General features: G+C 37.8%; 7 protein-coding genes and 1 pseudogene across 7 annotated transcripts; 1 reads left to right on the top strand and 7 right to left on the bottom strand.

Moving 5' to 3' along the window:
* Positions 1–16,269: 16,269 nt before the first annotated feature.
* LOC113098264 (protein FAM181B-like) lies at positions 16,270–17,633 on the bottom strand. Its single transcript, XM_026263280.1, has one exon. The coding sequence runs from the start codon at positions 17,467–17,469 to the stop codon at positions 16,504–16,506; it is 966 nt and encodes a 321-aa protein (XP_026119065.1). The 5' UTR covers positions 17,470–17,633; the 3' UTR covers positions 16,270–16,503.
* Positions 17,634–29,869: 12,236 nt separating this feature from the next.
* Positions 29,870–41,546, bottom strand: LOC113098263 (lysosomal Pro-X carboxypeptidase-like; annotated as a pseudogene).
* A 7,861-nt stretch (positions 41,547–49,407) lies between these two features.
* On the bottom strand, positions 49,408–58,408 carry LOC113098267 (ras-related protein Rab-30-like). The gene is made up of 5 exons (XM_026263284.1): positions 58,236–58,408; positions 56,675–56,773; positions 56,452–56,535; positions 55,065–55,248; positions 49,408–52,770 (listed from the first exon to the last, which is right to left on the bottom strand). Exons 2-5 carry the CDS (start codon positions 56,759–56,761, stop codon positions 52,520–52,522), a joined length of 606 nt encoding a protein of 201 aa, XP_026119069.1. The 5' UTR covers positions 56,762–56,773; positions 58,236–58,408; the 3' UTR covers positions 49,408–52,519.
* Positions 58,409–58,893: 485 nt separating this feature from the next.
* LOC113098266 (NADH dehydrogenase [ubiquinone] 1 subunit C2-like) lies at positions 58,894–60,156 on the top strand. Its single transcript, XM_026263283.1, has 3 exons — positions 58,894–59,151; positions 59,750–59,893; positions 60,028–60,156. The coding sequence occupies exons 1-3, from the start codon at positions 59,013–59,015 to the stop codon at positions 60,075–60,077; spliced, it is 333 nt and encodes a 110-aa protein (XP_026119068.1). The 5' UTR covers positions 58,894–59,012; the 3' UTR covers positions 60,078–60,156.
* A 1,137-nt stretch (positions 60,157–61,293) lies between these two features.
* Positions 61,294–61,914, bottom strand: LOC113098265 (mid1-interacting protein 1-B-like). Its single transcript, XM_026263282.1, has one exon. The coding sequence runs from the start codon at positions 61,817–61,819 to the stop codon at positions 61,403–61,405; it is 417 nt and encodes a 138-aa protein (XP_026119067.1). The 5' UTR covers positions 61,820–61,914; the 3' UTR covers positions 61,294–61,402.
* A 6,856-nt stretch (positions 61,915–68,770) lies between these two features.
* On the bottom strand, positions 68,771–74,521 carry LOC113098259 (guanylyl cyclase-activating protein 1-like). Its single transcript, XM_026263274.1, has 4 exons — positions 73,758–74,521; positions 72,813–72,962; positions 71,962–72,049; positions 68,771–69,547 (listed from the first exon to the last, which is right to left on the bottom strand). Exons 1-4 carry the CDS (start codon positions 73,950–73,952, stop codon positions 69,417–69,419), a joined length of 564 nt encoding a protein of 187 aa, XP_026119059.1. The 5' UTR covers positions 73,953–74,521; the 3' UTR covers positions 68,771–69,416.
* Positions 74,522–78,609: 4,088 nt separating this feature from the next.
* LOC113098255 (TPA-induced transmembrane protein-like) lies at positions 78,610–88,220 on the bottom strand. Its single transcript, XM_026263269.1, has 8 exons — positions 87,764–88,220; positions 86,780–86,860; positions 86,354–86,422; positions 84,967–85,102; positions 82,856–82,998; positions 81,476–81,546; positions 81,142–81,311; positions 78,610–80,864 (listed from the first exon to the last, which is right to left on the bottom strand). The coding sequence occupies exons 1-8, from the start codon at positions 87,839–87,841 to the stop codon at positions 80,857–80,859; spliced, it is 756 nt and encodes a 251-aa protein (XP_026119054.1). The 5' UTR covers positions 87,842–88,220; the 3' UTR covers positions 78,610–80,856.
* A 2,776-nt stretch (positions 88,221–90,996) lies between these two features.
* On the bottom strand, positions 90,997–141,357 carry LOC113098252 (capZ-interacting protein-like). Its single transcript, XM_026263266.1, has 6 exons — positions 140,907–141,357; positions 116,500–116,580; positions 116,150–116,215; positions 115,943–116,011; positions 112,621–112,824; positions 90,997–92,045 (listed from the first exon to the last, which is right to left on the bottom strand). The coding sequence occupies exons 1-6, from the start codon at positions 140,910–140,912 to the stop codon at positions 91,665–91,667; spliced, it is 807 nt and encodes a 268-aa protein (XP_026119051.1). The 5' UTR covers positions 140,913–141,357; the 3' UTR covers positions 90,997–91,664.
* Positions 141,358–141,799: the final 442 nt, after the last annotated feature.

Here is a 141,799-nt window from a genome sequence, read left to right as displayed (position 1 = left end):
TTGTGACAGTATGCTCTCATCCAGACGTTGTCTCTTTCAGGGAAGATCATGCATTTTCCAACATGACAATGCCAGTCCACATACTGCTTCAATTACAACATCATGGCTGCATAGAAGAAGGATCCGGGTAGTGAAATGACCAGCCTGTAGTCCAGATCTTTTACCCATAGAAAACATTTGGAGTATCATAAAGAGGAAGATGCAACAAAGAAGACCGAAGACAGTTGAGCAACTAGAAGCCTGTATTAGACAAGAGTGGGACAACGTTCCTATTGCTAAACTTGAGCAACTTGTCTCCTCAGTACCCAGACATTTGCAGACTGTTGTATAAAGATGATATTGGTAAACATGTCCTTGTCCGAACTTTTTTTTTTAGCTGTGTTGATGCCATGAAATTTAAAAATCAACTTATTTTCCCCTTAAAATTATACATTTTCTCAGTTTACACACATCTGATATGTCATTCATGTTTTATTCTGAATAAAATATTGAAATTTAAAACTTCCACATTGTATTCTGTTTTTATTCATAGTTATTGGTAGTATCAGAAATTCAGATTTTACAGAGTTGAAGTTATGTGATAACGACTGTAAAATTGTTACTTAACACAAACACAAAATAGCTTCACAATATGTCATAACACAGGTGTCATTAGATGACAGGTGATCCAAACTTTTAGTTAAGAAAAGCTGTCAACATCTCCATAGCTTTTAAATATTTAGCTCAAAAGTCATCAAAGATATATTCATCCCACATTTCACCTTGGTACCAAGTTTCTCACTGTTTCTGTTTTATGTTCACGATTACAAGAAAACTGAAATGAAACAAAGCAGCAGCTTTCAACTTTCTCTGTCAGCTTTCAGCAAGAATCAAAAGCAATGTGCAACAAAGCACGCTTGGTAAACAATTAATTAAAAGTGGAGCTTGTCCCCAGTCTACAAACAGGAAATGCAGAAATAATGCCACAAACAGGCATTACCATTTAATAGGTACTGTTATTTTGAACATCAGTATGATCTAGCACAGTGATGTGAAAAATGCCGCAATTATGCTATATAGATTGAGGTGGAGGGTTAAAGCTCCACTTGATTCCCTTCTTAGACAAGGCTCTTTCAGTGCAGTCCTGATTCAAAGAGGCTAAGGCTTCTTGCAGCTCCCTTTCTGCACCCACAAAGTTGGTGCCATTGTCAGATCTCAAATGCGAGACTTGTCCTCTTCGACAGATGATCCTTCGCAAAGCATTGATGCATAAGTCTGTGGTAAGAGAATATGCCACTTCCAGGTGCACAGCCCTGCTCGCCATGCAAGTGAATACTACTCCATATCTTTACACGATGCGATGCCCTCTTTTCACGTCAACTGGCCCAAAGTAATCTATACCAACGCTAGTACTGTAAATGGCGGTAAATCAGGAACCACTCTCTCTTCTGGCAACTCTGCCATTTTTTGCTCACCAATTTTTCAAGCATGGAGCTTACAAATGAGGCATCTTGTTATGATCTTCCTTACTGCAGTAGGTCCACTTGTGATCCAGTATTTTCTCCTTGTAGCAGAAAGCACATGATTTCTACCTCCATGTACAAGCTGTAAATGGAAATGACGAAGGATAAGATCGGAACTATGTTGGTCCTTTGACAAGATGAGGGGCTGTTTAATGTCCTCAGGGATTGCTGCCTTTTTCAGCCATCCCCCAACCCGTAGAAGTCTTCCTTCTAGAACCGGATCCAATCTGAGGATGCTACTACTTCTCGGCACTTGTGAGTTGTCAGATGTTAGTGTAGCAAATTCAGTAGGGAATCTATATTGCTGGCAAAAAGCGATTATGGAGGTCTCAGCCTCCAAGAGACACCTTCTGATTCCCAAGCGATCTTGAGAAAGCTTGCATCTCCTTTTGCACATCCAACCTTGCTGCTCCAATAGCACTGGTGTTTGCTTGCTCCAACTCTTTTCTTTTTTCTTTCAGTTTGAGAAGAGTTCCTTTCAGCTTAATGAGACACACAACTGCAACTTTCAATCTTTGCCAATCAGAGAAAGGGGTCATCAGTTGCGATATGGTGTTGGTGTCAACAAGTATCGCATTGACCATCAGACATCTCTTTACTTCTGGGTCGTCAGCAGTGACAATTGTATCCCCAAGAAATGTTGGCCACTTTTCGTCAGGTTCCTGTAGGAATTCCGGGCCTTCTATCCATCTTTGCTTTACAAGATCTTCTGCCTTCAATCCACGTGAAGCATCGTCAGCAGGGTCAAGGGATGTGGGAACGTATCTCCACTGCTCAATTTCCAAGTTGTCCCTGATGGTGGTTACCCTATTTGTTACAAAGGTTTGAAATATTCAGTTTTCATTCTTTATATACTTAAGAACTGATGTGCTATCAGTCCAAAAGCAAGTCTTCTTTAGTGGAAACTGGAGCTCCGATTGAAGCATCTTGTCCACTTGTACTGCAACAGTGGCAGTCGTGAGCTCTAAACGGGGAATGGTGACAGTCTTCAGGGGGGCCACTCGGGCTTTGCCAAATAAGAAAATAACATGAACCCTCTCATCCATGTTCTGCATCCTTAGGTAAGTAGCCGTACCATAGCTGTTCTCGCTCGCATCGGCAAAGGAATGCAATTGGGCACTGATAGTCCTCCCTAATCTTGCAGGCTTCACACATCTTTGGACTTTTAAATATGCCAACTTTTCAAGATCTGTCAGCCATTTGTTCCACTTCTGCTGGAAAACTGAAGGATCATACCAATCACACTTCGTCCTGCATAACCCCTGCAACAACAGCTTGGCAGGGATTACTACAGGTGCAAGGAACCCCAAATGATCGTAGATGGAACTGATGATGGATAGCACGCTTTGTTTGGTTGCTGGCTGCTCCTTGATTTTCAGCTTGAATTTGAAAGTATCCATCTTGATAAACTACTGCAAACACAAAGCTCTGTCCAGGTTACCTTGAGGCCACCATAAGAATCTTAAGTAGTGCCTGTGTTTTTCTGCCACCCTAACCTGGTGGAACATAGCCTTTATGTCTGCCATTATGGCCACCTGTTCCTGTCTAAACCTCATAAGAACTCCAACCAACAAGCTGGTGTGGTTCGGTCCTTGCAAGAGCTGACTGTTGAACGAGATCCCTTTGTACTCTGCTCCGCAGTCAGACACCACTCATAGCTTTCCTTTCAGTGGATGGTACAAGCCGTGGTGCGGGATGTTATGCTTCGGCACTTCTTTGGCATAGCCATTGCTAATGACATCAGCAAGAAAGTTGTTTGTGCTCTTCATGAAAGCCTGCATCTTCCTGAAGTCTCCCTTTCAGACCACGAACACGTTGCATGGCAACACCAAGGTTGTTTGGCATCTAAACATCTTTCCCTTTGAAAGGCATTTAAAATGTGTAGTGTCAGTTTTGAAGTCGAGCAGGCCTTTCCATTATCTCCACAAACTTATCTTCCCTTAACATTTCTTCCTGTTCTGCAGAAGCTTGCTCATTGAAGTCTTCGATGTACTGGCTAGTTAACAGTTCTTCAATTTTGTCAATGGCAATTCTGTTGGCACAAACTGATGGGTGGTCACTTCCACAGTCGCTACATCCCCGTAACACAATATCCCTTGGCTGTCCCTTAGCAAATTGCTCAAGATAGTACAAACAGTCTCCTTTACAACTGGTGTTTGCTTCCACGCAATGTTCAAATGCTTTTATAAATGTGTTTACCTTAGAGGTTCTCCCTCATCAATTGGAATTTCTCGGCTCGGCAGCAAATATATTGTTTGCATTTTAACAAAGAGAGCTGTTATGTCATTCTCTTGTTGCAGCAAATTGTAGAGACCTGCTGTCTGAAGTTGATCTTGCAGGGGTTGAAACACTTATTGGTTTAGAGTGGTTGAAAGCTTTGACTGAAAGTCATCAACCTCAATTTCCATTTACAGCATTGACATCAACAGTTTTTATTTCAATTTGACCCAGCAAATCATCATGATCTCATCCACTTTAGTAACTGAACAAGCTTAAGTATCATACAACCATTGTTTTGTACCCACAAAAAATTCATTAAAATTCAACATTTTAGCTTGGTACCATATTTCATGTTTTGTTTGCTTCATCAGTAGAGCAATAAACCCATAAAAAGATGTATGTACATGCTTTATCTCGTCATATCAACTTACTGAACATGTTAAATTCATTTTCACCCTCACTTTACATGCTCTTTATCATCCATCAATTTAGCCATAGATGTTTGCATCTGATGTTTTTGCGTTCGACAGTTCACCACTACATTTAGACCTTCTTTCCTTTCTAAAGTGCTTATTTTTTTCCAACAAAGCTTTGGTGTGAATTTAACCACACATTTTTCAGTTAAAGATTTTACCCCTACACCCACACAAAGTTCAGTCTAAATCCAAGTTGGCCTTTTTTTCCTTTCGGCCATAATGACCATGCAAAGTTGGCTTATTATTCAATACGCCGCCAAATAGTTTTGTGTTGCGCAACAAATCGTCTAGACGCGCAGTTATTTGTAGACGGTTGCAAGTTTGCTACCAATGCATTGGTTTTACGTGAATATGTGCACACAAATTACCATGACCATTCATAATATTAGCGCTGATCACCACGTACCCCAATAGAGCGTTGGCCAGCTTTGATGAATGATGTCCAGATGTGATGATGCTGATATTCCGGTGACCCTTTAGCTCCTTTCAGCTCCTTTCAGCAATCGGCAACTCCAAACATTTGCCCACCTCACATCCGTAGCTTCAATCCGTGGTTTCCAAATGAACACCGTTAAATCCACAATATAACAGGTCCTTACAAGTAGGGATTATCCAAACTGAAGCAGTTTTTGACCTAATTGTACTGACTAAGTCCTAAACGAAGTCTAGTACTGGTTGCTAATACAACGGATTAAGTTTAGTCGTGTTCCCTTGCGACCACACATAATACAAACGGAGAGTTCAGTAATGTTACTATTATCTAGCAAATTTATTTTCCTCCATATCATACAGCGGCAATATCTTAACTCATAATACATGTCACCAAAATAACAAACCGTATTCTTCACCATCAAGGCAAGACACAAAAGCATAGTCGAAAATTGTTTGCTTCCCAAATCAGCAACACCTGTGTCTGGGTTTCCTCTGAAACATACCTGGCTGATCTGAGATCAGCTAGGCCACAAAACACATCCAGCCCACTAGTGGCACAGGACAAAACTTCATACAATACCAAATTAATATGGCTCATACACATGGTATAATCATCAATAGAATCAATATTTATTTTACATATAGATTGAGCTGTCACAGCTACATGTTTTTCAGCATTTTTACGGCTTCAATCGCAGCTCATTCAATCAGAATTCAAAATTGTCAGTAAGTCAGTGAGAGTCAGATATCAATCATATAAAAATCTCATGAAACAACAGCAATATAGATATAGCAAATCAGAAATAAACTTCACAAACATGTCCTCTGATCCATTTACTCATGCATTATTGAAGAACAAAGAGCAAGTGCATGTCAGGAATAAAACAACATACAGTATTATATGACAAAATATTTTGTTGTTATTTGATTGATTCGAAAATGATTTATCCATTCATGTTTTAGAGCCAGAAACATATGTACTCTTATAATTAAATTTAAAACTTTGCTATGACTGTGAGAAAGTAAAGTAATAATTACAACTACTTGTCCATTGCTACTTTTTTCTTCACTATTTGACCATCTTTTTAAGTAAAATTTTCTGCAGTGGACACAGTTTAAGATTATCTGAATTAATCCAATTAGTCATTAAAAATTATAAATGCACATAGAATGACCATAAAATAGTCTGAAACTTAAATGGCCCACATTGAAGAGAAGAGTGTCCTTCACCTTTGAGAAGGGGCAGATCTGGTAATTACGAAGGAGAGGTCTATGGTGGGGAATAGGATTTTCTGCACTTCGTAAAAAAAAATTGTATTCCTCTCTAAGGACTCTTCAGGGTTATTGAAACCATTTTTTAGAGGAGCTCAGGACATAGTTTGCCATTTTAGATTGGATCTTGCTGTCAGTTTGTAGCCTGACTGCAAGGAGGATTTTGAGAATTTGCAACATATACAGTAAGAGCGATGCAGAATCAAAGTTGTTTATGATTCAAAAAACAAAAACATAAAGTTAACGTGAGTCTCTTTTCACAACATATTTTACTTCTGTAATGTGACATTTTCAAGTGAAACCTTGATATTGATTGAGAATAAATGTGGAGGTGGATTTATTTTAATCAATTGGGAAATAAGTGGATTCATAAGTAACATCAACAAACAGATATTTATTCACAGGTGAGTTAATGGAATAAGTGAAGTCAAAGGTAAGATACTGAGACCAGGGAATGGCATCAAACACTTGTAATAGTGATGGCCACTTTTGAAACACTGCTTCATGAAGTTTCCCAGAAGCGAACCATTAAATCAGAGTATATGCCTTCTACCTGATCTCTGATCAGTTATATCAATTTGTAGACATTTTAATGAAACATTTGTGTAATTAAAAGGATGGGTAGTAGTGAACGTTCTCTTATTAGTCTGTTCTTATATAAATAAAAGACAAAACTAGCCCTGCAAAAGAAATTAAATAAAAACATTTTGTACACACATATTTAATGCAATTTAATTATTGTAATTGCTTTTAGGCTAGTGGTGTACGATATGACAATTTTTGATCTTGGACGATAAAATTGTCTCCACGATCTGCTTTTGAAGAAAGATCGTAATATTGTGCTACAGCGCACATTCTATCAGCTGCAGTTCTGCCGCCTCAGTCATATACTGTACAACGCCACATGAATTCACAGCAGTATTAACTCAGTGGTAGAGTTACTCTCTCATTATTTGCTTCTGCTTTTAAATGTTTTATTAGTGCGCTGGTCTGACCTGTGCTTTTTCTGAGCACTATATACACCCAAAGCACACGCATGCTAAAGCCTGTCAAACAGTGCCTGATTATTGAACTAATTTATCTTTTGTTCTAATACTGTCAAAACACACAAGGTTTACATGTAGATTCAGTTGGTTATGTCTAAAATGAAAGTAAACAGTTGAGATAAAAACGTATACTTGTCTGTATATTAGATGCGTATATATATATTGTATATTAGTGCTCAGACAACTTGCAAAAGTAAAACCAACATGACAAAGAATTGTGATATTTTTTTCCATATTGCCCACCTATTTTAGACTAATATATAATGGATTTTTATACATGTTTTGGCTTGAGTTTTTGTTGCATTTACACAGTGTGTGGTGTTTCAAGCACTTCAAAATAGTGTATCATTTTGCGAAGCAATTGGTCCAGTTGATATGAAGCTTCGAAAAGGTTTGTTTCTCCCATCACTAACTTGTAATATAACTGTACTTTCCTTTACAGGAGCTGAACTGGATGGACTGAAGAAAACAGAAAACAGGATGACAACACATAAGTAAAGCAGGTAGGTGGTTGGGTAAGTAGCTCACAGGTAGTGCACAACAAGACAAGGGTTTGTTCACCCAATAATCAAAAGTATGTCATTAATAACTTACCCTCATGTCGTTCCAAACCCTTGAGACCTCTGTTCATCTTCGAACACATTTTAAGATATTTTAGATTTAGTTTGGGAGCTCTCAGTCCCTCCATCGAAACTGTGTGCACGGTATATTGTCCATGTCCAGAAAGGTGATAAAAACATCTTCAAAGTAGTCCATGTGACATCAGAGAGTCAGAGTCACAGAACTAATTGTGCCAAGGTTGCGTACGTATGTGTGGGGCGGAGCTACAAAAGTAAGGGCAACACCATTTTGGGGTAGGGGCGTGTTTGTTTTGGTGATCTGAAATATCAAAATTGGCTACCACAAATAACTTACAGTGCTCCACCTTTAAATGGGACTCTTGATGAGAAGGTAATCCATGGCAGGTGTGGTGATGGCTGACTAAGTGCAGGTGGGAACCAGGAGGCCTGCTGGGAAATGCACAGTTCTGAAGTGAGAGGGCTGGTGACTGGGTTGGTTGGACAGTTAAATGAATGGAGCAATGAATGCACCTTTTATTAAAACAATATTATGTGGCATAATATTGATTACCATGAAAATAATTGTACACTTCTTAAAAAAATAAAGATAAATCTGTGAATCACAACAGAAATAAGAATAGAACGGAGACAATCCATAAATATTAAATATTCACTGTATAAATAATATAACAATATTTAAACAATATATGTAAACATTATATCATGTATTAATAATTTCCTGGTTGTATAAAATTTTACAAGTTATTGCATTTTGATTAAAGATTAAAAAAATGAAATATTGGGAAATATGCACAGAAATATTAATAATTAGATTAGGTATATACATTAAAATGGTCTACTAAGCTTTACGTTGCAAAATTAAATCCTATTTTATAACTTTGTTTCCAGTACAATACAATAGCTAAAACAAAACCAACTTAACAGTTCAAGTACACAAATTTTAATAGAATAATTAATGTGAGTGCTTTTATAAAATAAGCTTTACAATTTTGCTTCTGAATATTAAAAAATATATATTATAATAACTGGCCCTTCGCTTATTAATGCCTCACCATATTAACTTGTATTGAAACCAGAATATATTTCTTTAAGTGAGGTAAAGTAAGAGTAGGACATAAAGATGGAAAATATTTTCAGAGGAAGAGCAAGTTATTTCATTTGGATTAAAGATTACAAAGATATTTGGTAATTTAGGGTGATGTGGATTATTTGGAATAATGTGCACTGCATTGTTCACAATTAGACCAGAAATGTGCAATATGGATTTCATGTTAAACCTAACATTTTCAAGATGCACATACAATCAATGTTATTTCATATCAATGTAAGTAATCCATTAGAATAACTTTTTTCCTAACATTGTTAGGGAACATAGTTCCTTACATTTTCCTACACTTATAGTGTTTATAAGGCACTGCAATAAATCCAGTATATGATGATTTAAAAAACAAACTTTCTAATTCATAAACATACTAGAGAAATAAGTTTCTCATTTCTGCTGCTCTCACATAATGATATCCTTGACATTTATCTTACACCGTGACCTTCCAGCATCAGGGCAGAAATTCGGCATTCATTAAAGGTGTCATCTGAATCCTCTGCCAGTGGTTAACAGCAAACAGTCAGCTTGTTACAATTACTTTCACTCCTCTGCAAATTAGATAGAAAGACAGGTGCAGTAGATTGTTTATTTATCATTGCACAACACTGCAGAGAATTCAAAATAGAACTGGGAGACAATGCATTTTGACATAGTTTTAGTGACAAGTTTTACTACATTCTTAATAACCCAATCCAAACACATAGGAATATATTCTTGTGAAATTGTAGCTGTCCAGTGATGGATGAAAGGGCTCCAAATGGTGTAAATGCAGAAGACTATTTCACTGCAATAAGACTAAATCTCTCACGGAGAAGCATTATGCATGGGTAAGAATGAAATGGAGTTTATCTATCTTCTCTTATTTCTTTATGTTTTTGGGTGAGAAAAGAGATCTGGCAGCAAAAAAGTATTTAGAGGAAGATTTATTAGTGTGATTTAGCCTGGAGGTTGGTGCCAGTCGGTTTAAAGGGGATTTGCTATCCCTGCTGTTTAGCAACATTATCCTTAGATTAAGACAAAATAGTAAAGCAACATAAAATTGTTGTAACGTAAAAATGCAGTCCCACTGTTTATACGTGCAATTAAACTGGATAAACCTGAATAGTGGTGGTTGCTAACTTGCGAAAACTAGCATCACTGTTTCACATGTTTAATAGTAATGATTTATTTAAAAGTATTTACACTTTGGCATGTACTATGCTATTTGTTTGTACATTAATGATATCCCAAGTCTTGAGACTTGTTGAGAAAAGATGTTCTAAAACACTGGCAGATGGGAAAAAATGGAGTTTGATAATTAAAGGAGCAACGCTCTATCAACCAGAAGCTTTAACATCTCAATGCCCTAGCAACCACTTGGTGATTGTCAACAAACTGCATACAACAATGCAATATAATGTTTCCTCTCTTCTCATATTATTTCCACCACCATGTCCCCTTAGAGGTTCTGTACTTCAACAACTCCCTAATGATCACCCTTAAATTACTAGTAAACTGTATAGGCTACTGATGGAATTATAGTAAAACATTTAAAAATAATAATAGTAAAACCAGATCTATCAACATTTTTGCTGTGTTCCAATATGCTGAATGTCACATTGTATTAGAATACAGAACCATGTACAATATCAGATATGAGTTGTTGAAAACATCGAAAAACCTGTGAATGTCATGCTGCAAGACCAATTACATTTTCAGCAAACCACAAAATACAAACACTGGGTCAAGAGAAGGTGAAGTGTGAAGACTGCCACTAAAATGTTCACTTATCAGTATTGGTATCAGATCAGATTGTGATGTTAAACAGCTCACCTGCTGATTTTTGTGTGATTTTATTTTCTCTCAGGGGAAATATCTGAAGCATCAAGTTTCTGTCATGTTCATATGATAAACATCTTCATGTGTAGCATACAGAAATTAATACTTGTGTGGAATAAAAACCTGCAGATGACTTCTCTTGTAAAAAGTAATATATTTAAAATACATTTATTTCATACTAAGTATAGTTAAAATTTATTACATATTTATTTGTCATATCGCTCGAGACTTACTGATCTAAAAAAAAATATGATTATACTTTATACACGTACAACTTGTGCACAACGCACGTTTCTTAATTGTAAGCCTAAAATGTGATTTAATATCATTATTGATGAGGATTACATGATCTTTGAATAATATCAGTCTTTAAATGCAATATATTTAAAGAGTGCCTGAAGTATGCTATACTTGTTATAGCTCCACTTTAGCACAATCAAATATACTTCAGTATATCACCACTACTTCCACGCAATAAAAGTGCATTAAGTACAAAATTAGTTGTTCCAATTTAGCAGACTTTAAGTATACCAGTCTAGTAGTCTATACTAAATGTACAATTGCAGCATATTTCTATTAAGTACATAAATATGTAAATGTATTTATAGTAGGCTATGCATGAAAATGACACATTTTAATTATTATTATTATCATTTTTATTATACTTTTTTTTCATCAGTTTTTTGCTGGAACTTCCTACACTGTAGCTCTCAAAATGAATAATCCGATTTCAGATCCTCTAAGTAGCCCAGGCCCGGACTGGCCATCGGGAGCACCTGGGGAAATTCCTGGTGACCTTGCGTCTGAATTTGCCCATTGCCCTGTTTTTTTTTTTGTTTTTTGTTTTTTTGTTTTTTGTTTTTATTATTATTATTATTATTATTATTTTACATTTATGCATTTTCAGTGTACCAAATTGATCATTTCTGATTTTTTCATTCGATGATAATTCCATAATAAATCTAATCATAAATTGGTTTCTTCTGTCAAACGGTTCCGAACAGAACCGATGTACTGGACAAGAAGGTGGCCATTAGGAGCAGTAAAAGGACTTCAAGTACAGGTCAGTTTTATCTGTATATATGCCAGATAGTTTTGTCTTTATTAACCTAGTTCAGTATCAAACTGCTAGTAGGTTATCTGTTAGGCTATCAGTAGCACCTCATTATCATCATCATTCAGAATAATGTGCTAAAGGACATCAATATCAATTGTAAAGTTATTTGTTGAACAGGGAGGGAGGGAGCTTGTGTCACAAAAATAGAATGAGTCACAGCCTAATAATTCAATAGTGTGTTCAGTATTAGATTTTTTTTAAACAAATATATTGTACTCATTTTGACATTTAGGAACTTTAGAAATTAGCAGTCAAAGACCAGTCAAAAGGTTTTGAGCAGTAATATGTTTAATATTTTTAAATAAGTCTCCTCTGCTCACCAAGCTGGCACTTATTTGATCCAAAATACAGCAAGAATCGCAATTTTGTGAAATATTTATATAAAATGGCTGCTTTCTATTTGAATATATTTTAAAATGTAATTTATTCCTGTGATTTCAAAACTGAACTCTTTAGCATCATTAGCCATTCTTCAGAAATCATTCTAAAAAGCTGATTTGCTGCTCAAAAAAAAAAAAAAAAAAAAAAAAAAACACATTTATTATTATAAGCAGCAGCAGTAGTAGTAGTATTACCTAAATCTAAACAGATTCGATTTTTTTTTTTTTTTTTCAGGTTCCTTTGATAAATAGAAAGTTCAAAAGAACGGCATTTATCTGAAATCGAAATCTTTTGTAATATTATGTAATACAGGTTTGTTAAATCTAGGGTATTTAAGTCATTGTCATAAATAACATTCTGTGCTAATAGCACACTGAAAACAAGGCGGCACAGTTCTATTCATAACAGTAGACCTGCTGGTGAAGAAGTAGTAAAATGGTGGGGGGGGGGGGGGTTGAAAAGGGAATTGGAGGTACAATGAGAGAGACAACCTTTGATTATTTTCACGGCCTTAGACTAAAGGTTTAGAAAAAAAACAGTTTGTCATGGCCATACAAATAATAGGGTTGACTGTGGTTTCAGAAATTGTTTTGGATGTATAGGCTATATACAGAAAAAGGGGCCAAAATTGCACCTTTTGGGGTAAAACAGTTTAAAAGGACATATTTTTACCTTTTTACACCCTTAATATATAGGCCTACAAATTAGTATCTTAAAGGTATGAATTACTTCTCTAAGGTACTAATATGTTCCTATAGGTATAAAAAAAAAAAGGGTAAAAAGATGTTCCCCCCTTACGAAAGTAAATTATTTTTACCAATATATTTCCCAAAATATATTGTGATATATTGTAATATATTATTTCCCCTTTTTATTTTCTAATAATTTATATATTTGAATACATTTAATAATATATTGATGATACATATATTATATAATATATTGCAAAAAATACAAATGATTGCCGCTTTCAATATATTGCAATATATTGGAAAAAATAAATATATAAAAGAATATATGCCTAATATATTACATGATATTTCCCAATACACTGCAATATATTTTTGTTTCATAAGGGTTTTAAGAGTACTGCTACAGTGTCAAGCTGTTGTACCCCAAAAGGTACAGTTTTGGCTGAGTGTGAGATTTTCCGGGCCTGATATTGTGTCCCAGTTGAGCCATGAAGTAGCTAAAAGTAGTTTAAATACAAACTTTGAAATTCGAATAAAATCTTAGAAAACATGAAGAAAACACACACACACAATACCTCATGAAAATCACTTGAAGTAATGTTTGATGAGAAAACTCCCAAATGCATATTAAACTTGAGAAGGCACAACTGGTGGGCCTCTGCCAATAAAACAGAAGCTATTATGCCATTGTGTATGACCAATAAAACAATCACATGTTATCAGTAAGATAATGTTTAGGTTGCAGCCTGTCCTCATAACAGTCAGAATTGCATTAAAAAAAAAAAATATATATATATATGTTCTTTGAATTTAATCATATATAGTGCTCCTTCATATATCCTACTTTGTTTAAATTAAATATTGAATGAAACATCAGTGGGATGAAACAAACTACAAAGAAATATTTTACTTATACCATATATCGTCCTGCTGATGTACTGTAGAGGAAGGGTTTGCTCAAAGCAGCAATACTGCCATCTTTTGTAATTGAGAAAAACAACAACTAATCCTGCAACAAAGTCATGTCATGTAATGATTGTGTGAGGTGTGTATGATGTTGTAAGCATTTCACCCTGATTTAAGTTATGCAGTTGTAGAAAGCATGCTAATATCTTAAAAGTGAGATGAGAGATATAAACTGGTAACACATATTAAACATTACTGTTTAATAGAACAGGTGAAATATGTATGGCATTTGAAGAAGTTCTTACAATACCACATGGCTTGGATTAAACTAGAGATTGCTTTGCAGGATCCATTAAGTTTAGTAAAATAAGGTTGCGCAATAAAAATAAAGCACATCAAATAGGAAATCTAATGTCAGTCTAAATTTACATTTTTCATTAACTGCAGCACTGATGTTTTAACCAGACAAAAATTCTGAAATTTATATTTATTTCTTAACTATAGCCTAATATAGCTGTGCGCACGCTCACACAAATGGTGTTAAAATCCACCATAACTTTTGGTAATTGTGAATCTGAAACATCGAGAGCAGAGTTTCTCAACCAGGGCTCATAACGGAACAGTAAAATATTATTATTATTATTATTATTATTATTATTATTATTATTATTATTATTAGTGGTGGTGGTCTTAGTGCTACTTAAAGTAAACAGCAAAAATGTACAAATATAATAATAATAATGGCTTTTGCTTATTGTTATTTCAATTATTCAAAGCATGTTTTTTTTTTTGTGACATATATGACATATCTTTCTGTACAGTATTAATGCATCATATTGTATTAGTAGTTATCCTTACCAAAAGAACATATTCTATGGTGTGCTTTGCAGACCATAATTTTAAATAGATTTAGATTTTTAAAGAAAAAAAATTATAGTTTGAGCATGATGGGAATAAAAAAAAAAAGTTTGCCATAGACTTCCTACATGTAAATATGTACATAAACAGGTGTGTAGTGATTTCTAAGGAAACACACCGACTCTGAACTCATCAAATGAGGATGAAGAACTCTTTTGGCCAACAGAGGGAGCCATAACTTGAAAAGTGTCGGTAAAGTGAGGAAAGTATAACAGAGGCTTGACACCCCCTTGTTTGCTGGTTGAAATCCTTACAGATTCAAATGAAATGGACATACCTGCACTTGATAATAAACATGTCTTTTAATTGTTTTGAGTTTAATAAACGCATATTTATGTTAGCTATGATAAAAGAAAAAAAAAACATGCAGAGAGATATTTTCTTTGATAGACATAAAGACCAGCTTTATTTTACCCCATCACTTCATAACCAAAGAAAACTTAAATCCAGTGTCCCTGTAAATTCATAGATTTAGGTGTGCGATTCATTTCTAGTTAACAGACAATAAGAACCCTTGAACATGTAAATGTCAGACAAACCAAGTGTGCTTTTGATTCTGTAGCTACTGCAAACAAGAGTGTACTCTTCCCTAAAGAGTGAAGAGTAAGCACTAATTTCAGCATAGAAATTATGAACACATTTTTGTTTTGTTTTTTATCTTGGCTGATGCATCTCATGAAATTAATTTAAAACTACAACTAACTAAAAATGTATAAGCTTCATGTATTTTAACTATTTGTTGATTCCCAGTGCATTTGGAAATGTCTGATTCCTAACTTAATTCTAATAATAAACCAATAGGCCATGGTGTTACAAAACAATGTTGTAAACTTCTTCCTTTCATGTTGTGCCATTTTCCATTTCTTTAAAAATACCAAGAAACTCCAAAATCCAGACCTAGAACTTTTTCTTTATGTATATTCATTCAAGCACTTACTTTTCGGCAACTGTAAGCCATTGCTTTAGATGTGCAAACCAGATATTGCACAATTAGCAGTCAACAAACAATAAATTGTGGATTAACAGTGATAAAAAAAAAAAAAAAATACAGACCGATTGTCTTGTTTTCCTCTATTGCAGGATGTTGCATATATGTTTTTTGTCTTGGCCCTAAATTTCCCAAAATATCAGATGGTTTGCTTTTAAATTATAAAATAACCAAAATACTGTTTATAATCAGACGTTAAACATGGTTGTTAAATCGTAGTGGATCATGTTCAAAGATCAACTACACTTTGTAACTCTTAGGACAGCTCTGTGAACTTGATAGACTTCATAGAGCCACCTCAGTACCTTATGATTAAAAAGGATCAATTGTAGTTAATTTAAAAAAAAATATATATATATATATATATATATATATATATATATATATATATATATATATATATATATATATATATATATATATATATATATTTTTTTTTTTTTTTTTTTTTTTTTTTTTTTTTTAATTTTTTTTTTTTTTGTTATCTCATGGAAATAAACCCATACATTTTAATTGTGGCTTAAGCATTCAAATACTTAAAAGGGTCACTGTATATTTGTGACTATTTGATCCGTGATATATTTAAACAAATTAGCAGAACCCCCTGAGATCAGCTCTGTAACGAGCTGTTGCTTCAAACTGGTAATATTATAAATCAAACAATGCATAGGATAAGAGGTTCATGTTTTTTTTTTTTTTTTTTTTTTTTCAGGGAGCAATAAAAATTAATTTCTGAAGCATATAGTTTTTTTTTTTTATTATTAGAAATCTGTAAAATGCATTTTGTTTTTATTCAATAATTGGAGAAAAAATTGTCCTTAGATGCAAAGGTCTTCTTAAGATTTTTTTTTTTTTATATAGGTGTCTACTGTATGCATGTTATCCCATCAAGCAATGGTTTAAAAGAGATTCTTTTTTTTTTTTGAGTCAAAATGTTTAAAAGGTTAAAAGGGCAATTACATGTTGGTAGCGTCCTTTATCAATATCATACTGAAAGATGCATACGTGTTTTTGTTCCAATATAATGCCCAAGATAACAGAAAATCTCTGGCTTAAAGAGATGAAAAGCTCCCTCTGTTGTATCCGTTCACTACATCGTAGGAGACCGGAGTTGCGTTGCAGTCTGTAAAGAAATTTGAAAAGGTAAGTGCACATGGTGAGCTCTGTTCCACAGGCATGCTGCCAGAAAGGTCTGTGTGAGTATAAAGATTTGGCTGTAAAGGTACTGTCCGCAAGTCTCCTGACTTTTTGGGGGTGCTGCTACAAGTGCTCCAAGGCTCTGTGTACAAGAACCCACCACTTACAAAATGGTGGGAGTCATATGGCTCGGGCCCCACAGTCACCTCCTGTTGAATCCTGTTAGGTAGGGTGTGGAATAGATCCTGCTCTGAGACCATGTTGCTGTACTCAGGTCCAAGAAGCTCCAAGAACTCTGCTGCTTCCGGAGCCCCTCGCTCCAGGTCTTTGAGCGACATGCCAGAAGTAGATGTAACTCTGGAGCTGTTGGCCGGCTCCATGAAGAAGGATGGAGGAAGGTTTCGATGCCGCAGCGGGGGCTTCTTGGCTCTCTCTGCTCGTACATCCTTTGCCGAGTTGAAGAGGGCAGCCAAACTCTTGCTTTGCAGGTTGGCCTGCATCCCATCCTTCTTGGGAGGCATTTTGCTGGAGAGGTTGCTTGTTGGGTTATGGGGCGAGCCTTGTCTCTTGCATTGCTCCTGAACCGGTATGCTCCCTGGTGAGATGATTCCTGTGCACCTCTTAATCTGCTTCTGCAGGTACTTTCGGTGGTTGACTTTCCTCTTTGACTTGACAGGTTTGTCCAGTGCAAGTTTGATGTTGCTGGAAGCTGAGTCAATAAAGCTAAGCAGGTCTCTAGTTGTCTCCTTAAAGTCACCCTCACAGTCCACCTCACCCAGGAGTCCCCCTTCCAGACCCTTTTCCACCTCATAATCCATGACCGAGCCAGGAAAACAAAAGTTTAAGAACTGCGAGTTCATGATGGCTGCCTGAACAGCCATCTGTCTCTGCCACAAGCATAAAACCTTTGCAGTGAATATATACAATTGTCTCTGAGAGACCCTAAAGCATATTTATTATCTGCATTTCCAGGGAGGTTTGCTAAGCCTTGATCCTGTGCAGGACACCCTTACAGTTCCTCTGCAATTCACCGAAAGCTGGAGTTTGGGGAAAGGGGGAATTATTTTAGAGGGCAGGGCCAATGATGTCAGGACATCAAAGGGGAGGGGCCGAGGGACCAGAAGACTTAACTCTTTGCTCACGCCTGACCACCTGCAACTAAAAGGGATTAGTCTGAGGCATCCCACAGAGTAAAAAGACAATAGTCTTGGGATCATCTGCCCTGATCAAGTCTGCTTGTATATGAATGTATATACCAGAGATGGGACCAAGTCACACATGTGCAAGTCTCAAGTAAGTCTCAAGTCTTAACCTTCAAGTCTCAAGTAAGTCCCAAGTATTTTTTTCTTGGGCAAGTCAAGTCAAGTCAAGTCACAAGCTATGTCAAGTCAAGTCCAAGTCAAGTCACCTTAATATTGTTATTTTACCTGCAGAATCTGATCTTAATAAAGTTAAAAGACAAGATATAAGTAACTGTCAGTAAATTAAAATAATTTAAATGTAAATACTCATGTTCAGTAAAATACATCATGGAATCAAACAAAATTGTAAGTTCCTAAAATTATTTATTTTTCACTTCTGCCAACAGTGTTTGAAATGTTTTACATTTTCAACATTGAGTCCATAAAACTAAACATCCAACAGACTCCTCTCTGAACACCTCTCTCTCTCTCTCTCTCTCTCTCTCTCTCTCTCTCTCTCTCAAACACAGTTTACATACAACATTAAACTGTTACATTTCTCCTCTCTCTCTCTCTCTCTCTCTCTCTCTCTCACACACACACTCTCTCTCTCTCAGAGTATAGAATATAAATATGACGTATTTTCAGTTGTTTCATACTTTTTTGTTATGTACAGTACAGACCAAAAGTTTGGACACACCTTCTCATTCAAAGAGTTTTCTTTATTTTCATGACTATGAAAATTGTAGATTCACACTGAAGGCATCAAAACTATGAATTAACACATGTGGAATTATATATGGAATTATATACATAACAAACAAGTGTGAAACAACCGAAAATATGTAATATTCTTGGTTCTTCAAAGTAGCCACTTTTTGTTTTGATTACTGCTTTGCACACTCTTGGCATTCTCTTGATGAGCTTCAAGAGGAAGTCACATGAAATGGTCTTCCAACAGTCTTGAAGGAGTTCCCTGAGAGATGCTTAGCACTTGTTGGCCCTTTTTCCTTCTGTCTGCGGTCCAGCTCACCCCTAAACCATCTCGACTGGGTTCAGGTCCGGTGACTGTGGAGGCCAGGTCATCTGGCGCAGCACCCCATCACTCTCCTTCTTGCTCAAATAGCCCTTGATGCCTTCAGTGTGACTCTACAATAGTCAATAGTCATGAAAATAAAGAAAACTCTTTGAATGAGACGGTGTGTCCAAACTTTTGGTCTGTACTGTACATAACAAAAAAGTATGAAACAACTGAAAATACGTCATATTTATATTCTGTACTGTGTATATATAAATATATATATATATATATATATATATATATATATATATATATATATATATATATATATATATATATATATATGTATGTAATATGCACTTGTCATGACTGGGTAATCGCGGCAGCTACATTTGTTTTTCTGATCAATTGTTTTGCTCTATGAGAAAGACAAGGTAACAAAATATTCGGGGCTTATGCACCCTTAGCCCAACCCTAGCGCCGCCCCTGGAATGCGTTTTTTTGACGGCCTGCTAGCGGATCATTAGGGGCTGTTCACATCACGTATTTTGTGCGCGCACGTTCGTTATTTCCAATGTAGGCGCGCGGTATGCGCGCTTATAATGGAAGCAACGCGCTCAACATCTAAACTTTTCAGAATGCCGCAAGCGCACCGCAGGTCATGTGACAATAACTAACCAATCAGCTTCATCCTTTCTCGTATCAACGTTGAAAGCTCAGCTAAGATGAAGGAACAGCTGTTCATAGCTTTATATGGATTGCCATTTTAAAATGAATTTAGTAGCAGAGCTACTGCGAGCGATTTTTAGTGCTGCAAATCCATTTATCCTTAGCTGAAATTTCCGCGTTTTCATTGAGAGAGAGCGTGTCATGGATGCTTAGCAACGACAGACGCCCCAGGAGCACTTCTGCCCGAGCGCTTTGGAAAGACGGAGAAAGCGGCGCGACTAGCGTTTTCCACGCGTTTTTAGGCGCGAACTATTGAAGACAAAAGCGATGACCCTCGGTACCTCTCAGGCTGACATGTTGATGTGCTGGGATATCTGATTTAAGTGGGCGTGGTGTGTGTAAGGTAGAGAGGGCATGACTGATGATAGTGTCCTGATCCAGTCACGACGCTATTCTCAGCCTGCGCTCCAGCTGAGTAATCAACTTTATTTTAAAAAATAATTTATATATTTTATATTCAAACTGAAAACATGATGTAATTAACACTCAAGTCATTCAAGTCATCGTGTCTCAAGTCAAGTCAAGTCCCGAGTCTTTAACTTCCAAGTCCGAGTCAAGTCTCAAGTCCTAAAAATAGCGACTCGAGTCGACTCGAGTCCAAGTCACCAAGTCACAAGTCCCCATGTCTGGTATATACACATTATTTTTATATATAATCTATGAGAACAGCTACATTGGACTGTCCTCAGGGCATCTGAATTGCTTATATTTAATCTTTTGAAAAGGACAGAGTTTAATAGCTTGTAAATTAAACATCCAACTCAAAATGTTAAAACATGAGTGATAAAATATCTAACATTACAAGACACAATGTAGTTTATAAATTGTTAGTTTTTTAACTACAAATACTTAATGTAACAAATGCTGAATCCCTCTGAGGTCTTGAAATACAATAAAACTTGATGGGAGATTATAAAGTTGTTTAGTTTTAAGCTGGACTGAATAATACTGGGCATTGTGTAAATTTCCTGCAATTTGATCTACATTTTATATACTTGTCCACATGTCTCACAAAATCCACCTCTTGAATTTGTATGCATAAATCATATATCATAAACTTGAAAAGACATTCACAACACGGGCATTGAATAAAGGTAAATGGAAATACATGCTTTGGGACAGGTTTTCATTGGCCCTGCCCTCTTAAATAATCCTCCCTTCCCCCAAATTCCAGCTTTCGGCAGATTTTTCTACATGTTCCTCTAACTTCCTAAAACTATCTCAATCTGTTCGCAATGGAAGTTGATTTATTGTGCATTCCCGCAACAGTGGGAATTTTTGCCTCTGCCTGACAACTATTATAGGCAGCCTTTGACATACAGCCCTACATGGTCTAAATAGCTTCTATTATTCCTCGGGCAGTGAAAGGGATCTTTGTGCCAGAGATTCATTAAACTGCACCTCACAGCCCCTTCGTAAAATGAGCCTCAATAATGAACAGTCGATTTAACTAGAAAAGCTGCCGGAGCTGTTAAATTAAAGGGGAATAAAGTGCAGTTCAAGCCCAGTGTGCCAGAAGAAATGTTGACCTTAAAGAAATCCTGGGCATGAGTGAAATAGCCGCTGTAAACAATTCAGCATTTGCAGGAAGTTTCTTGGCCGGCAGTGAATACTGAGGAGGGATCCAAGACTGGGACTTTCGTTGGGGTCTGATCAGATCCCGATTTCAGTAAAAGCACTTAAAGGATGTAGCTCTGGTTTGGAAAAGAGAAAGAAAACAATTTACGAGAACACTTAGGATAGTGGGAGATTGGTGAGATTTCCATCATTGAGTATAAAAAGGATACTGCTTGATTTTGTGTTTATCTCGATAAAATAGCCCAGAAACAAGGATTTTTGATCATTTATACTTTTGGCCCAAAGCTTTGAAATTTAAGTAAATGATGACCTTTAAACACATAGTTTTTCACTTATCTATCTTTCGATAGCTCACTAAGCAGACTAATGTTAAATTAGTTACTATGTCCTTAATCTTAATTTCAATTCATTCCACTAAACTGTACTTTCCCAGTCATTAAAAAAAAAAAATTATCACAGACATTGCACTTTGCATGTTGTGAAATCACGTGCCAATGGACAGTTTCTGACATACTCTCTTTCTGTCTTACTTTGAGAGGTTTTCCCAGGGATTTTATTTTTTTTATTCCCACCCCATTAGTGCATTTTAAGGTGAGGCAGTGCATCATTTGGTTGTTGGAAAGGGGAAAAAAGAGAAAGTCTAAGCGCTTTTGAGAGAGGGGGACCGTCGAGAGTGTTATTATCATGTAAATTGTGATGAAGAAAAGAGACAGTGAAACTGATAGCACTGATCTAATTATCTGTAGCCCGGCTCAAGCCCTGGTCCAGAATGGGGGTCCCAGAGAAGCTGCCATGGCCTCACAATAAACAGTTGTACCACAATAGAAAAATACCAATAGTGTAAAAATAGGCACATTTCCATAGTTTCTAAGGCTATTTTAAACCACACTGATTTCCATTTCCCTCACACAGAATAAAAGTGACCACTGTGATAAGATAATGGTAAAATTGTTATGCTTATTATATAATAATTATACAATATTATTCAATTGTTTGGATTATTTGTAGGCTTAAAGTTTGGCTAAAAACTAGTCCAGCTAGGAAATTGGGTCACTGGGATAAATTATGTTTTGTTTAGATTTTTTTCTCTAGCAGACTACTGCTTTGAACAGTCAGAATCAAGAATTCCAGAGAGCTGTGTAATAAATCGATTTATTTTCACTTTTGTGAATTAATATTAACTAAAAAAAGCAATATACTAGTCCCTGGGGTATATACTCGGTGCTTTCATTTTCTTTTTCAACAAGCACCCCCTCCCCACTTTCTTCTAGAGCCTAATTTTGGCACAGTGACATCACCAGACTAATGGCTGATATTTTCTTCTCTTCCCACACAGAGCTTTTGTGCATGCTAGTCATTTAAGTTTAAGGGCTTGACGCACTAATGCCGGAAACAAGTTTCTATGGCCACATAATGGCTGAGGGGATCAAAGAGGGTGAGGAGTAGAATACTGACACCAAAAAAAAAAAAAAAAAAGGAAGAAAGATTTGTGTGACATTAAAGAAAAGAAACTAGGGGATTCCTAAACATTTGCAAATGTGCAGGTTACACTGGCCAGTCCAAAGAATGAGGTTGAAAGTATATAAAAAATAGTAAAATTTAAATGCACTGAGCACTTTATTTTTTACATGAAATAATAATAAAATAATATTGCTAGTATATCTGTGTTTAATCATGAATATGCAGCAAAGGAACTTTAAAAAAGAAAAAGAAAAGTTAATTTATAATTTATTTACTTGTAGTTGTTTACTTTGTTCAGAAAGCTAATATACAGATTCAAAAAAAAAAAAAAAAACATATTAGCGGAGTGGACTACATTTTGGGTTTTTTTTATTGTGCTTTTTTTGTATATTATTTTTGTATATAGAAATAATGACAGCATCAGATGATTTGGTCCTTGCATGAGTGGAAATTGAAATCCAAGAGAGAGAGAGGGAAAAGAAACACTTGTGGAAAACAAATTATAAAGAAGAAAAAGCAACCAACAGTGTTGGGCAAGCTACTTGGAAAATGTAGTGAGCTAAGCTACCAGTTACTCTACAGTAAATGAAGCTTCACTACACTGAAGCTACCCCCCCTGGGAAATGTAGCAAGCTTAGCTACATCAACAGTAGCTTGCTACATCTAAGCTACTTTTAAAATTAAATTTTTATGTTGAACACGTTTGAAGTCAATGCTATCTCAGTGCTCAAAACGGTCAGTCAAACAGGCAGGTGTAATTGTTTAGTTTAATTGTTTTTTTGTGTTCCTTATCAATTTGGCAACAAAAACAATCAAAATACATGTAATTAACAATGTGCGCACAAGTGTATGCACCTGTTGCATGGGCATGCTTAATATACTGTAGGCCTTTGCAGAACAAAATGCAAGACCTCCAAACAGTACGAAAAAAAAAAAAAACACTTGTGTGTGTGTGTGTGTGTACGAGATTATTACACTTAGGATATAGCCAGGCTGGACCCTGATAATTTTTACAAGCAGCATCTGAAAACATATTTTCTCTCTGTTATCTCAGTCAGTGTCATGTACTTGTCGGGGTACAGCAACAGTGACTCACTCCTCGGGATTAACTGTTCTCCGACCTCATCCTATGCCATTATTTCATCAAATAATTTTCTGCGTGACTGGCCAAGGAGTGGTACCATCCGGAGCAGAAGTTGGCGGTAACCATCAACACATCAAGCACTAAAAACTGTCAGTTAGCGAAATAATAGTAACATATTTGATTGATGAAACTGTCAGGTGATAAGAAAGGATGTTAAATTAATTGCATCTTGGGACACTTCTCAAATCGGATTTCCAAACGGAAATTGACCTTATTCAAGAGTCACAAGCACAAGGAAAAATGCTTTTTTGTGTTACTGTGGCAGCAACAAACATCAGTATTGAAGGGGGTAATAGAGTCTCCTTGCACACGTTAAAGTGAGAAGTAATGAAGTTAACTATACACACAATTTAGCTAACTTGATCCGCAAGATACTCTTTATACTGTTGCTCTGGCATAACAGTAGTTAACCTAGAATAGAAAATACATGTATTTGAAATACTATTTTGTATTGAAATACCTTTGCCCATCCCTGGTTGCATGATGTGGGATCATTACACAGGACACATTCCATCTGTTATGTTTTAACCATTGGTTTATGTAAACCTGAAATCAAAGAGCAAACTGGTGTGACATGATTTTTAAGAAAATCTAGACAAACCTTTGGTTTTCGAAGTTTCTTTTGGTGCTTTAATACAGCTTCCCAGCACAAATTTTGTGCTGACTGGTAAACACCTTCAAATTCCCATTAGTCCATGATGATTATGGAATAGGTGAATGTGTTCTGGGATCCGCCTATATTGACATGAGATTCTTGTTCAGATCAGTTGTTCCATTGATGTCAGACAATATGAATACACTAAAGTACTGAGTTGCAGACCTAGTACAAATGTCTTTGAATCTCTATAGTCACTTATATAGATGCTTTAAAATCACAATGAAATCTAAATTTTCAATTTTTTTAATGGAATATTGTAGTATTGATTATAAATGTATTATACTTCCGGTACCCTTTAATCAAAAACATTACTGTCCCCTTGCAATGAAATTTCTTGATGAGCGCAAGGCAGTGGTGGACAGTAACGGAGTAGCTTTACTTCGTTACTGTACTTAAGTACATTTTTCAAGTATCTGTACTTTACTGGAGTAGTTTTATTTTGAGTGACTTTTACTTTTACTTCACTACATTCCAAAGCATAAAATCGTACTTTTTACTTCACTACATTTCATAAAACATATCGTTACTCCCTATAATATATCACGTGCTCCGACACGCAGAAGCGGTGTCTGATTCATCATGAACGAACTGAGTCTTTTCAAAATAAACTTTAATCGGATAGCGAATCGCACCAAACGATTCGTTTACGAATTAGAATGATCTGATTGCAGCTGTTCTGGAGTCGACCACTCAGTGATTCAAATGAACCGTTAAGTGCGAGTCTACAGAAGTAAGAACCGGGAGATCTTGTGAGCTCGTGCGTCTGATGTTGCTAAAAGTAAGTTATTAATGTCGAAATTTAGGATTAATTATTGTAACTGAAAATCATATTTAGGTCAAAATTGTCAGTTGTTTGGTGAACTAAATCCGTTGTAAAGAGTGATCTGTTTAAGCCCACTGAAATGCTCGAGTGCAGACGCATCAATTTTAGGCAAAAAAAAAAAAAAACTTTAAATAACACAGATTAAATACAATAACTCATGCACGTTCAAATTCCCCGCTGCCCTAATGTTAAACAGTTTTATTAAAATGTCCTATGTGACATCTGTTTTTATATTGTTTATCAACAGTAACGTTTTACATATGTATATCGTTTGGATTAACTAGACGAGTAGACAGACATAAATGTTTATTCATAACCGTACTGAAAATAAGTAAATATTGTTAGCTGATGCTAACTGTCTAGCTAAGATTTTAAATTTTTTATAATGTCCAAATATTTTTATTCAACCACCTATATATATATATGTAGATTACACCTGGGTAGAAAAGAAAGGATGTGATGTTCAGAACATGGTAACTACAGTAATTATCAAAGTGGGAAGAAATGCACCCCGTTTGGCCAGGGGTGTTTTTAAACCACAGACAAGGTTTGAGAAAGAAACAATCATTATGAAAATATAATTATATTTTCCTTAATGTTCTTCCTAACTTCAGGCCTTATTATCATGTCATATATAAAGTTACAGTACAGACCAAAAGTTTGGACACACCTTCTCATTCAAAGAGTTTTCTTTATTTTCATGACTATGAAAATTGTAGATTCACACTGAAGGCATCAAAACTATGAATTAACACATGTGGAATTATATACATAACAAAAAAGTGTGAAACAACTGAAAATATGTCATATTCTAGGTTCTTCAAAGTAGCCACCTTTTGCTTTGATTACTGCTTTGCACACTCTTGGCATTCTCTTGATGAGCTTCAAGAGCTAGTCACCTGAAATGGTCTTCCAACAGTCTTGAAGGAGTTCCCCGAGAGATGCTTAGCACTTGTTGGCCCTTTTGCCTTCTGTCTGCGGTCCAGCTCACCCCTAAACCATCTCGATTGGGTTCAGGTCCAGTGACTGTGGAGGCCAGGTCATCTGGCGCAGCACCCCTTCACTCTCCTTCTTGGTCAAATAACCCTTGATGCCTTCAGTGTGACTCTACAATTTTCATAGTCATGAAAATAAAGGAAACTCTTTGAATGAGAAGGTGTGTCCAAACTTTTGGTCTGTACTGTAACTTTGATGTTCTGTAAAACAACAAACTTTAAAATACTTTGTTCTTACTGGTGAAAATCAGATGGTCATCTCTGTTTTCTCTCAGGTACATCACAGTGTAAGCTTCACAGTGAGCATTACTCTCATCAGTGTAGTCCATATACACAACAAAAATATATCTTGACTCCATATAGTGGTTATTTTGGAAAACCCCCCGGGTATTTTGAGCAGTAGGATTATAAAAAGAATATGTGCTAATATAAAATTAAATTAAGTAGCCTATATACAATTGCAAACATCTATCATTCAGTACTCTTTTCTTAAGTACATAAAAAATCGAGTACTTTTGGACTTTCACTTGAGTAAGATTGAAAAAGGAGTACTTTTACTCTTACTGGAGTAATATTTTATTATATGTATCTGTACTTTTACTCAAGTACTTGACTTGTGTACTTCGTCCACCACTGGCGCAAGGGCTGGAGAATGATGGTGTGTTCCATTTTTAATAGGAAGTAGGACATTCTGAGTTCTCAGTAGGAACTTTTAACTGGAACGCCCTTCCAAGTTAGAGTTCCAACTCGGAATCTCTGATGATTTGCAACAACTCCAACTTCGAAATCCAATTGTCATAAACCGGTCTCTTCCTTCTGTTTGCTTACCTTCATTCACACACACGCACACTCATACAGCTGATTACTATTATCTCAGCGCTCACGCTGCGCACACACTAATCATTCCTGCTGACGGCAGTCTCCTTGGTTGAAGTTATTAGACAATAAACTGTACTGCATAACCTCTGCTTTTGGGTCCTCTGTTCTGAACTTTGACACCAATGAGACTGCTCAGTGCATCAACACAAGAGAAACCGTATTAATGTATTTCTTATTAGCACTTTGTCTGTGTCTCACTGAACTCAACACTGGTGCACACAGTATTATACAACCTCTATGTGGAAATGATACTATGGAGTTATCTGTGCAAAAAATCTCCTTTAAATTGACTGGTATTGCTAACAATGGATGCATCTATCTTGTTTTTCTGACTTCTCTACTGTCCAAATGCCAGATAAGTTTCAGCCCCTCCTCTCCAGAAACCTGTGACTCAACATGGGATGATGACAAACCAGTCAATTTCTGTTGGACAAAATTAATCCAATTTTAATCCAATAATGCCATTTTTTTCCAAGTAATTTCACTTGGATAAATGTCACAACAGAGAAAAAAGTTAATTGTTAATTGTTTCAGTATGAATGAAATAATGATTGAGGCTTTTATATAGCACTTTATTGTGTATTGCTGTACATACAGAGTGCTTTACAATCATATGAGGGTGTCTCTCCTCAATCACCACAACCTGGATGATACGATGGCAACCACAGTACAACGGCACCAGTGTGCTCACCACACACCAGCTACAGGTGGAGAGGAGAGAGAGATAGAGCCAATTCAGTGTATGGGATTATTAGGCCATGATTGACAAGGGCTAGTGGAGGGAATTTGGCCAGGACACCAGGGATACACCCCTACACATTACGAGAATTGCCATGGGATTTTTTGTGACCACAGAGAGTCAGGACCTCAGTTTAATGTCTCATCAAAAGGACGGTGCTTTTTGACAGTATAGAGTCCCCAACACTACTGAGGCATTACGACCCACACAGACCACAGGTTGAGCACCCCCTGCTGTTCTCACTAACACCTCTTCCAGCAGCAACCTTCTTTTCTCAGGAGGTCTCCCATCCAGGTACTGACAAGGCTCAACCCTACTTAGCTTCAGTGGGCTACCAGTCTTGGGCTACAGGGTGATATAGCTGCGGCTTCAGTATTACAATACTTTCCCCTGACTCAGCATAATATAAAAAATACAAGCAGTTGAATCCCCCCCAAAAGTGCAACTACTGTGACTTTGCAGCACTAGTAATACTTGTCATTGTTTAAGCCTCCTGACTAAACTGAAACACAGTGGTTCAGCCAGTGGTGTAAGTTTGGGGCAGGGCTATATTCACCTGACCAATGGCAGATGATATTTGCTTTTGAGAAATATGTGTGAAAACAATCACTCTTTTTACTAATTCTACAAAAAAAAAAGAAAGAAAAAACGAAACCAGGGAATGAACACAAAACACTGAACTGTTCATATTTTAGAGAACAAAGCAAAAATCATCATCCATCACCTCACACTAATTTACTCCTCCTCATGACCTTACCAAACCCCACAAACTAACCTGCTCTGCACTCTGGCTGTGATATTAATAATAATATTAGCAGGAGGCGGCTTGGCACAGAGCAGATGATGTCTACGTACCACAGTTAGGAGAAGCAGGAGCTGCCAGTGTGTGAATGCTGGTCTGATGGAGTCCTGCAGGTACACCACATGCCACCCGCTCGCTACTTTATTGCTCATTGCCTGGTTTTCATTAAATCACAATGGAGCAGCAATTGAAGAGTAACAGGAAATGGGACCCGTACAGTTACTTCCATTCATTTGCATTTATTCTGTTACTCACACATAATTTCCATAAAAAAAAATATGCAAAATTAAGAAAATAACAAAACCAGTTAATACAAGCAGGAGTGTTCACTGTTTCTTTTGAAACTTGTGTTGATTATGTATGGACATTGAAAATAAAACTATAGATCCAGCTTATTTTAGTGACCATTTCAAACAGTTCTAAATAATAGAAATTATTCCTAAAATGTTAAAACGGATTAAAAGGAATACTTTACCCCCCAAAATGAAAACTCTGGCATCATTTACTCACACTCTTGTTCCAACCCTATATGATGTTTTTTCATGGAATACCAAAGGCGCATGAAGAATGTTCATATCGCTGTTATCTTTGCAACAGAGACATGTAGTAACCAGGGTATGCTGTTAAGCTCCAAAAAGAACAATAAGGAAACATAAAAACAGAATAAACATTGTCTACAACTATATTCCAAATATTCTGAAGATTTACTAAACCTTTCTGAGAAAAACACATCATAGTTATCCCCTTTACCGTGGTTTACAAATGATACGTTTGGTTCTTGCATGTTTGTTAACCAATCACAATACATAACATTTGAAAAAGGCGGAACTGTAAATATGGTACAGGGGTCAAATGGGCTCATCTAGAAAAAATTGCCTTTTGAGTTCCATGGAAGAAAACATGGCTCATTTGAGCTTAAAAGGATATGTAGGTAAATAAATGAGTGAATTTTAATTGCTGGTGAACTATCCCTTGAAAATGTAGCAAACTTCAGTTAAGAACAATAGCTGACTGTGAATATGTATGATTAGTATTGCTACAATTCAACTTTAACATTTTAGCACAGGACACTTTCCCTGAGTGGTTTTGCATATGGTGTTTTCTGACACTTTCAGTTCCTTAATTTTCTTACAAAAACCTACTTCGCATTCTTGGTTTGCAAGCAAACACACACACACACACACACACACACACACACAAAACAAAACAAAACAAAACAAACAAATAAAACCAAAAAAATTAGAAAATTATGATCAACCATGTCCCCAAAAAGAACTTACAATCCACAAAAACTATTTTTTTCCACTTAAGTACCAAGTAAATTAATTCTTGACCCCTAACTTTGGCACATAGCAAATAGTAATGGTTCATTTTGTGTTTCTTAATGTTTCTTAAAATTTAAAATTTTAAGTGATCTTGATTCCATATCATTGTTTAGTTGCTGCCTGTTTGAGCCACTCCTTGAAGTAGCGTACTTCTAAAAGCACGTGTTTTGATAACTGACTCCGGGTCAAACTCGCTGTTGTATCGCAGATCAAGGTGGTGAGCACCTCCATCGTTCATAATGGCAACCAGAGATTTTGAAATATTTGTGGTCACTCCACCACTCATCCATGGATCAAGATTTCCATTACTGAAAAAGACGACACAACATTAGGTTTGGTAGTATCACCACATTTACAGTTTTTCTCAGTCACTTTGGTACATTTCTCAGATCAGAATTGAAATTCTCAAAACTACCTGCTCAATTCTCACATCATTGCCTCACTTGTGCATATCAAAAAAGCAGTTTCTCATTTCTTTGAACAAGTTGCAAATGCTTTGGTACATCCATGCAAATGATTATGTACAATTCTCTGTTGTTTCCTGCCTTATCAGTTGCTAATGTCATGTTGCTCAAAGTGTATTATATAGTTTTCTGTGCAATAGTCTTACCCCTCAAAACATCTAGTCTTTAGTTCATCATATAAATCAGTAAATGCAAAATGGTTAATCTAGTTGTCATAAACTGCCAAGCACACTTTTTTTTACACATTATTATTAGACTTTTTGTCAATTTGGCATGAATTGTGCAAGTGAATCTTGACTAATGAAGAGAATGTAGATGATAAACCAATGACAAACCATTTCTCTGAAATAGCTCAAAAGTTAATCTCATGAATTTTCAGTTGGAAAGCTTACAGTTTTTCTCAGTCACTTTGGTACATTTCTCAGATCAGAATTGAAATTCTCAAAACTACCTGATCAATTCTCACATCATTGTGTCACTTGCGCACATCAAAAAAGCAGTTTCTCATTTCTGTGAACAAGTTGCAAATGCTTTGGTACATCCATGCAAATGATTATGTACAATTCTCTGTTGTTTCCTACATTATCGGTTGCTAATGTCATGTGGCTCAAAATTTATTATATAGTTTTCTGTGCAATAGTCTTGCCCCCCAAAACACCGGGTCTTTAGTTCATCATATAAGTCATTCAATGCAAAATGGTTAATCTAGTTGTCATAAACTGCCAAGCACACTTTTGTCATAGACTTTTTGTCAATCTGGCATGAATTGTGCAAGTGAATCTTGACTAATGAAGAGAATGTAGATGATAAACCAATGAGAAACCGTTTCTCTGAAATAGCTCAAAGGTTCATCTCATGAATCTTCAGTTGGAAAGTTTATACTGTATAGACAGAGGACAACACAAGAGTTACACATTCTGAAAATTTACTTATCTTCATCTTTGTGCCCATATTTATTTTTCCATTTCTATATCACAGTGACATTGTTTTTTTTTTTTTGTTTTTTTTTACAGTATTATAATTTTTTGTGACAGACCACTAGTAAACGTGTAACTGGGAATTCAATCTAGTCTCTTTCAGTCAAAATCTCACATACAGTAATGTGTAAATGTGTACTTTTGAAATGATTATATGGCATACATAAGCATATGGCATACTGTTCAATACAGTAACTGTCATCCAAAATGTTGCTATAGTTTACATCAGAACATCCCTCCCGAATAAACTGTTACATTGACAACATGACTAAACAATTTGACTGTCTTATCCGTAAACTATGACACAAGGACTTGTCATTCTGATGGCACTGACATGTTCATTGACACAGATATTTATTTTTGAGAGATGAACTAAGGATTTTGAGCAGGAGACTGGCTTTTGCAGCTAATCCATGGTGTTTTGCTATTTGTACAAATTGTTTTGAGATGCACTTACTGTTTTGCAAATTGTGAGTTTGATTCGAGAAACGTACCAATGCGACTGAGAAAAACTGTAATATATGTACAGTACCCAAACTAGAACATATATGGAATGTAACATTTAGTTAATTAACTATTTTACTTAGTTTGTGTTGTGTATTTTTATGTGGAGTATTATAGCAACATGCTACATGCTACAACATGTTGTTCCAAATCAGATATTTATGAGATTTATAATGTTTAGGATGCTGCCTATGAAGGGACTAGACAACAAGGCTTTTGGAACAGAATATCTAAACCCCAAACTGAAAATCTCATCAAATAAATTTTTTATTATGGTAGGAAGTGAAAAATTAAGGCAGTGCTTAATATTATACAAACATGAAAGGTCCTACCTGAAGATGATATTGCTGTGAGCACTTATGTTTCTCCCACCGTATACAATTTCTGCCCAGTCTTGCCGTGGCCGCACTCCAAACTGGTTATTGCACTCATCTGAGAAGGCCTGGAAGTTCCATGGCTGTGGATCAAACATGTCAATGATGCCGTCTGTACACAATGGCATTACCGTCTCTGTGCAGCTCTGCAAATACGACACCATATCATGGAATGTTCACCAACATGATGTTAATATCCAGATTTTTAGCTTTTTAGACTTATAACAAATGAAAATACACCAAAAATGACATAAAACCATGGTTCACTGCAAAACTTAGACAGCTTTGTCAAGCCAGAGAGGATGCCTACAGGAGTGGGGACAGAATCTTGTATAATCAGGCAAGGAATACACTAACAAAGGAGATCAGACTGGCTATGAGGAGCTGCTCTATAAAGCTGGAAAATCAGTTTTCAGCAAACAACCTTGCTTCAGTTTGTTTTAAAGGTGCCATCTGTAATGTTTGGCAAAAAAAATCAAGTCATACTCCACATTCCATAACAGATGGGGGCAGTATGCCTCAATAAAGTGAATTGGTCTACTCTAGAGTAACAAACGAGAAACGGCATAGTCTCTATGCTCCGCCCCTACTTTCACAACAACACTACAGCCATAGCCGAAGCCTAACTGTGCGTTCACACCGCCGGCGTCTAGAGCGTCAAAACTCAATCTTGCCGACTTGCCGACTTCCTTGACTTATAACTTCCCGAAAACAAATACACAAACATATAAAACAAACTTCTAGCGAAATACTAACAGCATCTAACTTACTGTTAGAAATTCGGAGTCAAGTTCGGAGTCGAGCCTAATTTCTTTATGGTCCATCAGTTGTCTCCAGCGATTGAAAGCAGTGCCGATGTTTACTCTGATTCGGCTCCTTTTCTTATCGGATTTGATTTGTGATTCCGAGCACGGTTGTTTCCCTGTAGCGGGTGGTGGTGGTAGGGGTCTCTTGCCAAGGGCTTGAGACATCATTTCTCTCTCTTCCCTGAACTGAAATGAAGTAGGGGGCTGTACTTTCCACACGATTGACATCAGGTTCAAGTACACGCCCACAAGCCGTGCGAGTTATTCGTGTATTGCAGGTTGGCTGGAGGTTATGTTGCCCGCATACCGCCTCCCATGGCCGAAACTGGTATTACGACACCTGTCGGGCCGGGGCTAGTAATGCTAATGCTAATTAAGGTTGATATCTCTGCAGCACTATAACTTGACATTTTTTTATGATATCATCGCCCTTATTTCTTCTCATTCTTTTGATGCGTGTAGGTCATGTTATGGGTATTTTTACTTCAATTTTTACATATGGCACCTTTAAGTAAGCTACGAAGAACAGGCCTCAGTACCATTTATGATGTTGTTGTTTTATGTGGCAGCCGTCTGTGAGGGGCTGCCGCTTTTACTTTCTTTTTGTCTTATTTTATTTTATTATTAAAGTTTTATGTTTAAATGCTCGCCATTTCCCACCTCCTTCTTTCCGATCTACGAAGGCTTTTAAACCTATCCTTTGACATTTGAATTTTGTAATGCAGCAAAAAATATTCCATAGTGCTTTTTGTCATTTTTGGAGCTCAACTGCTTCCTTCCATAAATAATTTCTATGTATGGAAAAGAACAACATCATAATTCTTCATCAACGTGATTCCAAATAAAACAGAATGAAATGACCTATATTAATATCTGTGACCATATCAAGTCAAACTTACACACATTTTAAGATTTTACCTGGTAGTACCAACCAAGGAAGCCTAGATTCCCAGTAGCTGTTTGTGAGGTGTTGAGACAGACTGCATCTCCCGTGTAATTGTAGTACACTTTTATGGCTTGAGAGATACCATTCAACAGCTGTTTGTCTAATACACCGGTATCAAAATGAAGATTTTTGCACACCACCTGAGAATCAGAAAAAAAACACACAAGTCACAGAACAAACAGCTGCCTTTATGTTCAGAGAGATGACGACGGTTCAGCTTTATTGCATAACAAAGGTGCAAATTACAGTTAGCAAACAAGCAAAGTTTTATCTGCATCAAGATGTTCCATAAGCTCCAATTATTTTAAAACAATCTTGCAGTGAAAATTTCATCCCCCCCCCCCACCCCAGAAACTAGCACCACGTGAAATAGGACTGGAGCACAATCATGTCATAATGCAAATATGTGATGCATTGACAGTGTTGCCACAAGAGGTGCTATAAAGAGAACTGAAGTGGGCATGAAATGAAAATTCATATGAATTGTAAATTAATGTTACAGATCTTATTGTGAATGATTCATTTTGTTACATTTATTTAAAAAATGACATTGAAAAGGTCAAAATCTTAAGTTTAAAGTACCCCATTCCTCAACAATCAACTGGAAGTTTTAATTCATTTTTAAGTGCCACGCCAACACCTCAATCAATAAACAACAGAGAAATCCAAATCCCTGGCCTGCATTTATAATTGTTTTTTTTTCAATAATCCTCTTTCATTTCAACTTATCGTTCATTTGATACTATCGTCACCTTGAGTATTGTTGTCTGCTATCGCAAATGTTTCACCATCGTTCGCGTCTTAGTGGAGAAATCCGCTCTAATTTCAAACTCCTAATAACACAGATTCCTACTAAAATGAATTCAAATGCGAAATTTCGCCATGCATCATTAAATGTGACCACAATTTTACCCATTGCTATCTCTACAGATTAAACTAGGATAGTACAGTTTATTTTAACATTGCTACCCACATCACATACATTAACACACATCACCCTTAATGGGATGTCTTGTTTGACATCTGTCATGTTTTATTTTGAGGTTGTTGCTAACCTATTCTTCCAAGATGGTGGTCTGAGAACAATGTATGCTACACGCATGTCCGAGCAGAGATTTATACTATAACAAAAGGAGCAGAGGCTGTCCAAAGCACCTTCTCTCTACTTTTCAGATGGGATTAGGCTTAAACATTCATCTCCAGCAACAGATTTCCCACTCCTAAGCCTTCAATACCCCCTTCTCTCAGTCACTCACATAATCACATTAGCTCTATCATTAAAAAGCCTATTTGCACCCACTGCCTAAACTGCTTTAACCACACATAGGGGTTGCATACATTATCAGATTTGAGAAGGGAAAAAGAAAACTACTCAAGAGTATACCATCTGAGCTCTTGCAAAGTCTACACAGTCTGCATATTCATATGGGCTAGAGGCAGTGTCAGTCCGGGCCCATATGCAAAAAAAAAATTGTATGGGCCCCCCAAATGTCCAGCTCGGTTCACTTCACCTAGGCCCTGTTGTTAATTTTTGTGAAGTAAATAAAGTTTTGTGGATCATGCTTTCCAAGCTGTTTTATTTATGGCCTAAATGCTTGAAAATAATATTTAAAGTTTTCAAGTCAATTTGTAGCATGAAAGCCACCCAATAATTGCAGCTTTTTGCTTTGTTACTACTATTTTATAATAAAAATATATAGAATAATATAATTATATAGAATAATATAATCAAATTTTATTTATTTTTATAAGGGCAATTTAATATTTGCAACAAGAAATAAACATGAATATTTGAATGTATGTAAAATATATATATATATATATATATATATATATATATATATATATATATATATATATATATATATATATCAGAACAATTTATTACAAAAAATGTCGCATGAAATCGATCAATCAGAGTTTAAAAAAACTTCAATAAGTCTACTTTTTATTGCTGTTTTTCATGTTAAATGTGACATTAACAATATAATAATATAACGCGCCGTTAGAGAGAAATGCCTCTTTACAGATTACATTATGAATTAGTTTTTGTTTTCAAATTGAACTATTTTCTTTTAAAGTAGTAATTAGTAGTAATTCAAAACATTTTATAGATTTTTCATGTCTATGAGGCAAGTATCCGCTAAGTTTCAGTTAATTTTTTAATTGGTCGCTCCTTTAAAAATTTTTAAATAAAACCTTGAATTTAACAAACATAAAATGTTTCAAACATATTTCTAAATTAACTTAATAAAGAAACGAAAATAAATATGACCACTCTGGCATTAAAAACCAAAACTGAAATACTGTAATGGCTGCAACAGCATTTTGTGTATGGGGTAGAGAGAGAGAAAAAAGACACAGGCTCCACAGGCATACCCTGCATGCCCAGACGCTACACCACTGGCTAGAGATAAGATACAGTTACCAACAAAAAACAAAGATGATAACTTTTTAGGATAAAGCTCCTAAAAAATACAAAATAAATACCATGGTAAAATCTTTTTTTTTTTTTTTTTTTTTTTTTTTTGTTATGTAAGGATGCATTAAAGGGGGGGTGAAATGCTTGTTTTCACTCAATATCCTGTTAATCTTGAGTACCTAAAGAGTAGTACTGCATCCTTCATAACTCCAAAAAGTCTTTAGTTTTATTATATTCATAAGAGAAAGATAGTTTTGTCCCGGAATAACACGACCGGCTGGAGGCGTGACGTGTGGGCGGAGCTAAAGAATCACGAGCGCAAGTAGGCTTTTGCGTTGAGAGCGTTTGGAAGCTGTGACATTACCGTGAAGAAAAAACATCCAAAACAAACCATGGCTAACAGTCAGATTCAGCGTATATTTATGATCCAGAATCAGATCCAGAGAGTGAAATTTAACAAGAGCAGCACCAGCAACGACGTCTCTATGTGGTATGTACTGAAACTGTATATATTTGCTTAGCGGTTTTGGAAAATGACTAAGTTCCACTTTATGTCTTTTTTTTTTTTTAAGCTGTACATGTGGAAAGTGCAGTTTGATGACAACATTGCATGTTGTTTATTTGATGTGCTTACGCACCGATAGCGAAGTTAACAACACAGAGATATTTGAAGCAGTTTTACTCACCGCATGCGGTTCCAACACACGATTGTGACCCTTTTTTGTTGGGACTGCATTATCCTTAAGAAATAAACGATGTGCAAATCCGGCGTCAAACTGGGCCTTGTTTGTAAAACAAGCATCTTCGAAATGCAGGGAACAAACAAAAACACTTGCACAACTCCATTGACGCTCTGTAAAAATAAACTCCATCCACTGGTCCCTTAATGCTGTTTTTTGGAAGTTGGCTTCACATGGATAATCCACCATGGCTAAGTTCACCCAGGGTTCCTGTAGCCAAGCCTTGAAACCATACACTTCGTCTGGAGTCTTTAAATAACTACTGTGACGATTCGCGACCAGTGAAACACAGGGAGACGAGAGATCCAATCGCAGGTATGCTTTATTGGGGATAATCCAAAGTCGTTGTCAGACCTGCCAGGGTCAAAACCAGAAAGTAGTCCAAACAAAAACAAACAAACAAGAAAGGAATAGGAAGGGGAAACAGAGACAAGACAACCAGGTAAAATGGGGAAACAGAGACAAGAGAAGTGCAACACAAAACAAGGAGTCCAGGAGGATGGTGGACCGGTGGAGGATCAGGGGGAGGGACGGAGGGCCAGATCCTGGAGGCAAACAGAACGAAAGACACAGACTAGAAACCCAGGAGGGAGGTGGACCGACGGAGGATCAGGGGGAGGGATGGAGGACCAGGTCCATAGGAGGAAACAGACAGAAAAAAACAAAAAACCCAAAAACATAGGTCCATGAAGGACATCACGTGACGCCCACCAGGGCAGAGCAGAAGATCACCACAACCATGTGGTCGGGACGGATGCCCCCCAGGGCAGAACAGAAGACCACCACATCCTAGTGGTCGGGGCCGGAGTCCCCCAAGGCGGAGCAGAAGGCCACCACAACCGTGTGGTCAGGGCGGAAGCCCCCCAAGGCGGAGCAGAAGACCACCAAATCCTTGTGGTCAAGGACGGAGTCCCCCAAGGTGGAGCAGAAGGCCACCACAACCATGTGGCCAAGACAGAAGCCCCCCAGGGCGGAGCAGAAGACCACCACATCCTTGTGGTCAATGCAGAAAGCCACCACATCCTTGTGTTCAAGTCCAAAGGCCCCCAGGACAGAGCAGAAGACCACCACATCCATGTGGTTGAACCAGACTCCCCCCAGGGTGGAGCAGGCAACCACTACATCCTTGTGGTCTAAGCCGAAAGCCCCCAGGGCAGAGCAGAAGACCACCACATCCGTGCGGCCGGACCAACGGGAGGACGAAACTATGGTAATCCCATGGTGTTTATACTGGATTCCAGAAGATCGGTGCTGACTTGACTCTGCTCATGAAGATTATTGGTGACTTGCATTTGTTCATGAAGATCATTGGTGACTTGTATTTGCTCATGAAGATCAATGGTGACTTGCCTTTGTTCATGAAGATCAGTGGTGACTTGCCTTTGTTCATGAAGATCACCGGTGACTTGACTCAGTCCTTGAAGATCACCGGTGACTTGACTCAGTCCTTGAAGATCACCAGTGACTTGACTCTGTCTTTGAAGATCACCAGTGACTTCACTCTGTCTTTGAAGATCACCAGTGACTTGACTCTGTCTTTGAAGATCACCAGTGACTTGACTCTGTCCTTGAAGATCACCAGTGACTTGACTCTGTCGTTGAAGATCACCAGTGACTTGACTTGACTCTGAAAGGTCAACGGTGACTAGCCTTGTCTCTGGAAAGTCCATGGTGACTAGTCCTGACTCTGGAAGGTCAACGGTGACTAGCCCTGATTCTGGAAGGTCAAAGGTGACTAACCCTGACTCTGGCAGGTCAATGGTGACTAACCCTGACTCTGAAAGGTCAACGGTGACTAACCCTGACTCTGGAGGGTCCACAAGCATCTGACTCGACTCTGGAGGGTCCATGAGCACCTGACTCGACTCTGGAGGGTTAACCGGAACCTGACTCAACTCTGAAAATTCAACGGTCACCTGACTCGACTCTGGAAGGTCAACAGGAACTAGCCCTGACTCTGGAAGGTCAACGGTGACTAACCCTGACCTGGAAGGTCGATGGTGACTAACCCTGACTCTGGAAGGTCGACAGTGACTAACCCTGACCCTGGAAGGTCCATGAGCACCTGACTCGACTTTGGAGGGTCCACGAGCACCTGACTCGACTCTGGAGGGTCAACCAGAACCTGACTCAACTCTGGAAAGTCAATGGGCACCTGACTCGACTCTAGAAGGTTGACAGGAATCTAACTTGATTCAGGAGGATCAACTGGAATGTGACTCGACTCTGGATGGTCAACAGGAGCCTGACTCGACTCTGGATAACCAACTGGAATTTGACTCGCCCTCTGGGAGATCAACAGGAACTAGCCCTGACTCTGGAAGGTCAATGGTAACTAACCCTGACTCTGGAAGGTCGATGGTGACTAACCCTGACTCTGGAGGGTCCGTGAACACCTGACTCGACTCTGGAGGGTCAACCGGAACCTGACTCAACTCTGGAAAGTCAACGGGCACCTGACTCAACTCTGGAGGGTCAAAGGGAACCTGACTCAACTCAGGAAAGCCCACTGTAGCTGCCATCCTCTGCAGTGGCTCCGGGCTGGCAGCCATCTTGTGCAGTGTCGCTGGGTTGGTGGCCATCTTGTACTGTAGTGCTGGCTCAGCAGACGTGATGTGAACAGTTTTGGGAATCTCTAGGATCTTTGACAGCAGGGAGAAATAATCCAAAAACGTCTCAGCAGCCATCTTGGGCGTTCGGGCTGAGCTGGCGACCATCTTGCACTGTGGCGCTGGACTGGTGACCATCTTGTGCTGTGGCGCTGGGCTGGCGGCCATCTTGCCTCGTGGCGCTGAGCTGGCGGCCATTTTGTGATGTGGTGTGGGGCTGGCTTCCATCTTGCCTCGTGGTGCTGGGTTGGCGGCCATCTTGCGCAGCGGCGCTGGCTCAGCCGATTTGCACCTCCTCTCCCCTCTCTGTCCACAATGGGGAGACGATGGTTCCCATCCAAACCCCTGGTTGACGGGAGGCCACAGTGGAGATCGCTGCCGGACCTCCTCTCGACCACTTACTCCTGAGCAACCTCCCCTGGTTCCACGGAACACGACCAGACGGGTACCTCTCAAAGCCATTCCTCATCCGCTCAGTGACTGGGGAGGAAATATGATTAGACATACCGCTGGATCCTTTGTGATGGAGTCCTTCTGTGATTATTCGCGACCAACGAAACACAGGGAGACGAGAGATCCAATCGCAGGTATGCTTTATTGGGGATAATCCAAATTCGTTGTCAAACATGCCAGGGTCAAAACCAGAAAGCAGTCCAAACAAAAACAAACAAACAAGAAAGGAATAGGAACGGAAACTCAGAATGTGAGGAAGGAAGATTCTTGGGGAGCGAGAAGACTGGACATATGAAGGGTAAAGACTCCATACAAACAACAGGGAAAGACAGGTATTTATAAGGAGGCTAATGACAATAGATTTCCTGCACCTGGTGCAATTAACTGGAGTGCAATTACTATGAAGACAGGACCAAACTAGAGGAATTCTAGTGCCTATGGAAGTGCCTAAGGGGAAGTGAGCCCACTAGTGGACACCCAGGGAAACAGAGACTAGAGAGCGTGACAACTACACAGTCCAAACTCCTGAGACACCCACTGCAACCCTCACCTATAAAAGAAAAGCGGATCAAATAAGTTCAGAAAAACCCATAAGCTTCAAAAAGAGAATTACAAAACCGTGAAGAGCATTGGTGTAAAACAACTAGAACAAATTCCTGCAGCTATCAGTGTTGGCTAGTAAAGAAGTACAGGTAATCTGGATGACATATTGAACTAATCAAAATCAACAAAACAAAAATCAAGTCCTTGGAATTTACACACACATAATTAGATTACAGAGATGTATGTTTTATTTATTCATTTTAAATAATTTCAGACTGATTACCAGGTATCAGGTAATGGTAATAAATTAGTTAACCATTTACTGATTGTGCCCGAGTAAACTAGAATAGTTAACTAATTTAACTGCTATATTTGAATTTATACTCCGTGAATTTAAAATAAGTTCAAAACATACACTAAGTAAAAATATGAAGTTTCCAAAATAATTGATTAGTATTATTGATTATCATTTTAACTGTGTCTTTTGTAATCAGAACCACACCTTGTAAACAATGTCAACAGTAGTATCTACACATGCATCACATGATCACAAAAATTTAACAAAGGGCAAAGCAGCATTGCAATCAAGTTCACAAACCTGTTGCTGAGACCCTGTCAATAGCCGCCCATGACCTCCTGATGCTGCTGCTACAGTTGGTACCACTGATGGTGAAATCATGGGTGACCACTTTGTGAAACTCTCCACATGGCACAATGAACTGCCAGATCGGAAGCGGACGCGGCAAGAGCACTGAGAACACCAGAAAGTCACAATCACTGATCATCCTCTTTCACAGTAGAAAAATCAACCAATAATACTGAACTTCTCTGCTGAATTACATCCCCTTCCTCAATTAAACACATGGGTACATACTACAGGTAAGCATTTTCCAGAATCCCATGGCATATTATTTAGTTTCTAGGCATAATACTCCATTAATTTAATACTGTACTTATGAATTTTTAATAAGCTAATATTTCACATTTAGTTTTCGTTTCTAATTTTCACATTTATTATTATCAACACCAAAATGAATAACAGTGCCTGTCCATTTTTTCAGTAGCTTTGGTTCTGGAAGTATTTTCCCCACCCATTTAAAAACTTCACACACTTTTGATATGAAGCAAAAGTATGTGAATAATAGACAAACCAACAAAGTTTCATGACTCTGTACAAGACTTTCTTTGCAAAATCATGAATAAAGTTGTTTTTCGACAAGGAATTCCACTTTTGAACATGATTATTTAAAAATAAGTTGAAATGATGTCGGCTGATGGCAACAAAAGCATATAACATTGATTAACAACCTCATAGCTCACAGTAGGTCTGCATTTAAAAGGTTTGTAAGTTATCATTCACAAACATAAATTCCCCTATAGAGAAAAATAATGTTCTTTCTACTTCAGGAACCTTGCTGTTGCACTTGCCGCATTCCTGCTTGGCAGTTCAATTAACAGAAGTGGTAGTTCACAGTTTTGGTCAGTTCCGAAATCTCTATTGCTTTTTTTCTGAGATATAAGAAAATGTATATTTACAGTGTTGTTACAGAACCATGTGATGTCTCTTTCATTGCCCGTGTAAAACAGAATTGGGTCTCCTTCTTTGCGCCAGTGCTGGTCATTAAGAAGGTACCTCTGTTTGAATGTGCCATTCTCCAAAAAGCCAAAATGGTCAATCTGTAATAAAAAAAGTCTGATGAAGAAAATAACTGTTTTAGTAAAAAAACAACAACAAACAAAAATGATAAAAATATAATAATAATAATAATAATAATAATAATAATAATAATAATAATAATAAAAATACACATACAAAAAATATTATATCTTATAAGCACACATACATTTCAGTAAGTGTCATTTAAATTTTTTGCATTAAAATGAATTGAATGTCAATATCATTTGGAGAAATGTTGCATCTTCACGAATGCATGAAAAAGTCCAAACAACTGAAGAAACTCACAATAATACACAAGTAATCACAAGTCACACCACATTTAACATCTTGTGAAGTAAAAAGCTGCATGTTTGTAATGAACAAATCTATTGTTAAGACATCTTAATAAGACAAATTTTAACCAGAAGCAACGGTTTGAAGTTGATTTGATGGATTTGTTTATTACAAACACACAGGTTTTCACTTTATAAAATGTTAACTAATGGACTGGAGTTATGTGAATTACTTGTGGATTATTGTGATGCTTTATCAGCTGTTTGGAGGAGTCTCATTCTGATGGCACCCATTCACTGCAGAGGATTCATCGGTGAGCAAGTGATGTAACGCTAAACTTCTGTTCCGATGAAGAAAAAAACCCATCTACTGTACATATCAGTTGACCTGAAGGTGTATATATTTCCAACAAATTTTAATTTTTGGGTAAACTATTCCTTTAATAATGTTGTTTTCCTGCTGTTTTAACCATAAGCAGTTTTAATGTTGTAACATTCCTGTCTGCATTTAATGTTCATTAACGATACACTTTATTCTTGGGTGTTCTCCTCAATCTTCTGGCCTTCAGCCATCTCATATTGTTGAGTGTAAAACCTCAGAGCAGGATGGAGGGATAATTAGCCTCAATTTGTATTAAAATCTAGTGCCAGCGTCAGGGATGCCACATTAGTTCCGGTTTCAGCAAAATTGTAATATCCATTCAACTGGTCCAGGGGCCGTTCACTGTCTTCTACATTTACATAAATTCTCCAAGTTTGAGTGAAGGAGTAAAAAGAATGTTGAAATCCATTCCCAGAGCTGCAATGATGCAGTTCTTAACAGGTTTTACTCTTCTGAATCCCACCCAACACTAAATAAAGAATGTCCTCCTGGAGGTTTTTTTTTTTTTTTTTTTTAAATACCTTGGCTCTTTCTCCTCCCGCTGGCAACAAAAGAGGCAGAAATTTTATGAGCCAGAGACAGCAAAAGGACACTGAGTGCTCACAGTTACATCCATTCTAAAGCAGTCAGAGGCTGGCTGCAGGTCAAATGAGTGTCAGCTATATCCACATGCTTTAGAATTAATTATTTTCTGTGTAAGCTGTGACATCTGAAGCACCAAGCTCTAGAAAATGGCATTTTTACATAATTTATAAGCATATGAATTTCATTTTCACTTAAAAAATGTAAATAAATTCTTTTTACAATATTTCAGCATAAATGTGCATGTATTTTCTGTTAAAATAAATACTAATATATATACTAATAATACATAAATTATTGAATACTTTAAAAAAATACTTTAAATTAGATTAGCATGTTTTATTTATTTATTTATTTTTAATTACAGAAACAGGATTATACACATAAAATAGCAACATTGCAGTCTTCAGTGTTACATGATCCTTCAGAAATCATTGTAATATGATTTGGAGCTCAAGAAACATTTCATATTATTATTGATGTTGAAAACAATTGTGTTGTTGATTTACTTTTGTGCAAACCTTAATACATTATTTCAGGATTTTCTGATCAATATAAAAGTTTAAAGGACAGCTTCTATTAAAAAAAAAATCTTAATGACCCCAAACTTTTGAATTGTAGTATAATATATTTGTATTATATAATATCCCCACTCTGTTGTGAAATTACATATAAATTTAAATCTTTATCATTATCATCTTTAAAATTACTATGTCAGATTTGAGAACTGAATGCAATCCCCAAACGAATCAACTGATTTCGGCTGCATTGTGGACACGTGTTCAGAAATGCAGCGCCCTCGTCTGGTTGCTACAGACTTCCAAAACAAATGTACAGCCCTGTAATGAGGAATGAGGAACAAGAGTCATCAATCTACTACCTATTTCCATGTAAAAATCTAGACAGGGCCGGATTTATGCATTGGCATTCTAGACAGGTGTCTAGGCTTGCACGTCCTGCAAGGACCAATTACTTATATTAACATTTAATCTGTGCGCAGGCTCTGTCTGCCCAAAAACTGACCGAATTTACATGCCCTGCTATAAATTTTGACCAGTTAATCAAACAGACGTACAGAAACTTCTCTGCGCTGACCAGGCATGTAACTTTTTCGATAAAAAAGATTAGCAACTGTAAAGCTACATGACATTTCTCAGCATGGCTGCATAAGCACTGCTGGTCAGACCAGATGAGTACCTACAGGCCCGGGAGGGAAGGGACAATTGGCCCCGCCAGGTGGAGGCAATACTAGGACACAACTGCATCGCTACCAACCGCTCCACCAGGGGATCGCTGTAAACCCCCCGTGGCTCTGTCGTCGAGGGTGGTGAGGGAGGGGGGACTACCAGGCCAGTTCCTGGCAGTAAAAGGTGCCATCCATAACCTGGTGAGCTTCTCATGCACATCTGAGGGATGCTGAGAACCAGCACCGGCCACCCCAAAAAACTAGTCATCCAACCTTGAGGGATGTGGAGGTCTCCACTCGAGCCCTACCCTCACGGCAGCCAGTGAAAGCAAAGCCGTCTTCTTTGGATCCGAGTCAGGCCTTGTTACCATCCCAGAGCTCAGACAAATCTTCCTCTCCAAAGAGCTCCAGCTTGTCCTCCGATGCAGCAATCGACATCCGATGGTCGGGAGGAGCCCCAAAGGATACTGCTGATACACTCCTTGTAGAGGGCCCAACATATTCCTGAGGGAGCTCAACTGGTTGCGGAGTGCTGGAACATACATGAAAATCCCTCACCTTCCAGCAAAAGTTGCTGTTTTGGAACCAAAATAGGTGGCCTACGTGAATTGTGTAGATTTGGATGTGAGAAAAAAATTTGGGGGGAGGAGGGGTATTCATATTCAATGAACTGCGAACAGGTGCACGTGCCAGAATGGAATGTGAGATTAAGTGAACTGCGAACTGCGATTCAGTGAATTGCGAACAGGTGCGCTTGCCAGAAGAGAGCGCGAGTGCATGGAAATATTAACGTGAAGGGCCTTGCATCACCAGTGCAGACCACCATCAGAAGCTGAAAGCACGTCTGGCCTCGGCGATTTACCTGACTGAATTTGGTGAGTGATGGTTTCAATAATTTATATTTTATGGTATATCTAAGTTAAGTTACTCAGGAGTTCTGTTGACAGACTTAGCTAATGTTAGCTACAGCTTGATGAATTGAGTCATTGTACACAGAAGGAGAGAACGCAACATTAGCCAGCTAGCTAAAGCTACGGGGACTGACAAGGCAGAAGGTAAAGTGGTTCACCGTTCTATCAATAAGCAGACCTGCCAACCTGTACGCAATTTGTGTAGCGGATACGCATTTTGACTTCAAAGTACGCTGGTACGATTTGTCACTCTAAACTACGCAAAAACCTGGTGATGCCTCTGTCCATGCGCAGTCCTCAAATCAAGCAACAGCAAAAGAAGAAGAGTTCGACCAATCATAGCGCTAGGTTCTTCCCCCAAATAGCAAGTGGGGATGATTGACAGATGCGTAAAGCCTATCATTAAAAAGAGACTGAATATTGACACCAATAAAGATTCCCACTTGATCCCCCTTCCATTCCCGCCTTTTGACTGATGAACAGTAGGCTACAGTAATCGTAATAATATTTAGTAATAATTTTTGACTCATGGCTGAAGTTGCGTTCCTCCAGCTCTCCCCAGGTTGGCAAAAAAAAAAAAAAAAAAACATCTCAAAATGCACCAGATTGATAATTTAAAATATGGAATATTTAAATTCATGCCCCAGACCCCCCTAGAGGGGTAATATCCTTCTCACCTTTTTCAACCCTGACCCGTTTTCATGCCTGGCTGGAAGAGTGACAGTCCCTAGGAGGTTGGTTCCGATTAATAATAATAATTATTATTAATCCACGAACGCCACCTAAGCATGCTTAATGCTCATGCATGTGAGGCAGGGACCGTGACCACTTCACGCTGAATCACACATGTGCATTATCATCAACTCATCGGTTTTCGAATCGGACGCGTCCGACAGAAACGGTTCTTGGTTCAGTGTACTGGTGATCCGAAAACCGATACAAACGGTTCTTGACTCGAGAACAAGAAACACTCTGGCAGTGGGTGTGTACGTTCGTTATCTGGCTCTGCTGCACAAATTTTCCACCGGCCTTTATTTAAGACCGGCCTTTATTTTTCCATGTTGACCATGCCCCCGGCCACGAGGCCCGGCGTTTATTTGACTACCAGTTTTTATTTGAGGAATTACGGTATGCTATTTATTATAATATATTTTTAGGTATAGGGATATGCTAAAGGAAAAACTTCAGTAGTTCTGCTGTCTATTTTAAATCGGGCAAGTAAGCAGCTGCCAAGCAAACATTTAGAATACCCTAGAGAGCAACACCCTAGCATCAAGGCAGCATGTGCGGTACAAGACAGCAACATTTACTGTATGTTTTCATCAGAAAAGTAAAAATCTAGTTTTGTAGTACTGTAGGTGTGCAGTATATATTGTCTTCGATAATTACTTCTTTTTTGTAAAGTTTTAACAGAGTGCATGCTGAAATTATTAAGTTTTCAAAAACACCTTGAGGGTGAATGTTTTCACTGCATTATATAGCCTATTATAATTCAGTTCTACCTATATGACTGCATTCAAAATACTGAAAAACCCCATTCAATATATGAGGCCAAAAATGCATCTGTATTAGTTTTTGTCTTATTTATGGCATATATCATATCGTTTTGCAACATCACACTAGTGCTGTTTTTAGATTTCTTTTTTCTTTTCATTTTTCATTATCGCACCTTATTTTGTACACATTAATGCTTTTTGTATTGAATTTAAAAACAGTTTTCTCTCGCTTGCTTGTCAAACAGTGCTCTCCATTTCTCCATCCACAGCCAGCAACAGATGCTGAAATGACAACTGTTCACCAGCTCAACAAAGAGAACTAAAAACCGACAGACTACAGCTCAACTCGAGCGGGAATGTGAAACGAAGCAAAGAGGGAATGTAAAATCCTAGACCCATGTTACATTTCCTGTAGAGTTTCTGCTTATATTCTTTGTAGATCCTCATTTTAACAGCCTCATCTGTGCTGCTACAACTGAAGGCTACCGTTTAAGGCGTACTAAGTGCTGACAAGGACAAAAACCAAGAAAATGAGGAGCAAGAAAGACAGGAAATGGCCCTAATCGTCCTGACGGCTCAGAAGATGAGTTGAACAGACACCGAGAAACAATGGCCTTCACTCTGGCGTGTCCAGGTCAAGATGTAATTAGCCTCAGAGTACAGCCTAAAAGGATTGTTTTTGTCTAAAACTAGATGCAGGGCTTTTCTTGTGTCAGCTTTTCTCACAGACAGCATGTAAAGGTTAATTGCTAAGCCACTATTTAGGCTGAGAATGAGATTAAATGTTTCTGAGATGCAAATTATTAAACAACTGCCAGCATTGTTTTATAATTGTGATAATTCTATTTAAAGAAACAAAAATGACATTATGTGTTTTAGTGAGTGAATGTTAGACCATCAGGAAACTGACTGACACACACACACACACACACACACACACACACAAGCAAAAATGCAAATTGAAGGGACTTTCAAGATTTCGCTTTCAGTTCAATAAAGTGAAAAATGGGCAGACAGCCAGCATCAAATGATATGCCTCTGCACACGGGACCAAGGCCAGAAGGGCAAAAGGATCTGCTATTATTCTTTGGGGGCCACAAGAAAAAGGAAATTTCCTGCAGGGACAATACAGAGCAGAACAGCTTAGATTATGGATACATTAAATAAAGGAAATCTGTATAATCCCAGTTGTAAATCAATGAGCAGCCACAACCAAATAAAACTGTTGTGGGTTGCAAAATAAGGCCTGTCAATGTGATCTATCTCAAAACTTTCTGATTGACACAAGTTGACTGCAATGATAATGGTTCACCATAGTAATAAATGAGTATTTCCCATTTTGATATTTTTAGGTCAAACCGTTCTTGTCTGTGACTCATATAATGGAGGCCTATTGTCACCACCTCAAAGAGCATGCACAGAGGAGTCCAAATTAAACAATTCCCCATCATAAGTACACACTGATGACCTAAGACACGAAACGAGCGGTTTGTGTAAGAAAACGAACAGTTTTTATATTGTTTTTTCCTATTGTACACAACCACATCCAACTGATCTGAGGGCACGAGTGCTTTCTGATGTGACATGCGCGCGTCTTAGTTCATCAGTGTGTACTTATGATGGGGAATTGTTTAATTTGGACTCCTCTGTGCATGCTCTTGGAGGTGGTGACCATAGACCTCCATTATATGAGTCACAAACAAGAACGGTTTGACCTAAAAATATCAAAATGGGAAATACTGCGGAAACAAAGAAACCTACATCTTGGATGTCCTTGAGGTAAGCTAAAACATATCAAAATTTAATTTGAGAGTGAACTATCCCTTTAACTTCATATAACGAAACATGAGTCCGTATTGTAAAAACGTGATCACCGTGATGTCTCACGGGTATTGTATTATCGTCTTACGAAATAAACATATAGTCATTTATTTTCAGTAAAATCAAAATAAATTTACATGGTATCCTGCTATAGATATGTCATTACTTTATATTAACATATATAAATAGACTTATATAGGCTATATATTAGTCATAATTATTATCATATGTGTGTGTGTGTGTGTGCACACACACATCATCATCATTATCATCATCATCATCAACATAGAAATCTTTTACACATTTCCTACAATATAATTAGTGTCATAACCATTTTTATTTGGATAAAGGTATTAACTTGCAGTCTATATGCTGAGAATTAAAATGTAAGTTTTACCCAAGGATTACCCAAAGAAAACAGCTCATTACTGAATTGCTGCAGTCATGGGGGTTTGTCTCATTATGATAAATGTATTACATATAATGCATCACAACTTATATATTGAAAGCACACACTGAAGCAATACATGTACAGTTATCTACTTTGGATACAAATCTGGTGGGTTGAAAGAATGGCGTTTCATCTTTACTAGACAACAGACTGTTACTCACTGATGAATATTGTATTTCACATAATGAAATGGTCATAATAGCATTGTCCATACAGAGAAAGTAAGCGCTCAGTAATACGTATACTTTGCTGGAAATTAGGGCATTTAACATAGAAAAGAAATAATTCTAGAGAGTCCCATTGGTACACAATGCAACATTACAATATGGCATATATCTGTAAAACAAAAATACCTGACAGAGAAAATACTGTGCATGGCACGTCAAGTAACATAGAAAGAAAACTGTTTATACAAAACTAGAAAAGGTTATCACTTTAAAATAAAATGTTAATAGAAAAGCTTAATATCATATAAGCAGCTCTGTGTAAATATGAGGAAAATGCATTATATTGCAAAGTTAATGGCATGGGACAACCAAAAAAAGCTAAAACAATTGGTCCTCAAGTTAAACGCTGTTTAGTGTTTTAGTGAATACATTTTGTTGTGAAAAAAAAAAAAAACCTCAACACAAAATAACTAAATCATGTTCATCACAAATATTCCCATGCACAAGGTATCTAAAACCTCAGTTGTAGTTCTGTTAATTTTGTTAAAAGAAAAGAAAAAGAAAAGAAATAAAAGAAAAAAGAAATTGAGGGAAAAGCTCTGTAGCAGCATGTAAAATACTGAAAGTCTACAAAAGAGGAGATTCACAGTTCCTTTGTAATGAAACAGGTGCAAACGTGAAGTTCCAACTGTTTAAAAGTCATTAAAATGCACAACACAGCTCCAGAACAGAGAAAGGCCAACCGAATCAGAATCACACTGTATCACACCGTTAAACTACTCCATCTTCTCCTTAATATGATGCATTGGAACACAAAGACCATTTTTTGTGCAAGAACTCACCGAAACATCTATGAATACATCTCATTCACACAAAAAGCACACACACACACACACTGTTCTCTTGGCTTTAAGTGCCAAAAGCTTTAAACATCGCTACGGTTACTAAAATACCAAAGCTGGATTAAATTAACTACAAAGCATCCTGGTATATATCGGTTCTGATAACAGATCAAATGTGTAAATGGACAGAATATTTCCAAATTGGAATCGGAGTAATCCTTGGAAAAGAAACTAGTGGAATGAATTTTAGACAGTGCATTATAAGCTCATTGTTTCTTTTTTTTGCGTACAAGGTGCAAAGATATTAAAGAACTTTGTCTAGAACTTGGCAACTACGTAAAAACCTCTTTCTAGAGCGGATGATCTCATGAAACCGGTCAAGAACAAGCCATACACTGAAAGAAAGAAAGTCGAAGTTGAAAGAAGTCTCTTATGCTCACCTAGGCTGCATGTATTTAAAAAAAAAAAAAAAAAAAAAAAAAAAATTTAATAATATTTTGAAATATTTTAACTCCAGTCTTCAGTGTCACATGATCTTTCACAAACAGATTATAGGTGCTGGTTTGTTGATAAAGAAATATTTCTAATTGTTATTAATGTTGAAAACAATTGTGCTGCTTAATACTTTTGTGGATTTTTCTTTGTTCATAAGAAAACCATTTATTTGAAACAGAAATCATCTGTAACATAATTGTTACTGTAAATTTTGATTAATTCAAAGTATCCTTTCTGAATAAAAGTATTCATCTCTTAAAAAAAAAAAAAAAAAAAACTTTTGAATGGCAGTGAATTTTACCTTAAAATTAGGAGGGGGGGGGGGGGTGTTGAAAGGAAAATTTAGCTTATTTTATGAACAATATTAGTGTAATGCAATAAATCTAATTCATACATATAATGCAAAAAAAAAAAAAATAGATTCCCCAGTGCGATGTGATATATGACGATGTAAACGGCAGAGGCACATTGGGTTTTTGCTGACTTCTCAACATGACATTTCGACTCCCATGCAAGCAGTAAGGGGAGTTTATATTCTTACAAGCTGACTACCTGATAAATGAGGATCTAAAATGGCTGTTTTACTTCACATCTTTCTGTCAAAGTTTATATAAGGGAGCTGGCCATCTCTTTACATTACTGACTTATTCATAAAAAAAAAACAAAAAAACATGCATGCATAAGCAACCTCAAACAATCTCGCAAGCAATCATCAAGAAGTGCATTTTGTGCGAATAATAAATGTGCACACCAACAGATGAATTTTGTGGCGATGGGTCTTAAAGAAGTAGTTCACCCTAAAATTAAAATTCTGTCATCATTTACTCACCCTCATTTAATTCCAAACGCATAAGCATTAATGCTTCAGAAGATTTGGGATATAAAATGCAAGTCACGTGGACTGCTTTGGTCACTGGAAACCTGCGGTTGGAAAAGAGCTTTGTGAACATTCTTCAAAACATCTTCTTTTGTGTTCCACAGAAAAAAAGTCAGTAATATGAGTTCTGAACAACATGAGGGTGAATAAATGACGAAAGAATGCTTATTTTTGGATAAAGTTGTCCTTCAAGTGGGTAAGACTGCTGATGAAAACCGGAATCCCCGGTATTTTTTTTTTTTTTTTTTTTTTTTTGTAGATCCAACAAATACATTGGCTCTCAAGACAGCAGGGAAATCCCAATAGTTGCATTGTACAGAAGTATAGAAAATCCCTTTATCTGACCTATCAGCAAGAATTGTTGTGTACCAAGGCATTTTCCTTGCCAAAAGCATCACCTCTAAAAGCAGCATCATCTTGATATCATGTTTTTCCCAAATATTTTAAAATACCCAGGGATTTAAGAAGGGTAAAAGATGTAGATTTCAACAACAGTTGAAAAGAGTAACCACTGCAAATACATAGTGGTTACCAACAATACAACAGCTTTGTATGCAATCCATGTTGCCCCCTCAGCCAGACAGAGTGGCCAAGTCTACTAGTTTATGCTGCAGCAACTCAAGTAACTGATGTTTTTCCCTTCTCCAGGCATGGGAGTGGAGTCGTTGTTGTCCAATGTGTTTTGCTTGGCCTCGCGGATCAGTTCACAGGCCAGATCCAGAAAGAGCTTCTCCACGTTGTCCGATTCTTTGGCAGAGGTCTCCAGATAAAGCATGCTCTGCGCCTCCGCAAACTCCTCTGCTCGCTGCCGATGGACTTCTCGATTATCGGCCAGGTCTATCTTATTCCCTGCAAACAATAACAGCAGTAAAGGGGCTCAAACGCTCTGGTTACAAGGACATCAAATATGTGTTGACAGCTAGAAGGTCTAATGTAACCCAGTTAGTTTGTTCAGTGACAAACGGCTCCAAAAACATATTAAACTAACGTTGATGGACAATTTCCTGCATTGGTTTACAGAGTGCATTGTGACCGACCGACCAACCTGACAGTCACATCGATCAATAGATCTAGAAACAGTGGGGAGAATATTTATTTGATACCCTACTCTTTTTGTAAGTTTGCCCACTTTTTTTACGTATAGAAACATTATATAAAGGTTCAAAATTGATTTGCATTTCAGTGAGTGAAATAAGTATTTGATTCCCAAGCAAAACATGACTTAGTACTAGGTGCAGAAAAATTTGTTGGCAAGCACAGATGTAAGATGTTTTTTGTAGGTGGTCACCGGGTTCGAACACATCTCAGGAGGGATTTTGATCCACTCCTTTTTACAGATCGTCTCTAATAACTTAAGGTTTCTTGGCTGTCGATTGGAAACTCAAAGTTTCAGCTCCCTTCACAGATTTTCTATAGGATTGAGGTCTGAAGACTAGCTTGGCCACTCCATGATTTCGGGTCATTGTCATGCTGGAAGACCCATCCATGACCCATCTTCTCTGTTCTGGCTGAGCGAAGGAGGTTCTCATCCAAGATTTTACAGTACATGGCCCCGTCCATTTGCCCCTAAATGCAGTAAAGTCGTCCTGTACCCTTAGCAGAAAAACATCCCTGAAGCATAATGTTTTCACCTCCGTGCTTGACTGTAGGGATGGTGTTCTTGGGGTCATATTCACAATTTCTCTCCCTACAAACACGGCGAGTTTAGTTCATGCCAAAGAGCTCAATTTTGGTCTCATCTGACCACAGCACTTTCTCCCAAGCATTCTCTGAATCATTTAGATGTTTTCAGTCCATTGCGGTGTAGTGTGTTGCCAATAGTTTGCTTTGTGACTGTGATCCCAACTGCCTTAAGATCATTAACAAGCTCATCCCATGTACTTCGGGGCTGATCCCTCAACTTTCTCATGATCATCCTTACACAATGAGGCGAGATCTTGCACCGAGCTCCAGACCAAGGTTCATTGATGGTTGTTTTGTATTTCTTCCATTTCCGAATAATAACACCAACAGTTGTCTCCTCACCAAGCTTTTTGCTGATGGTCTTGTAGCCCATTCAAGCCTTGTGCAGATCTACAATCTTGTCCCTGACATCCTTTGCCAGTTCTTTGGTCTTGCCCATGGTGGTGGAAGTGGACAGGTGTCTTATACACCTAATGAGCTGACATTAGGAGTAACTTCTTAAAGTGACAGTGACAGGACTAATCTGTGTTCCACATGGGCACATAACCAATCTGTGAGAGCCAGAATTCTTGCTGATAGATAAATGATAAGCTATATATTAAGTAGTTTGTAACTGCATCAATAAACATGTAGCTTACTGTACTCGTGTTCCTATACTGAACAACTCTTACTAAAATTAGCCTGTGGCCTATTGTGTAGTAGAGTTAATCTGACAATCTTAAAGGGATACTCCACCCCAAAATGAAAATGTTGTCATCAATCACTTAGTTCCAAATCTGTAAAAGCTTCGTTCATCTTCGGAACACAATTTTGGATATTTAAGATGAAAACTGTGAGGCTTGTGACTGTCCCATTAACTGCCAAGTAAATTACACTGTCAAGGTCCAGAAAAGTATGAAAAACATCATCAGAATAGTCCATCTGTGGTTCAACCGTAGTGCAATTTTGGAGAATATCCGCTGGACGCCAGCAGCTTACGCTCTTCTGTTCAAATCAAAGTGTAAGTACTTCTAGGAAATATATATCTTTGTGTCACGGGTGACACAGAATAGCGTACGCAGTTTGCGTCCATCAGATATTCACCAGAATGCTGCTACGGTGAGGCGGAGAGACGCAGAGGAGACAATTTTTTTAATAAAGTCATTATTTTTCTTTTCTTTGTGTACAAAAATTATTCAAAAATGTCATCCAAAATATCTTGAATTGTGTTCTGAAGACGAATGAAGCTTCTACAGGGTTTGGAACGACATGGGAGTAAGTGATTAATGACAAAATGTTCATTTTTCAGGTGGAGTAACCCTTTAAGGTAACATGACCTTCTCCAATAAAGGACAATGTGTCTAACACATACAATTGATTTTGAAATTGGTATCATCACTCTAGCTAAAAAACGAACAGCTAAAAGTCAAATAATTTATTTTAATATTAGAAAATGGTTCAATAAAAACTTGGATACTTACCTACTAAGATTGTCACTACTTGGTTGTTGGCATACTGTTCGATCTCCCTCAGCCACTCAGGAAGGCACCGGAAGGAATCTTCACAGGTGATGTCGTAGGTGAGAATGAGGGCATTGGCACTGCGGTAGTAACTCTGGGTAATTGAGCGGAACCGCTCCTGCCCGGCCGTGTCCCAGATCTGGAGCTGTGGGAATGATCGGATCAAATAATCAGTGAAGTCACTTAGCACTTTAATGGTTAGAGCGTTGGACTCCCAATCGAAGGGTTGTGAGATCTAGTCTCGGGCCGGACGGAATTGTGGGTGGGGGGAGTGCATGAACAGCTCTCTCTCCACCTTCAATACCATGACTTAGGTGCCCTTGAGCAAGGCATCGAACCCCCAACTGCTCCCCGGGCGCCGCAGCATAAATGGCTGCCCACTGCTCCGGGTGTGTGCTCACAGTGTGTGTGTGTGTTCACTGCTCTGTGTGTGTGCATTTCGGATGGGTTAAATGCAGAGCACAAATTCTGAGTATGGGTAACCATACTTGGCTGAATGTCACTTTCACTTCACTTCACTTCTAGCAGAACCCAAAACAAACTACAGCTTTCAGTCTATTTTATTAGCAGGAAGTGCACTGAAATGCGGAAAAAGGCCCAGAGGTGCAAACACAAACACAAGGGCTAAATCAGTCAGTGTTCAAGTAGTCTAAATTGATGCTTGCTACATTCCAAGGACAAGATTAATCACATTTATACTGTTAAAAAAAGATATAAAACAAGTATTGTCTTGAATATAAGTAGCATTATTTTTATCATCTGAACTATGCTGAGTCTTATATTCGTTATGTAAGTTTATTTGTATAGCGTACTGTCTACACTGGTAGTGCTGGCGGTTTCAGTTTCACTATAAATAAATTATTTTAGGTTTGACACTTATAATAAATGTTGTTTAGAATGAATGTCATAGCTTGTTTTATACATACCTGTTCCATTCTTGTTCTGAATACTGTCAAATTTAAAGGATTTGTTGTGGAACGAGCAGAACTAAAACACAGGTTGTTTTATTTGCCAATATTCCAAATAATTTCTGAAAGTAATGATTTAATGCTATTTTAATGTAATTATAATGTGACAAATGCAATTATGACCCAGCATGTGGCTTCCATATATGTATAGTTTTTTTTTTAAATGACAAAAAATAACTTCATAGAAAATTTACACTGAAAACTAAAAAAAATAATCATTAAATGAATTAAAACTACAAGTAAAAATAGAAAGTACTTATAGTCACTATTTATTTATTTAATTATTTATGCACGCATGCATATGCAATAACTACTATATTCCAATTAAATTTCCACACAGTTACCTCAAAATGAAACAAAAACTAAAGTGGCTTACCTACCTTCACTTTCACTCCTTTTATTTCCACAGTTTTAATCATGAAATCAACTCCAATGGTGGCACCTTGTCCAGGAGGGAACAGCCCCTAGGAAATGCAAGATAAAGAATAGTTTTAATCCAACGACAATTATAAAATTAGTATTATCAGTGAAAACATAGACACATGGCAAACCTCTAGTGTTTGGTGCATTATTACAGGTAATGTAATGAGATATTCCACATACCTGAGTGAAGCGTCGGACGAGGCAGGTTTTGCCCACTCCTGCATTTCCTATCAGCACAATTTTGAATAAGTAATCATAATCTTCCATCCTCACGCTCAGCTAAGGGAACATAAATGAAGAGAGAGAGAGAGAGACAGGCGGATAATATGTGGGTGTTAAGAACTGAATGCAAACTACACATGACTGAGCAACATCCCTCTGATAAAACACTGTTTGAAGTAAAAGAGCCCTTACAGAACAAACATTTCAGTGACACCAGTGATGTATTACTGAGAACAGACGAGGGAATAAACTACGCCTGATGTCTCTAGGGACCATTTTTTTCTGCCCATTCTTTAATTTATTAGATCAACAGTGCATCTGCCTCTGTATTTCACTACACACATTAACAGTGTTTGTTTCTGAAGTGTTGCTATAGGAGAAGCTGCTATGCATGTGCTCAAACGCTGCTGTTGCCAAGGCCTATGGCAGGATGCTGAGAGAACTGCAATAAAAACACAGGGAATAAATAACAACTCTCAGAGGTCTGTCAACACACATGCATACACGCAAACAAACTTTCAACAGCTAATTAAGAATTATGGTGGATGCAGGCATACAAAATGTAAAAGAAATGAGAAACTGACATTTGAAAGTTGAGCACAAACAGACCTTTTAAAATAAATTTTTGATTCAATAAACAGTTTGACTGAATTAGCTGCATGAATAAAAATTCCAACATTACACATCCATGTCATCACCACTGCAGAAATTATTTTCTCACAGTTGTTTTGTAAATAATATTTTAAATAAAAAAGAAATAATAATATATTAATTTAATTATCTGTTATTATTGTTGTTATTCACCGCTGCAAATATATTTTATATCACGTTAATTTTGTATGCAATTAATTTTTTTAAAATAATTTTTTTTTTTTTTTTTTTTATTAACAGTACAGACAATTATTAGTTGAGGTTGTGCTCAGAGTCACATTTATATTTGATCATTTTGCACAATTATTTATGCATTTATATATTGGCAATTAATTTGGATTGTTTAATAAACTTTTTATGCTGGTTAAACCTCACATTAACACATATTGCAACAACATGAGCAGAACTTTTTTTACCTCTCATAGAGTGAATAATAAACCTTCCAAACTGTATTCCATTTTCATCCAGAAATCAATATGTTGAAAACAGATGAAATATAACTTCACTGTTCCTTATATATTAAATATAAGGATTGTGATATGTGCTATGAGGGAAAAATAAGGATATTAAATAGAACAGAAAAAAAAAAAGATCCCTACTGGGTATAACGTTAATGAAAACATATCTGATGTGCAATATCTCAAAGCAGAACACTGAAATCTGATATGCCATATCTCTGAGCAGAACAAAATGTAGAAAAAACACAGATGTGGCCTAATTCTTTTCCTTTACATTTAGACCATTTATAAATAGTTAAAACTGCACATTTTAATTTATTATTGAATAAAACCAGCTGGCACAATGTTTTCCATTAGCTAGCAGGATGCTCTTCACATTAAAGGTCATATTAAATCATCTTTACACTTACCAAACGCAGGGGATTCTCCCCACTGTTTCTATTATTCCGAATGCATTCACTCTTTTCTTCAGGCTTTTAATCTAAGCGATAATAGCAATCAAATCAACAGCAACCTCGGAAGATTTTCGGATCCAGTGTTGCACAATGATCGCAGCAGAGTTTCCTCTTTTTTTTTTTCTTTTTTTTTTTTTTTTTTTTTTTTTGCGAATGACGTCATGCTGCTTCCCCAGCGAAAGCCGAGTCCAGGAAATATAGCTGCGGCATTCTGGGATTTGTAGTCCCAGACCAGTGTAAATGGCAAAACGCAACGTTTTTATGTATATAGCATTTAAATATACAATAAATCCGTGAAGATACATTCACATACTTTTAAACATATTTTATTTTATTATTACAGTACATAAAATACATTACAATATAATATACAAATAATTCATCATCAATATAAATCTAGCTCTGATCTCTAGTTCCATCCACATTTGAATAAATGTAGCCTACTGTAAGACTGGAAACGTAACGTAACCCTGAAATGCATTATATGTAGTTTTAATAATAATACTATAATATATGTATATCAAGAAAAGCTTGAATTAGTTCATAGAATCGATATTCATGTTTAGAATATCCATATGTTCTCTCCGGAACACTTGTAAATCCGCCATGTGTTTCTGACCGGACCGGTTTTCATTTCCGCCTAAACATTGCCCTTGATTTCCTCTAGAAAGTGATATGGAAAGTTAAATGTCAAACGGATTCTTACTTTAGAAGAGCCAGCTATTTGGCAAAATGGGTCTTCTCCCTGACGAAGCGAAGGTTTTGCCTCCGCCGGGGATCGTCAACAGAAATTCATTGTGGTTCGGGCTGTGCGGGTGGGCGACCGCGATGCTGCACAACAGTTTAAACCGCAGACCTGCGCTCAAAGCCGGTGAGAACACATCTACAGCAATGCAATTATAATGAATTATATGTGTAACATCAACATATTGTAATTTAATTGCATAATAATAACAAATTGATGCGTTCGTGGTTGACTTTTCTTGCACAAATGAACTGTAGTTGGCACCGTGGTACAATAATGGTGACCATTTGTGTGCTACTAAATGAATACCACATTCATATAACTTGATATTTATATGGTACCATTATAAAATACCATGGATACTAATATTTTTATTACCGAGTGGAATTGCTGTTGCATTCTTTGTTACTTGGGCTAAACCATAAACATTGCTTGTGACTTAATATAATTTGCATATCACTATATTATCCAACTGACCGGTCCAGTTAAAATGGCAAAATGTGATATAAAATGAATGCAGAAGTAATACCAGATTTAATGCATAAGTGTGAATTTTACTTTTCCAAAAAAAAAAAAAAAAAAAAAGGACAATTTTGAATGAAAATTAAACCGTCAGTTGTATTCTTAAACATCAACCATTCCAGTTGATTATGCAAACATATATTTTAATTTCTAATGTTTTATATATTTTATACTTTTTATATACTTTCCTTTTTACATACAGGTGTTCATCGCCAAGCGCTGTTCATAACAGTTGGATGGTTTATTGGTTATCATCTTACAAAGTATGAGAATTATAAATATGCCACATTGGACAGGGACATGAAAGAGTACATGCGGCTGCATCCTGATGTATTTCCAGAGAAAGGTAACAGCATCTGGAAATCCTGCCACATGATAGTGTGTTATTTTCTGTCTTGACATTCTTTATATGTATGAATGTTGCCACAATATTCTGTCTTTCAACTTTCTTTTTTTTTTTTTTTCACTTTCTCAAACCAGAACCGAAGACATTTGCTGAAATCGTGGAGCCTTTTCATCCAATCCGTTGAACAGAGTCTACTGTTAAAATACTCTTGTATTGATTTATTAAGTTGTGTCCTCGGTGACATTAAACTGTTAAAAAAAAAAGTTTTTTTTGTTGTTGTTGTTTTTTTTTTCAATGTACAATTAGTTTTTACATTACCAGAATATTTTAATTGTATGAATAGTCAACACAAAACAAGATCAGAATTTACCCACTATCAATTTTTATTTTACAATATTTGTATTCCATGGACTATACGCAGTTTAGAAAGATAGTATTTTAATTTTTGATGAAGTGCTCCTTTCACAATTTGAGTTTAGTCTTGTACATGTGTGTATTTAGTATACTGATTATGCATCTGCTGTTCTTAAGAGTGTGTTTGCCATAATGACAGAAAGCATGTCGCAAGGACATGCATAAACAAGGCCATCAGTATCTCTGAACTGATTGTACAAATAATTGTGCAGCACTGAACAGCATGACATTTTACAGATAGCCTGTCTCATGCAATAATGAGAAATAGCAGGAGTTTTGTGTGTGTGTGTGTGTGTGTGTGTGTGTGTGTGTGTGTGTGTACACGTGTACATCTGGGTTATTGTCATTGACCAGAACTATTTAAAGCATTTTTGTTAATTTAAATAAAGTAAATGATAGAATGAAAAAAAATATATATAAATAATAGAAATGTATCATTGGCAACTAACAGTAATAAATTTAAGGTGAAGCACTAAAATAACTAACTGGATATAACTAGAGCTGAAATAAAAAAAAAGTCTCACTTTAAATGAGATTCATTAAATATGATATAAATAATAGCAAAATAATACTGGTGTGCATACAGTGCTTTGGCAATTTTACATAAATTGTCTTTTATTATTAGCTTAAATTTGTTATATCTCAATGATTTCACTTGCCTGTTCTGCTTGTTTCACTGACAATATATATGCAAATTATGTACAGTTACAACAAGTGAAGGTCTTTAAAGTGTTTCAGTGATCTTGTTTACGTAATTTACAAAATTCAGTTAATTAAAAAACTAATTTCATAACCTATTCATACTGCAACCCCTGATATTAGATGGAAGCAGTTTGTCTATTTTAAAATGTCTACTGTTCACTAACAATCTGTGTACAGAATGTAAACTAATATTACAAGCCAAATCTAATGGGTGATTAGAATAAAATAATAATTATAATAAATAATTATAAATTTAAGATTATAAATACAATTCTGAAACAAAATCATTTGAAATATTTTAATTGCATGTCACAGATAGTGACAAGGATGTAAACAGCTTTCCAGGTAATTGCAACAACCCAAGATGGATGTTTTTTCAATATGTGCTGAATCCTAACGACTGATCCCGATGATGTCCAAGTATTTCTCAGTCAAGTTCTGGGACTTCTTCGTGAGCGTTGCCATGACTGTGTACAGGCCTCGCAGATGGAAGTGGAAAAGCTCTTCAGGTTCTGCCTCCAGCAGAGGCTCCAGGCCTTTGTGCAGGGCAGCGTGACTCGTGGCTTTGGCATCGTCATGTGGGATGAGGCCACTCTCTGCCGTGTTCTTGATGGCTTTCAGCAGAAGGTAGTACTCGTACAGGTCCATGCTGTTGTCGGCGCCCTCACAGTCCGAACCGTCATCGTATGGCACATCTCTGAGAAGGCTAGGAAGCAGGACGGTCTGCTCCATATTCTTCACTGCTGTGCCGTAGCGCCTCAGGGCCAGCAACAGGGAGCTTCGGCTGAGCTTGGCATCGGCAAACTGCATGGTTGCTGGAGGTGGGTTTCAGGCAGAGGGCGTCTCTTGATTAGATGGTGTAGCAGCCGGGGCCTGGATGCAGTGCAAAATCTGAAGAAAAAGGCTCTTTTTATAGCCTGTCTGACAGGGGTCGCATGGAACAGTTACGCAACATGGTGGCCTGATCTGCTAGTGGTTGAGTTCAGTTAAAGCACCCCCTTTAGCTCACCCCCCCTCCCTTCCCCTTATTTCTTCACAGCGTGACATTCTGGCTGCCATGCTGAGACTGAGCAATTTACTGGAGGCCACTGTCCCCAGAATGGTCATTTACATCAGACCATCCCTCGTGAATAAGAAGTGTGTTTAAATGTGTTAAGTGTACTCATAGTGTACTTCAAGTCTAAAAAGTATATATATATATATATATATATATATATATAACTAGAAACTGCAGATAATGTAAGCTTAAAACTAAAATGAAAACAACTCAAACCTGAAGAGTAATATTTAAAAATGAATCTAAATCCAGAATTGCATAAAAAGCAAATTTTCACAACTTTTCATAGCAGACAAGTAAAAAGTGCACACGTTTAAAAAGTGCATTTTGTAATAATGTCCAGTTAAAAGTTTTACTTAACACAAGAAGTACAATTAAAATCAACATGCTTTAAAGATCATGTGTCATGCATGCATGCATTCAGCAGCACACTTTAATCATATTTTGCATTAAATGAGCAAGCTTTATTTTTCGATGATTCTACAACATTGAAAAGCTATAAATGGAAAGCTAAATATAATCTAAGAGTATGTTTCTAATCAATTAGAGTGCAATGACATTCAAGGTCAGATCTGTTTGGATTGGCTCTGAACTGTGATTGCACATGTACAGATGCAACCAGACTGTACAACATCACTCATATTTGGAAATAACAGTCAAATTGTTTGCACAATGTCTGTGAAGAAATAAATGTTCAAACTTCATCATTTATTGGAACATAAAATGATTTTATGATATATTTAATCTTTTTGCACAGCAAGTTAAAGTTAATATCTAGTTAAGTTCACCCTATAAAATTCCAAATAAAATATAATATGTAATATTTTATGTAATTTATAATATTTTAACACTGCTATGCTGCATACAGCAGAAGTCTGAGAAGTGAAAATATTTAATATGAATAAATAATAATAATAATAAAATGTTTGGAAAGTTAGTATTTTCTTACCAAGAAGACAACAGTGAAGGGAATAGCTTTAGATGAAATATGGCACATTTGATGTGCAAAGAAAATAAAGAAGTATGAAAGTAAACATCACTTATGGGAAATATACTTTTATGCATAATTTCCAAGCTGCAGATGATGCAAATATGTGAAAATATGATCATATTTTGTGTATTTAGAATATATACAATTGTCAGAAGTGAAGTAAGACATTTTTATTCCAAAAATCAACTATCAATTCCACCACAGAATTAATGTATACATAATATATGATTTGAGATGTGGTGGAAATTAAATTGTGTTGTAAATCTTTATAGCTTTTGAGAAAAATTAAACATTTTGACATTATTCAGAAAAAAAGTGTGTACACTGTTGGACATTGTTAGCTGACGTATCAAATTAGTGAGATTATGAAACATGCTTCAAGAGTGTTTGAATAAATGGGTCAATTATGACAAATTACATTTTTTGTGGAGAATAATCCCTTTAAAAATACAATATGTAAGTTTTTGCTGCTACTGTAGAGGGCACACATTCAAAACAAACAAAAAAGTCATAGTTTGATGATGCCGTGACTGAGTGTGGAATCATATTAATCAGTTTTCTCTCACATTTTCAAACATTTTGCTTGAGATCACAGTTTAAATATTTTATTTGCTTGTTTTTTTTTTTAACTGGTGAGCCATCATTTAAAAATGGAGGGGGGGAGAATGTCTAGAGTTATACCTAGACATTTTGCTCCACACACAATACTCCATCAATACCAGGCTCAAAATGAAGCCATGCAAATTCTTGGTACTAGTTAGCATGAAATTTTAGAATTCTGTCCCGAAGCACCTGACACACAATTTAGGATCTAGCTGGTGGGTTTTTAATATTTACAGAAGACCTGCCTACTTCTACAGCAGCCAGCCCTATGCCTGATGCCCCCTGTTCTGTCTATAAAAAAGGACAAATTAGTCTGCTTAGTTTAAGCTAAAAGGTAAGAAATATGTTATTATAGACAATGCTGTAAATAATCTGTCCTTACCTCTGAAGCCTCATTGATACTTTCTGCCTCATTCACTCTCAACTCTGAATTCACTTAAGCCTCTGTATATTGAAAATGAAGTAGTGTTTGAAACGTACATACAGGGAATAGTGACAAACAGAAGAAACACATTTAAGGGTTAGTTCAACCAAAAAAGAAAATTTTATGTTTATCTGCTTGACACCAGGGCATCCAATATGTTGGTGACGTTTCTTCAGTAGAACAAATAATTTGAACTCTTAATTTGAACTGTTGCAGTCTGTCAGTCTTTTAATGGAAGTGAATGGGAATCACTGATAAAACATACAACATTTTTTTTTTTTTTTTACATACACAAACAAAACCAAATTAAACCCTGTGGCTCTTGACGATACATTGATGTGTAAAGACAGAAAACGATTGATCTGTGCAAAAAACTGTACAGTATTTATATAGTATTTTTTATTTTTTTTTAACCTCTGATGCACTGCCTGAACTTATGACCGCTTCCTCAAGCAGTCTGCACTTAAAGCGTCTTCTTCTTCTTGCTTTACGGGGGATCACAGACTTAAAACTGCATTACCGCCACCTATCTCTCAAGTGGACCATTGACACTCCTAATTGAGATTGTAGATAGAGTGGCAATGGTCCATTTGAGCGAAAGGTGGAAGTAATGCACTAATAAGTCTGTGATCTGTCATAAAGCAAGAAGAAGAAGACACCTCATGCTCCTGCTTCTTAAAAAGCGCATAGGACAACGCACTTAGGAGAATTATAACAGTTCGGACATTGCATGAATCAAATTTTCATTTTTGATTGAACTATCCCTGATACACTGCTTAACAATAATCAATCATTTGTATCCTAAAATATTTTTGGTAACACTTTAGAATAGGTAACACTTGTTAACTATTAACTACAACATGTCTCTCAATAAATTCTTAATTTGCTGCTTATGATGATGAGTTAGTAAGGTAGTTGTTAGGTTTAGGTATTGGGTAAGATTAGGGATGGAGAATAAGGTCAAGTAGAATAAGGCATATGTTCTTAATTAGCACTAATACATGGCTAATATTCTAGTAATATGCATGTTAATAAGCAACTAATAAGTGTGACCTATTCTAAAGTGTAACCATATTTTTTTAACACTTTAATATTGGGTACACATTCACTATTAACTATGGCTTTTGCGTCAATAAACTGTTCATTTACTGCTTATTAATAGCTTGTACGGTAGTTGCTGTAATTGTTAAGTTTAGTTATTAGGTAGGACTATGGGATGCAGAATGTGTCCATGAAGAATAAGGAATTAATATGTGCTTTATAAGTACTAATAAACAGCCAATATTCAAGCTAATAAGTACCTACTGTAGTTTAAAATTATAGCTGAGAAGTTGTTCATCATACTAATGTGCTACATATTTGTTTCTATATATAACTAATTGCATTTGAATTTTTTATGATTGATCCATATATAATCATATAAACACTTGTGTATTAAATTTTATACAATGAAAAAAATGCAATAGCAGCCAGATGTTATAAGTCACTCTTTCTTACCTGTGAAGGTTCTTTTTCTTGTGTGTCATCCTGATTCTGCCCAGATAAACCTAGGCTGTCTGTTTCTTGTATATCCTTGACAACACATTAAAACATAAAAATCAGTCCAATAATGAAAGAGCACCCCACAAATTAAGATCATTCCTATATCAGATCGTCAATGTTTTCATACTTTATTGACACATGCCCCGCTTAATCTACGCCACTGGTTAGACCTGAGGCTAGCTGAGCTGATATATGACCACTATATGAGAAATTTTATGCACACACATTTTATACAATTTTATAAAAATTATGAAGCAAATTATGAACCAACAAGACAAATACGATAGATACAAATGAAATATTAGACTATTAAACTAAACTATTTTTTTATACAGTTAGTTTAACATTTATACATTTAATTAACATCTGTTGTTGTTTGATTAACATTAATCAGGCTCCTGTCCCTTTAAGGCCAAATGAATGTAACATAACTGACACATAACCTGTTTATGTTTACTTATGCCATAGCCTACTGTATTAACGTGAGATACTCATATGGACATTTTGACAGTTCTGTGTGACAATTAAGGCTCAAGGGAAAGGACATAAAGCACAAAGTCTGTCAAAGAATGCCGTATTTGCACCTGTACCGACAGGGTCTCCCCTGGGAGCCCCATACCATCCGGGACTGCTCAAAGAGAACACATGGCCTTTCTTCCTTCTAAGGAGAAACCAGACTCAGTCAGCGCGGCCAGTTCTACTCTGGTCAGACACTCAACTAGTTCCTGTGGTCTTGTCCTGGTGGCTATCTGAGACAAGGTCTTTAGAGGGTATCTAGTGCCGCATTTCCACCGCAGGAACTTTACCCAGGAACTAGGGAGTTTGGCCTGGTACTTGGTGTGTTTCCACCGGAGGAACCAGGAACTAAATAAAGTTCTGGGTTAAAAAATGCCCCTCAGAAAGTCCCTGCTGGTGAGGTAGTACTTTTTCAAAGTTCCGGAACTTTCGGGGGCTGGACTTGGGCACTAAACATCCTGATTGGTCGAGTTCACGCAGCATTGGTTCAACCACCATTTATTCGGATCATTTAAAAATATTACTGCTATTGTGCCATGAAATTTAATTTTAAAAGTATTTCAGGCGAGAATATAGTTGTTTAAAACTCAAATCTGTGGTTTATTTATAAACACAGCGCCTATTTAAAAATGTGTTTCGCCGATCTCGGAGACGTGAGTTCCACGCGATCAGCGGGAGATCAGTGATCATCTATCCGCTGAGAAGCAGCCTCACCTCAGCTAGACCTTCTGATATGTGCCGCTGGCTCTGATGTCTCTTTAGTGGTTAAACATAAAATATAATAAATTTTGGGTAAATCTAACAGGTTATCTTTCATCTGTATTCAATTTATCTATATGTTAAAATGAAAATAAAAAGGCAAATTTGTATAATATTTTGTTTCATTGTAATGGCTGTTTATATACACATATCCCTGATCTAAGTACATTTCTGCAGCTGTTATTATGTTTAAATGAAAACGAAAGGAGGCAGTGGTATTTGATATCCTATTTCGTTTTATTGTAAATATACAGAGAGGAAAATTGCAGTAGCCAAGACGAGCTGAATGACGTTATCAAGTACACTGCTGTTTGCAGATTTACCGGATTTGCATTGTTGCGGACATCACGCTCCCGAGTCGAATGCACAAAGTCTGAACTACCAAGGATGCACGTCCAAAATCAGCAAACTTTGTATTGAGAAACGCGCGCAGACCTACATCACCAGTCTATTTGCCTAATCTTCCCGGAACTTTACACCGCTGTGGAAACGCATAAAGCAACAGGTCTGGGGGGGAAAGGTTCCTAGAGAAAAAGTTCCTGGTACAAATGTTCCGGGTAATTTCGGTGGAAACGCGGCATAGTTGTCCTAGTCTCTGCTGTCTTTTAGGGCTGTAAAGGTCCTCTATAGGTGCTGATCCAACATCTAGTCTGGATACGTACTGGATCTGGTGGCTACGGTGACCTCGGAATAAGAGAGAAACAGACTAATATTAGCATAGATGCCATTCTTTTAACGTTGTAGCAAGTACATCGGGTGTTATGGGAAGTGTTTCTGGTTCCGGTTGACCTTAATTAATACAGCCTAAAAATCCTTTAACGGAATTGAATGTTAGAAATGTGTTAATGTGTTATGGGTAAGCCAGGTTAAAATGATGGGTCTTTAATCAAGATTTAAACTGGCAGAGTGTGCCTGCCTCACGAAAAAATTTAAGATAGGTTATTCCAGAGTTTGGGCACTAAATAGGAAAAGGATCTGTCACCCACAGTTGATTTGAAAAACAGTGGACGCGGAGGACTGTAATGTAACAATAACTTGTTCAAATACTGAGGTGCTACACCATTCAGGGCTTCATAAGTAATAAGCAAGATTTCAAAATCTATACAATGTAGCCAGTGGAGTGCTGACAGAACCTGGCTAATATGGTCATACTTCCTGGTTCTAGTAATGCAGGTGGCTCCACTCCACTCCACACTAACACCATCCACGGCTTGCTCCCTCGTGGTGGGCACTGTCGCCGCCTCTCGACCTGATCTGATGGGTTGCGCTCTGACTCATCGGTGGGCTCGGGCTTATACTCGTGGGGAGATGGTGGGCTGGGCTCTGGGTCGGGAGTGGCACTAGCGATCAATCCATGAGAACAGGTGGGGAACAGAGATCTATTTCTAGCCAGTGTCCACTCCACAAATGTGGCGAATTTCACTAGGGGAGCATCCTTGGACGACTGCGCTCCGTGTGCAATGTTCAATCTGGCGTTGTAGAACGCACAGAGCACGTCATCCGGGTAGTTGGTGTGGCTTGCCATGATCCTGAACAGACTGGTGTGTGCCCTGAGCGAATTAACATACAGAGGAGGAGGTACTCCAGGGCGAAGGAGGGGATCCATCACACACACACACACACACACACACACACACACACACACACACATATATATATATATATATATATATATATATATATATATATATATATATATATATATATACAGTAACAACAGTACCCTTGCAACAGTTGGTAACAGTCAGACACACACACACACACACACACACACACAAAACTTTTCACTTGTAGTATAACAAATGCTTAATGAAACTTAAAAATAAAAACCCTTGTAACAGTTGGTAACAGTCAGACAGAAAACAGCAGTCCAAATGTGCAGCATACTGCATTTATTTATGTAAGGCAATGGTTACAAGTTAGAACGGTAGTGTTTTCTAAATAATTTAGCACAAAATTTCAAAAGTCAGAATGAAGATTACATACATCAATAGAAAAACTGTACAAATTATTTATAACACTGGTCCCTCTTTACACTGTGTTCACTAAACAGTGTTTGGACATTTAAATTACTTTAGTAAGTCACATTTAAAAGTGCCTGTCATTTTGATTCATTTTAATTGAGACTTAAGTGTCCATATACATTTTAGGGGCACTGTAAATGCAGCGGCTCATAGAGCATATCATTTGCTAACAACATGCTTCACACCACAGCAAATAGGACAAATGATCCATTAATTACCATTAATTAATCTCCTCTTGTATCATTTCTGCCTGTGAGAATGACATTTTCAGACTTGTAAAGGTGATTCAGATAAAAGTAGAAGGGTAAGAGAGCTCTGCTAACTGGATATCTGGAGGCACAGAAACAGAGAAAAAGTGTATGAAAACAATCACAGAGATACTGCTAGCAGGTTTCACCCTCTACCAAGTATGTTTTATGCTTTTAAGCCACAGAGTCAATCTTTAATCAGGATGGGATCCTTTTATTGTGCAATGCATCAGAAATTGGCAGTCACTCCTTCTTTTTTTGCCCATTGACTATGATCTCCAGGACATGCGTGAGGTCCATCATCTTAGTGAGCATCTCCATGATATCAGGATGTTCTTTAGCCCCTGTGATGAACTCCTCCAATGTCAACTCACCTGCCAAAGTATAGGCATTACATTTTAAGCGTGAATCTGTTGAAAGGTCAGATTTCAACACAGAATTAAAAGAAAAAACTAAGATTATAGAGTGTAAAATATAATAAATTGCAATTTACACATATGAGTAAATATATTATGTTTTTAATAATAAAATGGGTGACACTTTAGTATAGGGTCCAATTCACACTAATAAGTAGTTGCTTATTAGCATGTCTATTATTACCATATTGGCTGTTTATTAGTGCTTATAAAGTACATATAATGCATGACATCCATAATCCTACCCAATACCGTAAACTTAACAACTGCCTTATAAACTATTAATAAGCAGCAAATAAGGAGTAAATTGAGTCAAAAGTTATAGTTAATGGTTAGTTAATAGTAAGAATTGGACCCTAAAATAAAGTGTGACCATAAAAGGTTTTAAAATGTAAATGTAAAAAAAAAAAAAAAGAAAAGAAAAAAACTCATTCTCAATCATGTAAAAAACTAAAACAAAAAACAACCTATTATGATACTTATTGGTAGAATTTTTGTAATGTATTACGGTACATTATGGAAATGATAATGACATTATTTACAATATAATGAGAACTGAAGTTTGGGATTAAATTGTTATAAACCAATGCAAACAATTTAAACGGTCATGAAATACTTGGTTTTCTTAGAGAACTTAGAGAAAAGAAAATAAATGTACAGACAAACACAGTATGATTCTAAACTTTAACTGGTTATATCGACCTAGACTGTAGTGATGTGTCGTTCTTGAACGATTCGTTCATTTTGAACGAATCTTTAATGTGACTCAGGAAGAACGAGTCGTCTCGGGGATGATTTGTTCAGTCGCGCATGCGCAATATTCTAGTTCTGTAGTAGTAATTCACCTGTGTCAGTCAATGCAGTCTAGAGCCGGAAAGAGAATTGATTAGTTCATAGTTCGGGTCTATTGGGATTTGACTCGTTCCTTAATCAAGTGACAGACCCATACGCTAAACCCAAAACAGTCTGAGCCGGAAAGAGAATTGATTAGTTCATAGTTCAGGTCTATCAGATTTTTGACTCATTCCTTAATCACGTGACAGGCCCATAAACTAAACCCAAGGCAATCTGAGTCGGAAAGAGAATTGATTAGATCATCTCACGAGTCTTCGGGTAAAGCCGTTCCTTAATCATGTGACAGACCCATATGCTAAAACCATAGACAGTAAAAGAATGCAGTTTTGAGCCAGAAAGAGAATAGATTAGTTCATCTTTTGGGTCTTCGGGTTGTTCGTTCTTTTGTCACGTGACATGACAACATTGGCTAGAGTAATTAGTTAATTTACAACCTTCTTTACAAATGGGTGCATAGTACTTATTATTATTTTGTATTATAATTATGCTTTAAATGTTGTCCATATGATGGTGAAATCACTTTGATGAAGAGATGTTTTTTCTGTTTTTTTTTTCTTTCTTTTTTTTACAGTGGATTCTAATCTTCAAAAATTACCTTGTTGTATGATTTATGTCTTTTGAGTTCGCACGTCCTGATTTTGCCAAGTCCGAAGTGTTCCTAGGTCAACATATTTTGTTGACCCTGGAACAACATTTTACTCCAAAAATATATTCTTAACCATATCCCTACACCTAAACCTAACTTTAACCATGAGTAATCCCTAAAATCAGAGGAAATGATAGATGAATGACACTGATGTACAAGCACCAAACACTGATTTTAAGCATAAACTTCACAAAATCTGTAAACTGGTTCTTCAAATCTGATTGGATAATCACAATGTTGATCCAGGGTCAACAACGATGTTGTCCCAGGAACATGTCTCACTTGGTAAAATCAGGTTAGGCTTTGAGTTCACCCTTCAGATTAGACTATAGAACTGTAGTGTTACTTGTTTAGGATTCAAAATGTTATTTGCTTTTAATTTATGTCATTATGTCCTTTTTGATCAAGAAATACTTGGTTTTCTGTTGAGAAAAGAAAAGAAAAGAAAAGAAAAGAAAAGAAAAGAAAAGAAAAGAAAAGAAAAGAAATATACACACAAACACAGTATGATTCTAAACTTTAACTGGTTATATCGACCTAGACTGACTTACCCAGACATTTTACCACTGGAATTTGTTCTCTGTGTATACACTATAGATGCTGTAATGAATATTTATTTTAGCCAATAACCTTGTTCAATAAAGAAGTTTAAACATTGACCATTGTTAATGGTAGTGGTGGTTTTAGATTTGAGCTTCTAATACTACACAAAGGTTGCAAGTTTAATCTTGGACAGAAATTACTTGAAAAGTAAAGAACACCAAACACCACAGAGGACAATAGGAGAAATTAGTGTTATGTTAATTGTTTCAAATGAAATATTCCAGTTGAAAAATTATGCTGAAGGTTAATATGATCTAGCAGCTCTAACCTTCATTATTGACATCAATTCTCTCATAGATCAGAGTCACAATATCATCTGGAGGAATGTCATAACTCCGGGTAATATCCTGGATGGCCTGGGCAAAGATAAAAATATTAATGTTTTGTCTTTTACTAACATAACATGTCAAATTGCGTCAGTGTAATTTCCTTGTGCTTTAAACCAAGATCTGTTGTGTGGCTTCAGAAGTTGTTAATGAGATCAGATTCTTCTATCATATAAACATTCTGTGGCCACAAAATCACTGATTTGGAATACACATCTATGGTGGCAAAATAGATAAATTGAAATAAAAGTGTGTTTTAATTTAGTTTTTAATAATGTAGACCTTCATGAGAAGAGGATTGGAGTCATATCAGAAGTTTTTATGACAAATGTTTTATTCTACATGGGGACGGTCACCTCAGGAAGCAGGGGTAGGCAAGTTCGGTCTTAGAGATCCACAGTCCTGCACAGTCCTCTCGAGGACCGAACTTGCCTACCTCTGTCATGGAGGCTTCCATGTTGGGATTGCTTGTAGAATAAACAAATCATGGCTAACTCTGAAAAGTGTATTTCTACAATGGCTTTAGTAACTGAAAACCATTGCTTCTATGTGATGTTATGACACAAAATAACTGCACTCTTACTTAAGCTTCTTTTTATGAAGAAAAGAAGATTAAGAGTGCAGATATATTTTGTCTTCACTAAGTAATTTCTCTAAGTCATTTCTCAACTCAAACAGCTGTGCATTTGCTTCATTGCATAAGTGCTACATTAAACGGAACTCTAGTATGAATTAGTGGTCATACACCAGAACAAAGGGATCACTAAATAAAGGAAAAATGGATATACTTTACTTTGAATATGGTCTCCATTTCATCTCTGTCAATCTTGCCATTTCCATCCTGATCAAAGAGTTTGAAGTACCACTTCAGTTTCTGGTTTATCTCTCCTTTTAGTAGCAGACTTACAGCTGCGATGTATTCTACAAAATCTATGTAGCCATCCTGAGGTAAAAAATAAATAGATAAATATAAATTAGAATAAAAGAAAGAAATATACAAGTATATAATAATTATTATTATTATAGAATAGAATAAAAAATAAGGCGCATGTGCAAGCTTGACCATTCATTGTTTGGAAAAATCTGACTGGGCCAATTAAATTTGTCTCATGCACTGTAAGCATAAGCAACATATTGCTTAAAAACTGAATTATTCTTTGGCCTTTTAAGAGTTTAAAAAAAGTAGCTTGTCCACAATGAAATGAAAATGCTAAATCATGTTACTGTTTATGCATAAAACGTAATAAAAACTCACTGAGATGATAGCGAGACACCAGACAATGGGTCACATACATTTATCCATTGTAATTTAATCTAAATGTAATTTAACATTCTGATTTTGATGGCTAACAGATGAACAGAAATTAACATTGTAATGTTTCAGAATGAGCTCAGTCAGCAGAGGGGCTGTTCGAAAGCATGAGTATCCAATCCAATCTATTTTCAACAAGCTCAAAACGTTTTAGACCCTGTTCACACCTGTTTTTAGCATTGTCCACTTGTGATAGAATTAACAAAAATGCATATTAATACCAGGCATAAACAGTGTCTATGAAAGTGAATGGCAAGCACAACAATACAATTCTATTTGAAGTGTCTTCAAAAAGGTCAGTTTTCACTGGATAAAAATTAATTTAATATTCAAAAATATATTATTTCATGCACAAGAGATTTTGGTGTCAACTGAATGATCAAACTGTATAATAAACCTAAATGTTCCAGTCACACATTATCTCACCCCATCCATGTCAAAAGTGAAGAAGACTTGGTCCACATAGCCGCTGGCTTCCTCAGTCATCCCCTGCATCTGTAGCATGGTCTTGAGTTCAAAGAGTGTGATGAGACCTGATGGCGATTCCCTCATGAACTTGTTGTACCAGTGGTGCATGTCCTCAGCCAAGACTTCGTCCAGGCTGGATCCGTGGGCACCCATAACTCCTCAGAGAACCTCTTTCTAAATGAAATGCAGAATTGGCCTGTCAAATCCAGAAGTCCAACAGTAGCTGCAGTTTATAGAGTATGAGTTGTGAGGAGTTTGCTGCTCCAAGACAGTATTGACTGCTGATGACGGCACAAAGTCTAAAGCCCTATAGACTAGGCACCTAAAAGGAGAGATAACCCTTTAATTGGATAACTGTTGAAACCTTCCTAGAACTGAAGGACATCTATGGTCATCAAAGAGGCAAATGGGAAAGTCTCCAGATGGATTTACCCCTCTCCTTTGGCAGAATAGGTCATGATTTGCCGTTATCTTGAACTTCCTGACCTTGTCTGAGAGGGCTTAGCAGGGAATGATCAATCACTTTCCATGGAGAGGTCAAGATCTAGCCAATAAGCTTAAATATTCCTGGCTTCTCTGAATAAACCCCGCCCAGTGTGACGTTTATTTCTGAGGATAGTTCTTGTCTAGGGAAACCCTGTAGAGGAGGCTGTATTTGAGTCCACAAAAGTTCAGTGTGGAACATAACTACATGGTGGATATTTTAAGAAATGATTAAGACTGTATCCCTAACCCTAAATGTATCAATGGGCAAAATATAGCTGTGCTACATTTAAAACACTTAAGTAAATGTTGCATTGAAATTATATAAGTCAATGGTTAAAAAGTAATTAATTTGATTGTTCCACTATGCAACCCTACGGAGCCCTGCACATGATATGTAAGAAAAAATAAGTAATTTGTGCGCACAATTTACTAAATCGTTCCCTCAGTGTACTAAAACATGCACAAGATTACTATTGTGTTCCCTCGATTTACTAAATTGTGCGCACGATTTTGCAAATCGAGCGAACGAATTAGGAAATTGTGCACACAATTTATAAATCAAGTGAACGAAATAGTAAATCGAGAGAACACAATAGTAATCGTGTGCACGTTTTAGTACTTCTAGGGAACAAATTAGTAAAACGTGCACACAATTTAGCCTATTCCTGCATGTCATGTGCAGGGCTCCGTACAACCCACCTAGCAACCACTTAGAACACTCTAGAAACTCCTTAGGAAACAATTAAAACAGATTAGTAACCAATAATGGTGCTTTTCCACTGCATTGTACGGCACGGTTCACTTTTGGGGGGGTTTCCACTGGTTACAGTTTACCGTTAATAAATAAATGTTTTGAACAAATGCACCTTTTTTAAGAACCAAAAAAAAGGCTGTTTCGTGGTCTGTTGAGGAAGTAGAGGAATTCCTCCCATAGCAGAGGAGTGTATCCAGCGAGAGCTTGATGGGGAATAAAAATGCTTTTCAGGAGTCGTAGCAGTATAGGCGGCGCAACTATAAAAATGTGAATAATCCCACCCACTCTAAAGTGGCACTAAGCTACAGTGGAAATTAAAACCCAGCCGAGTCGAGCCATGCTGTACCACGCAGTGGGAAAGTGCCAATTATAACATGCTAAATAACTGCATATGAACACCATAACAACCACCCAAAACACTCAACATTGTGGCAGCAAGTTTATTCTGAGCAAACATTTATATTTTTCTTTAGAAAATTTAGTCAAACTACTGTTTGTTTTGTAAATCAAGTTGATCTGAAAAAAAAAAGTTAATCACTTAATGTAACAATGTCAAACACTGATATATGAACTTGCTACACAGTTCACACACTATATATATATATATATATATAGTATAATAGTATAATAGTGATGCATTATATCAGGATTAATATTATTATGTGTCTGAAACTACATTTATATTTATATATTTTATGTTAGAATTTTATAGTTAGCATTTTATATGTGTATAAAGCACACACAATAAAAATATACATTTTGCTAAATTTTACAAAATGATAGCTTAATAAAAAGAAAAACTGTTCACAATATTTGACACAACAAGAATTAAGTTTTTTCAGACGATAAATATTTAAATGTTTATTTAATACTGCATGCCAGTAGTTATAATTAAACATAAAATGGATATTTGAGTGCCATTTAACCCTCTTTAGCCAAAGCTAAACTCAACCCTGCATGTCATGTTTATCTAGCACGGCTGACCCATGCAAAGTGTGACCATGATCTCTGATCTGCATGAGATTCCACTGGCATGTGCATGATCCATTCAGGAGCACAAAGTGCAACCACACTGAGATTAAATAGAGGATAAATTAATCAGACTATCAAGAGTGTTCTTATTATAGTAAATCTGGCCTCAGACGATTAACAATTTCCAAAACAGATTACATTATTTCTGTTGAGATTCTTAATTGGGACTTCTTAAATATATCTTCTGCAACATATATATATATATTTATAAAATATACATATATATATATATATATATATATATATATATATATATATATATATATATATATATATATATATATATATATATATATATATATATATATATATATATATAACAATTTAGACCATAATCAGGCAAACAGTTTTAACCTTATGTGGAACATTTAAAAATCAATAGTAATAGCTTTTGAGCTTTTGACTTATGTACTGAGAATAGTTAATATTTAAACATATTTTGTGTTAAACAAATTTCTCCAATAAAACATCAAGTCCTAAATTTCATAGTTGGATTTCTATTGTATCTAGCTACACTCTCAAATATGTATTGTAAACAAACAGCAACATACTGTCATGGATCAGGGTGCTTTCTCAGCTCCTCGTGTTGTATTTGTTGATGTTCGGTGTTTAATTATTGTTTATTTTACTTTGTGTTTTCTGGTGAGAATAAAAATCTCCCTTCTCACAACTCCACTGCATCTGAATCCTCTGTTATCCCGGACAGAGACACATACAGTTCTGTGTTTCTACAGTGCATATGTACTTTGAAGGCACCCAGAATGCAATGTAGCATGGATCATACTGCAGAGTGTTTTATATATATATATATATATATATATATATATATATATATATATATATATATATATATATATATATATATATATATATATATATATATATATATATATATATATATATATTATTATTATTATTATTATTATTATTATTATTATTATTGGTTTAATAAATAAAATAAAATCTTCATGTTCAGGCTAAGAATAGTTTGACTTAGTCATACAGTTAGCTTATTTCATATTCTAGCTTGTCATCATTTTGTCAAATGTTTTAATTTGTTACACTTCCGGCATGACTACATCATAAATTTGAATATGAATATGCAAAGAGTAAGGCTGAAGATCCCAAACAAATGGGATCACTAATCTCCATTATGATGAATTCAAAACAATTATAGTAGTAAACAACAACATTTCTCACAGTGGCTCAGTTAAAGACAATTCTATAATGTGAATTCACAGAAAAACAAGAGCAGTAAATTAATTTAATTAAATAATTCTGCTGTTCAGTCCCAGTCATAAGATTTTCTGACTACAGTAATATATTGTAAAATAAATGATGAAATGATGAAACACATCTGAAACACAGAACTATTAATGATGGTGGCCATGGAAACTAAAGAGTGGCAGGACTAAGGGAACACAAACTAAAAGTATTGGAACAGAATTAAACAGAATAAAATAGTGACATTTGTAAAATTAAGTAAAACCTACTCAACTTTTATGACACTGGTGTTCCCATCATGCAGTGGGGCACGTTTTTTTTTTTTTTTTTTTCCTGTTTTCCTGCTATGTTTACACTGCTTTATCATTGGTTTTATGTTTAGTAACTTGCGATTGTGTTACAGTTCATATCCTACTCAAAATGACACATTCATACTCAAAGATCCACGGAATGCACCGTCATTGTGTATTGTGTACCAATTATCGAAGTCTCTGTGTTTGGGTGAGGGCTGCTTTATTTTATTAAATGCTTCGATATTTGTGAGTAACACATATGCTTTATAAGCATGGTGTGATTCAATACTGTCTTTAAAAAAATCAAAGTATTAACCAGTAATCTTTGAAGTAAAAAATACTCAAACTCTTACTGGACAAGCTAAAGTTACTTTTTTTTACAATATGTTAGAGACATGTAGTCAAAATAATAATAATTAATAGCCTAATAATAATACACAATTAATACATAGTAATCAATGTTGCTATCTTTTAGATATTTTAGCATTTAGTAATTTAGTTTTAAAATTGCATAAACTTAGGACGGTTGCATAAACTGCTTAGACTAATCTTAAAATATTAGTAATCTAATTTGTTTTCTTCAAGGCTATTCAAAACATTTTGAACTTTTAGATTTGCCCAATTTGAGACAGAAAAGACAAATTACCTTTTGGCTAACTGCTATAGTTGGTCAAACAATTCCTTAAGACAGTCTTAACAAAGTGGTTGTTTATGCAACTGACCACTGGACTTTTTGCTTTTAAATAAAGATCAACACTTATACTTTAATAATAATAATAATAATAATAATAATAATATCAAATGTAAAAAAATAAATTTCTGCAAAGCTAAAGTTTCCCAATTTTATTTTCCCACATTAGAGCAAAGTTACAAAAGAGCATCTCTATCCCATTTGTGTCTTCTAGAGATACTACTAAGATTTCATCCAGTAGCCTAATCTTTGTATTTTTTGAGATTTCAAAATGCCTCTCATTAAATATATTGTCTTTATACAAGAGATCCAAAACAGTAAAGAATAATATCCATGACAAAACTTTACAATATTTTACTTAAGACTTTTAATTTACATAATTTATACACACTCAATCATTATGATTATCAGGAAACTATTCAGACTATTCAGAAGATGGTTTTTCAACGCCACAAAAATGAATGCGGAATACAGAAAATTAAATGTCTCCAATCATGTAGCCTAAATGTACCAGAGGTTTGGATGAGTAACTAGTCATAAAACTAAGAGCAGTGAAAGAACAGTACCGCCCCCTACAGGACACAACAAACGAAAACATGCAGAATGAACATTAGAGGAAAAAATCATCTGATAATAATATGGGATTATTTAGATTTCTTTACAACAATATTAAAAGATGGTGGCTTATTCAATACTATGGGTGTCAACCAAACACATGTCGTTTTAGCATAGTATGGTACTATAAAACAAATATTGTCATAAGTGTTTTGTGTTGGATATAACCTACATGTATGAAAAAAATACTATAGTAATTTATAGTAAATACTATAGTGTTTCTGAACCATACTATAGTAAAGTGTATTATACTGTATGTATATATATACATGACAAATCTAAACCTCAATATTCCTCAATAATGATAATAATCAAATGCAAAAATCTTGTTTTACTATACTGTTAAGTGTATTGATATAAGTTTTTTTAAATGATAAATTCAAGGACTTCATATGGGCACACATTTCAAGTGAGAGCAAGGTTATATCCTGATATCTTGTAAGATGCATTGTTACAGTTTTCATGTGTCAAACATAACTATGCAAAAAAAAAAAAAAATGTTTTAATTATTTCTGTTTTGCATAAAACTGAAGAATATTCGGTACATCCTATACTGTATTCTAAAATGATCTGATATTAACTTTTGCATGAATTTGCATGATTTTATTGAAAAGAGCTTAGGCTCATGTAACCAGAAGTTTTTCTTGCCTCATAGGTTTACATTATCTTAAGCAAAGCAATTCAACATTAATTTCCAGGTGTGTCTGTGAAACACAGAGGTAGGCCTACCATCCTAGTGGTTTAGTGCATGAACGGTAGGGTGACCATATTTTAGTTTTCCAAAAAGAGGACAGTGGTTGGGGCAGGGGGCTGGGATGTGGTTGGTCGGTGGTTAAAGTAGTGCAATGACCATATCCCAAATATCAAATATCATGAAAATGTCATTTCCATACCTAAAATACATATTTTACAGTCACGGTTATGCATATTGATCATAAAAACAGCTAAAAAGATTCCTACTGTACCAGTCGCCCTCCTTCACAAAATGTAATATCTAGAACAGTTTTATCATAGGTAGAATCTTAGTCAAATGTAATTAAGCAACATTTAAAACCTTTAACCAACGGGGAAAATCAAACCATTAACAGTTTAAAAGTAGCAATAGGAGCTGCAGGAGTCAAATTTGACTGATCACGGATTGAGGAGAAAGGGATGACTGATTAAAAGAGATTTAAATGCTCTGCTTATTGAAGGCGGCTCCCTGATTCGCAAAAATTATGCAATATTAGAATCACGGGAGTGGGAAATCCAGTGGGAGCAGGATTAAGAAAACAGTCCATCGTAGCGCTCTAATACAAAAATGCACTGACGCCTGTAGAAAGTAAAAGCCGAATTCCCCACATTTTGGGCAGTTCAGATGAATTTGTTTAGGTCCAAAAAGAGGACATGTCCAGGAAAAAGAGGAAATATGGTCACTCTAACGTAATGGCAACGTACTGTCTACAACACAAAGTACCTCACACGTGAAACACTTAACGTAAAGCATAAATGCGCGTAACTAATGTAAATCAAGCAAGCTTCTATGCATAGGCCACAAATTATTGGCAAAATAACACATTAGCAGACCAGAGGGACTAATATGGAATTTTTTCCAGAAAACTTCTTGCACAAAAGAAATCCAAGCACTTTCAAGTACCTGCATCAAAGTATATTTATTTTCTAAAACTTTCCAGGCCGCAACAAAAATGTTTCAGATTCACAAACTTTCAAGGATTTCAGGGACCCATGGGAACCCTCTATATAAAACATACTTTAATGAACACTAACTTACCGCAATGATATCTTAGAAATGAACCCATAAAACTGAGATAATTTTTAATGGTGGATAATTAATATTATTAAGAGATCTTTTAAAGAGTCCAGAAGGCAATCAAATGAAATAAAGTGATGCATGGAATGTTCTGTTTTCTGATGAAGATACCAGAGGTTCAACATCCATCTTGTAGTTAAAGTTTGGCATGTCTACCCAACTGAAAAAATAGCAAACAAAAAAACAAGAAAATTATAGTAAGGTTTACTAATAAACCAAAAAACAAATATATCTCATATTTTGCAGTCCTGCATGTAATTAGCATTTATTTATTGCATGTAATTAGTGTAATGCTACAATTATTTATGTTTTGTCACTGTATCATTTCCATACTTATACTTTTTATTATTAGCTATAATTTTTAGGATGGCGCAGTTGATTTTTATTATTTATTTATAATGTCTTATTATTATTTCATTTGATAAATATCTCCTCACCTTCCATGTGGAGTGATGTTGGTTTGATATAGAAAGGGGCTCCAGTGTCTCGATCATACAAGTGTTGGAGCAGCACATTTTTAACCATCTTTAGACTCAGAGTGTAGCGTATCAGCTCCTCATGTTCTAAAGGCATCATGAACTGGAGCTTAAACTGGGCTGCAGTGTCCCTGTTTCGAAACACAACATTAAAAATTCATTTCGGTCGACTTCCCTTGACATAAATTAGATTTGTTTGTCTGGACCAAAAATGAGTGGATTAGACTTAAAATCACACTATGGTATGGACAAGCAAATAGGTGTAAAATGTGACTGGAGTGTGAAATTTACTCACTGGAGATTGTTTATGGTGACACTGTAAAAGTACCTCTCCAATGCAGGAGAAGAACTGTAGACTTCTATCAGCTGAAGATTGATTATGTTGTATGGGAGAGACAGATAGAGTGAATGAGTAATCATACATGTAAATAGCAACATAATTAAATAAAAGCAGTGCTGTTTTGTTTGTTTTTTTTTCTCCATTGTACTGCAGGATGTTTAACTTATCTAAAACATGTGCTTGAGTCAGTATACTACTGAGCTCTGTTAAATCAGATGTGTTGGATAAGGAAAACATCCCAGATATGCAGTGATGTGCCCCTAATATAAGGAACAGCACTGAGAAGGAAAAAAATAAATAGAACACTACTACTGTTAAAGCATAAGTGCAAGTTGTGGAGCATCCCGCTCAGGATGATTAGTTCACCCACAAAATTAACATTTCATCATTATTTACTCACCTTCAAGCTGTTCCAAATCTCTCTGATTTATTTTCATCAGTGGACTACAAATGGTGGGTTTTTACAAAATCTCTTGATATGTGCAGTAGCTTTAAACAGTGATGTCCAATGAAAGCATAGTTCTTTTGGGTCAGATTCTTTTTCACAGAATATAGAAAGTCATACAAGTTTGGAATGACATGAGGGTGAATAAATGACATCATGAGTGAATTTGCATGAGTGAACAATTTTTGGGTAAACTATTCCTTCAAGACAGATGTCAATGATTCAAGATTTGCAGTGTCACAAGAATATATATTTCAAATAAATGCTGCTCTTTTGAACTTTCTATTGATCAAAGAATTCTGAAAAAAAAAAAAAAAAAGGTATCATGGTTTCCGCTGAAGTATTAAGGATTTTTAACATGGATATATATATATATATAGGTTTAGCAGCAAATCAGCATATTTCATTCCTGAACACATCAAGTGACACTGAAGGCTGAAGAGTAATGATGCTGAACATTAAGCTTTACATCATAGAAATAAATTAAATTTGAAAATATATTCAAATAGAACAGTTACTTTTTAATTTCTATTCTATTCTATCCTCATTGACACCCCTTAGTGCACTTTTTATTTGTTCATACAAACTGGGACGAGTAAAAATAATTTTCTGTGTCAACTGATAACATGTCAGATGCTGTCCTTATAGTCTAGCTTGTACTAAACATTGAACATTTATATAGATTCAAATTCAAGATTAGTCAGGGAAATCATGTGAAACATTTGGGGGTTGGGGTTAATCTTTAAATCCATATTTATAAAAAAAAGGTATGTCTTCATACTTCAGAGTTTAATATGTGTTGAGTTATGTAAAGCTTATGAATGATTTCTCAAAAATGCTTCACATGGATCTACAATTTCTAGTACTGAATAGGTCATTTTTGTTATTACCTGCTTTTCCAGCTCTCTCATAGTCTCTTCATCCGGAGAGTTTGAAATGAAGCTGTTAGCATCCAGAGTGAAATTTCCTCTGAAGAAGCGTCCCACCACAAATGAGGATTTGTCATATTTTTCATCCTCATCATCATGAACAACTTTAAAACACAGAGGGTTGCAAAACAAAAATACAATCAAAATGTTATACAGGAATTATTTAAAGGGGTCATATGATTTGATTTAAAAATGTTCTTTTTTTTGGAGTGTTACAGGCACTTGCTGCATAAAGAAGATCTGTGAAGTTGCAAAGACTAAAGTGTCAAATCCAAAGAGATATTCTTTATTAAAGTTAAGAGTCAGCCACGCCCTCCTAAAACGGCTCGTTTAAACATGCCCCCACATTATGATGTGGGAAAATTTGTATAACACTGCCCAAATGTTTACGCACATAAAAAAGGCGTATGGTGGTTTCATGGTGGAAGTGAAACTACTTTTTTTGTCCTTTCAAAAGAGGACACAAAAATCAGTGGTTAAGTTGTATTTACAACACTGTTCCGGAACAGGTCAAGGAATGTTTATTTATTATTATTGTATTTATTTTTACTGAAGATGAGGACTGTTTCCTGAACCAGTAGCCTACAATGCTTCTGTGCACAAATGCTGTTTCTATAAAGTGGGGAAATTCTAACTTTGCAAGGACAGGCTGGCGCTTCTGACTCTCAGTCTGTAAGTACATTTACATATGTACCACAAGACCGCAAAAGTCTCAAGTGTCAATTTTTCGAAATTGAGATTTATACATCATATGAATGTTGAATAAATAAGCTTTTCATTGTTGCATGGTTTGTTAGTACAATATTTGGCAAAGATACAACTATTTGAAAATCTGGATTCTGATCTAAATATTGACAAATTGCCTTTAAAGTTGTCCAAATGAGGTTCTTAGCAATGCATTTTACTAATCAAAGATTAAGTTTTTATATATGTACAGTCAGATATCTCCAAAATATATTCATGAAACATAATCTTTAATCAATATCCTAATTATTTTTAGAATAAAAGAAAAATCTATAATTTTAACTCTTACAAGTTTTTTTTTTTTTTTTTTTGGCTATTGCTAAAAATATACCCCAGTGACTTAAGACTGGTTTTGTGGTCCAGGGTCACATATTTAAACAATGTGCCACTGATAATTCAAATGTGAGTTTTGAGCAGTGTAGAGTAGCACTTGTTGTTTTATCATTTTTCCAATCACAAATGCAGACATTGTTTTTTGTTTACTCAGCGCAACGAGTTAAAAGAGAGTATAAGTTATTATAATCAGTAATTATGTCCCCACTGGATGCAACAAATGCCTCATTTGTAATGGGTTTTATTGGTTATGTCTCGTCGTGACGGAAGACGGCATTTCCGTCACACGCTTGAGGCATTCAGCCAATCACAATGCACTGGATAAAAATGTTTGCGTTTCAGAAGGGCGAGGCATAGAGGACAGAGGATAAACACATTGCATTACACTAAATACACAAAATAATGATCTTTTAAGCAATGTCATATGACCCCTTTAAGAAACATATGCTGTGGTTCAGTCATCTTTGAAACAGCTGATATTTTGGTAAATGTATAGAGGAAGGCTCCTCTGATCTCATAATTTTTAACATCAGTATCAGAAGAGCAAGCCAGATATGACTAGAATTCAGGATGCACTTGGCCAAAAAAAATAAATAAAAAATAAATGTTATTTAATAATCAATTAATTAATCAAATGTTTTTAATAAATCAACACTCAAATAAAAATGAGTTGAACAATTTCAGCAAGTTGCTTTGTTTCTTTCAACATACAATACATTATCATGTTCATTCATGCTTATTTTGTGCAAGAACTAAAATTAAAGAGAAACATATGCATCAGCTAAAATAAAAGTGTTAAAGGTTTAAAATGTTTTGCGTGTGTTAAACATTTATTGTTTGTATTTTGTGATAAAATTGACAGAATTTGAAAGTTGAGATTTTGTTTTCTCTTGAAAGTGCATAAAAACAGCAAAATATATAGCCTAACAAATTAGACTGGTAACATTATCAATAGCATTCGCAGTAGTCGAAGATTATGAATGGAGCATCAGTACCTGCACACACAATAATTGAGATCCCAATAACCAGAGCAATGGTAATAAAGATGAAGAGTAGCACTGTCCATAATTTGAATTTCCACACCACCACCTCATTTAGTTCTCTCTTGACCCTCCGCAGCTCCCTTGACCACTGCAAACACAAACAGAAACTCTGTTTTAATAGTAACATTAAATTGAATTAATCAAAAAGCATGTCTAATGAATTTAAATCATGAAGCATACACAATATAACAGCAATTTAACAAAAATATATTTTTTTTATTATTTACATACTTGAAGCAATATACATTTTTATTTTTTTTGTTTCTAACATTTTTTTTTTTTTTTTGCCAAATTCTGTGTTTTCCATAAATTTTCTGGATTCCATTTGAATGGTTTCATTACATTATAATAATAAAAGCACCTCTAAATAATATATTTTATAAAATAATAATAATAATAATAAATATATATATATATATATATATATATATATATATATATATATATATATATATATATATATATATATATATATATATATATATTTTATTTTATTTTTTTATTATGTTTTAATAACAATTTTATTAGTTGTAGTGGTACTATCATTACATTAATTAATATATTTCTGTCACAGTTTCTTTGAGTTAAACCAAACTTATTTTTGATGAGTTGCTGTAAAGACTTTTGCGTTTCTGTTTGAATATGATGACGATAGTTTTTCTCAAAGTAAATGGGAAAATGGTTATGAAGTGACTCTTACAGCAGACCTAGAGATTATGTTCATGTACTCATATATTGAGGCTAAAAACAACACAAACGTCACAGGTTCTTCAGTATGTGTGTAGTAAACGAAACCTTGCATCTGTGCCGTTCATTCACACAGTGACACGCAGAGCAGGAAGGATTCATATTAAAATGCATATTTTAAAGCTTAATATTCACAGACAATAGTCCATATCACATTTTGATTTAAGTGTAATGAGATACTTTTGATTTATTCATCCAAAAATTGGCAAATTTAGTGACATTCCTTGTTTCATTTAATTTTTATGACTGGATTCTGGTTCCGTCTGAGTTTTTCACATCGCGGAAATCATAGGGTCCTACAGAGGAACAACCACAAGACTTTCTTACTGTACCTAATCGTTGTTAAAAGCCAAGCTGTTTAAATTACATTATACACATTTGCTTATGTCAGTGGTTCCCAATCTTGGTCCTGGAGAAATCCAAGCATTGCACATTTTAGATGACTCCCTATTCAACACAACTGATTCAACTCTTATTAGTAAAGACTCCCAAGACCTCAGATGTGTATGTCAGATAAGAGAGACATCAAAATTGTATTATTTCCACATGTAGACATACTCCAAAGTAATGGCTTTTTGTTTTTCAGATTTACCTTGGGTCGAGTTAGAGAGTCAGCATCGACGCCTCCATCCACATGCTGTTCACTATTATTCTCAGTGACCTGAAAACACATAAATCCAGACAGACCAGTCAAACTAAACTGAAGGATGGGTTTGCAGCCTAAAAATCTGCATGCAGCACAAGACATCAATAGTGGAAAATTAATAGCTTACTTGAATAACCTAATTATGAGTGAAAACAATGTATTATATATATATATATATATATATATATATATATATATATATATATATATATATATATATATATATATATATACAATGCATTTCCCATAAGCAACTATGGTCACAAGTTATGTCATTGTCAATGCTTTTGCTTTGTTTCAAAACCATCATAGTTTCATTCATTCAATTTTTTTTTTTCAGCCAATCAAAAGTTACGAGTAAGAGGCATATACCTGTGGTGTTGATAGAAGAGGGGACACTTCATTTCTCTCTGATCTTAGGTGGTCTGAGCAAGTGCCATTCCCTGGAATCACCTGTGAACATTTCTCACATAACTTATACAATATTTACATAGAGAAAGTCATTGGTCTGTACAGTTGTAGTGTACAGTATATAAATATTTAGACAACAGCCTCTAACGCAACAGTAAAAACATTAAAATAGTACGGGCCAGGAGCAATGAAGAAGGGTAAATAATAAAGAAAGAAAAAACTTCCCAAGTGTGCCAGGTGTGTTTTAAAAAGTACTAAATTTAGTCATGTTTGTATCATATGTATTATATATTATGTATTATATATATAGATAGATAGATAGATAGATAGATAGATAGATAGATAGATAGATAGATAGATAGATAGATAGATAGATAGATAGATTATTATAAACAACTTTACACTTTTGGTAATCATGCCACATGACATTTTACAACCTGGGCCAGCCTTGCTTTGTCATAAAAGTGCCAGATTATAAGGTATTTGAGAGACTTGCTGACTTGTTATGGCCATGTACCATAGTATCCTATCCTTTTTCAAAAGAACCACTAAACTAGATGAAGACCTGCTTGGCTAGGCTGGGAAACCAGTTTAAACCAGCGAATACCATCTTAAATTAGCTAAAAACCAGCAAACGAGGTAAGACTCTTATGATATTCTACCTTGGAGTACATGTAGACTTAATAAATATGAATGGGGTAATCATTCAGGTCATGGCATGTATTTACTTAAGCATTAACGTGTCACCATCGTACCTTTCGTACGTTATTAAGTACAAAGTAAAACAATAATAAAAAAATAAATAAATAAAGTAAAAAATCTATACGATCAAATCGAAACAACAAGGGAATACACTCAGAGTAAAACGTTAGCGCACTTGCACAATCATGAATAAATTTGTCAATGATCTGAAGACAAGATGAAGAAAATATTTTTACAGCTTACCTCAATCGTTTGGTCACTCGAGGCGTTATTGTTGTCACAGACAACTTGAATGGGCTTCAACTCCAACGCGTCTGTCATACTTCCATAGTCACTATCCCAACCTGCGGAAACCCGGAACTGAGGCGTGTTAAGACTGGTTGCGAAATAGTTTCACCAGGTTTTGTGTTGTGGTTAGTGAACAATTTTCCCAAGTGTCACATTTAGCTAATAAATTATAAATAAGCTGATTCCAGGTTTTTTTTTTCGATGTGGATGCGGCTGATAATGATATTCTAGCCAACAGGTTAAATCCAGGTGTTAAAGAGTGTCTTGTATTTCAGTTAGAATGACTGTGTACATTGAAACGAAACTGTAGCACACAACGTTAGGCAACTTACAGGAACTGTGAGAAAAGGGCATTTGCTGTCTGAAGGCAAATAAAATAAAGAAGCAGGCTAAACCAGTATATGGATATATTGAAAAACGTGTGCTTTTTACTGTGAGGTGAGATTGTACATTTAGAGTCATTCACTGTGACTCATTTGACATTATAGTCACCAAGGCAATTATTGGCAATTATGTAATTCCAAATAAACACAAACATCGCCCTTGTGGACACATAGGTGAACTGCATTTTGTGCACATTTAAAGAGACGGGTAGCTGCATTTAAAGCACACATTCATTTACCTTCTCACACTCATGTCCGTTGAACACAAAAGGGGAGTCACTTGAGTTTCAGTTTTCAACAGATTGCTGTCAGTTAATTTGCACTTAAACAAATCAGTGTTCTTACACTTTTGTCCAAGTGAAATTCAAGCAATTTCCAAGCATTTGCAAGGTGCAATTTCAAGCTTTTACAGCACTTTAGAACTGCAAATGACATGTTTCTTCATGTTGAAGGGGTGGATTCTGGAATCCACTGCTACTTCAACATATATCCTTTTTAGTTGTTTAAGTTAATTTTAATTAAGTTAATATTCATTAATATTATGATTTGGAATAATGTATGATTTAAGGGACGTCCCCATGTAAAACTTAAATAGTATACAATTACATGTGTTCTCTCCATGGTTTGAGAAAAGAACCCAACACATTAAAACATACATTTACTCTTCGACTTACTACAGCTTCATATGTTACAAAGGTCATTAGGGCCTCTCATCTACATGACCAATTTACAGTTAAAGCATTTACTTTATTTATCTTAATATTGAAGAAAATAATGAAGAATATGTTTGAAACAGCTGAGAAAAAGTACTTTATAAATAGATATTTTGGGGAAGTTTTGGAAAATCCAGTCTTGAAGAAGCTGTATGTTCTCTATTGGCCCTATCATACACCTAGGCAAGATGCGGTGCAAGGCGCGGCAAATGCATTTGCATTTGCATGCAAATGCACTTGCACCCATGGGTGTGCTGGTATAAAAAAGAGGTGTGTTCAGGCGCATTTTTGGCATGTTGCTATTTTGAGGAACTGAAAATAGACTGTGCCATAGACCAACTCAAACTTGGTATAAAGTCAGTATTTTTCCTTTGTTATTTAAAGGGCATGTTAGTAAAATGCACCAGTAGGCATGTACATAAAACGCAAACAATTTCCTTATTACACACAAGGATGTGCAGCAGCTCACAATTTTTTTTTAAAATTATATTTCGCCTTGTAAATAGCGAACCCACCATGGCGCAAGCTCAACTGGCTTTTAAAGGGGATGGGAGACGAGACTGTTTGGTTTATTACACGTTACGTTCCCCAAAAAATGGCCAGTACTCATTCAGAATGGACAACCTGTTAAGACCATGTGCCCGAGCACACCGACCATTTTCCCGTCATGCAAACATGTCCTGATAACACCTTCACCAAGTGCTTTAGACCATGAACTTAGATCGTTAAAATAGGGCCCTATGTGTGTGTGTGTGTGTGTGTGTGTGTTAGTATTAGGGGCGGCTCTGGGGTGGAAGGGTGGGGCAGATGGGTTTGGTTGGGAGGCAGGGTTAGGGTTTGTACTGTAGCTGGCAGTAATGGAAACAGGTAATTCATTGTGCAAACATAACTTTTATTTCAAGAGGAAATTACTCAAAGGGAGAAAGCATGCAGAGAATACGTGCTTCAGAAAGAAAGAGCTTCATAAGAGCTACATAAAAAATATATATATATTAAATTTGTCATGTTCAGGTAGTAAGAAAAACTATTCAAGTGTCTGCTGTTAGTTAGTATCTGTCTGTGCAGGACCGATCTTCAGAAAAATTCACACCCAGGATGGAATATGCACATGGACATCTAAAGTCAACCTGATGCAAGGGTGGCAGATACACGTCTTGGGAGTGACTGGTTGCGTGTGCGATATGCTTTAACCTGCATATAACCAGTCAGATAAATTTTTACCTAAGTAATGACATTACTATACTCGAACAGAGGTTAGTGAACTCTGTTAGAGTATAATTACTGAAAATGTCAGCGCAACATGTACAGGACCGAGTGCATTTGGTTTCGTTTTTAGCAAAAAGCAAAAGTAATTAGGCTTGTTGTAACTAAAAAGTGAACTATTTAGTAAGATTATTTAATTATTATCATGTCAGTCAGTGGGGTCAGTCAGTGATGCTTCAGACTCAATTACTGTACACAATAAAGGAAAGCATCTGGTAAGTGTAAATAAAGCTCTTTATTCAGTCATATATGGGAAGTAGTAGATCATTGATACAATACAGTAGCTTTGCAGTCACAGTGATACATTTCAGGCATTATATTTAATAATAAAGTATCTTTACATAACAGCAGTCGAGACTGCTAATAAATTTGGCCTTCACAATATATTTGCCACTATGCTCTTTGTATTATTTATATTTGTCGTTATATATCTTAAAAAATAATAATAATAATTTCAGTAACCAGCAGAAAATAAAAGTGTATTTAGTGATTCGTGATTTTGCAACTTTACCCAAACCCTCTCCACAGCCCTCTTAGCCAACTCAATGTCAGTGAAACTAAACACTCAAAATGACTGATAAATCATTTCTGAATTGTTTATGAAGCATTTATAGCCAACTTTTGCTGTTAACAGACCCTAGTGCTATCACAGAGGCATGTCAGATATTTCAAATTAACCAACAGTCAGTAAAACTACACCTATTTCAGTGATATTTGTCACTTTGTTAACTGAATCACATGGATATTCAAACAGGGTGAATGCTGGAAATGTACTTTCAAAATGAAGAATGCTCTCCAAAGGTGAACGTGTTTCTGTTCTCTGAACAGCAAATAAAAATCTAAGTTTATTTAAAAGAAAAAGCCAGCAAGATAATCAAGGAATATGAATAACCCAGACATACTCTAGAGAGTTTGAATAGAAACTCAGGGTTTGATATATTATGGCTTCAAGATCCCACCTGATCTCTTGAGAAAATATACACATTTTTGCAGTTGGAGGCAAATTTGTACAGTTTTTCATTTGTACAAAAATGTAGGATTTTTTTTAAAGGTCCACCACTAAACATAACCAGCAGTGGGGTGCAAGCAGATTTTACAAAAACATACAAATGAGATTATACAAATTCACCACCTGTACTCTAAAACATAAAATTGCAACAAATTGCCACGAGAGTGCTGATAACATCTAACCCTTTGTGTAATATTTACTTTCTGACAATATGTCCACAAATCCACAGTCCTAAATGAGAAAAAAAATCAATTCTGGCATTTAGACAATTTCACTTTTCATCTATTCTGGAGTCTATTCTCAGCGATTCCGAAATTTTGTTAGAAACACCATTAAGTCAACGGTTATTGGCAATAACATTATTAATATTCTGGGTTGCTAAATCAATGCCTTATGTTGTGTAAAAAAAAAAAAAAAGTTATAAAAAGTTATAAAAAAGTTATAAAAAAAAGCAAATTTTTCTTTTCAAGACCATTACCCTGTTATTTCTATTCTGGGTTGTTCTCTTCATCCAGAACTTCCTTGTCCTCTTTCACTTCTGTCCTGTCCTCTCTTGTCTCTTCCTTCTCTTCAGTTACTTCCTCCTTACTTCCTACATGGGTTACTTCGGTCCCCTCATTTTCTTGGGTTACATCTAAGTGCTCTGTCCTGTCTTTTTCCTGTTGAAGGCCATTGGTGGGTTGAACATAGTCTGTTTTATCCTCAGTATCCTCCTGTGAAGGCCCATTATACAATTCCCCTTCATCTCCATTCTGCTGTTGACTATCTGGTTCACATGGAGAATCATCGTTCCATTTTGTCTCCTCACATGCTGACTTTCTGTGTTGTCGTGTGGGCAGCCGTCGCTTAAAAGACAGCCTAGCCCGACTCTGTGGGGTGAAGACACAAAATCAGACTAGCTGAGTTTGTAAAAGTTGAATTCATACATAACTTTAAAAACACTACAGACTACATCAGACATATTTACTTTGTATCAAACTTATTTAGCTGCCATGCTACATAAGCAGCATGCTAACTGGACTGAACATCACAAATAAAACTGGAAATTGGCTGCAAACAACCACTCCACGTGCCCCACAAACAGCCCTTGTCATATTTACCACACAGAAGAGTGTTGCTATGCTAACAACATAAGGCTGTGATAAGCAGAAAAATATTGAAACTACAGTAATACAATACAGTACAACACAATAAACGATTGCATAAAATCAAGGAATTTACCAGATATTTATGATTTAGGGGGACCAAATGTACAATTTGATAATTTGATCGATTAATCATTTATTTAAAAACAAATGGGTTTCACAGAAATCTGAAATTTAGGTGGTGATGTTGTCTGTTACATTTACATATACATTTAGTCATTTAGCAGACGCTTTTATCCAAAACGACTTACAAATGAGGACAATTGAAGCAATCAAAAACAACAAAAGAGCAATTATATACAAGTGCTATAACAAGTCTTAGTTAGCTTAAAAGGAGTACACGTAACAAGGGCTTTTAAGTAATATAATGAATAAAAAGAAAACAGATAAAATAGAAAAAGAATAGAGCAAGCTAGTGTTAGAGGTCTTTTTTATAATTGTATAATAAATAAAAAGAAAATAAACATAATACAAAAAGATTTGAAAGGATGTTACATTATTATTATAATTTTTTTAAGAATAGAATTAGAATAGCGAGTGCTAAAGTAAGAGGGTCAAATAAAGACGGAAGAGATGTTGGGGTCATTCCACCAGGAGGGAACATTTAATTTAAAAGTCAGTGAAAGTGACTTTGTGGTTCTTTGGATGGCACAATTATGCGACGTTCACTTGCAGAACTCAAGCTTCTAGAGGGCACATAAGTCTGAAGTAATTTAAGTAAATGGGTGCAGAGCCAGTCGTAGTTTTGTATGCAAACATCAATGCCTTGAATTTTATGCGAGCAGCTATTGGTAGCCAGTGCAAATTGATAAACAGAGGTGTGACGTGTATTATTTTAGGCTCATTAAAAATTAATCTTGCTGCCGCGTTTTGGATTAATTGTAAAGGTTTGATAGAACTGGCTGGAAGACCTGCCAAGAGGGCATTGCAATAGTCCAGCCTGGACAGAACAAGAGCTTGAACAAGGAGTTGTGCAGCATGTTCCAAAATAAATGGTCTGATCTTCTATATGTTGAATAAAGCAAATCTGCAGGATCGGACAGTATTAGCAATGTGGTTTTAGAAAGTCAGCTGATCATCAATCATAACTCCAAGGTTTCTGTTTCTGTTTCTGTTCCTCTCAATGTGATAAAATGGTCTTTTAATAACACTGAACTATTTTTATTTTAAAGGGGTCATATGATGTTGCTAAAAAATAACAATATTTTGTGTATTTGAAATGTGTTTATGTGGTTTAAGGTAAAAACAAACAAAAAAAATCATTATTTTCCACATATTGTTCATTATTGTTTCTCCTCTGTGCCCCAAAGGGAAGTCGTGGCCCAGTGGTTAGAGAGTTTGACTCCTAACCCTAGGGTTGAGGGTTTGAATCTCAGGCCGGCAATACCACGACTGAGGTGCCCTTGAGCAAGGCACTGCTTCCCGGGCGCTGCAGCATAAAAATGGCTGCCCACTGCTCTGGGTGTGTGTTCATGGTTTGGATGGGTTAAATGCAAAGCACGAATTCTGAGTATGGGTCACCATACTTGGCTGAATTTCACTTCACTTCTGAAACGCGCTGATTTTTACAATGCTCATCAGTCTGAAATGAGAAAAGAGTGCGATCTGATTGGCTGAATACCTCCAGCGGCTGACGGAAATGTTATGCCCCTTAACATATTGTGATCCCCTGTCCGGCCAGAGCGATGAGACATAAACATTAAACCCCATTATAAACGTGATATAAACATGATTTCTAGTCGTGCCCTCTTTTGGAAGGCCAAACAAAGTAGTTTCACTTTCTCAACAAAGCAGCGTCACACACCGCAGCCTTGAGTGAGCGGAGGCCAGAGGCCTAGAGTGAGCAGAGGCCGGCTTGAGTGAGTAGAAGTGGGCCAGTTTGAGAACTGCACGGCCGGTGAATTTTATGAAGGAGCTTGCGCCAACCACATGTGACGGCCCCGGGCTGGACTCCGCTTCATCCTTCGGATGAGATGTTAAACCAAGGTCCTGACTCTCTGTGGTCATTAAAAATCCCAGAATGTCTTTCGAAAAGAGTAGAGGTGTGACTGAAGCATCCTGGCTAATTTCGCCCATTGGTCTCTGACCATCATGGCCTCCTAACAATCCCCATATCAGCTGATTGGCTTCATCACCCCGTCTCCTCTCCACCAGTAAGCTGGTGTGTGGTGGGCATTCTGGCGCAATATGGCTGCCGTCACATCATCCAGGTGGATGCTGCACACTGGTGGTGGATGAGGAGATACCCCCTGACTATGTAAAGCGCTTTGAGTGCCTAGAAAAGCGCTATATAAATGGAATTAATTAATTATTGTTATCCATGGTGAAAGCCAATCCAACAATCCACAGTGAAAAGTTATATTATAAGATAGATACTTGGTTCCAGGCAGGGACGTGCACAGACATTTTGAGGGACAGGGGCTCAAGTGAAATAAAGGGCACTTCTCATAATTACGTTTTTTTTTTTTTCTTGATGCTATGGACTCACAGGATAAAGACGTAGAGACGGAGCGTACTATTTTCTTTAGCGGAAGCAATACAATCGGGTTTAAATCAATAAACTCCCTTTTAATATTTTGTGTCAAATTATTTATTTATTTGGTAGGTAGCCAGGTAATAAGCAGGAGGATAATGTATAGCGATTATCCCTTACACAGCTCTAGTCTAGTAGCTCATGAGGCATGCATGCTAGCAAAACACAGGTTAACTAAGTTATATTTGCCTTTGGCTAATCAGCAGTAAATTCGAGCAATATTCGGGGCACTGGTATTTTAATCTTTTGTTCATCACCAGCTCCACTCACCTCAGCACAAGCCAAGAAAAACACTGCTGGGAGGGGCTGCTGCTGCCTGCAGGTGTGTGTCTGTGTATCTGATGTGCGCCGCTGCGTGCAAGGGGAGAAGGAAGTGGGGGGGTGGGTTGGGGGTCAATGAGCGCTTCAGAACTCCTGACCTGATATTTATACTATTTTTCAATAAATATATTTGTTTGACAGGGAAGCTGTGCGCAAACAGGAATATATATTATTTTTTCAGAAAAAAAAGCACCCCAGAAAAAAGGGCACTTTCTCTCCAGGAATAAAAAGGGCAGGTGCTCAAGCCCCCTTTGATGTCTATGTGTGCACGTGCCTGGTTCCAGGTGTGGTTGGTGGGAAATTTTCTAGGTAACAATTTTAGCATCTATTCCAGTAAGATTTATCCCAGTATATCAAAAGAAAAACACTGACTTGAAACATTTTAAATGAAGATAATTGTTTTATCAAGTTCAAAATAGAGTTTGAAGATGACTTTCACAAAACAGTATTTTGTGCAAGATTTTTTGCAAGATAAGTTAAAACATTACATTTTAATCATCCACAATTTATTTATACAAGTAAAAATGTTGAGGAAAAAATAAATGTCACATTTGTTTAGAGCATTTTTCTATAACTACAAGTCAAGCTGCAATACCAAATAGGAGCACACAGAGATGCTAACCGACCAATGTAACATTTACATTTACATTTATTCATTTAGCTGACGCTTTTATCCAAAGCGTCTTACAATTGCTATATATATGTCAGAGGTCACACGCCTCTGGAGCAACTAGGGGTTAAGTGTCTTGCTTAAGTGTCTAACAGTGGATTCGAACCCGGGTCTCTCACACCAAAGTCATGAGACTTATCCACTGCGCCAACACCACCCCAACAGTCGCCTTTACCTGACTGTATATAAATGTAGACAGATCCATTCAAAATTATTAAAAAGAGCAAAACACAAAATAAAAAAAGGAAATAAAAACATTATGAATTTGTCGAATGTGGTGATCTGAAGGCGACTCAACATTACCAGTGAACAGTTCCTGTAAGAGGGAGTGTTCAATGTCCATATGTACAGTATATGAACACCATTGGCCACTGGAAACTCCTAAAGCATGCTTCTTCAGCAATTGTCCTTTAAGTTCACACTACAAGATTATAAGCCCGATTTGCAAGTAAACAAGTTCACCGACAGGTCGGGCAGTGATCGTGGGAAAATCAGCATGTGATCAGCACTCTGCAATCTTTGTGTGTGTGAATTACTCAACGATGAGTCAAAGAGGCTCGCTGACAAAAATAAATAAATAATAATAATAATAAAAATAAAAAAAACTTTCTAGCATGCTATGCTACATATCTAGAGCTACAGGCAATGAGAGAACAAGGCATGGTTTAAGGTCAGCAGAAAAAAAAACAGCAACAGCAACAACACAGCTTTAAATAGTTTTAACACAAGAAATTAAGTCATCACACAAACATCTTTCAGCACTTATTTCTTCCTGATGTCTAGTTACAAATAAATTACTCCTGTTTCACTTGTTGTTTTGTGTCACTCATTCCCGTTCAACTTCTCATGTATGTTTTCATGACAAAACATCGTTTTGGGGACCTCGTGGAGATGTTGGCTGTCAGAGGTTGAGTGTATGACCCATTTACACCAGATCATTTACATCAGGCGTGCACAAACTAGGTCCTGGAGGGCCATTGTCCTGCAGAGTTTAGCTCCAACCCTAATGAAACACACCTGAACCAGCTAATCAAGCACTTAGAAACTTACAGGAAGGAATGTTAAGGCAAGTTGGAGCTAAACTCTGCAGGATACCAGCCCTCCAGGACCAAGTTTGGACACCTCGGATTTACACATTGTCATGTTGTGAGAACACCACAACAACTTCAAGACAGACAGCAAGTCATGTAGACTGAAAAGTCTACCATACTGAAACCATACTGAAAAATGTTTGTGCAAAAAGCTATCAGAGCGCACATACACGGTTTGCCTATTTGCACACTAATAATAACAGACTTGCACATATATATGACTCTTCTATGTCACTGGAATAGTCTAACTTCATTTCAGTCATAATCCATAACAACTTTACTGGTAAGTTACTGGTTTGCTTTATTCAGGCCATCCAGACTTGTTTGGATTTCATCTTAAAGATAAATAAATAGAGGTATGTTTGTTCCCACCAATTATTTCACAAGTTAAATTTATGTATGATGACGAAAGCAGGTTAGTGCTAGCACTCCCACTGCAGTCCCTGCAATTCGGGAAAAAATAAAAATAAAGAAAAAAAAAACATATATAAACATATAAAAATATGAATGATGGACACATAACTCAGTTTAGTATAACTATGATTCTTTACTGAAGAACTGAATATACTAATCACACGTAGTTTTTTTAGACAAACCACTTCCGTACGTGTCTTTACGTCCTCACTATGGAATACCCAAAAGTACAATTGCGATTCATATATAAGAACATATAATCAATGTTCTACATCCCCTTTCTTTATTAATCTCTCATCAGCTTATAACAACAAATATCCACATCAACTCAAAATCAAAGAATGTATAACCAAATATACTATTGGCACTTAAAGTGTCACATTTTATGAGCAAACAAAACTCACAATATTTTACTCCAAATTCTTTAACAGTCTTTTAGTAGGTCACTAGATATACTTTGGATTTGGTTTCGAGATTCTGCCTGAGCGAGTCACATAAAGTTTTTTTTTTTTTTTTTTCTGTTTCTTTGGCAGGTACAGCGGATTCCGATATTAACTCAGTAGCAGTCACTTGTGCACTTGGGTGATCGGAAAGGAAACTTTGAAATTTTCCTGGTGTACAAACTTTTGCATGTTTGCAAGGTTGTATTAATCATTTAGTTGTGGCAACTTTTTTGTACCCTTGAGGTGTTTGTAAGCTGACTACTTCACCTTTGAAAAGAAGACTTGGCTTGCTGCTTCTGTCATAATACCGCTTCTGTTGATGACGCTTCTGTGCAAGTCGATTTCTTGACCATGACATGGCTTTTGGTGGAAGGGACTAGCAACTTTGTTGGCAGTGTTTGTCTTGACAGAAGTCTTTCTGCTGGTGACCCGATAATTCCATCACAAGGTATGTTTCTCAAATTGAGTAGATTTAGGAAGACATCTGTTCCGTCTCGCTTTGATTTTTCCATCAACTCTCTCTTGCTCTTCGCACTGCTTGTTCTGCTAATCCATTGGATTGCGGATATTCCGGGCTGCTTGTTACATGAACGAAGTCCAAGAAACTTGCAGAGTTCTTAAATTGTTGACTGGAAAGATGTGTTCTGTTGTCAGTGATCACTTTTTGGGGACAGCCATGTACTGAAAAGTGTCTCTTTAATTTTGTAATCACAGCGGTCGATGCAAAACTACGAAGATCTATTTCAAACAAATTTGGATACGAGTCCACCAGGACAAGATAATGTTGGCCATTCCATTCAAATAGAGCAGTTGCAACAATTGACCAGGGAAGTTCTGGAATATCATGTAGCTTCAGTGGTTCCTTTTGTTGCTGCTGTTTCATACCATTGCAGACCTAACAGGAAGCACACTCCTTCTCAATGTCCTTGTTCATTGAAGGCCAAAACACTACACTTTGTGCTCTGCATTTTGTTGATTCTACTCCAGGATGCACTCTATAAAGAATAGTAATATATTCTTTCTGCAGTGACTTGGGGATCACAGCTTTTGGGCCTTTCATCACAAACCCCATCCTTCGTTGTCAACTCATCTCGGTATGGATAATACTGGTGGAGTTGAAGAGAAAGTTTTGCATGTCGGTGTGGCCAGCCCTGTTGTATTGTCCTGGAAAACTGTTGCAATGTTGGATCTGTGGCTGTGTGATCTTCCAACTCAATGAGCCTTGATGGCGAGATGTGCTCAACAGACATTACTTCAAAGTCGGCCTTCTCACTGCTTAACACTTCTGTGTTTTTCATTGGGGCACGTGAAAGAGTTGATTTTTTTGAGAAGACAAGATGGCGCCTGTGTGTTTGGCTTGCCGTCTGCAGCTCTCGTGTTTTCTTCTCTTTCTGTCTGAGGTGTCGTTTACCTGCTGTACGCGGCTGGTATACGCCCGTCAAGCTCTCCTAGACATCCGCATCTCCGTTGGGGATTCATACGCGAACTTTCACTACGCGAACTTTCACACCGTGGACGTGGAATGCCCACTTCACAAACCATACGAGCCTCCCCAAACTATCTTCCTGCACGATATCTGCCGGTGGCCGCTAAACACCGTGCGGAGAAAGCGAAGGAGGAAACGAGGTTGCCGCGGAGGTTACATGACGAAACTGAAAGCTTATTTACAAGCTGACATTTCGTTTGGACGCAGATCTGTAGCATGGCACCCGCGGGACGCGGTTTACCGATGTCTTTGTCCTGTTTTCCCTCTACATCTGAGTCTTGCCACTCAGGTTGATCTCCGCAGTGTTGGCCGACGTGCCCGGCGGAACGGAGTAAATCACGAAAATCTGCGCTCATTGAGAAAAGCGCCGTCATCTCACGTGTCTATTCCTCCACCTAAGTTGGCGCTAATAAACGCCCGCTCCGTGGTGAATAAGACCTTTTTATTAAACGACTTCTACTCATCACACAACTTGGATTTTATGTTCATCACAGAATCATGGATAAAGGTCGGTGATTTAACTCCCTTATCAGAACTGGTTCCAGCAAACTGTACATTTTTTAACTCTCCTCGTCCTAATGGACGCGGGGGTGGGATTTTAACTATTTTAAATAACTCTCTCTCCTCACGCTGCCGGCTGGTCCCTGCAACGGCCTTCCCCACCTTTGAAACTCAGCTTCTCCACCTAGATTGGAATGGTCCCATCTGTATTGGGGTGATATACCGCCCTCCACTCTTCACTAAGGATTTTATACTGCAATTCACTGAGTTCATTGGCAACATTGCCACAAATTATGATCGCTTCCTTTTGTTGGGCGACTTCAATATTCATGTCTGCTGTCTTTCAAACTCCCTGTCGCAGGAGTTTCTTGACTTAATAGATGCTTTTAACCTACTGCAGTGGGTCAAAAACTCTACCCACACTCAGGGCCACACACTGGACCTTGTGTTATCTTATGGGATTAATGTCACTGATATTGTTATCTCTGATTTTCCTCTCTCTGATCACAAGCCTATTTTATTCTCACTGTCTCTTCTGGAGCTTTCTCAACCCACTACTGATCCTGTTATGTCACGGTTCTATTCTCCTCAGTTCAACACAAACTTCGACTTGTGCTTTACTGAGTTATGCTCTCACTGGCACTTGGACCAACCTTTATCTGACCTGGATGCAGATCAGCATCTTAGCCTTTTAAATTCTGCCTGGCTTAAAGTAGCAAACGTGACTGCTCCTCTTAAGCCTCACAAACCCAAACCAAAATCAGATATGTGGCAAAATTCTGACACTCGTCTCCAAAGACAAACATGTAGAAAGGCCGAACGCAAATGGAAACGGGACAGGCTAAGTGTCTCCTTCCGCATGTTCAAAGACTCTCTTACAGCTTACCAGAACACTGCTAAATCAGGTAAAGCTGCATACTTCTCAAACTTAATTGAATCCAATCACTCTAACCCTAAGGTCTTGTTTTCTGTCATTCATTCTGTTTTAAACCCATCTGCTAAATTGTCTGTTGCCTCAGATGCTCTATGTGAAGACTTCCAGAGATTTTTTATTAACAAAATCACTACATTAAGGACCAGTATCTGCCCTAAATTAATTTTCCCCCCTATTAGGCCACGTACCTCCTGTGTTTGGGAGGCTTTTGTTCCCATTAACCTCCAGACACTGAAGGATGTGAGCGCTAAGCTCAAACCTTCATTCTGCCCAAATGATATCATTCACCCGAGATTTTTAAAATTAATCACAAACACGGTGGGTCCAGGTATGGTATCCCTTATTAACAAGTGTCTAAGCACTGGATCTGTTCTGGCCAATCTTAAAGTGGCTACGGTCACTCCTTTGCTCAAGAAGCCTTCACTGGATCCTTCTGTTTTAAAAAATTACAGGCCCATCTCTGTCCTACCTTTCATTTCCAAGTTATTAGAGAAAATCGTGTTGGATCAGTTCCAACACTTTTTGTCAAATAACTGTATATATGAGGTCTTTCAATCTGGGTTTAGGACTGCCCACAGCACTGAGTCCGCTCTCCTGCGAGTGCTAAATGACATTTATCTCTCCACTGACTGTGGAGACACTGTGGTTCTAGTTCTCCTAGATCTGTCGGCGGCTTTTGACACCGTTGACCACCCTACTCTGCTAGCTAGACTGGAGACGTGGGTGGGCATAAAAGGCTCTGTCCTGTCATGGTTCCAGTCTTACCTTACTGACAGAAAGTTTTTAGTAAAAATGGGAAACTTTTCCAGCTCCATGGCACCCCTGAGATGTGGTCTTCCACAGGGCTCTATTTTGGCTCCCTCTCTATTTTCTCTTTACATGCTACCGTTGGGCACAATTTTTAGGAAACACTGTGTATCTTTTCACTTTTATGCAGACGACACCCAAATTTACATTCCAATCAAGCGCAATAATCCTGCAGCACTAAACTCTCTTCATCTATGCTTAGAGGAGGTGAAGGCATGGCTAGCTCAAAATTTCCTATCCCTTAATGATGATAAGACCGAGGTCATTGTTTTCAGCCCGAGTGAAAGGTCCCAGTTCACATGCCCACACTTGGGAGGTCTATCTCCCTTTAAATCTACAGAAGTGCGGAACTTAGGTGTTCTTGTTGACCAGTCTTTAAAGTTTGATAAACACATCTCATTTGTAGTCAGTTCTGGTTTCTACCAACTTCGCTTACTATCTAAAATCAAAGGCTTTCTCACTCCAATAACTCTGGAAATGGCGGTTCATGCTTTCATCACGTGTCGACTGGATTATTGCAACTCACTATATTGCGGTATATCAGATTCTCAAATCTCCCGTCTTCAGTTAGTCCAAAATGCGGCAGCCAGACTCATCCATAATTGTCGCAAATATGACCATATCTCTCCCATCCTCAGATCTTTACATTGGTTACCAGTCCGGCAGAGAATAGATTTCAAAATTCTTCTCTTTGTCTTCAAATCTTTACACAACCTAGCACCAGTTTATCTCTCTGAACTTATTCATCCGTACATTCCGTCCAGAAATCTCAGATCCCACGACCAGGCGCTGCTGGTAGTCCCTCGTGTCAGACTTAAGCGTAGAGGGGAGCGTGCTTTTGCGGTGGCAGGGCCTTGTCTGTGGAACACCATGCCTCTAGAGATCAGAACTGCTCCCAACCTCCCTGTTTTTAAGTCTCTGGTCAAAACATATCTATTCTCGTTAGCATATTGATTACTTATCTTAGACTGTTCTTATTATTATGATTATTTTTTTTATTTTAATTTTTTTTTTTTCTACATTTGCTTCTTGATTTTATAATTAATCTTAGCTTAGTTGGTCTCTATGTGTGTTTTTCTGCTTTTATTCTTATATGCTTGTTCTGTAAAGCACTTTGGTCTGTCTTGTGTGGCTGTTTAAATGTGCTATATAAATAAATGAACTTGAACTTGAACTTGAAAGAGTGTCAGCCAGAAACATTTCTTTTCCTCTTTTATAGTTTGTCACGAAGTCATACTTATGAAGCCTTACTTTGCGTTCACACCACCAGCGTCGAGAACGTCAAAGTGGCCGGAAATCATTCATTTTCAATGTAAGCCGGCGTCGAGCAGCGACGAGGAGCGTTGAGAGTGTCGAGGAGAGTTGAAATCAAGGCAACTTTATGGTAATGAGCTACCAATCGGAATGTAGAAGTCCACCGCTTGAGAGGATTCCAGAGAACGCAGCTCCGACCACATTAGTTCCCAAGTCCAATGGAGGTCAGGTTGATTATTGCTGTTTCGCGTTTGCATGATGATGTGTCCCTGTTTGCTTACATGGACATAAAAAATAAATTAAAAGTGTTACGTGGATCGAGGTGTCTGAGATTGTTAATTTTAAGTAAAGGATCTTAATATTTCCTCCACAACAATATTTCATGAGGTTAACTTATAACGTATCCTTGTGTATCCTATATCCTTGTGGTCAGTCTGCATGAGATCAACAAGTTTGTTTGCTTTGCGGCCACTTTAAATACAAAATAAGCATTCGATCTACGTCAGAGCGTCTGAGCACTCACAAATCTTTCTGCAAATCTACTTGACGCTCTCGACGCCGGCGGTTGTGAACGCACAGTTAAAATCATGCATTGTAATCGCGCAGGAGCCATGTGCAGTGGCTTGTTGAGTATCGTGACTAATGGCTGATGGTCTGTTACAATGTGGATTTTCTTTCTGTATATGTTGTCGTGAAACTTACCACATCCAAACACCACTGCAAGAAGCTCTTTCTCGATTTGAGAATATTGTCTCTCGGTTTGTGTCAGGGTCCATGAAGCATATGCTATGGGAACATTTTGTTGAAGGCATGCCGCACCAAGTCCATATTGTGAAGCATCACACGTCAGTGTAACAGGTTTTTTGACATCATAATATCTCAGTGTTGTTGGGCTTGTGACTTCAAGCTAGTTGAATGCATCTTGATGTTGTTTAAGCCAGCACCATTCCATATCTTTGTGAGTCAGCTCTCGTAAGGGTGCTGAGAGGTCGCTGAAACCTGGAATGAATTTTCCAAGATAGTTAACCATCCCTAAGAAGCGTTGTAGAGCTGTGACATTCTCTGGGACTTCCATCTCTGTGATGGTTTGATCTTTGAAGGGTCTGGTTTCAGTCCTTCACTTGTGAATACATGTCCTACATAGCATACTTCTGACAGCCGAAACTTACATTTGAGAGGGTTAAGTCTAAGGTTTTGTGCACGATCCAGCACTTTTTTTAAGATTTACATCATGTTCTTCAACATCCTTTCCTCCAACAAGGATGTCATCTACTATAATAGCGCATGGATAACCTTTCGAATATTTGTTCCATTGTCCTTTGGAACACCTCGCTCGCTGTGCTGATTCCAAATTGTAACGATAAAAACTCCCTAATCATCGGGAAGAAGGAGGCGGGAACCGGCGCACAATCCAAAACTTTTTAATATTCAAAATTAAATACAAAACACGCCCTCACGGCGACTGACGCGCACAAATAAAAAGCAAACATAGAATAATGTCCCAGGCCTGGTCCTCTCTCGTCCTTCACGGTCGTCACTCCAGTTTTATATCCTTCCATCTCCTACGTGGGACTCGATACTGGCGGTGGGGCGCAGGTGTAGCTCATCTCCAATCACTACACCTGGCCTCACTCCTCGTTCCCACGCCTCTCGGCCCCGCCCCACTCGCCACATACCCCCATCGCCCCTCGCAGGCCGGGGGGTACCCTCGAGACTGCGCTCTACTCCCCCCCCCCCTCCCCCCTTCCCTCTGGGGGGGACCGCTCACGGGGACCTGCGGGAACCTGGGGGTAGGACAGACGAGGCGAGAGAAAAGGAGATCGAAGGAGGAGCGACAGGGACGAGAGAGGGGAGAGAGAAAAAAATAAATAAAAAAATCCGGTTCCCAGACGCACTGCTGCTCGGCCCTCCACCGGCTGGGTGATCTCCTCCGCGGTGCCCGGCGGTGGCACTGGACGGCCCTCGGCGGACGGCACGACACTCCTCCGCCGCCCGGTGGACGGCGACGGCTCCTCCGATTTTGGGCAGCGGCAGGAGTCCCCCGTTCCCTGCCCCTCCGGATTCCGTCACGGAGGCGGCAGGCTCCGGCCCCCTGGCGAACGGCGCCGACTCCTCCGCTCCCTCACGGACGGCAGCCGCCCCTCCATATCGTGGGCGGTCGGCAGCGAGCTCGCCCATCCCCGGCAACTCGCTCCGGCCCAACGCCTCGAGCGTCCCTGGCGGCACATACCTCGCCTGCTCGAGGGCACCGCGGATTCACCACAGCGGCGAGGGATCTTCAGCAGCGCGTCCCTCCTTCTCCCGGGTTTCGGCACCACTGTAACGATAAAAACTCCCTAATCATCGGGAAGAAGGAGGCGGGAACCGGCGCACAATCCAAAACGTTTTAATATTCAAAATTAAATACAAAACAGCGCGTCAGCCCCTCACGGCGACTGACGCGCACAAATAAAAAGCAAACATAGAATAATGTCCCAGGCCTGGTCCTCTCTCGTCCTTCACGGTCGTCACTCCAGTTTTATATCCTTCCATCTCCTACGTGGGACTCGATACTGGCGGTGGGGTGCAGGTGTAGCTCATCTCCAATCACTACACCTGGCCTCACTCCTCGTTCCCACGCCTCTCGGCCCCGCCACACAAATGCCATGCGTAGAAATTGGTATCTCCCAAATGGGGAGTTGAACGTTGTCAACATTGATGATTTTTCATCAAGAGAAATTAGGCAGAATGACTTTTTCACATCCAAAATGGAAAAGAAAGAGGAATCCGGCATTTTAGATGCGACAACTTCAACTGTACGCATATGGTGTTGCGTACGTAGGAGGGCCTTCTTTTTGGTTAATGCATAGTCTTATCTCCTCTGAATTCTTTTTGTGGGTTGCCACCATTGATGATACCCATTCAGTGGGTTCCGAGACTGGGTTAAGAACACCCATATTAACCATTCTTCCTAATTCTGCTTCGACCCTGCTCTGCATGGCTTCTGGGATTTTGTGTGCAGGTTTTACAACTCGGTGAACTGCTGGGTTCAGTCTCATTGAATATGTTAATGGAAGTTTACCAATCTCATCCTTGAATAGGTCTGAATATTCAGAATGAATTTTGCTTGCAAAGCTTGAAACCTCATCTCCTGTCACATGATGAATTTCTTTGTTGAACAAGACCAGTTGCATATGTAAGCAGTCTGGCAGACCTATCAATGGTTGCATGTTTCTTTTTATCGCGTAAAACAAGAGGTTGTATGCCCTTTTTGATAAGTGGCAGATGAAAGTAACAAAGCCTGCTGTGGGTATCTCCTCACCTCCATAGGCTAGGAGTTTGGTTTTCTTCGATGATCCTCTCCATTTTTTTCACAAACAAATCCTCAGATATGACATTACATTTGGCTCCTGTACATTTGGCTTTAAAATCAACTGAATGTCCTTTGACGTACACATTGCTTATTAGCTCAGTCTTTTGAGGGGTTTTCTTTTCCTCAGTTCGTACAGCAGCTTTTTCAAGTGACACCCAATCCACATAGTAGCATTCATCTGTGCTATCTGTGGAAGTTTATTTTAGTTTGAGTTGATCTATGGCTCTTCTCCGTCTATTCGGCATGTGCTTTGGTGTAGTTTTACAGCACTTCTTGAAATTATTCCATTTTTTACATTTGTCACTGTTGACCATAAACTAAGCATTTTTCCTTCTTTGCTACATGCTTACCTCCACAACTATTACAATTTATGATCTGAGATCTAGTGTGATCAGAGTTGGATCTTTCTTTAAATCCTTGTGTAATTTTAGTCTCTGTCTTGTCCATGTTAGTGTTGCTTTTAGATGCTGCAAAAGTCTTTGCGTGCAGATCTGTTAGTTTGTGGATTTGACACAATTCTATTGCTTTGGCTAGTGTTTACTCACCTTCTCTCAATATAATTTTTCTCATACTATCATTGATCACGCCACACACAAGTCTGTCTCTTATGAGTTCATCTTTGTTCCTTAAATCACTCATGTATGCTTCTATGGTTTCACCGGGTTTTTGGTTTCTCATATTGAACTTGTGGCATTCAATAGTAACATTTATTTGTGGGTTGGATAACTCACAGAATTTCCGTTTGATACATTCCGGGTTCTCTCTGGTTTCATCCGTCATTGCTCTCCTTCCCCCGCATACACGGCTGGTGCATACACAAACGTGCGATGGCTTCCCGCTCGATGGCTTCTGAGCAGAGCAAGTTAAGGAGAATAAATGCCTGCGTCTAGGCATCTTTGTCTGAGTGAGCAGCTGCTATAAATATATTGCATTCTTGCTCGAATACCCGCCAGTTCTCACTAATGTTGCCATCAAACATAGAAGTTTGGGTCTTTCCGATGTGCTATCCGAAACTTTTCTTTTCTTTTTTTTCCTCAAGTCTTTTCGATGAAACTTGACTTTCTTCAAGGGCGTTCTCTTTTCCACGAATCACCTTCTGACACCATGTTGAATACTGGACACATAACCCAGTTTAGTATAAATTTGATTATTTACTGGAGAACTGAATATACTAATCACATGTAGATTTTTTAGACCAATCACTTCCATACGTGTGTTTACAGTATGTCCTCATTACGGAATACCCAAAAGTACAATTGCGATTCCTATATAACTAAGAACATATAATCAACATTCTACAGTGTATATATATATATATATATATATATATATATATATATATATATATATATATATATATATATATATATATATATATTAATAATAGTATGTGTGGCAAGAAGTGGTTAGGTATGTGAAAGTTACCAATAATAAGAGAAATCCTACAGTCAACTACCCCACTCAGAATACACTGAGACATAACAGCACTAAGCAAAAGAGACACAGGTTTGATGCCAAAGGCAGGGTGAGCATTAAGAAACAAAACAAATTCAATTTCAATCATATACAATTAACGAAACAAATACAACTTCACACAATCACAACTCTTTACCAGTAAGATACAAAACAACAAAATAACAAAAATAAGGGGGAGATGTACAGCAAAGACCCTCAGATTTATACCTCACACTCAATACCCATGACACACAATCTTGTGAGAAACCAAACATGTTAAACACAGTACTCAATGTGGACACACAGTACAGGGTATCATGGCCAACTCCTGCCACCTAAATCCATGCACAAAAAAAAAAAAAATCAGACAAACCCAGATGAGTTCCAGCAAAACTATAACAAAACAGAGAAGAGCAGCAGTGCAGTCACTTAATGATTGTTAGGCTTCAATTAATATTATTGGAAACCTCTGGATGTGCAATAAAATCAAGCAAATAGTACAATGCTGCAGTACACATGATCATGCAGGATTACAGCAACTTGCAGGCCCATATCTGAAAACTTGCCAACAGACAGAACAATAACCCAACTACTAGCACTCATTCAAAGCACTGCATGTCACAAAGGGGCGGTACCAAGGATGATGCATCCCAAGCAATGAAAATTTCCCCCTTTTATATGCACAACACAGGCTAATTGGCTCATGAAACTTAACTAACTGACCAATCATGATTAAGTCCAGACACTGATAGATTCACCTGTTTGGGTAATCCCAGCCAATCATACTGGGTCTATACCTCACTCTGCTACATATGGAAGCCTATTGTGGCGAGAGTGAAATTGCCCAAAAAGAGGCGGTACTCCACATAATGTGACTTGACGCTGATTGGACTATATATCCTAAGGCAGAACTAAGCTGCAACCTTCTGGTCTCTCGTAAAACCTAAAAGTAAAACTGCAACTGGCCACTAGAGGCTGGCTCCAACTCATCCGTTTAAATTATATTAGGTCTTCTGTTCTGTAACAGTTCTGTAAATTAAGGGTGTGGCCACTTGAGTGATAGGTGGATTGCTGCTGCTGCCACCACTGTTGAGCTAGGTGGGAGTGGCTTCAGAAACCAGCTCCTGCCTCTTTGCACATTTTGGATTATGCAGGAGTGACGGGTAATGACGCGCTGCCAAGATGGCGACGGCCGGCTCCACCAACTTTGAGCTACAAAAATGCTCTACAGAAACCTACAAGCGATGTCACAGACACAACGTCCATGTTTTTATACAGTCTATGGACAGAACAAACAATCTAGAGTAGTGACAGCTAGCGTTACACTGTGGTTGAATGTGATAGAAATAAATCCTACCTTTCACACTTTGGTGCGTCTCCCTATTGCCCTAATGAAGAAACCACTCTGCTTGATTCCTTCCTGTGATGTTTTCTGGCTAGTTTGACATCTAGGTGGAAAGATTATGTTTTGTGGACAGAGCTGTTGTTTAATAACAGCATTCCAGCATTAGATTATACTAGATTTTAAGGATTTAGTAGTTTCACGTAAACCTGGACTCAAAGTAACCCTCAGCAACCTACAGTACATTAGGCTATTTACAGAATGTAATATTAACATACCGCATGCAACAGTATGGGGGCATTCCTACCCTTACATGATCAATACTTTCCCAATATATGGACATTTTTGTATGCCGTTATGGATATGTTTACATAAATTGGCTTTGCAGTGTCAAGCTGCTTCTTCGCTGACAAATGATTACATTTCCTACAGTGGATTGTACTCATCCTACATCAGAAAAAGCTCAAAATGAATCAGTTTGTGAATCAACTGTACAAATTAATCCAACTGAATTGCAAATTCACAAATCCAGACCTTTCTGTGAATTTGCATTGCATTCCAGAATCAAAGAACATAGTACAGAAACTTCTTTAACAAAATATTAACAATCATTTGTTATTGCTGCATTATTTTGTGAATGTTCTTTGAAGAGTGACAGAGGGTACATGCAGAAGTGGCCTGATTGGATTAGAGTGGACAGTCTCTATTGCCTTACATGGAGCTTAAGCCCACAATACTGCCTGCCGCAAAGAGATGTGCATCTTCATGCCGCTATCATCAGATCCTTTTCTGCACACATCAGAGATTTTCTGAGAAACAACTTTCAAGAGATCATGTTTTGCCACTCATAACAGGGTTTTCAATGACCAATTAAAATTAATTAACCACTTATGGTCCAAAATATGTGATCACAGCCCTGCGGTACCAGTTATGATTTCCTGATAGAACCCTAATCCCATCACAGTATATATGGAATGCATATACTTACTGTAAAGTAAATTCTAAGAGAGTATCCCTCACAAAATCCAAAAGTGTTGTAATTTTTCTGCAAAGCAATATATATATATATATATATATTTGTATAATTATTTTATTATTTAAATGTTATTGATATTTATATATATACATATTTAAAAACCATTATTACAGAGCTCCCAAGAGGACATGGCACAGAAACTGCACTTGTTAAAATTACAAATGACCTGCTCCTTGTGTCAGATCAAGGCTGCATCTCATTTCTAGCCTTACTTGATCTTAGTGCTGCGTTCGACACAATAGATCATGACATACTCATAGATCGATTACAAAACTATACAGGTATTCAAGGGCAGGCTCTAAGATGGTTTAGATCCTACCTGTCCGATCGCAACCATTTTGTTTACTTGAATGGGGTGTCATCTCATTTATCATCAGTAAAATATGGAGTGCCACAAGGATCCGTCCTAGGTCCCCTTCTATTTTCAATATACATGTTGCCCCTTGGTAATATTATTAGAAAATACGGAATTAGCTTCCACTGTTATGCTGATGATACTCAGCTATATATCTCAACGAGACCAGATGAAACTTCTCAATTATCTAAGCTAACAGAATGTGTTAAAAATGTAAAAGATTGGATGACAAATAATTTTCTCCAATTAAATTCTGAGAAATTTAAAGACAGAGATATTAATTATTGGACCAAAAAACACTACACAGAATCTTGTAGATTACAATTTGCAACTAGACGGATGTACTGTTACTTCCTCTACAGTCAGAAATCTGGGTGTCATATTAGACAGCAATTTGTCTTTTGAAAATGATATTTCCAATGTTACAAAAACTGCATTCTTCCATCTTAGAAACATTGCCAAGCTACGAAACATGTTATCTGTTTCTGATGCAGAAAAGCTAGTTCATGCATTCATGACCTCTAGACTGGACTATTGTAATGCACTTCTAGGTGGTTGTCCTGCTTCTTCAATAAGGGAAGTCGTGGCCTAATGGTTAGAGGGTTGGACTCCCAATCGAAGGGTTGTGGTTTCTAGTCTCGGGCCGGACGGAATTGTGGGTGGGGGGAGTGCATGTACAGTTCTGTCTCCACCTTCAATACCACGACTTAGGTGCCCTTGAGCAAGGCATCGAACCCCCAACTGCTCCCCGGGCGCCGCAGCATAAATGGCTGCCCACTGCTCCGGGTGTGTGCTCACAGTGTGTGTGTTCACTGCTCTGTGTGTGTGCATTTTCGGATGGGTTAAATGCAGAGCACAAATTCTGAGTATGGGTCACCATACTTGGCTGAATGTCACTTCACTATTTCACTATTTTATAAACAAGCTACAGGTAGTCCAAAATGCAGCAGCTAGAGTCCTTACCAGGTCAAGAAAATATGATCATATTACTCCAATTTTACAGTCTCTGCACTGGCTACCTATTAAGTTCAGTATCAGTTACAAATTATCATTACTTAGCTATAAGGCCCTAAATGGTTTAGCTCCTGGGTACCTAACTAGCCTTCTACCATGCTACAATCTATCACGCACCCTAAGGTCACAAAACGCTGGACTTTTGGTAGTTCCTAGGATAGCAAAGTCCACTAAAGGAGGTAGAGCTTTTTCACATTTGGCTCCCCAACTCTGGAATAGCCTTCCTGATAATGTTCGGGGTTCAGACACACTCTCTCTGTTTAAATTTAGATTAAAAACGCATCTCTTTCGCCAAGCATTCGAATAATGTATCTCTTAAATTGTGAGTATAATTGCATCTGATTAAATGTGCATTTTTATTCATTAGCTTGGGTTAAACTAATTTTAGTTTGTTGGATCAGCAGCTATGCTAATGATGTCTCTATTTTGTTTCTATGTTTTGCGTAAGTAGGATTTACACAAGCTCCAGTCTGGATCCAGAACACCTGAGAAGAGATGATGCTGACCCTCAGAGGACCTCAGATAATGCTAACCTTGAATCAACAAACAGAACTAACAATTATTGCTACATGTGTGAATGCATCATATAATAATTATTCATTAATAATATTAATAATTTTCAACGTCTAGCTGACTACGTCTTGTATTAATTTTTTCTAAAAATCCTCAAACTGACAGTCACCACCATAAGCTACTACTAAATATTGTAGAAACATAATTTTCTGTAAAGTTGCTTTGTAACGATTTGTATTGTAAAAAGCGCTATATAAATAAACTTGAATTGAATGGTGATAGAAACAAAAATAAGATAGGAGGAAAAATTATATTTCAGTGCATTTTTCTGTGTTACCTTGAGAAACTTTCTCTCACAGAAGTATTGCATTCTCTTACACAAAATTTGCGTTCTCTTACAAAAATATTGCATTATTCCCAATAAACTTCCCATTCTCCTCCCACCTCATATTATTTCCATTACAAATTATTATTGTGAGCAAATGCAAAAAGTTTCTTGGGGAAATGCAAAAGCACTGAAATATAATATTTCCTCCCATCTAATTTTCATTTACATTTTCACTGCTAAGAAGTTAGGAATTTGTTGCTCATTAGTTTAAAATTTTAATACGAATGTAAATGAATGACACGTCTTTATCTGAATCTGAAGTTCCCAAACAAGACTAAAAATATATAAATAATCATATTGGACAAAATGTATTTTGTAAAGCGAGATATTTTGATATTGATAAAATATAATAATTTAAAAATATATATGATATATACTATACTAGTTGACCTTGTTGATGCTTGGCAGTGGAGTACCCTCAAACGGCTGCTCGAAGCTAACTGGTGCCTCATCTTCACAGGAGAGCTGAGTGGGCTGCAGGGTGGAGCTCAGGGAGCTGCAGGGGCTGATGGGACTGCAGGCTGTGGACGGCTGTTTGGACTCTGGACTTTTGGGTGGGGAGAGCAGGACAGTTGGAGAGAGAGCAAGATTGGCCTTAAAGAGAGAAGGAAAGAATGTTTTAAGGCTCCTGTATAAGGTCCTTTTGAATAGAAATTAAACTAGATTTCAAATGAAATTGTTTGTAAACGCTGATATCTAGAGAACAGAGCAGATGATATAATGCACACATTAACCTAATGCAACTTACTGATGATGATATGTATATAACATTGAGAGAGTTTAATAGTAATTTTATGTATTTACTTTTAATGATTAAATATGTATTTAGTGACAAACAGGGCATTGTGTTGTTCAAAACATACAGGTGCATCTCAATAAATTAGAATGTCATGGAAAAGTTCATTTATTTCAGTAATTCAACTCAAATTGTGAAACTTGTGTATTAAATAAATTCAATGCACACAGACTGAAGTAGTTTAAGTCGTTGGTTCTTTTAACTGTGATGATTGTGTCTTACATTTAACAAAAACCCACCAATTCAATCTCAACAGATTAGAATATGGTGACATGCCAAATCAGTTAATCAACTCAGGACACCTGCAAAGGTTTCCTGAACCTTCAAAATGGTCACAATCATGGGGAAGACTGCTGATCTGACAGTTGTCCAGAAGACAATCATTGACACCCTTCACAAGGAGGGTAAACCACAAATATTCATTGCCAAAGAAGCTGGCTGTTCACAGAGTGCTGTACCCAAGTATGTTAAAAGAAAGTTGAGTGGAAGGAAAAAGTGTGGAAGAAAAAGATTCACAACCGAGAGAACCACAGCCTAATGAGGATTTTCAAGCAAAATCGAATCAAGAACTTGACTGAACTTCACAAGAAATGGACTGTGGCTGGGTTTAAGTCATCAAGAGCCACCACATACAGATGTGTCAAGGAATTTGTGTGATTGTGTGCTTGACTGGCTAGCAAACTCACCAGACCTGAACGGCAGAGAGGGTCCATCTATGGGGTATTGTCACAAGGAAAATCAGAAACAAGAAACCAATAAATGTAGATGAGCTGAAGGCCACTGTCAAAGAAACCTGTGCTTCTATGCCACCTCAGCAGTGCCACAAACTGATCCCTCCAAATTGGGGAAGCAATTAAAGCAAAAGGACACCCTACCAAGTATTGAATACATTTACAGTAAATGAATATACTTTCCAGAAGGCCAACAATTTACAAACAAAATTTTTTTTTATTGGTTTTATGTACTATTATATGTATGTCAATACTATATGTGACCCTGGACCACAAAACCAGTCTTAAGTGATAAATATATATATATATATATATATATATATATATATATATATATATATATATATATATATATATATATATATATATATATATATATAAATATATATATATATATATATATATATATATATATATATAGAGAGAGAGAGAGAGAGAGAGAGAGAGAGAGAGATTTATACATCATCTGAAATCTAAATAAACAAGCTTTCCATTGATGTATGGTTATTAGGATCAGACAATATTTGTCCAAGTTACAACTATTTGAAAATCTAAATACTGAGAATATTGCCTTTGAAGTTGTCCAAATGAATTAGCAATGCATATTACTAATCAAAAATATAATGTACAATGTTTTTTTTTTTGTTGGCTATTGCTAAAAATATACCCCAGCGACTTAAGACCAGGGTCCAGGGTCACATATTAATAGCAAGTTAATATTTTAATAAAAATAAAAAATGCAATATACTTAAGTGTTAAAATATTTTTAATGAATAAAAATACATTAATAAGTTTTTTTTTTTTTAAGTATTGTTTTTAAATGTAAATTAAAAGAAAAGTTCCTCACCATTCACAGTAGTACTGTATCCAGATTTTTAAAATCATCTTTAACATGACTACCTGTGTTTTACCCATGGTTTACCTCTGCCATAGGCTGCTGGACACAGATTAGGCCTAGTTTGTATTCCACCAGTTCTGTCTAAGATAAATTAGCCTAATCTCAACAAACAAAAAAGGCAACAAATGATCTAAATCTAGTGAGCAGATAACATTGGATGACACACAAAAATACACACACACAACTCAAGGAACAGCTACTTAAAACAGCTAAAAACGCTCCTCTTGGACTGTAAAATGAAAGATGTTGTTCCGAAATAAATATCTCCTACATGTACAGGAGAGAAAAAGAAAAGAGAGAAACGGTAACCCTTTTATCCCATGACTGCCTGATCGCTAAGTTGAGTCTAGCACAGCTCAGTACTCAGCATCTGTGGCTAAACTGTTATCTCATTAGAGCCCTTGTCTTAACCAATTGGAGGAGCAAATGCGGACCTGTCCCTTTTATGAGCAGACGTATCCCATGGACCAATGACAGTTCAAACTAACTAGACAACTAGATGTGTGGGGTTCAGTTGCAGGAATTGACCTTGCAGGAGTGCAATATAAACTGTAGGTGGCAGTAGAGTTGCATTAAAAAACCTTGGCTTTGTTATAAAAGGAATATATTTTACTGGTCCTCCTACTGGTTTTAAGTAAAAATGTGTCTAGTTTTCACATTTTGTCAGTTTGATAAAATAGAGACTAAATAAGATGATAATATATACATTGGTGGATATTGTTTTATTGTTCATTGGTCAAAATAGAATAATTTTCATCTACATACTGCTGTATGAATATTTATATAGTGCATAAATATTAAGACTGTTCTTGTAGCTTGCCATTCTGAACATTTTAGGCCATTCTGTGTGGTCTTGTTTTTGATATGTCTTTACAATAGCACATTTTTGTGACAGGAGACTTGCAAAATTATATGATTAATATTTTGGTGTTAAAATAGACAATAAATTGGAATTTACAAGAAGAAGAAAAAAAACACACCCAACCCGGAGAAGAATATTTATATTATTGCTGCAGGAAGCATGTGCATTTAAAATGTACTGGAAACTCCCTGCATGTTACATGTATTTATAAACTACATATTTCAGCTAATAGTTTCATCACCACACAACACATTTCCTGTTTCCTGAATGAAAGTTCACTTCGGAAATGATATGTTAAAGTGATAAGCAACCTCACAAACCTGCAAGGTCAGAATCATTCACATGCAAATGTATGTTAAATGCTTGAGCAAACAGCTGGCTGAAACTAAGATATTGTGTGAACTGGATAATCAAGAAAATGTCACCTGTAGTTTTTCAATGAGGGGTGAACTCTTTATCTTCAATTTAGGAGGATGAGGACAAATGGACACCATCTGCACCAGAAGAAAATAAAACACATATTTCAAATGACTATACAAATGACATCAATATATAAAAAGATGTTTGAACATGAATCGATTATTGATATTTATAATTCATAGTAACTGATGTGCTGACAATTTCATGCTCACCTCTTCATGTTCTTCATCTTTTTGGTTGTTTATCACCAGAGAACATGGGGTTCTCATAGATTTCACCTGCAATTCAGTACCATACAGGTTATAATACATGATCACTAGTGGAACTGAAAATAGAGAATGTCCATTCTCCACTGACAAGGCTGTTTGTAGACCATGTAATTGATCCTCAGTCTTGACGACATTGGGACATGTTGCTTCATGAACCCTTCCTCCGTGTTTCTTTTCCTTAAACTATTTCAGTAACATTTACAGTAATTCAGTAAAATGAAGAAAAATAAACATAATTTGGATTAGGAACAACCAATAAGAGACTAACAGAAAAACTTCAGATGTTCAACTACCTCCAGTCCTGGCATTGGCAGTGCATGACCTTTGAGTTTTCCAGCCAGCTGAGCCACTGACGACTTGACTTGCGCATCCTCCTGCAAACAGAAAAGCAGGGTCTCTGACTGTTTGTTTCACTCAACGGTGTTGCTGTTGGATGTTCTTTTCTGATGGACCAAAGCATACTTTATTAACACAGAATCTCACAGGGCCTGTAGTTAAGCTCAGACCACCAAACACAAGTGAGGAGCTTGCGGGGGGGAAGTAAACACACTACTGCTCAGTTTACACATGGACGACTTTTTTGGGCCCATTACATAAGACAAGTATGATACAATAATGGGATCAAAATTCCGTATGTGCTTGTTTTTACTAGATATGTTTTCTTAAGAACAACTGGATAATAAAAGACCTTTCAAAACAAAGAAATGGTGACATCAGAACCTCAAAAAGTGGGGTAGTGGAGAAGTTGACTAGAGTCAAGTTAATTCACCTTTATTTATATAGCGCTTTTAACAATAGAGATCGTGACAAAGCAACTGAACAGCATTAAATAGGAAAATAGTGTGTCAATAAAGTAAAAGGCTGTTCATCATTCAATAATGTCATCATCCAGCTCATTTCAGTTTAAATAGTATCTGTGCAATCAAGTCAACGAAATCTGTGGAAATTAAGTGTCCACAACTAAGCAAGCCAGAGGCGACAGCAGCAAGGAACCCAAACTTCATCGGTGACAGAATTGGAGAAAAAACCTTGGGAGAAACCAGGCTCAGTCGGGGGGGTTGGTGTGGGAGTGGTCAGTTCTCCTCTGGTCAGACAAAACCAGCAGTTCAAATTCAGGCTGCAGTAAAGTCAGATTGTGCAGAAAAATCATTCGTTTCCTGTGGTCTTGTCCTGGTGGCCATCTAGGAGACAAGGTCTTAACTGACAATTTGTCTCTGGGGCTGATCTAGTTGTCCTGGTCTCTGCTGACATTCAGGATTGTAGAGGTCCTCTCTAGGTGCTGATCCACCATCTGGTCTGGATACGTACTGGATCTGGGTGATTGCAGTGACCATCTGATCTGGATACAGACTGGATCTGGTGGCTACAGTGACCTCGTGTTAAGAGAGAAACAGACTATTATTAGTGTAGATGCCATTCTTCTAACAATGTAGCAAGTACATTGTGTGTTATGGGAAGTGTTCCCGATTCTGGTCTTCCTAATAAATGCAGCCTAAAGAATCCTTTAAAGGATTTGAATATTAGATATTGTGTTAGTGTGTTATGTGTTGGTCAGGTTAAAGAGGTGGGTCTTTAATCCAGATTTAAATTGATAGCATGTGTCTGCCAACTATACTTTATAGAGCACATTACCATTCTATTTCTGCAGTATGTATACTGTGTGAGGTCTCTGAAAATACAATTAACTGTGATGTATGGGTTACCATACTTGGGCACATGTCACTTTTTTTTATGTAATTTATTTATTTATTTTCTCACAATTAGGACATATCAATTTGTGAATGAGGGCTATAAAGTTGCCGTCAGTAGTATGCAGCAAACTAGTTGTGATGAAGAACAAAGATGGATGTATGCTGAGTATATCAGCAACACAGCTGACCAGCATCACATTTTCTGCCAGGAGGATTCTATCTCTCTCTCATCACAAAGAATAGGATACATATCAGTGTTTCATTGTGTGAAGAACATTTTTATAAAAGCATTGGACATGAATTTTAGTTCAGCTGAATTTGTGCTGAACATTATCCTGACCTATATCATGCTTCAAAGCCTCAGATACAAGAGTAAGCACTTGTTCTTGGCAATAATTTATCTTACACTTGCCTTTTTGTCTTTATGTGGCTCTGGAAGACTTTGCAAAAAGAAACATGTCTCTCCTTCATCATTCTTCCCAAATCTCCCAAATATGGTCACTTTCCACAATTTAACTACATTTATACAAACATGATGACCACACTCACCTTGCTCTCTCCAGCCACAAAAAGCACCCTCTCACTTAATATCACACACCTTCTAAATACCACTGCACACAAGGACAGAAAGAAGATGTGTTTTCCCCCAATCCACTTCCCCTTCCATTTCCTGACTCATTATTTTGCCGCCCATGATTGTTAACTCTTTCCTGTCCCTCGTAAACAAAGCGACTGTAAAAATTGTAAACTTTACAATGAGGACAATAGGGTCAAGAATTTTTTTAATGTTTTTTCAAACCCACCCTTGTTGATATTTCTGGTAAAGTGGACTGGAGAAGGAATCCGTGATAATAATTTTATCATTTATGACTTTTTATTTGTTCCAATTATACTTATAATTGTGACGATTTGTATAGTAATATTATAGTCAATCAGATTCATTCAAAACACCAAGTTCCAATTAAAACATTAAAATCTGTTAACAAAACAAGACACACAAATTATGACCTACATCAGTTAGCCAGAGATAGTTTTAACCCTATGTTTCGAAAAATCTGTAGGGTGGGAGAAAATTATGGGCTTGCTTTGGGAGTGGAAGTACAGAAAGCTCTATTTTAGGATGCTGTGACCTGAGAAATAAACCACAGACTGGCCTGTGAGGGTCTGGGTCAGTGATACTTGAGCAATACCCAGTGGAGAAAGATCATGTGCAGTTTGTGGTATGAGAAACACTTGCTAAAATTTTGTTGAAGCTGTGTGTACAGTAACTGTAAAATGTAATTTTTAATGGATTCACTTTTAGGCCTGTTTCAGAACAGTGGGTTCATGTTGTGCTTCCACACAGTGTTTCCGCTGAGTAACAGAACTCAAATAAAGAAAATATGTAATTCTTACAGTAGCTAACTACATATAGTATTTTTTGTTATATTATTTTTTGGCCATTAAAAAATCAATTTTAATCAAAATTGTACGACCGCGACTAAATGATGACAATATGATTGCACCGTATTTATATTTATTCAGATTTACAAAGAGAGAGAGAGAGAGGAAGAGAGAGATAATATATATATATATATATATATATATATATATATATATATATATATATATATATATATATATATATATATATATATATATATATATATACTTCATCATGACAAAATATCTCTCTCTTGCTCTCTCTCTCTCTCTATTAAAACAACAATACACTGGTTAAAATTATGATCAAGTACTTTACATGTGTTTTAGTATGTTAGTCAACACATCGAAATAAGTGTACTTATTTAAAGCAAATAACCATTTCATTTACCATTATAACAATGCACTTAAGAATGTAATAAGAACCTTGAATAATCTTGAAAAAAAAAAAAAGTCAAGATAGTGTACTCTCCTAGAGTACACTTAATTGGCCTTTTATTAAGTTGGCTTAAAAAAGCCACCTTACTGATATGCTATATAAGCTTCTTCTTCTGAGCCAAAATTTAGTCAGTATTTCTTCTTACACATTTACACATGCTGGGTTCATGAATATTAATCACGTTGTCTGCGTTTGGTCGAAATGATTTGCTGAAATCGAAACAGGGATGGTAATAGATGAGCGCCAGCCAATGAAATTGCCATTTGCGCATTAGCTCCGCCGTCTATCAGAGAAACCGACATATTGCTTGTTCCAAATAGCTGAATAATTCTAAATGATCTACATTATTTTGACAGTAGAAGACAACAAATAATAGTTTACATGTAGTGTGTCGATTCAGTGTGGTGAGACTCTCTTTCTTTGAATGTTTGAGAAACAACGCTATCAGCAAAGCAATGACGAGTCATGCTCCTTCACAAAGAGTTTACAGTTCGGCAAATACAGGTGCGCTGTGCGTCCATTGGGATGAATTGAAAAGTACAGATCGCTTGATGGAGAGAGAACTCTGAAGCGCTCAGTCAGTGTTCAGCGAGTGAAAAATGTGCTAATCTTATAATGGCCTTGAACACACACACTGGCGAGTAAAATCTAGAATGGCTAACAATAGGCACAATTTAGTCACCCAGAGTAAAATTTAGTCGCATATGCGAGTGATTTACTTGCAATGTAGAGGGTTATTTTGACAGGTTGTCTTGAATACCTTTAAAGTGACACTGGTTTTACTCAAATCAAACAGTTTTGGTGATGTTGTTTATGTATTTATGTTCTTATTACTGCAAGCATCACACACTTCAGACTATTTAGTAAACATTTGATGCAACTTTCTCTCTTTTTACCCCCTTGTTCAGGTCTCACCCAATACACCAGTCCAGTATTTCCCAAAGTTCCTAGTACAACATAAGGCGTAGTCTGGGCTCTCTATTCTCTCTACAATCACGGGCCACATGACCTGATTGCTGGAAGCGTTTACAAATGGGTCTACCATCAGGGTCCCATCGGTTCATCGACTGAAAAATTTCATGCTTTATCTCAGCTTTCCAGTCAGGTCTATATGGGCGTGGATTCGGTGTATCAAGCTGACTTATAGCAGCACATGCGGTCATACTCCACCTCCAGCAGTAATGCCTCTCGATGCAACTCGGCAAAAGTTCCTTTTGCGTGATGGCGGGCATACATCTTTAAGGCTCTATCCATCGGCCCATCCTCCATCCCCGTCAATAACTGTTCTCATCTCCAGCATTGTGCAAACCCTCCATTGCCGTCTCGCTCGTCTCCGAACAGCTCTCGCTGAATTGCTTGTCTCCAACCAGCTGTACGAACGTGGTTACTCTGCTAGTCACCGTCGTGCTCTCAAATCACGGAAGCCTTGTCTCCAAACAATCACAGATGTGCTAATCTCCAACAGCTGCGCCTGTGAATGCTCTACGTCACAGTTTTTGCAACACTTCGACTCACTCGTTCCACACAGCTGTAAAATGTTCGGTTATCACTGCGCTGTGTTCCTTCAGAACAGAAAAACGCGATTATGCGATCGCCTGATTTAATGCATAATCAGCCAAGGGCCGCATATTTATGCGGGGGTCGCATTTTTTCAAATATGCCGCACTTTCGCCGCATAAATTGCCGATATCAGGAAGCAAAATATGCGGAGGTAGCATGATTTCATAATCCCTGTATTTTCGTTGCAAAAAAGTCACATATATCTTAGCAGAAAGTTGAAAAATGTTGCGTTTACTTCACACAAGTAAATCGCCATTATTTCCCAATGGGAACCTTATGAAGTGACGTAATTGCGTGACGTGAACATCATCTGCGAACCCCGCAGTGAAACCAGGGTGAAGGACGCAAATCATTCTCATCTGCCAACAAAAATAAGCGCAAAAGACAGCGCGAAGCAGTTACCCGGAGTGTTACATGACAGTGGGGGCAAATTATTTTGAGAGAGGGATGAGGATGGCGAATGATAGGCCATTGTTAGAGGCTACGCAGTTAGTTTTCATTTTCACAGTGGACTGTTGTAGTTTCATTCAGAAGTTGATGCACCTCTACAGTTGTAAGATTGTACTTTTTTGTTACAGAATAGTACCAAAACCTTACAGTTGTTAGTATATTAGTAGTATGTAAAATAATTTGCGTTGCAGTAAGAGATTGCACTTTGCAATTCCTGTAAAACAGCATTTGTATATTTGTGTGCATATTTTATTTGTATTCATTTTTACAGAAGTTGTTGAATATTCCTTTTGTAAAGCTAGAGAACTTGTTTGACTCAATGTTTTGTAAGTTTGAGCCATGTGTTAATTAAGGTCTGAAATAAGAATGAGAACTTAAATATTATGTGATTTATGCTTGCTTATCATAGGAAGTCATAAGAAATGACTCTTTACAGTAAGGTAGTGAGAACAGGGTGTTGGGGGGGGGGTCACCTTTTTTCTCTTTTTCATCAAACCGCAGTTCCCTTTCGATACTTCACTCATACTGCGCATGGGGAAAAGCTCCTTTTTTCCTCGATACTGAAGCCTTTTTTCATTAACGCAGTGCAACTGCACTGCGATTGGTTTAATCTGTAAACTTTTTTAAACCAATGACAGCACTGCGTAGCTGCGCGAGCCTGTGGCGATGCAGCGCGCCAAAGCCCGCCAAAATGGGCGGGGCGAATGGCTTTAAAAGCAGGCAATCATCAGAGGAAATCAGATCTTACTCCTTCAGCGACGACTTCACTTCGCTGGATCTTTGCTGAACGCCTTCGCCTGGAACGAGCTCTCACCGTCGAAGAGGCACCGCAGCCGACCAGCTGAGACCGCCGACAGCCGCTCTTAGCGCCGATATCGCGCCGCCCGCTTCCCGCTTCCCGCTTCCGGCCGCTTCTCAGCGATCTCCTGCCATCATCCGGCGGTCACAAAAGAGCTTTTTCCAGCGGTTTTCACCGCTCTAAAAGAGCGTTTCTAACGCCGTTTTAACGACGGTGGCCATGCCGCGCCAAAGCTGTGGCACATGCAGAGCCCCTCTGCATGATGATGACGGCCATGGTGAGTGTGTTTTCTGCCTGGGAAGACCCCACGCTGAGGCTGCACTCACTGAGACTTCATGCTGCTTTTGTGAGAGCATGAGTCTCGCCTCTCTGCACTCACGGATTGCTTTCTTTAATGAAAGCAATCCCGCCCCTCGCGCTCCCGCATGCCTCACCCTCTCCAATGAGAGAACCATCCCCTGTCCTCTTCTCATGCCCAGAGCAGCGTCCCTCGGCTGAAGCGAACGACCTTGTCTCTTTTGGCGGATCGGAGGACGAGCCGCTTGACGACTCCATGTCACTCGCGGCTTCTGAAACGGAGGACTGGGCCGGTGATTCTGACCCTGCCCACTTGCCATCACTGGAGCCCATCGACGCCAGTGCTGGGATGGATGCCGAGCTTCTCCGCATCCTCTCCAAGGCCGTTGAGGAACTCCATCTGGATCGGACGATCCATGGCCAACCTGGTTGTGCTGGAGCACCACCTCTGGCTCAACCTAACAGAGATTAAGGAGAGCGACAAAGTGGCCTTTCTCGATGCCCCAGTCTCTCCATCCGGTCTCTTCGGGCCAGCCGTAGAAGGGTTTACAGAGTGCTTCACTGCAGCACAGAAGTCGCCCCAAGCCATGCGACACTTCCTGCCCAAGCGCTCCACCTCTGCCCCGAGTCGCCCCAGGACTGCACCGACTAAGCACCAGAGCAAACCTGTCTGTTCTACCCCCCAGGTGGCGCCCCCTAAGGAGCAGCACCCAGCTCGCCTAACTAGGCACGCTAAACCGCCTAGATGTCAGGGCCCCCGGCAAAGGATTGTGCTGGACCCGACGCCCTCTAAATCCTCCTGATCGTTGGGGAAGAAAGAGGAAGGGGCAAAGTCCCGCCACGGCCGGACCACCCCAGAAGCTCTCTCGCCTGCCTGCTATGCGACCTGGGCCCACCGTTGTTGCGTCCACGCAAAGCGCCGTTGTTATGGTGAACACAATAAATATTTCACAGTTTCAAAAAGAGAGCAGTTTTCCTCTTCCACACTCGTCAGTGTTCAGGCCCCTAATCAGCGGCCTGCCATCCGACACTATCCAGCCTCTTGTCACGTGGGCCGAGGCCTGGCAGGCCATCCCCGGAGTGTCCAAGTGGCTGTTGGGGATAATAAAACACGGCTACTCACTGCAGTTCGCCCGAAGACCCCCACATTTTCGCGGGGTGATTCCCACCTTGGTAGAGCCGGACGACGCTCAGGTCCTCCGCACCGAAGTGATGATGCTGTCAAGGAAGGGAGCCATAGAGATAGTTCCTCCCTCAGAAAGCGGATCGGGGTTCTACAGCCGTTAGCTGTAGCGGTCTCAGACCCATCTTAGACCTCAGACACCTGAACCTTTCCCTCATGAAACAGAAGTTCAGGATGTTGACATTGAAGCAGATCCTCACGCAGATTTGTTCTTCTCGCTGGACCTGAAAGATGCTTACTTTCACATCCAGATAGCCCCCCATCACAGACGATTCTTGAGATTCGCGTCCGAGGGTGTGGCTTACCAATATACACTCCTTCCCTTTGGGCTGTCTCTAGCTCCCCGCACTTTCATGAAGTGCATAAACAAGGCACTTTCCCCTCTGAAGACAGATGGGAATCCGCATTCTGAACTATCTCGACGACTGGCTTATTCTAGCCCAGTCACGAACCGAGCTAGACCACAACAGATTCGTGCTCCTGAGCCACTTAGAGTGCCTAGGACTCAGGGTCAATTTTGCCAAGAGCTCACTGCTCCCCAGCCAACGTATTACGTTCCTGGGAGCAGTTTTTGACTCAGTCAATATGAGGGCGGTCATATAACCAGAGTGCGCTCTGGTACTTCAGCAGCTCACGGCCTCTGTCAGGAACAAAGCCTGTTTCCCTCTGAAGTTCTTTCAGAGGATGCTAGGGCTGATGGCTTCCGCCTCCCCAGTTTTACAGCTCGGCCTCCTACGAATGCGGCCCCTGCAATACTGGCTGAAACTCCGGGTCCCACCTCATGCTTGGCGGCACGGCCGCTTTCACATCAGAGTCAACCAGGCCTGTATAGCAGCCCTGGAGCCTTGGATGAACCCTGTTTGGTTCAGTCGTGGAGTACCCCTACAGGCGGTTGCCAGAAGGATGGTGCTCTTAACAGATGCGTCTAACCTGGGTTGGGGTGCTCTGTGCGAGGGCAGACCAGCCTTCAGCTCGTGGTCGCACGAGGAAAGCCATCTCCATATCAACTGCCTCGAGATGTTGGCAGTGGAACGAGCCCTTCAATCCTTTCAGGCGATCCTGGAAGGGCGCCAAATTCTAGTCCAGTCGGACAGCATGACATGCTTTCGCGGAGCAATGTCCCCTCGGATGAGTGAATGCTCCATCCCCAGACGGTTCTCAAAATCTGGGAGATTTTCAGGAAGGCAGAGGTCGACCTCTTCGCCTCAGAAAGCAACTCTCATTGCCCATCTTATTTTTCAAAGGAAACAGATGCGCTGGCCCACAACTGGCCCAGCCTCCTTCTTTATGCTTTTCCCCCAATTGTTCTGATCCTTCAGGTCATCAGACGAGTCAAGGAAGACAGGCACAGAGTCCTCCTAGTGGCCACACTCTGGAGGAGTCAAGTTTGGTCCTCTGAGCTTTTCAGGCTTTCCATGAAAGCCCCATGGCCGATCCCCCTGAGGCGGGACCTCCTCTCTCAGGCAAACAGGACAATCTGGCATCCACAGCCAGAACTCTGGGCTCTGCATATATGGTCCCTCGATGGGAGCCTCTGAGCCTCCCCGGGGACGTGCTACACACCATTGCTCAGGCAAGAGCCCCGTCTACAAGATGCCTCTACGCCCAGAAATGGTCAGTCTTTGTTGACTGGTGCTTAGCACAAAACAAAGACCCTGTTGAGTGTGATGTATCTCTGATACTGTAATTTCTCCAAGAGCGTCTAGGGTCTCACCCCTTCCATGCTCAAGGTTTCCGTAGCAGCCATCGCAGCATTTCATGCTCCTATTGCTGGCCAATCAGTGGGTCGAAACAGCATCATTGTGCGTTTCTTGAGAGGTGCTAGGCGGTTGAAGCCCCCACGTCCTCTCACCGTTCCTTCTTGGGACCTTCACACGGTCCTTGGAGCACTCAAAGGACCTCCCTTTGAACCGCTGCGGTCCGCTGACCTTCAGCCCCTAACGCTCAAAACTGATCTGCTACTTGCTCTAGCATCGGTCTAGCGTGTTGGCGATTTGCAGGCCCTCTCGGTGAGCCCTGCATGACTTGATTTTGGGCCCAATGAATCTAAGGTCATTTTAAAACCCAAGCATGGCTACGTACCTAAAGTGCTCTTGACGCCATTCAGAGCACAGGTAATTTCCCTCTCAGCTCTGCCTCCATTGTCAGGTGAGCGAGAGCTGGATTTGCTCTGCCCAGTGAGGGCTTTGAGGATATACACTGAGCAGTCACAGCCGTTCAGGCAATCTGACCAGCTTTTTGTCTGCTTTGGTGGCCGCACAAAGGGGTCTTCGGTCTCAAAGCAACGCCTCTCGCGTTGAATAGTTGAAGCTATCACTCTATGTTACTCCTCTATGGGCCTTGAGTGCCCCATAGGAGTAAGAGCCCACTCTACTAGAGGGATGGCCTCTTCATGGGCCTGGTCTAGTGGTGTCTCTATCAAGGACATCTGTGAGGCAGCCGGCTGGTCCTCGCCGTCCACTTTTGTCAGATTCTATAACTTGGATATCCTGACCTTGCATGCTCAGGTTCTTTCGGTTTGATACGATGGCCTCTAGCAGACTCCATCATCATACCACCTCCAGGGAGCTAGCTCCCTCTTAGCAGTGTAGCATCAAGGGTTCGATGGCTCCGGCCCTCTCACTTATCCTCTGGACCCCAGGGTGTTCAAGATATGTCTTGTCGTTCCCTACCGTGGCACGGTGCAGTTGAATACGTTCCCCATACGCAGCATGAGTGAAGTATCGAAAGGGAACATACTCGGTTACGAACGTAACCTCGGTTCCCTGAGATATGAAACGAGTACTGCTTTATATGACGTGCCACGAGACTGCGGGTTCAGTGTCGTAGCTTCAGTCGTATGACCTGATTTCCTCTGGCGATTGCCTGCTTATATAGCCATTCGCCCCGCCCATTTTGGCGGGCTTTGGCGCGCTGCATCGTCACAGACTCGCGCAGCTATGCAGCACTGTCATCGGTTTAAAAAAGTTTACAGATTACATCAAAGGCAGTGCAGTTGCACTGGGTTATTGAAAAAAGGCTTCAGTATCAAGGAAAAAAGGACCTTTTCCCCATACGCAGTACTCGTTCCGTATCTCAGGGAACCGGGGTACGTTCGTAACAGAGTACGTTTTTGCAAGTTCCCGCAATTTCATTGCATATGATTGCAAAAATATCCTGCATATTCCATCGCATTTTTTAAGAAAACCTGCCGCAAAATCAAGGATTTTTGCCCGCAACAATCACAAAAATAATCCGTGTTTTTCTGGAGGGACTGATTATTAGAAAATACAGAATTAGTTCCCACTGTAATGCTGATTATACTAAACTATATATCTCAACAAGACCAGATGAAATTTCTAAATTATCTAAGCTAACAGAGAGTGTTAAAACTGTAAAAGATTGGATGACCAATAATTTTCTCCTATTAAATTCAGACAAGACAGAGGTATTACTTATTGGACCAAAAAACAATACACAGATTCTCGTAGATTACTATTTACATCTAGACGAATGTACTGTTAATTCCTCTACAGTCAAAAATCTACCAGGTCAAGAAAATATGATCATATTACTCAAATTATTCACTCTCTGCAAAGGTTACCTATTAATTATTGTATCAGTTACAAAATATCGCAAAGCGCCGTTGTTATGGTGAACACAATAAATATTTCACAGTTTCAAAAAGAGAGCAGTTTTCCTCTTCCACACTCGTCAGTGTTCAGGCCCCTAATCAGCGGCCTGCCATCCGACACTATCCAGCCTCTTGTCACGTGGGCCGAGGCCTGGCAGGCCATCCCCGGAGTGTCCAAGTGGCTGTTGGGGATAATAAAACACGGCTACTCACTGCAGTTCGCCCGAAGACCCCCACATTTTCGCGGGGTGATTCCCACCTTGGTAGAGCCGGACGACGCTCAGGTCCTCCGCACCGAAGTGATGATGCTGTCAAGGAAGGGAGCCATAGAGATAGTTCCTCCCTCAGAAAGCGGATCGGGGTTCTACAGCCGTTAGCTGTAGCGGTCTCAGACCCATCTTAGACCTCAGACACCTTAACCTTTCCCTCATGAAACAGAAGTTCAGGATGTTGACATTGAAGCAGATCCTCACGCAGATTTGTTCTTCTCGCTGGACCTGAAAGATGCTTACTTTCACATCCAGATAGCCCCCCATCACAGACGATTCTTGAGATTCGCGTCCGAGGGTGTGGCTTACCAATATACACTCCTTCCCTTTGGGCTGTCTCTAGCTCCCCGCACTTTCATGAAGTGCATAAACGAGGCACTTTCCCCTCTGAAGACAGATGGGAATCCGCATTCTGAACTATCTCGACGACTGGCTTATTCTAGCCCAGTCACGAACCGAGCTAGACCACAACAGAATCGTGCTCCTGAGCCACTTAGAGTGCCTAGGACTCAGGGTCAATTTTGCCAAGAGCTCACTGCTCCCCAGCCAACGTATTACGTTCCTGGGAGCAGTTTTTGACTCAGTCAATATGAGGGCGGTCATATAACCAGAGTGCGCTCTGGTACTTCAGCAGCTCACGGCCTCTGTCAGGAACAAAGCCTGTTTCCCTCTGAAGTTCTTTCAGAGGATGCTAGGGCTGATGGCTTCCGCCTCCCCAGTTTTACAGCTCGGCCTCCTACGAATGCGGCCCCTGCAATACTGGCTGAAACTCCGGGTCCCACCTCATGCTTGGCGGCACGGCCGCTTTCACATCAGAGTCAACCAGGCCTGTATAGCAGCCCTGGAGCCTTGGATGAACCCTGTTTGGTTCAGTCGTGGAGTACCCCTACAGGCGGTTGCCAGAAGGATGGTGCTCTTAACAGATGCGTCTAACCTGGGTTGGGGTGCTCTGTGCGAGGGCAGACCAGCCTTCAGCTCGTGGTCGCACGAGGAAAGCCATCTCCATATCAACTGCCTCGAGATGTTGGCAGTGGAACGAGCCCTTCAATCCTTTCAGGCGATCCTGGAAGGGCGCCAAATTCTAGTCCAGTCGGACAGCATGACATGCTTTCGCGGAGCAATGTCCCCTCGGATGAGTGAATGCTCCATCCCCAGACGGTTCTCAAAATCTGGGAGATTTTCAGGAAGGCAGAGGTCGACCTCTTCGCCTCAGAAAGCAACTCTCATTGCCCATCTTATTTTTCAAAGGAAACAGATGCGCTGGCCCACAACTGGCCCAGCCTCCTTCTTTATGCTTTTCCCCCAATTGTTCTGATCCTTCAGGTCATCAGACGAGTCAAGGAAGACAGGCACAGAGTCCTCCTAGTGGCCACACTCTGGAGGAGTCAAGTTTGGTCCTCTGAGCTTTTCAGGCTTTCCATGAAAGCCCCATGGCCGATCCCCCTGAGGCGGGACCTCCTCTCTCAGGCAAACAGGACAATCTGGCATCCACAGCCAGAACTCTGGGCTCTGCATATATGGTCCCTCGATGGGAGCCTCTGAGCCTCCCCGGGGACGTGCTACACACCATTGCTCAGGCAAGAGCCCCGTCTACAAGATGCCTCTACGCCCAGAAATGGTCAGTCTTTGTTGACTGGTGCTTAGCACAAAACAAAGACCCTGTTGAGTGTGATGTATCTCTGATACTGTAATTTCTCCAAGAGCGTCTAGGGTCTCACCCCTTCCATGCTCAAGGTTTCCGTAGCAGCCATCGCAGCATTTCATGCTCCTATTGCTGGCCAATCAGTGGGTGAAACAGCATCATTGTGCGTTTCTTGAGAGGTGCTAGGCGGTTGAAGCCCCCACGTCCTCTCACCGTTCCTTCTTGGGACCTTCACACGGTCCTTGGAGCACTCAAAGGACCTCCCTTTGAACCGCTGCGGTCAGCTGACCTTCAGCCCCTAACGCTCAAAACTGATCTGCTACTTGCTCTAGCATCGGTCTAGCGTGTTGGCGATTTGCAGGCCCTCTCGGTGAGCCCTGCATGACTTGATTTTGGGCCCAATGAATCTAAGGTCATTTTAAAACCCAAGCATGGCTACGTACCTAAAGTGCTCTTGACGCCATTCAGAGCACAGGTAATTTCCCTCTCAGCTCTGCCTCCATTGTCAGGTGAGCGAGAGCTGGATTTGCTCTGCCCAGTGAGGGCTTTGAGGATATACACTGAGCAGTCACAGCCGTTCAGGCAATCTGACCAGCTTTTTGTCTGCTTTGGTGGCCGCACAAAGGGGTCTTCGGTCTCAAAGCAACGCCTCTCGCGTTGAATAGTTGAAGCTATCACTCTATGTTACTCCTCTATGGGCCTTGAGTGCCCCATAGGAGTAAGAGCCCACTCTACTAGAGGGATGGCCTCTTCATGGGCCTGGTCTAGTGGTGTCTCTATCAAGGACATCTGTGAGGCAGCCGGCTGGTCCTCGCCGTCCACTTTTGTCAGATTCTATAACTTGGATATCCTGACCTTGCGTGCTCAGGTTCTTTCGGTTTGATACGATGGCCTCTAGCAGACTCCATCATCATACCACCTCCAGGGAGCTAGCTCCCTCTTAGCAGTGTAGCATCAAGGGTTCGATGGCTCCGGCCCTCTCACTTATCCTCTGGACCCCAGGGTTTTCAAGATATGTCTTGTCGTTCCCTACCGTGGCACGGTGCAGTTGAATACGTTCCCCATACGCAGCATGAGTGAAGTATCGAAAGGGAACATACTCGGTTACGAACGTAACCTCGGTTCCCTGAGATATGAAACGAGTACTGCTTTATATGACGTGCCACGAGACTGCGGGTTCAGTGTCGTAGCTTCAGTCGTATGACCTGATTTCCTCTGGCGATTGCCTGCTTATATAGCCATTCGCCCCGCCCATTTTGGCGGGCTTTGGCGCGCTGCATCGTCACAGACTCGCGCAGCTATGCAGCACTGTCATCGGTTTAAAAAAGTTTACAGATTACATCAAAGGCAGTGCAGTTGCACTGGGTTATTGAAAAAAGGCTTCAGTATCAAGGAAAAAAGGAGCTTTTCCCCATACGCAGTACTCGTTCCGTATCTCAGGGAACCGGGGTACGTTCGTAACAGAGTACGTTTTTGCAAGTTCCCGCAATTTCATTGCATATGATTGCAAAAATATCCTGCATATTCCATCGCATTTTTTAAGAAAACCTGCCGCAAAATCAAGGATTTTTGCCCGCAACAATCACAAAAATAATCCGCGTTTATCTGGAGGGACTGATTATTAGAAAATACAGAATTAGTTCCCACTGTAATGCTGATTATACTAAACTATATATCTCAACAAGACCAGATGAAATTTCTAAATTATCTAAGCTAACAGAGAGTGTTAAAACTGTAAAAGATTGGATGACCAATAATTTTCTCCTATTAAATTCAGACAAGACAGAGGTATTACTTATTGGACCAAAAAACAATACACAGATTCTCGTAGATTACTATTTACATCTAGACGAATGTACTGTTACTTCCTCTACAGTCAAAAATCTACCAGGTCAAGAAAATATGATCATATTACCCAAATTATTCACTCTCTGCAAAGGTTACCTATTAATTATTGTATCAGTTACAAAATATCATTACGTAGCTATAAGGCGCTTCATGGTTTAGCTCCTGCATACCTAACTAGTCTTCTACCACGCTACAATCCATCACACAAAAAGTTCACAAAACTCTGGACTTTTGGTAGTACCTAGAACAGCAAAGTCCACTAAAAGAGGTAGAGCTTTTTCACGTTTTGCTCCCAAATTCTGGAATAACCTTTCTGATAACATTCAGGGTTCAGACACATTCTCTCTGTTTAAATATAAATTAAAGACACATCTCTTTGGCCAAGCATTTAAATAATGCATCTCATAATCTGAGGTATATATGATCAAATGCACATTATTATTCTTAAGCTTGGGTTAAAAATAATAATTTTACTTGGTTGGAACAGCAGCTATTGAAATCCCGTGGTAACTAGGATTTAAACAAGCGTCAGTCTGGATCTAGAACACCTGACCTCAGATGATGCAAACCCTGAAACAACATCAGGGAGTATGCAGTAATAGCAGTATGCAGAGTATTTAAATCTCTTTTCAATGAGTGCTCCCTGTTCACTTTCAATTTTGTAATCACATGTGCTCTGTGTAAAGGAAGATCAGTTATTTGTCAGTGAGCTCAGGATCTGTTGAGCAGTAAATTTTTCAGCATATCCTCCAGCATGATCTGTCAGCCATCTCTCCTCTCACCCCCTGTGATCAGTCAAATCTCACACCTGCAGCTAGTGTTGGATGCAGGGAAGTCAGCGTTTTTTTTTCCCCCATGAAATTTGACTTCTTTTAAACTGTTGCCATGGGTTGATTTTCCCCTGTGGGTTTAAAATTCAACATTAATTAAATTTGACTGAAATGCTTGTATCAAAATATTTTACATTCTACCGAGGGGCATAGCTAATAGAAAGGTGGTGACGAATACGATGATGGCAGCCATGGCTGTGTCGGTGTCCTTTATGTTAATCCAAGAAGATAAAAGGAAGAAAATTACTCACTGCTCTTGACTGAATAATTTTTTGTTTTAACAAGAACTAACCTATATTTTATCTATATTTAATTTATACAGTGAAGACTATTTTACATTTGATTATTTGGTTTCTGTACCTGAATGCCTATAAACTTAAAATAATAATAATAATAATAATAATAATAATAATAATTTATATCTTTGTACTATTTATGTGTGCTATTAACATAATTTCAAACAGGGCCCATGGGTACAACCTGCACAGGGGCCCTGCACGCTACCTATGATAAAACTGTGCTAGATGTTACATTTTGTGAAGGAGGCCACTGGTAGGAAGCTTTTTAGCCATGTTTATGATTGCTATGCATAACAGTGACTATATAAAATATGTATTTTGGTGTTGGAAATGACATATTTTGAGTTTTGATATTTGGAATTTTGTTACTCTGGGCACCTTCAGCATTATTTTAACCACCAACCAACCACACCACAGCCCCCTGCCCCACCCCACCCGCATCCACTGTCTTCTTTTTGGAAAAAATAAAATATGGTCACCCTAGTCATGAAAAAAATATGTTAATCTTGCTAGAAACCTACTAACTACATTCTATAACTACATTCTATACTGCTATACTATTCTATATCTTCTAACTAATACAATTCTTGAATCATGAAGGATTTTAAGAAGTAAAAATTGTTGTCTTGTTTTCAGAAAAAAAAATAATAATAATCTGCCAATGGGGTTATCAAAATAATCTAATTTCAAACAGAAAACAAGATTATTTTGCTTAACCTATTGGCAAATTATTTTGCTTGTTTTAATCTTAAATATGTCTAATTTATCTAAACATTCAAAGTTCAAGCTTTTAAAAAGGCTTTAAACTTCCAGTCAAGGCTTATTCAAGCCAACTTCAAAGTTCAGTCACAAATTTTATTAATGTGGCTTAATAAATACTAATTATCTGCAAATAGAGATTTTAACTGTATATTTAAGATTCAGATTAATGCACAAGTACTTATAATACTTTAAATCACCACTACAAAGACGTATTACAAAAGAGCGAACAAAGTTCTAAATGAAGGTATCAGACTGTAAATCCCTTTTTACCTCCAAAACCAAATGTCCAATTTTTCTGGTTAGAAAAATCTTTGACTACCATGTAAATATAATACTTATCACACCACAGTACTTTTTGTTGTGCCCCTAATCATGTGCAGTAAAATTTTATAGCTGACCTCTTGATACATGTACAATACGCCTCTATTAAAGAGAGTCTTTGAGTAAACACTATCAGTAGACACATGATGCAGTTTACTTTAATTCATGCTTTCTGGACACATGCCTCTAAGAGTTCAGCCAAGGTTCAAACCCATATGGGGTCATGAGGATATACACAATGTATGAGGCAAAAGTGGAAATACTAAACACAAACTAAAAAAAAACGGGGAAAAAAGATAATAGATATTAAAATTTCAAGTTGTCATTTGGACTGATTCTCTCTCGTCGAATGGTCATGCCAGCTAAAACTCAATTAATATGCTCATACCATGACTCATTAATATGAGAACAGGGAAGTTAGTCTCCATCTTAGCCACTCCAGGAAAACATGATGCGTTTGAATTTTACAAAATCAGAAGATCACACTTTCCCATGCCTTCACCGCCCTTACAGACACACAGCTTGTATTTTTACAACGGTTCTCTATGTTACAAAAAAAATAAAATAAACATTTTTCACAAAAAAGCAGTGGGAGAAACAACTACCACACTATGAGGCCTGACAGGAGGAAATATTATGACAAACTAGGAGTGCACCAGGAATTAATACTAATGTTTAACAGTTAAGCTAAATGCAGTAAGACAACCTGTATAATAGTAAAAATAAGCTGGGCAGGATATGTATTCTTTATTATGTATCTACAACTTCAAAATTGTTTTTTGAAGGCCTTCTGCATTTTGTGTAGTCCTAAAAGATGACAAACTAAATTTGCAAAAATTAAAAAAAAAAATATTTCTTTCAACAAAACATATACAAACATACTTTTGTTTTTTGTGTGAGTTTGTTTTTAAGGACATATAAAAAAAAATAAAATAAAAAATGTTAAAACGCACAAGTTCCATTTCAAAACTTTGTTAGCCACAAAGCTGCCACGTTCATTAAGGTGCGGCCCCATTAGTGATATTTTAGTAAAATTTCACTGGTAAATAAGGTTCAATGAAGCACAGCTCACACAAAGGTCAACGTCAAAACCAAGCAGATATCTGTTGGTTAATGCAATGAATTCATAAGCCCAACTTGATGATGAGCAAAATCTGTGTGTGAAACTTTTTCACCCTCACTCAAAACTCCTGATCATTAGGATTCCTTACTAATTTATTATATATAACATGTAACTGCACCTTTAAGCAGCATTCCAACTGTCATGGAACCTTAATGATGATCGATTTAGAACCTTCATAGACATATAAATATCAATTCACAGGGAGATTTTTACTTTGCACTTTAAAGATTTTTCATATTATTCAGGCTAAAGGCTAGGCTAAAGCCGAGATCCTCTGAGGTATAATTTTGTTTAGTCAAGTACCTTCACAAAGTACCTTGACTAATAATTTTGTTGAGTGCTGTAATTATTTTCTGTTAAACAGTTCCTGGATTATTCTGGGTGGCTGCTAGTGTGTTGCTATATGATTGCTACAGTGTTCTGGGTGACATTCAGTAATATCCACATGCAGACATTTTCACCTCTGTTAATAGCAGAAAACTGTTATTGTAAATTATTTTTAAGTAACAAAATAGAGGATAACTTGTAATGTGAAGGCCATAAATCCAAAAATATTTTCCAAAAAGAATAAATATTTATAAAATTTACATTTTTGGATGAACTGTACCTTTCAACTTCTATAAATAAAATTACAGCGCTTGTAATGACTGCATTTGTGACAGTGGACACAATGTGACTGTGCCAGAATCCAATTGCACTTGAAAGATTGCTGGCTTATTATAGTATTGCATAATATGATACATGGCCCATATATTTAGTATGTACAGTCTACTTTCTTACATCTGCAAAATAAAATAGGGGTGCTCCGATCACGATCGGCCGATCGTTAATGCACATCTCGTCAGTAAAGCCGATTCTGTAATCAGCGGTTAATTCCATTGTTAACTGAGAAGATGCGCCAATAAACGCTGAAAATGAACGTGCATTTGCACAGCTTCTCTGTTAACAATGGCTCTGTGTAGTAACAGCTGCTCTATGTGAAATCACGCACCTGATGGAATTAACCGCTGATTAGAGAACCGGCTTTACTGATCGTGATCGGAGCACCCCTAAAATAAAAGGGATAATACAAATTGCTAAATGTTTTGCTTAGTACTGACCAGAATTAAGATATTTCACATAAAATACATTTACATATAGAGAAAATAATAATAGAATCCCGTTCTAAAGTTTACATATGCTCGATTCTTAATGCTGTGTTGTTATTTTGGTGATCCACAGCTGTTATTTAATTTTTATGTTTATAGTTATTCATATGTCCCCATGTTTGTCATTTTAAGATCCATCTGAAAACTGAGGGACTCGTGTACGAATATTACAAAAGGTTCAGACACTCACTGAAGCTACAGAAGGGGTTGGGGAGGGAGTGGAATTATGCCTTAAGAGCTGGAGGTAAAAATAAATATTGAATCTGAAGATCAGGGTAAATTGAACTTAATTTGTGGAACTTGGGATACATGTAAGTATCTTCTGCAGCTTCAGAAGGGCATTAATAAATGAAAAAATAAATAAATACAGGTGCTGGTCATATAATTACAATATCATAAAAGAAAAATGATTTCACTAATTCCATTCAAAAAGTGAAACTTGTATATTATATTTATTCATTACACACAGACTGATATATTTCAAATGTTTATTTATTTAAATTTTGATGAACTGACAACTAAGGAAAATCCTAAATTCAGTATCTCAGAAAATTTGAAAATTGTGAAAAGGTTCAATATTGAAGACACCTGGTGCCACACTCTAATCAGCTAATTAACTCAAAACACCTGCAAAGGCCTTTAAAATGGACTCTCGGCCTAGTTCTGTAGGCTACACAATCATGGGGAAGACTGCTAACTTGACAGTTGTTCAAAAGACTACCATTGACACCTTGCACAAGAAGGGCAAGACACAAAAGGTCATTGCAAAAGAGGCTGGCAGTTCACAGAGCTCTGTGTCCAAGCACATTAATAGAAAGGTGAAGGAAAGGAAAAGATGTGGTAGAAAAAAAGTGTACAAGCAATAGGGATAACCGCAGCCTGGAGAGGATTGTGAAACAAAGCCCATTCAAAAATGTGGAGGAGATTCACAAAGAGTGGTCTGCAGCTGGAGTCAGTGCTTCAAGAACCACTACGCACAGATGTATGCAAGACATGGGTTTCAGCTGTCGCATTCCTTGTGTCAAGCCACTCTTGAACAACAGACAGCGTCAGAAGCGTCAAAGACAAAAAGGACTGGACTGCTGCTGAGTGGTCCAAAGTTATGTTCTCTGATGAAAGTACATTTTGCATTTCCTTTGGAAATCAGGGTCCCACAGTCTGGAGGAAGAGAGACTGTGCTCACAATACACGTTGCTTGAGGTCCAGTGTAAAGTTTCCACAGTCAGTGATGGTTTGGGGTGCCATGTCATCTGCTGGTGTTGGTCCACTGTGTTTTCTGAGGTCCAAGGTCAATACAGCCGTATACCAGGACGTTTTAGAGCACTTTATGCTTCCTGCTGCTGACCAACTATATGGAGGTGCAGATTTCATTTTCCAACAGGACTTGGCATCTGTACACAGTGCCAAAGCTACAAGGACCTGGTTTAAGGACCATGGTATCCCTGTTCTTAATTGGCCGGCAAACTTGCCTGACCTTAACCCCATAGAAATCTATGGAGTATTGTGAAGTGGAAGATGTGATATGACAAAATACAGTAAAAGGTGCAATTTAAATCTACCTTAACATAATGTGCATACAGTATAGTAGAGTGCAAATGAGAAGTATAAAACACAGAAGGTGCATTATTCAGAATAAAGAAGTATAAACACAGCAGGTGCATTATTCAGAATGGGGTATTTGTAAATATATACATAAGGTCAGTGACCATTTCAGTGCAATGGGCATCATGATGTAGAATGTGCAAAGGAATGTGCAACAATAATAACAGTTGATGCTGTATTTATAGATTTGACCAAAGTGGAGGTGTTAAGGGTCCAGGAAAGAGATATGGACACCCAGGTCTTTGAAACTGGACAAACACTTCGGCCACAGCAGTGCAGGTGTGTGCGTGTGTGTGTGTGTGTGTGTGTGTGTTTGTGTTAGGTCTTTCCTGGTCCGCCAGGGGTCTAAAATCAGTTCCTTGGTCTTCTTGGTGTTGAGTGTGAGATTACTGTTGGCACACCATAATCCCAGGTGCTAGACCTCCTCCCTGTAGTTTTATCCTCGCCTCTGATCAAGCCTAACACTGTGGTGTCACCTGCAAACTTGATTATGGAATTAGAGCCATGTGCAGATATGCAGTCGTTGGTGAAAAATGAGTAAAGAATTGGGCTCAGAACACCACCCTGTGTTAAGCCAGTGCTACAGTCTGTGGTCTGTTAGCAAGAAAGTCAAAGGGACAGTTGCAGAGAGAGAGGCTGCAACTGTGATTCACAGTGTTATCTCGTGATTCAGGGCAGTGTGGAGAGCAAAGGCGATGACGTCCTGTTGGGTTTGTAGGGGAACCTTTGTAATAGTTGCATATAAGTCCCTCAGTTTTCCATCCAGTCATCGGAGTGAAAAGATGGATCTCAAAATCATACAGTCATTGTTGGAAAGGGTTCAAACATGCAAAAGATTGGTGGATCCTGAAAGACTCTTCTGGGTGGAACCTGAAGGATTTTTCTGAAGAACAGCAGGCAGTTTAACAGTTTAACAAAGAAAGAAGTTGTAACTTTGATTCTCGCTGTTGCCACAGGCACCATGTTGTGGAGACATTGTTTTATTGTGGCCTTCCAAACAAAATATTTGGCCTGGTTAAGTTGTATTTACTGTTCCAGAACAGTTCAACCCAAATATTTAGTGTGCAGCACATTTTATGAAGGAGTGTTTCCTGATCCTGGGAAGGAAGACTACAATGCCGGCTGTTCTGATTCACAGACTGTAAGTACGTTAACAGATTTGCCACTGATGATTCAAATGCTAGCTACATGTTTCTCTTTTCGCTTCAGATGTTTGTTTTATTCGGACATAAGTGCCCTGCTAAAGATATTCTGGCATGATTTCAGTTTGAAGCAAACATATATGTTCCATTCAAAGTGCACTGAAGTGTACGAGACATGAATTTAAATAGTATTTATTTACAGAGGTATATGATGTCACACTTGTCCATCTGTGAAAACGTTGTACAGCACAAATCCGTGAATGAATGTTCCTGAAAGTGAAGTAAACTCAAACAGATTTCCCATTTCTCCTGCTCAGGGAGTAGGGAGCAATGAACAACGTGTAGGGATCATATCAATGGGATCACAGTTCATGCATGGAGCTCACTTATAACGAACTGATTATCCAAATCAGCTGTGTTAACAGATACATGCAACATATGCAGAGCTGGTGTGGGAGGGTGCGAGGACTGGAATTGAGAACCGCTGGTGTAGAGTAGTGCTTGTTGTTTGTTGTTTCTCCAATCAACACAACGTGTAAAAACATAGTATTATTCATTATAACCGGTAAATATGTCCCCACTGGATGCAGCAAATGGCTCGTTTGTTTTTTGGTTTTATTGTTTTTGTCTTGTGGCAACGGGAAATCGCATCACAGTTTAGTAAAGGGCGTAAAATTTCTGTCACACGCTTGAGGCATTCGGCTAATCACAACACACTGGATAGCAGGCCAATCAGAGCACATCTCGCTTTTCAGCCCGATGAGCTTTGTAAAAAACTACGCATTTCAGAAAAGCAATATTTTTAAATTAATGCAATATATACACACACACACAAACACAAACACACATATGTATGTGTATATATGTGTGTGTGTATATATATATATATATATATATATATATATATATATATATATATATATATATATATATATATATACATATATATATATTTCACACTCACTTAATTTCTCTCTCTTTCCAATAACTGGAATTAACAAAATGTGTAAGAAATTGGTTCTACACACAAGATCATTTTAACAATAAAAAAAAAGAGAAATATCTTGAAACAAAACATCTGAACAATATCTTGAGTTGTGGTAAGTATGGTATAATCAGAATAAATGACTCCATTCTGTTGAATTATTGAAACTGCCTGCCTGTATTCCTTACATATACAGTATAAAGTATATGTCATTTTCATGCATAGAGGATTATTTCTATGATTTGATTAGATTTGTATTAAATCATACTGGAAAAATTTGCATTGGTCCACAAAACTTTCAGTCCTTTAAATAAAAGCAAAAGCCATTAGAGCCATTATAAGGTTTTTATTATCATGATGAGAACTCTATATTCAGATTTGTGTTTTTGTATACAAACTTTTAACTGCAGACATTCTGTGGAAAAGCATACCTCTGCCTTAAGATAAACAGAGGAAAGAGTTGAATGCTCACTGATTACACTTGCAGAAATAACAACCCAACCACGACATGCCACGTGAGGAACTTTAATGCTTATGGTTAAGAGAGAGAAAACAAATCAAAGCTCTTACTTTACCAACAGAGGACGATATTCTGCAGATGGCTCTTCCTGTCTCACTTTAAAACTTACATTTTGGGTAAAAACAGTCTAAGTAATGATTTTCCCAGCACATGTCTGTTATAGTGTATCTGCAGTAGCTTACTTCAGCCACTGTGGACTAATTGTGATTGATGGAGCAGATATTTTGGAGGACATATGGGTCACAGTTAAATGATTATAGTAGCAGGGCTGACCAAAAGACACCTTCTAAACACCATATAGCCTGTTGTCAAGATCTCATAAATTTCTCAAAAAGCAACAACAGTCCAGACCTAAACACTAAAGGCTACACTAAATAATTAAATGACATTTACACTTATTGAAACAAGGCTTAATAGGTCATTAAAGCACACAAATGCAATTTGAGTAGTCATAATAATAAATATTATATTTTACTACTATTCTCCAACACTAGACATATACGTTATTGTTGTTATTATAGTAGTTTATTACTATTTCCTGTTATTTCCTGTTATTTATGTTATAAAGTTATTATAAACTATTACCTAAATATTAACACGTGAGTCACTTGATTCAAATTTCTCTCTTATTACTATCAGGTCCATTGAAATCCCATATAAATGAATTCATATACGCTATTAAACTAAACCGTCTTTAGTCTTATTTTTATTTATTTTTTATTAATACGCAGTCGAATCTGAAAACGAGATCATACCTCCATCCTCAAGCACGTTTATCCGCGTTGATCTTCTGTAGCCAAGCGGAGGACCGAGATGCGTCTCTCTGTTCTCCAGTCTAACAGCAGCTTCACTACACTTTCCGTTTCTTTAGTCAGTATCCCAGATCTGCAAACACTTCAAAACACAAAACGACAAAGGAAGAGAAACTGTGGGGTGCTGAGAGGGCAAGTAAGCTGCGCAACACTGTGTCCAACTGCGTCTGATCACCCTAATCGCAGTAATGAAGTATCATGACAAAAAAGACCGGCTGTGTCACAAACCTACTGCCATATGCGCGATATCGCATAAAATACTGCAAGGAAGATATAGATACAATTTTGAAAATGTGCATGAAAACGTAGAGAGAGGGACTAACAAATTTGGCTTTTTCTAAGTGTGTAAATCCACTTGAGGTTTTTTAAGTATTTCTTAATCTTTTTCTTTCTTTTTTCACAATCATTTCATGCAGAGGGGCGCTCGATAACATGACCATAACAAAAAGTTTTCTGATTTAACAATAAATCTCTCTCTCTCTCTCTCTCTCTCTCTCTCTCTCTCTCTCTCTCTCTCTCTCTCTCTCTCTCTATATATATATATATATATATATATATATATATATATATGACAAATTGAAATATTTCATCAACATTATTATTAATATATATAAAATAATGCCTTTTTAATAACTAAAAATAAACTAATTTTGGAGTTTGATGATGAACACACTACAAAACTATTTTGACAAACAGATTCAGACATTCAACAAAACAAAGCCTTATAAGACATCTATACAGACATTAAATTTATATATATATATATATATATATATATATATATATATATATATATATATATATATATATATATATATAACAAATATTCAAAAATC

This window comes from Carassius auratus, unplaced genomic scaffold (genome assembly GCF_003368295.1).
Source record: "Carassius auratus strain Wakin unplaced genomic scaffold, ASM336829v1 scaf_tig00216461, whole genome shotgun sequence".
NCBI classification, from domain to species: Eukaryota; Metazoa; Chordata; class Actinopteri; order Cypriniformes; family Cyprinidae; genus Carassius; species Carassius auratus.
Note: the sequence above shows the minus strand (reverse complement) of the source record. Positions and strands in the feature narration are given on the sequence as shown.

What these genes read in the sequence shown, in the direction of transcription:
- LOC113098259 (XM_026263274.1), bottom strand. Translation starts at nt 73,952, where the DNA reads ATGGGTGCCCACGGATCCAGCCTGGACGAAGTCTTGGCTGAGGACATG. An exon ending in TCACTTTTGACATGGATGGG is followed by an intron (nt 72,963 to 73,757) that starts GTGAGATAATGT and finishes TTTTTACCTCAG; the next exon opens with GATGGCTACATAGATTTTGT. An exon ending in AAATGGAGACCATATTCAAA is followed by an intron (nt 72,050 to 72,812) that starts GTAAAGTATATC and finishes ATCTTTGCCCAG; the next exon opens with GCCATCCAGGATATTACCCG.
- LOC113098255 (XM_026263269.1), bottom strand. Translation starts at nt 87,841, where the DNA reads ATGACAGACGCGTTGGAGTTGAAGCCCATTCAAGTTGTCTGTGACAAC. An exon ending in CGAGTGACCAAACGATTGAG is followed by an intron (nt 86,861 to 87,763) that starts GTAAGCTGTAAA and finishes AAATGTTCACAG; the next exon opens with GTGATTCCAGGGAATGGCAC. An exon ending in ACTCTCTAACTCGACCCAAG is followed by an intron (nt 85,103 to 86,353) that starts GTAAATCTGAAA and finishes TTGTGTTTGCAG; the next exon opens with TGGTCAAGGGAGCTGCGGAG.
- LOC113098266 (XM_026263283.1), top strand. Translation starts at nt 59,013, where the DNA reads ATGGGTCTTCTCCCTGACGAAGCGAAGGTTTTGCCTCCGCCGGGGATC. An exon ending in CAGACCTGCGCTCAAAGCCG is followed by an intron (nt 59,152 to 59,749) that starts GTGAGAACACAT and finishes TTTTACATACAG; the next exon opens with GTGTTCATCGCCAAGCGCTG. An exon ending in TGATGTATTTCCAGAGAAAG is followed by an intron (nt 59,894 to 60,027) that starts GTAACAGCATCT and finishes TTCTCAAACCAG; the next exon opens with AACCGAAGACATTTGCTGAA.
- LOC113098265 (XM_026263282.1), bottom strand. Translation starts at nt 61,819, where the DNA reads ATGCAGTTTGCCGATGCCAAGCTCAGCCGAAGCTCCCTGTTGCTGGCC.
- LOC113098267 (XM_026263284.1), bottom strand. Translation starts at nt 56,761, where the DNA reads ATGGAAGATTATGATTACTTATTCAAAATTGTGCTGATAGGAAATGCA. An exon ending in TCGTCCGACGCTTCACTCAG is followed by an intron (nt 56,536 to 56,674) that starts GTATGTGGAATA and finishes TGCATTTCCTAG; the next exon opens with GGGCTGTTCCCTCCTGGACA. An exon ending in TAAAAGGAGTGAAAGTGAAG is followed by an intron (nt 55,249 to 56,451) that starts GTAGGTAAGCCA and finishes TCATTCCCACAG; the next exon opens with CTCCAGATCTGGGACACGGC.
- LOC113098252 (XM_026263266.1), bottom strand. An exon ending in TGCCAATGCCAGGACTGGAG is followed by an intron (nt 116,216 to 116,499) that starts GTAGTTGAACAT and finishes ACTGAATTGCAG; the next exon opens with GTGAAATCTATGAGAACCCC. An exon ending in AAGATGAAGAACATGAAGAG is followed by an intron (nt 116,012 to 116,149) that starts GTGAGCATGAAA and finishes CTTCTGGTGCAG; the next exon opens with ATGGTGTCCATTTGTCCTCA.
- LOC113098264 (XM_026263280.1), bottom strand. Translation starts at nt 17,469, where the DNA reads ATGGCTGTTCAGGCAGCCATCATGAACTCGCAGTTCTTAAACTTTTGT.